The sequence below is a fragment of the Hydra vulgaris genome, chromosome 07, assembly GCF_038396675.1.
Source record: "Hydra vulgaris chromosome 07, alternate assembly HydraT2T_AEP".
Taxonomy (NCBI): Eukaryota; Metazoa; Cnidaria; class Hydrozoa; order Anthoathecata; family Hydridae; genus Hydra; species Hydra vulgaris.
The window spans coordinates 34,543,652-34,687,830 of record NC_088926.1 but is presented as its reverse complement, the minus strand read 5'-3'; the positions used below and the strand labels follow the sequence as shown (position 1 = coordinate 34,687,830).

General features: G+C 26.1%; 2 protein-coding genes and 1 long non-coding RNA gene across 12 annotated transcripts in view; all 3 read left to right on the top strand.

Moving 5' to 3' along the window:
• Nucleotides 1-6,427: 6,427 nt before the first annotated feature.
• On the top strand, nt 6,428-39,263 carry LOC101235318 (cellular tumor antigen p53). 4 transcript variants are annotated; one of them, XM_065801704.1, is made up of 9 exons: nt 6,428-6,586; nt 7,263-7,318; nt 16,252-16,307; nt 20,124-20,357; nt 21,527-21,839; nt 22,466-22,679; nt 28,562-28,745; nt 37,596-37,693; nt 38,306-39,263. In XM_065801704.1, exons 1-9 carry the CDS (start codon nt 6,549-6,551, stop codon nt 38,331-38,333), a joined length of 1,221 nt encoding a protein of 406 aa, XP_065657776.1. In that variant the 5' UTR covers nt 6,428-6,548; the 3' UTR covers nt 38,334-39,263. The 4 variants fall into 4 exon arrangements, with proteins under 4 accessions (XP_065657776.1, XP_065657775.1, XP_065657777.1 ...); XM_065801703.1 differs by having other exon boundaries at nt 6,429-6,586; nt 38,257-39,263; XM_065801705.1 differs by lacking the exons at nt 6,428-6,586; nt 7,263-7,318 and adding an exon at nt 14,733-14,821.
• A 9,038-nt stretch (nt 39,264-48,301) lies between these two features.
• On the top strand, nt 48,302-110,893 carry LOC100212876 (probable splicing factor, arginine/serine-rich 7). 7 transcript variants are annotated; one of them, XM_065801698.1, is made up of 20 exons: nt 48,308-48,548; nt 55,299-55,429; nt 56,058-56,164; nt 71,753-71,857; nt 77,169-77,251; nt 77,354-77,440; nt 77,512-77,591; nt 78,717-78,735; nt 81,344-81,379; nt 81,575-81,592; nt 81,771-81,797; nt 81,940-81,969; nt 82,176-82,205; nt 104,121-104,152; nt 104,266-104,332; nt 104,827-105,156; nt 105,370-105,447; nt 109,805-109,851; nt 110,549-110,593; nt 110,672-110,893. In XM_065801698.1, the coding sequence occupies exons 1-20, from the start codon at nt 48,385-48,387 to the stop codon at nt 110,770-110,772; spliced, it is 1,617 nt and encodes a 538-aa protein (XP_065657770.1). In that variant the 5' UTR covers nt 48,308-48,384; the 3' UTR covers nt 110,773-110,893. The 7 variants fall into 7 exon arrangements, with proteins under 7 accessions (XP_065657773.1, XP_065657774.1, XP_065657770.1 ...); XM_065801697.1 differs by having other exon boundaries at nt 77,512-77,621; nt 110,552-110,593; XM_065801696.1 differs by having other exon boundaries at nt 77,512-77,621.
• A 31,514-nt stretch (nt 110,894-142,407) lies between these two features.
• LOC136082430 (uncharacterized) overlaps nt 142,408-144,179 on the top strand; it is a 2,514-nt gene continuing 742 nt past the window's right edge. Inside the window, exons 1-2 of the long non-coding RNA XR_010639687.1 lie at nt 142,408-142,484; nt 142,870-144,179. The exon at nt 142,870-144,179 is cut by the window's right edge and continues 742 nt beyond it. This is a non-coding gene — a long non-coding RNA (uncharacterized LOC136082430). The remainder of the gene's footprint in view (nt 142,485-142,869) is intronic.

Below are 144,179 nucleotides of genomic sequence, written 5' to 3'. Positions count from 1 at the left end.
GGGAAAATGTGCGCTTCGGCATCAAATCAACAGATATTTTTCCTTTGTGTTGGGAAAAAATAACTAATGAAAAATTAGCTGTTGTATCAATTTTTGCGCAAAGCACTCAAGCCTTACCAACACTGTCTATACCAGTTACCACAATTCCAGAAATTTCTTATTTTTTTCCATTTACAACTTCTTCGAGCTCATTAAAACAAAGACCTCCTTTAACATGCTGCACAACTGTTTGTGAGCATTTAAAGACATCAATTTTAGATGCTATACATGTTGGCCTGTCCAAAGGCTCTGTCAGAGTCAAAGCTAAAATATATGAATCTAATAATAACACGCGTCTCATGAAAAGTTACATTGTGACTTCTGAAGAAGCATTGATAGAACTTACAAACAAGCGAATAAAAAGCAAAAAAAAAAAAAACCTTTATGTATCAACACTGCAAATCTGATTGTTCTTTGAATTCAAAAAAAATGTCAAGCTTGTGACATTTTGTTTTTGAAGATAAAATAACAACTCAACAACAATTATTGATGTGTTTCAAATTCTGTGACAATTCGTTGTGTGGATCTTGCTGTTCTACTTTGATCGACGACATATGCGAGAATTGCCAATAAACATCTCGTACGTTTTTTTCGTTTTTTAATTGTACTCGTTGATTTTGTTGACATAATGGATAATCATTTTCCTAAATGGATATCTATTTTCCTGTTTTTAAACGTCCTTTTTTAAAAAAGCACCGGCTGGAAATTTGAATTGAAGAAAAGTCATTAAAAAATTTTTTTTTGTTGTAAAGTCTTAAGGCATCGTTCCCATATCAAACCGTTTGATAACTCGTTGCAGTTTTTATGTAAACATTTGGCATGAAAAGTAAAATACTTATACGATTTTAGAGTTTTTTTATTGCAACTGTATGTAGAAACTATGATAATTTGTTTTCAAAATTTTCTAAAAATGTTTTATTTTTTTATTTGCTAAGCATATTATAATTAAGCATAATATAACTGACCTAAAAGTTACTGAAAACTGTAAAATTATGTATAAAGTTACATGATTGAATACTTAGAGTATTTTACAACTTTTTATTTATTTAACGATGTTATTGTTTTAAGAAAGGCAAAAAAAAAAGTAACATTTTGCTAATTTTGCTATTTAAAAATATAGTTAGCAATAAAAATAAAGAAATAATGATTTCGAGGTTATAAAAACCGCCGCTATGTATAAATAAGTGCTTTTAAGTTGAGTATCATTCGTCACTTGAGTATTACTCGCCACAACCTTGCTAGAGCACTTTTGACTTTATAAATCAATAAATTAAAAAAGTATGCTATACTTTAAAATGGTTTAAATGTATACCGTATTTTTCAACCAATACTGCCATGTGGGCGATTTCATGTGGCCAAAAAAGCAATATTGGCGAGAATGGCAGCGGAAAACTTCCTTAAACGCTTCTTTGATGCTCTGTAACTAGTTCTTGGATTTTTTTTGGAACTTAAAAAGCAAAGAAAATATCTAATTGACAATAAAAACGTTGTGAGAACAGTAAGTAAAAATATTTAGAAGGTTGGTGATGTTTGTTTTCTTCTACTCCTTGTTTTTTTTTTAAACATAACATTTAACTTATAAATTTAATGTACACATATATATAAATTTAATAAACTTAATATAACTAAGAGTATTTAAAAAATAATGTAAACTGTTAAACTGGATATTTATTTTGCTCGATTGTGAATGCCCTGTCCAATTTACAATCATCCATTAATAAGACTTTAAGTTGGAAAGATTAATATTTAATAACTAACAATAATAAAAATAGTAATAATAATGATAACAATAATAATAATTTTTAATGGTAATTAGGGAATCCAATAACGGTATAGCGAGATTTTTGATTTTTTGATTTCTTTAATTTTAAATACTAGTGCTTAAAACTTTAAATAACAGTATTTCAAAATTTTATTTTATTATTTTATATTTAATCGTAGTTTATTAAATCTTAGTTTTTAAACCTTGTTTGTATCATTCATTCAGGAGCAATTTTAGGATTAAAAGCAGGAAAGGGGAGGGGACGAATCCGTGTGACAAATGTGCTGACTGGCTTCTGAAAAAAATAAAAGGTTATCAAAACTAAAAATCTGCCGACTGAAACGTGTCAAATGCCTACAAGTCGACTATATTCCTGAAAAACCAAAAATAATTTGAAAATCACCTTTTTTCTGTAGTGTCACACACTCCTTAAAACCGCCTAAAAAAAATTAAATAAACCAACATTTTATAATATTTGTGTAAATATTAAAACGCTTTCATATGCAAAACACGTCAAATCGTTGCGTTATATATGAATAGTCAAGAAAAACAAAAAAATTAACATTTGTAAAGTCATATTGCAAAACCTATATATTTAAAAGTAAATATTTCTTTGATATTTTCATGAATGTTTACCAAGCACAACTTTGGTATGTTTAATGAGTAAATATTTTTGATTTAAATTAGAGTTTATATTTTAACATTTAAACTCATTTATTTTAAATATCAAAATTTAAATCAATCAGATATTTTAAAGTTTGAGGTAATAATCTAATGTAGTCCTAGGAGAGTGGGAAAATGAGATTTATTTTTATTTAAAAAAATGGAGATAAAAATTGTTCAGTTCTTCTTTCTCAAAGACGAAATTGAACATAACGCAAAATGCAAGAACTTATAAATTAAAAAAGTTATAAAAACAGCAGATGGCTTGACAAGTGGTCACACATTTATAAATCGAACGTGATGTAATATTATAAAAATAGACATGCTACTAGACTTGTCGACAAATCTAGTTCAAATTCTAAAACGACCTCCTCCGAAATTTACTAAGTATTCCAAAAACGCAATAAAAGACTCGCTGGCTGCACTTATCTAATTTTGTCTTCGACTGGCTGATTCTCCTTCTTTAAGTTCATCAAGAAGAATGTCTTAATATCAAAAAGTTCCAAATTATAAAAAAATACTTCACAGGTAGTTGGGAATTGTTATAATTAAGAATTTACATTAATTACAATAAATTAAAAAAATTAGTTGTAAGAAAGAATTCTTTTTTATTTTATTTTTTAATTTTGCCGTAGAAAGTTACAATTTATAAAATAACATAAATAATAAAACAAATGGCTGTAGCAAGAAGAAGACATCAGTTTGTCTTATCACCGAGCCTCATTAGGGCTTCATTACAGGTCGCTTTTTATAACAAAATATATAAAATCATGATAAACTCTTGTGATAAAATATATATAAAATTATCCTATTTCTGAAGAATTTTATATATATTTTATTTTTATTTTAATTTTATATATATATATTTTTTTTTATTCTGTACACAATAAAATAAGTAGCTGAATAAGACATAATTTTGGGGTCAGCGGTTGTATCGCTAACCCAACCATGTGCCTTTAAAAGTAAGGATTATTTAAGATAAAGGTGTTCGAGGAAAATATCTCATAACAAATTAATGACCTTCGTTTAAAATTTGCCATACAAGAGTTGATTTCGAAAGAGCAATTTTTTTTGGTGTAGTTTAAAACAGGTGCAGAATGACAAAACTTGACATGTTCTTTTTTCATGAAATTAGATATAAGAGTTCTACCATCAATAAATTTGATTTTCAAGTTCTTTTTGGTTTACTTTTAATGTTTTTAAAATATCATTACTTTAATCTCTTTATTTTTGCATTTCATTATTTTTTTTTAAATATCATTTTAAAAAACGGCAATCCGGTATTATATTTCTACAATACCAAAATACCAGTATTGATTTTCCGTCCTAAAATATTGCTATCGTAGGCTAGCTTTTTTTAATTGAGACAAATACATTTTAGTTAAGAAATCAGAAGGATAAATGATGCAAAGATTTAGGGCCGAAAAAAAAAGGGACAGTTGAAAATTAAAAGATAAAATTGTAAAATAGAAAAAGATTGTCGGATAAACTTAGCTTGACTTACACACACGAGTCTTTCACTATAAAACACTTTAAAAACTAATATGTAAATAATTCGTTAAGAGTAATATGTTTGAATTTGTAAACGCTAAGAATCATTTGTAAGAGTTTGTAAAAAACATCCAAATAAGTTAATCACATTTACCTTTTTTTTTTAATTATTTTTTCATATTTACATACATTCCTTACTTCTTATTCATTAACGCAAAATAATAAAGAATTTGCAAACATTTAGATTGATGCGAAAGAGCTCATAATTACAATAACTAATTAGTATTAGCTTTTTTAGAAATTAGACTTTGCGTTTACACATTTTATGTATTTCTTCATTTATGTGTTAATCTTTTTCTTTTCTTTAAATAAACTTTTATTTGAATGTTATTAGCTATAGGTTTCTAACGTTCATCTATTTTAACATATTTAAACATACAAATCATAAACTCAAATACCGGCAAAAAAGATTATCTCAGTGGTGCATTCTCTTTATTTAAGAAAGGTTAATATTAACAAAGCAAATCTTAACAAACAATACCACGTTTCAATTGGTGACCTGTCTACGCAACTATTGCCATAACATGCCTAAGAAAATTGTATGCTTTTTTTTGTGTGAGCATCCATATAAAAAAAAAATTTCTACTATTATCTCTTAAAAAAATTTTTATAAACTGAATTCAATGCAGAGCTTACTAGATTACGTAGCTCTGCATAAGTTTGTCTCTTTAAGGCTGCATAATTTTGCTTCTTTAACGACATAAGTTTGTCTCTTTAAGGCTGCTAGATTAACCAGTTGATAATTTTTTTGGTTGTTATGGTGCAGCTTAATCAACCACTAGATTACATTAGACTTAATAGTATAAAAAACTATTTTTAGCGATAAAACATTTGATATGGTAATTGTAGATTAAGTTTAATTTTTTTAAATTTTATTGTAGATTCAGGCACTAAAAACATTAATAATGAATATATCCTGAAAATTTGAAGTTAAAATAATGTTTTTTTATTGAGATATCATGGTTTTCCTACAGCTACTCATAAAAAAAAACAAAAATTGAGAAAAATCAATTTTAAAATTATAAATTATGTGAACTACTCAAATAAACCATGTATTTGAGAAGAACATTATTGATATTTTAAAATTATTTTGGAAAAAATATTTTTACTATTGAATTCTACAAGGTTCAATTGTCTAAATAACTTTTTTTTTTTAATTTTCATTTTTTTTTTATTTTACACCAAAATAATGGCTGGATACCACCTTAATAAAATCTTCCGTGGCGTAGCTCAGTTAATTGTAATTGACGCTATATGTGCAAATATTTGGCTATCATTTCGGATTACTTAAAACATTCCCCAAGGACTTCCATAACTTGTTTTTATTTTGATATTCTATTTTTAACGACTTAAAAATATTTTTTATTAAAGATGGGGATTATAGATTAGTCTTTTGGAGTTCCACTCCCCAAACACTATTTTTTTTTAATTATTATAATTTATTTTTTGTTCTTTATTTTAAGTTTATTTTTTATCTTTAAACAGTAAATTAAAAAACAAATGAGTATATCAATAAAAAAAAACTAAGGAATACAGAAACTCCAAGAAACCTCTAAGTTTTGAAACTATATATATATGAATATGTATACATATATATACATATATATATATATATATATATATATATATATATATATATATATATATATATATATATATATATATATATATATTCATATATAATGTAAAATTAAAAAACGCGAAAGAAAAACAAATTCTTCTTTACTTCTATTTTTCGTTTATACTTTTGCGTAGTTAGAAAAAACTTTGGCTATTTCACACAATACAAACATTATAAATATATATATACATATATATATATATATATATATATATATATATATATATATATATATATATATATATATATATATATATATATATAACATATATATAATATATATATATATATAAGTACATATAGATATATTTATATATATATATATATATATGTATATATATATATATAATATATATATATATATATATATATATATATATATATATATATATATAATATATATATATAATATATATATGTAATATATATATATACATATAGATATATTTATATGTATATATATATTTATATATATATGTATGTATATATGTATGCATATATATATATATATATATATATATATATATATATATATATATATATATATATATATATATATATATATATATATATATACATACATATAATTTCAACTTGATTTTTGCGATCAAGAATGTTTTTGTGTGCTTTCAACAGATAATGACATCATGGTTTACTATAGTAGGGCATCTTAAATGTACTAATCATTAAAAAAGCATGTGCATGTGCAATATAGAAAAATTTCTGCAAATAAAACACGTAAACACGAGTAAACATAAACAAATATCGTATTAATATAAATCCATCATCTTGACAGCATTCTTGCAGACATAATTCAAATGATTTTTTGTTTCATTGAAATTAGCAATGAAAAATAATTTTTAACAAATCTTAAATTCTTTTTTAAATTTTCGAGCTATTTTATGTAACATTATGGTTGTTTGGAATACAATGGAAAGTTCAATTAGGGGGTTAGTTGATTACTTTATATACATTATTATAAGCATTTGCATTTAACTTGAATACACTAATAGCTTTTTAAGTGACACAAGTTTAATTAGATGATAAGTCGTAAATTCATTTTTTAATATCTTTAAGAATTTTAAAAGTTATCTGCATCTATTTTTTACAAAATTTTTATGTCAACCATTGGTTTTAAGCAACCCAACATTACTTAATTGATTGATACCAAGCATTATTTATTTGACTAAATTATCGGGTAACACAAAAATCATTTATCTCTTGTTTTTAATCGATTGCAATCTGAGATTTCATTTTATTAGCTTTTTCCAGCGTTTAGCAGTGAGAGAAAAAATATTACATGCCTGAGCAAATTATCTTAGATCGATAAGTGTCTATTTAAAACAGGTATACCAACTATGAGCTTAAAAACTAAACCGATTTTTATCAAACAATATTTAAAAGTTTTTTTAATGCAGAACATCTCCAAAAACACAAAGTGAAAGGTTTAAGTGAGATTCGTAAGTAACGCACATAAAATGATTGATGTGTGTTGGTAGAACTCATGTTTAAACTGTGCTTAACCAGTTAAATATAAAAGCTATTTTTATAGCTGTTAGCATATTTAACATCATTACCTAATACTTATAAAAATAATACATTCTCTAACAATTTTTTTATTTATAGAATGATTCAGCCACCGACGTCTTACTTAAATCAACTAATGAGTAACCATCATGCAGGTAACTTAAAAAAAAAATTAACATATGAACCTTTTTTTGTATTCAACTATAAATAAAAACTATAGTTTTTCTTAAAAATAGTGTACTTTGGCAAACAATTAAAGCGCTATTTGAAATCATTAACGATGAAATAATTAACGACAAAGTAATCACAAATATAATTTGTATATATATATATATATATATATATATATATATATATATATATATATATATATATATATATATATATTTACAAACTAAATTCGTTAATATGAAAAAATTTGTCGGCAAATTTGGGCCTGATGTCAACAAATTTCACCTTTTTTTGGCAAATTTCAAATAACAAAGACCTTTTTTTGGGGGGGGGGGGGGCGGGGGAGGGGTGTCAGTTGCTAAGAAGCAGATACAACAAGCATCTGTAAGATCTCTTCGAGACGGCCCTGGTCGGATATTAAACAACTTAACGGATCTTGGATAGTAGTATAGATAAGTATAGATAATTCAGCTCAGTTATTATATTAAAAAGTTTGGTTTCAAAACTTAGAGTTTTCTTGGAACAAGACCTAATGTCTTCTTTGAATCTGTATTCCTTAGTTGTTTTTTTTTATTGATATACTGATTTGTATTTTTTTTTTTCTTTATTATAAATTTTATAAAGATAAAGAATAAATGTAAAATAAAGATAATAAAATTTAAAAAAATATCATACAAATTTCATACAAATGTCATACAAATATCATACAAATGTCATACAAATGTCATACAAATGTAAATGTCATATTAAATTTGGTTCAAACTCATCTAACAAGACAGTAATGTTTACTTGTACCTGTAAAATGTAAGTGATGAAAAGAGAGACAGCTTTTGGATGACTAATGGGCGTTCTAAGCTTGAATAAAAAACATTGAAAGTGGAGTTCTCACAAAATTGCTATCAATGAACACAATTTTGTGGAATCAATCAATAACGACGCTTGTATTCAAAACATTGAAAATTTTGAGTACAAGCGTCAGAAAATTGAAAAAGTTAATTGATTAAATGATCAGTAAATTAATTTATTTTTACCATTAAATGTCAGCATAATGTTTTTTGAAAAAATATATAGAACCCAATAAAATGTTTAAAAATATAAGAAAGATTTTAATTTAAATTGACCGATTACTTGCCCCAACCAAATCCCTCAGTCAATGTATGTAAAGTCTCTGCATTATTTACCTATTTAAAGTTTTTATCAACGATATTTTAATAACAAAAATCTGATCAAATTTTTTTTTGTTAATACAGTCAGAATATAGTCGGCTAGCCGGCATTTGACACATTTCAGTTGGCAAGTTTTTAGTTTTGAGGACCTATATTTTTTGGAAAGCAGTCGGTAGTTTTTAAAGTGGATAACCACAACAACAACAAAAAAATTCAGAACTGTCACAAAAACTTAAAAACCACCATTTGATTCAAATCAGTATGTATATTTCTTGGAACATAAATATCGCTAAATATGTAGGTCTTTCATAAAAAAGCAGCAAAATTGTCAAAATCTCGTAAAAATGAAGTATTTAACACCTTGCAACACAATTTTTTAGGTTATAGTAATGTTTAAGCTTTGAAACTTAGCAATTGTCTGTCTCAAATAGAGCTATGCAAAACACTAAAAAGGTCAAAAACAATGTATATTATAAAATTTTTTTACATTCATTTTCTTCATCTAGATATTTTGAACAGCTCCTGAAAATTTAAATTAAAATGTTTCTTAAATATTGCATGTTTTTTAAACGCTTCCTATCTTTTTGATTAAATGGATGGTGTCCCTCTTAATGCTAATGTTGATGTTAATGTTAATGTGTAGGCCAACCCCTATCTTTGAATGAGTCAAGTTCTCTTTTAACTTAAATCATGCCAAAATGTAACCCAAAATATTAAACATAAAAAACCCTCCCCACTACCTAACTGTTTTAATATATCTTTTACAAATATTCGTGATATGCGAAGCAACCTTTCATCAGTTGAATCTTAACTCAGATCTCAGTGTTGATAGGTACTATCCTTTGATTCGCAAAGACTCCAATAGTCACATGCTTTGGGGTTCACATACGTATCAATTCACTTATTTGTTGTGAAATCAGGTTTGAACCCTTTGACCATTCTTTTATGCGCTTCCGCTTAGCACCTCTTCACTCTATCACTTTTTCTTTATTATTCTCTTTGTTCTTTGTTATTCTCCTTCTTCTTAAGACCACTTATTTAGATGTAATTTTTGATCAAATTGACCATTCTCTTTCTCTTTACCTCTCTCCCAATATTGTTGTTATAAGTGATTTTTTTACTCATCTCACTAAATGGCTTGACTCTAACGCCTCTAAATGTCCCTCCTACGTAATCTCTTGGATTCAGGCAAGTATAAAAGCTTTTATTCCTTCTCGTCGGTTTCAAGTCAAACCTTATTCTACTCCATAATTTTCACCTTTTTGTGCAGATGTTATATCTTATGTGTTATATTAACAAGGGTAGGTCAAACATTTCAAACCTCATTTATGGGACTGATCTTATTACCTCTCCAAAAGATAACGCAGAACCGTTTGCAAAGAACTTTTCTTCAAATTCGACTCTTGAATGTTATGGCGGTTCTCTTCTTTTTATTCCAGTTAAACAGTTTAACCCGTTGATAGACATTCAAATCACTCAAGCTTCCGTTGCTACATTCATATCTCTATAAACTCTTCTACATCTTGTGGTCCAGGCAGCATTTTATTGGACATCAGATGGAGGCGGTGAGGCTATTGCCATTGTTCTTGACATATCTTAAGCTTCCAACAAAGTTTAGCTTGCTGGTCTTTTCCATAAGTTTGCTTCATATGGTGTATTTTGGAAAGTCATATTTTGTTTCATATGGTGTATTTTCTAAACTAGCTCTTTTTGCTTATGACTCAAATTTATACTCCTGTCTTGACAAAAAGTCTTCTCTTTTCGATCGCTTAGAACAGGCATCCAATCTTGAATCTGATCTCACCTCTGTAACAAATTGGGGCTTGCAGTGGCTTGTAAACTACAACAAAACTCAGTTATTTCCTGCAAACAACTATTGCAATACTGTCAACATTCCTATATTGATGAATGACTAACCTCTCACTGAGTCCTCTTCTTTACGTCTTCTTGGATCATTCACAAGATCCAATAAGGCATTTTAAACGTAATCGGATCCAACCTACCGTGGTGGCCAAAAGTCTTGGAACAAAACATTTAACGACCAAAAAATTTTATTTTTGATCTAAAGTATAAATTTGAAAGTTTGATGCTTTTGTTTTTACATAGCAATATGTTTATAGTTACATATTTGTATATTGCGCAATTTATTATCGTTTTTTATTATTCATAAGCAATTTATCAGCTATATTATGCCAGAACTTTCACCTAAAAAAAGAGGAATTATTGCTGCGCTATATGAACAAGGTTTAGTTCAAAGAGAAATATCTGAAAAGCTTGGTTGTTCATTATCAACTGTAAGTAGAACTTTAAAAAGGCATATAGAAGAGCCCTAATTAAATTTTACTTCAAAGATGACATCAGGCAGGCCCAGAGCAACCACCTCAAGAACTGACAAACTTATTCAGCCATGCAAATCGACGGCTATCTGCACACGAGATTTCAAAAGAAATTTTTATTGAGAAAAAAGTAAGTGACCGAACAGTTAGAAGAAGGCTTTTGGTTGATTTCAAAATGAAGGCATGCAAGCCAGCAAAAAAACCTTTTTTATCATTAATAAACCTAAAAGATCGAAAAACATTTTGTCAGCGCTACAAAAATTGGACTGGAGAAAATTGGTCTAAAGTTCTTTTTTCTGATGAAACATGTATTAAACAATTTAATATTACAAACAACTTTGTAAGAAGACCAAAAAACTGTAGATATATGCCAAAATATACAATTAGCAGTGTCAAGGCTCCTGTTTCTTGTATGGTTTGGGGTGCTATTTCTGCCAAAGGACGTGGGCCATTATGGATAATGCCCAAGAATACCACAATAAATAGCAAAGTCTTTTTGGATGTTGTGAAGGAGAAGTTGCCATCTTTCATGCAGATCTTGAACTGCATTTATTTCCAACAGGATGATGCACCATGCCACACAGCCAAAATTGTAAAGAAGTGGTTTGCTGATGAAGGAATTCAAACCCTTGAAAATTGGCCTGGGTCATCACCAGATCTTAATGTTATTGAAAATTGTTGGCATATTATGAAAGTAAAAGTTGCTGCCAAAAAGCCTAGATCCTATAATGATTTAGTTGAAGCAATCAAATCAGTGTGGATCCATGAAATTACACCAGACTATTGTACAAAACTTGTCAACAGCATGCTAAAACGTATCCAAATTGTAATTGACAATAACTATGCTTCCATTAAGTGTTGAACTTTTATCATGTATGTGCATGTACCTAACATCTTTAAAATTGTTATAAACACTTATTATATTGAAAAAAAAATAAAAATTTTCTAATAAATTGTTTTTCACACAAATATATTGATTTCATAACATAAAATATGATGTTCCAGGACTTTTAATGGAATATGTTATGTTCCAGGACTTTTAATGGAATATGTTATGTTCCAGGACTTTTAATGGAATATGTTATGTTCCAGGACTTTTAATGGAATATGTTATGTTCCAGGACTTTTAATGGAATATGTTATGTTCCAGGACTTTTAATGGAATATGTTATGTTCCAGGACTTTTAATGGAATATGTTATGTTCCAGGACTTTTGGCCACCACTGTAACTGCTAAGCTTGAGCCTCATTTCCATTGTTGTAAATCTCTTAATCATTTTCTAATTTTGCATTTTGGAACCTTCTCCGATCTTCATGTTTTCATGACTCGTACAACCTGTAACGTTTCAAGTTTTTTGTCAACCATTTCCTTGCTCTATAACTCTATTTTTTTAATAGTGGTTACTTTCAGCTGAGTTAGAAGTTGTCAATCAGAATAAAAAAATGCCAACGAACTTTTTAAGCCAACTTTTACATTAAGAAACATAAAAACTCTGTTAAGACCATATGTACCATAATTGAAGTAAATAATTGCGGAATTAACACCCACTTCAAGCAAAAATCTTATAACAAAAATATTTTTTGGACATCAAGACCAGATTAAACTATAAGGTCCTTCATTACAGCTTTATTTCTCTCCATGTATACATTGCTAAAGAAGAAAATCATGAGATAAGTAATCGAAATCTTTCTTTATTACATCATAAATTCACATAGTATTACTGACTTTGGGTTTGTAATTATCAACTCCTTCTTCACAGTTCTTACCTACACTAACTATTTAATCCTCATACACCAACTGTTTAATCCACCTACACCAACTATTTAATCAAGGACATAGTATATGATGCCGCCTGGAAAATTAGTACAATGATTTGGAACAGCTCTTATACCTTTTTTCATTTGGTATACTTTTTCACCACCATTAAAGTTTTCATAGTTTGGAATTTCTCTTATCATCATACCAAAATAGTTTTGAATTGTTTTTATAGAATTATTGGTGAGGTTTTCAACACCTGTTAATTTTTTTCCATAAATATTTTGCTTCCTTTTCCATCTTGAACAATTTTCGAAACGCTTTTGTATTTTGTCAAAACACATTCAAGTTTTTGCAATTCAACGCCATATTTGCTATATGGCTTACTATTAACAACATCATTAAACAATGAATCATCATCACCCAAATAGTACTTATAAATTACTTCATAGTTATTTACGTATCTAGAAAATATTTCAACTGCACTTTTCATAGTTTCTGAAGACTTGAAATGATTCAAGTGACATTTATAATTGGCTTTCCAACAGTTATGCATAGGATGATTCACTTGGTTTTTCCATATTAGACATCCTCTGCAATATTTACTAAGTACTGCAAAGTCAATGCAATTCCTTTCGCTTCTACTGTAGCTGCTACTACTCCATTTAAATAACGATAGCCTCATTTTTGCCACGTGCCATCAATAGAAACTTAATCAAAGCTTTTTCAGTAGATGTCTGAATCTCCAGTTATTTGTTGAACTACTTTTAACTTTATCTACAGCATTTTTCATAGATTGTAATGCAGCTGAATGGTAAGTCTTTGATATTTCTTTTGCATTATTGAAGTCATTTTTGTTCATACATGATATACTCAGGACCGTCCCAATGAGATTTTAAAGGGGAAGGGGGTGACGTATCTGCTTTTTGCCGACTAAAGCCAAAAAAAAATTTTTTCCGACAAACTATTCTAAAAAAAAAAAGGTCTTTGTTAGCCGACATTTGCTGACTGCCAACTCTAGATCCAATTTTGACGACACTAGTGTCCGATTTGCCGACTAATAAAATTCGTTTTCGCCCCCCTTCCTCCTCGGGACGGCCCCGGAGAGGAGAAAAATCTGTTATAGCTTTATGCCTTTTACCAAATTCACAAAAAATAACTTTTAAATTCACGTCAAATAAATTTCTTCTTTGCTTTGAATTACTGTTATAAATTTAATTTGAAATGTATCTATTAAACTCATATTACCATTTTTTACAATTTATAATTAATTTGCGGAAAAACCCCATGCTAAGTGTGGAATCATCATTAATAACCATGTCACTTTTACAGTTTGGACTTATTACAAAATTTATCAAAGATATCTTTAAGTATTATAAAGTTAAAAAGAAAGGCCGGCGCGAAGAAGGGGTGTGAGCGTGAGACACCCCACCGTCAATGATTTTTTTGTTCATTTAATCGGCTAAGCAGACCCTTTTAGTCAAGTCAGTCGGAAAATTTCGAAAAACGAAGACCATTTTTTTTTATTTGGTCATCAAAAATTGTACTACCACCCCCCTCTACAAGTGACGCCTACTCAAGTCGCCCTATACATATATACAGGATTAGCGCGGGTTCTGATAATGCCAATCTAGCTGATCCAAGAACCAATATGGGGTGATAGCGTACACATCAAGGCATTTTGTGCAAATTTCAATGTTCTGATTTTTTAACTTCCCCATGAGTAGGGTCATGGCACCCCCTACCGTGAAGAAGCACCTACCGTGGTTTTTGAAAAAATTAGTAAAATTTTTTATGTTGTTTTTTTTTTAATTTAATTTTTTAGTATTGTTTTATACAAAACTAACTTATTTCACTAATAAATAATTTTTAAAAAGATGTATTTTTAAAGATTTGAGATGTTTTTTTACCCGCAAATGATTTTTTATTGCTTTCTTAAGAAAATCTTTAACAGTGAAAAAAAGTTTGTCTAGTTTTTTTACGGCTCAAAACTTATATAATTTTTTTGATAAAAGTTTAAAATAGTTTTTAAAACATTGAATATTTTAAATTTTATCAAAAAATAATAGTATTTTTTGTATAACATTGTTTAATCTTTTTCACGATAGGTGAGTACGAAAATTATAATAGTTAGCACTTACCGTTTATAAAAATATTTTTTCGGATGTGTTTTATTTTGTGAAGTTTTCTCTAAAAAACTATTTCAGTTCAACTCAATTACCAATTAAAGGTAATTTAACCCTAGGGAGTATTTATTTGATATGTTTTTTATACTTTATTTATTATGTGAAATGAATTCGATTAGAAATATAAAGTCTATTAAATCAGTTGGAAAAAGTTTTATTAATATAAGTCTATAGTTGTATACAATAAAAAAAACTAGAAGGCTTTCTGAAATATTGTTTTTAAAATATAGAACTTCAAAGTATGAACAAAACATGTTTTTACTACTAAAGTTTTTATTTTTTGGAAAAACCAGAAATTTCAAATGACCATTTCGTATGAACCACAAAAGATTTTATGCTGAAATTTTTACGAATTGCTTTTCTCATTGATATAAACCAACCCACCAAGTTTCATCAAAATCTGAGGTCCATGTTAGACCTTAATCCATTTGGCATGAAATGACCCTTTATAAGTACGAATATTACTTCCTCTCAGTAGATGGGGTTTTCTTATCAACAGATCTGATAAGTTCTTGATTGTCATTATATTTATAAAAATTGAAATTCATTAAAACTAAACCATTTTTCTTATAAAGGACATTACATACCCAAGGTGAATTCTGCTTAGCAGTTAATATTTATGATCCCTTTTTTTTTTTAATAAATCATGCACCATCGGTAACACATCTCTATATACTATTGATTAAATTCATGCTAAATTTATTTAACTTTTATAAAACAATAATAACCGCTCTTTCTGAAGGTATTGTCAGGTATTATTTATTATAATTATTTAAAGATCATAGTGATATTTTTCTAAATAAATTATATGTTTATCAAGAAAAATTAAAAACATTTCTTAATACAATTTTTCTTTTAATATGTTTTTGCTAAAACTCTTGTCCAATTTTTAATTCAATTCCAATTCAAACTCCAATAAATTTATGTGATTCCTAACAGTTGTCTTTATAACATGTTATTAATCAAGTATTTAGTATTTGAGCTTTCCTAATATTATATATATCTTTGCTATTAGATATAGTAAAAGATATAGCATATTGAAAAGTTGCAAAAGGGAACTTAACAGTTGTTAAACAAGCTAATACAATTTCAACTTTATTACCTGTTTAATTACAAAAGATAGCATTACTTTTCTGTACATTTTTTTCTCTTCTGTTTTGAAACAATTTTGGTCTGAAAAATTTAATGCTAAATGAGTTACAATGAACAATGATTGCACTTGAATATTGGTTAGTTTTAATATTGGAACAAATAATGCTCCTAAACTTTAGAATGACTTTTCCAGAAAAAATCTTTCAAAATTTTTTTTATATCATTTTTTATCCTTTTTTTTATTTAAAATTTTTTTTCATACTTTATTAAAAAAAAAAAAAGCCAGTATGAAAATAGAAAAAATATTTAAAAATATAGATTAAGTAAAAAAATAAAAACAAATTTTAAAAAAAAATTAAAAACAAAGCAATTTTTAATTTAGAGCAAACATCATTAGTACTTAAGTCAGAAGATTCAAACAATAGCACAAATTCTGTTGTAAGTAATATTTTTATTTTTGCTTATAATTCTTCCTTATTATTTCCTTTATTCTTCTTCATTATCAGGCTTATGTTATATTAACAGGATAAAAATAGAAAGAAAAACAAAATGTGTTTTAAAAAAATGTGCAGAAACTTAGAAAAATAATAGCAAAATTTATAAAATATAAGCAAAATATAAAAAATAATAGCGAAAAAAACTTTTTCAAAAATCTTTTTGTTTATGTAGTTTGTCTGAAAAATTTTAATGTGAATTTATTATGATTATACTGTCTGTGGTTATGTGGTCATGTGGTTATTTGGTCTGCAGTTATATGGTCTGTGGTTGTGTGGTCATGGTTTGTGGAAAAATGCTATTTTTTTTTTATGTTTATCCTTTTCTTGGTATTGATAAATAATCGATTATCTTTATTTAGAACTAGTCAACTTTTTTTTTAATTTTTTACTTATTTATTTTTACCATATAAGTTATTCTAGGTAATTTTCAAAAAAAGTGTTCAATTTTTTGAGGCACCTTTTATTTTTATTAATTTTTGTGTGTTGGATACACTCACTAATAATAAAATGATAAGTAGAATTGAATTATGTAGTCTGCTAATTTAATGAGAGAGACCACTGCATTAAGTTTGCTCAATGAATTTATTATCTAAAATGTGTTAAGTTAGATTAATGATTGAGGGTAAAAAGAAATATTAATAATTAAAAAATACAAGTTAACTATTGTGTAAAGTAAAATTTAATGCTCTTTTTAAACAAAAGTTATTTTGATATTCCAAAATATCAGCTGATTCTGATCTGTCCAGCCCAGGAATGTTTCAGCACCAGTTTCAGCTCAAAAAGCTTTGTTTGTGGTTGTAATTTGGTATATAACAGTTATATACAAACAGTTATTACACATAACTGTTATACATCTGATGGATTTGTTACACTCTTCGGCAGTTTAAGAAATGTTTATATTAGGAGGAGAGGTTTTGTAACAATTTGATAATAAACATTACTACAAGTTATTTTGTCAATTAGTATCACTGTTAAGTTTGCACAATTGCTGTTATAATATGATAGAAATTTCAGATAATGTTTTGAGTAGGTTTAGAAACTTATAACAAAACTTCATCTTTATTAGGGCTTGAGTAAAGAGTAAAAAAGATTATGTTAATGTAAAAAATGCAAAAATTGTCGCTTTCTCTGCTTCACTGCTAACAACTTGTAAAATTTGTAAAATACTCAAAGTAAGCAAGTCTTCCATATCTACCTAGGAAAGCTGACAAGGCTTAGTAAACTAATATTTCCTAATTGATGAGTAGTTTATTTCTGGATTGCCTGATAAATCACAAAAACAGCTGCAAGTTGCAAACTCAACTCTACACATGTTTCTCTCTCAGGTTGCAGAAAAAGTAAGAAGTTTCGTGACATTACGGCACATTCAGTTCTTTTTACATGCAGAAATGTTGTTCGATTGTAGTGCTAATAAGTATTAGTTATCATTGTTATCGGATTAAAATTAGTAAACAAATATTAAATCTTAAAAAAGTTTTAGATTTTTTTTTTTTAATTACTTAATTGTCACAAGTTGGTATTTCAAAATTGCTTGATGATGCTAGATCAGTTGAATTTCTTTTGGAACAATCAGGGATCAAATACATTTGATCAAATTTAAATATGTTAATTCTAGATTTCCAAATACAAATTCAAATGCAATTATATATGCAATTAGCATTTTCCAAATACAAATGCAGTTTCAAATATTTGTACTCTAGATTAGGAAAAAATACAAAGATTTTTTCTAGAAAACAAAATACTAAATAGAAGAATGAAAACAAGTCTTTTAACAAATATTCTTTGAAAACAAATTTTTATTTTATTTTAGTTTTTTTTTTAAAAAAAAACAAAAACCTCTTGGTTTTTGCCAAAAAAATACCTAGTTTATGGAATTGCAAATATATTTAAGTTAACCTAGTTTAGCCATAGAAGAATTTATTTGAGATATGACTTGGGAAACAAAAGCCAGAGTGATTTGGATGTTTAACAATGGGTTAACTTGTTCAACTGGAATGGCAGGAAGTGTATGGCTATATGATTCAAAAGTCGAATTAGAAGAAAAGTTGTCTTTGTTAATGACACTGTTTAAGATTTTCCAGATGGTTCTAGAGCATAACTTCTGAGATATGATATGTGATTTAGTGAACTGGGAATAATGGATTTTAGCATCAGACAGCACCTTTGCAAATTGACTAGTTAACTTTGTGTAAATTAATTAAATTGGTAGTTAACTTTGTGACTTGTTTTCCAGACAATTCAATCACTTACCTTGACTCCTTGGTTTGTGCCTTGTTTCTGCCCCAAGCTTATGTTTAATTTCTCTTTGTTCTCCTTTAGATGGTTCCACCCATGCAATAATCTTGATAGATAGGTAATTTTTTTTAAGAGTTCTTTTGAAAAAGATTAAAAAATGATTGCATTTAGATATAGCAGCTGTATGAGAAGTAGAAAACCATGCAATGGAATGAGGCTTGACTTGAAACTAACTAGAAGGAATAAAAGCTTCCGTACCTGCCTGGAACCAGGAGGTTATGTTGGAGGCGCATTTATCAGCAGAGATAGAAAACATATCAGCCCAAGAACACAAAGTCACGATGATCAGGAAAGTCAGGAAAAGAATCTCAGTCAGCTTTAGGATAGTAGTAAGTAGCGTGATAGGGTGAGTCTGAAGTAGACAGTCACAATCAAAATTTATAGAGATTATTGCATGGTTGGAACCATCTAAAGGAGAACAAAAAGATATTAAACATAAACAAGGGGCAGAAACAAGGCACAAACCAAGCAGTGGAGGTAAGTGATTGGGTTGTCTGGAAAACAAGTCACAAAATTTACTATCTGAGTAGGAGGTTGAGAAATACAGAAGTTATAGGCTTCAGTGCCAGCAGGGTTAGGGCAAAGAAGTTACTTACTGTAAGCAGTACTTTAAAACATTGATGGGTATATTTTGCAAATGCATTCAGAAAAACATTACATCAAAGAAAAACATTACAACAAACAAAGGATTACAGTAAATTCATACATACATAAATTTACAAGCATACATATAGTAACTTAAAATATGATATTAAAGATATTAAATAGTATTGATGACACGATATTAAATAGTATTGATGATAGGAAGTATATTTCTTCTAGCCTTTGCTTAAAAAGTGAATCGTACAAGACAGTAGGACATGGAACAGGTTGCGCAGGATTACATGTTACTAGTAGCAGGTTGATCATAATGACCAATACATCTGACCTGACAAGGATGTAAATTCTTATAATACCTGTTAAGTCTTATAAAATCTGACACATGGTGTAAAGTCTTATATTAGGTCTGTTTCAAAAAATTGAAGCAGTCTTTTAGTTTTTTAACATTCTTTGTGCTTGATGAAAATTTACCTAATACTTTTAATACTAAGGTTTCTATGCCAAATGACATTGTATTCAAAGCATATTTGGCTGTATTGTTTGTTTTTTTTTCTTCATTTTTCTTTACTTCACAACCACTTGCATGTAGCATTCTTTTAAGAGTCTCCTTAAATCTTTTGTTATATCACTTCTTTATACTGAGATTTTGAATCCCAATAAATATTCAGTAATTCTAGTAACCATTAAAATGTATTATTTATTTAAAATATTTAATATATATTTCATTTACATTTTTACTTTTGTTTATATTTATTTCATTTGTTTCTGTATCTATTTTCTAATTGCATTTATTTTCTATTTTGTTAAAATAGTTATTAACGTAACAATTACAAAATAATATAATTTAGGTTTATTTAAACAGGTTCCTTATTTAAATGGCGACTGTTCCATTTATGGGCAAGAGCAGTCACCTCATTACAATCAAGTTTATCCGTTTGATTATTCTAATGGGTGTTCAATAAATATCAATACAAACCTTGTAAACACGCTTCAAACATTATCTTCATGTGGAACAAACACTTATGCACGTAAAACTGAGCAATCCTTATCTTCACGCGAAGCAATTAGTTGTGAACCTAATCTCTACTTGGAAATGGTGGGTAAAATTAATATTTATTAATAGTTATAATATATTAATAGGTATAATGTTATAATAATAATAGTTATATTTATTAATAGGTATATATAATATTTATTAAATCTTTTTACTTCTAATCTTGCTCTATTTATTTAGTTTTGTAGAATTTTAATCACTGTGTTTTAACCACTATGGTAGATATCCTTTTTCTTTTTTTCATGAAACTATGTTCTGAGATTAAAAAGTCAATATGCAAGAAAATGAGTGTGAAATAAGATAAAACCAAAAGAAATAAACTAATTTATTATTAAATGTAAGTTAATTGTAAAATGCAAAATAAATAACACAGAGATTAAATTAAAAAAAAAGTGAGAATATTTTTGAACTTATAATGTACTAAATGGTTATTTTCAGGATTTTAGGTACATTTTCATATGACATATTATTTTAGTGTTGTATTTGGCCAAATTAATTGAAATCACATACAATCACTGTGTCACATATGTCAATAAATAAAAATAAACTGCAAAATGCATGCTAAATAATCTTTGATCCGGTTTGTTACTATGATGTTGGGACAAACAAAGTCAAGAACAATAAACAAAGTTTATTGATAAATCAAGACACATCCGTGATTTTAATGATGATTTTGAATTAGTCTTAATAGTAAATAGGGTAAATGTGTAAAAAGGGTAAATATGTGGGCGATCTTACTCCAAGAAAGCAGACTACAGTTGAAACTCTAAAGTTAGCAGAAGAGCCGATATGTTTCTGGTACGAGAGTATAAAAAGAACAGAAAAGTAAGTAAACTGCTGTAGGGTATTATAGAGAAGCACAATGTTTCTATGAATGACAGAACAGTTAGAGGAAGATTGTTGGACATGGGGTTTAAAGCTTGTTGTCCATGTTAGAAACAGAAACTCCTCATGTGAAAACCTGGACTAAAGAAGATTGGAAGGAGTTCTTTCAGTGATCAGAGACTCTTTTGATATAAAAACAATTTCCTTATTATGTCTGATATTGATTCTGATTTTTTTATTTTTTTTTATTTAAAAATATTTCACTTAATAAAAATATTTTTTAAATGTTTTATATCTGTCTAGTTATAACTATTTTGTGTAGTTATTTTAATCTATTCATAGTAATTTTTGTTATTTATAAATTTAATAAATTAATTATTTTTTAGCAAAATTATTCTAGAATAATACAGACTAATATAGATCATTTGCCTGACACAACGAATTTTCCTGGAGAATTTGAATTTCAACTATCTCTTGGTCCACACACTGAAAGTGCTGCAAAATCTGCAGATTATACTTTTTCATCAATTTTAAAAAAACTTTATGTTCAAAGAGCATCACAATGTCCTTTTATGTTTAAAACAGAAAAAAAACCTCCTTCAAACTCTTATGTTAAAATTTTACCAGTATTTAAAGGAACTCACGTTCTAAGTGAGCCAGTTAGAAGATGCTCCAATCATGCTGAAGTTGATGATGAAGGTTTTTATTTTTATATTTATTCAAAAAGGTTTATTAGTAGTATAAATATTCAAGTTTTGAAGTTTTTATTCTTTTAGAGAAATAAACTACAAAATGTAAAATAACATAGGTGTAGCTGTAATGTATCTTTCTAAGCATTTCATCTCGTTTTTATAGTTATCTTGTTTCTATAGTAATAAAAAAATAATGAAAATATCAACTAATAAAATAACGACTTATAACATATTTAAATATTTAACTATTACAAAAAATTAGGTTTTATTTTCTAAGCAAAAATAAGCCATTATACCAAGTATATATAGGTATATAATAACAAGTTGTAATAGGTATAGATATAACAGGTTATGACAAACTTAACATTGTTAAGTTTGTTTATAATAGACTGATGCATAAGGTTTTATAATATTTTATAATAGACTGATGTATAACAGATTGCAATAGGTATAGATAGGTATGTAACAGTTTTTAATAGGTTTAGATTTACAATAAAGGATAAGGTAGGGTAGGTCTGTAACCAATAATAGATCCATATTTTTTCATCCATTTTGTATTTTTTTATTTGTAAAAATTAATTTTTAAAAGATGAAAGATTTTTTTCTAAATTTATTTTATTTTAAAATAAACAGGAGGTCCTCGTTATCATTTTATTCGTGCCAGTAATCTTCAATCATGCTATAATCATTCAGATGATGGTCGTTTATTTGTTACAGTGCCATATAATGGGCCTCAAGTTGGTGCTGAGTATCAAATAGAACTCCTCTCATTTATGTGTTTCAACTCATGTGGTCATAGCAGCCATTCTAAGCGAAGAATCGACGTTATATTTATTCTAGAATGCGAGTAAGTGATATTGGTTTTATAAATATCTGTTAATAATATTAGGTGATTGATTTTGGGATGAAATAAAATAGGGATATAGTCAATCAGGTAAACATTTTAGCAGTTTTTAGTTATGAAAATAATAATCTTCCTACAAAGAGATTTAAAATTTGTGTTGATAATTAAATTATATATATATATATATATATATATATATATATATATATATATATATATATATATATATATATATATATATATATATATATATATATATATATTATATATTATATATATATATATTATATATATATATATATAAATTTATTATTGCTCTGTTCTTTAAGAACATTGAGCACTCTATTTGTAAAATACACTAACATAATTTACATATATATATATGTATATATATATATATATATATATATATATATATATATATATATATATATATATATATATATATATATATATGTATATATATATATATATTTAAACAACTTTAAAAAGTATTCTACACAATAGAATGCTTAATGTTCTTAAAAGAACAGAGCAATTATATATTAGTAGAAAATCAGTTAACAAAATTTTTTTTCATTCAACACTGTGTTTCATCAACAAAGATTCATCAGAAATGAATGATCAAATTAATAAAACTTCAATTTATACCAAAAATTAATTACAGGAAGTTGCAAATGTCTTAACTACTGTAAATTTTCACACATTTGTAGAATTTGCTGACACTATTATAAAAAGAATTCTTTAGAAATGATTACTTAAAAAATAAGAAAAAATAGCTTAAGTAATCATTTCTAAAGAATTCTTTTTATAATAGTGTCAGCAAATTCCACAAATGTGTAAAAATTTACAGTAGTTAAGACATTTGCAACTTCCTGTAATTTAATTTTTGGTATAAATTGAAGTTTTATTAATTTGATCATTCATTTCTGATGAATCTTTGTTGATGAAACACAGTGTTAAATAGAAAAAATTTTTGTTAAGTGATTTTCTACTAATATATATATATATATATATATATATATATATATATATATATATATATATATATATATATATATATATATAAATATATATATATCTATATATATATATATATATCTATATATATATATATATATATATATATATATATATATATATATATATATATATATATATAATATTTATATGTGATCAATTCAGTAAAATAATAAGGTTTTTATATTTATTCAAAAATATAAAATAAAAATATAAAGATAATTTATAGTTTTAGGTGTTTCCAAAATCTGTAACCGATCTGGACACATCCTTCTCGGATTCTCATCAACTTTAATCATTTTTCTGGTGCTTGGAGTTTGTTTAAAGTTTATTAAAAGTGTCTTATATCCCAATAAAATAAGTTGAAAATCCAAAAAAACAAGATTGTGTATGTGCATGTATAACCATGCAGAGAATAACTTGATTTTTAGGCTTCCTATAGAAACATTTCAAAAATGTTATTTAAAAAGTTTCAATAGTTTTAAGTACAAATTATTAAAATTCCCTTAAAATGTTAAATCATAAAGAACATTACAAGTTTTATTACAAGTAAGTTAAGTACAATGAGTACCACTTTTTTTATTTTCTAGTTTCTAAAATGGCGCATATAGTATTACAACTATGATTCATCCAGTGTAAACTCATTCATAGAAAAATATAACACAAATGTATGAAATTCAATCATTCAAAGTTTCCCTACAATTATAGTTTCAAATAATAGGTTGCTCAAAGTTACTCTTTCTCAAAGGGCAACTTTGAAAAAATGAGATCTTGTTAACATTAAAAAAAATTTTAGAAAAAGTGCCCAGAGCACTTAGGTAAATTTACACAATTAAAATGTGCTTCAACTAATAATTTTTATTCAAAACTTTATTTAATATGTTCATATATATTATTTTGTTTATTATTATGTTTTTGTTATTGAACAAAACTTTTGTATAAATAAAGTTTTGTTGTTGTTGTTGAAAATAGATATAAAAAATCTAAATGTACTCGTGAACAAGAAAAATAAAAAAAGTGATATAGTCAATGTAAAACGGTTAAATGCTTTCGATCTCCACTACTTCCCTGGAGGTACTGCATTCAACTTGTTCCTCAGCACAGCGGCTTTGTTTGTCAAGGTTTGTGTTTCAGAGTTATAGAATAGAGAGAGGATTAAAATCACAACTAAATAGCCTCCTCATCTGTAGTGGCCTTCTTGGCCTTGGGGAGGTGTATTAACATTGAAAAAAATTTATATTTTAAAAAGTTTTAACTATCAACAGGACACAATTCCTATTGTTAGGTAATTAATCTGAATGTTGAAGAACAATAGTAAACCAGGTTTGTAAGACCAGATGACTATCACAAATAATACCGAATATGTATTAAAACTTATATTTTTAAGATCTTAACCATTTTACATTGACTATATTGGATTTTTTTCTTGTTCACGAGTAAATTTAGATTTTTTAATCTATTTTCAACAACATAACTCACTTTATGCAAAAGTTTTGTTCAATAGCAAAAATATTTATTAAACAATATTGTTCAAATAGTCGCCATATAATTGTTATTTAGTTATTATAGTCATAATGGCGCTATTTACTGGTTATAGCTATTGTAGTATTGTAATGTTGTTTTATATGCCGATTCGGTTTTCTTCCGATTAAATGTGTTCTACATTTTCCTTAAAACAGCAGGTGTCATTCATTTGTGATATATGTTGAAAAGGGGTTAACATTATTGGTCAATACTATATCGAAAAAGTATTCAAAACCTGTTATACTCAAAATAAATCAAAAGGTTGTAACAGTAATACAAAGTTTATTATTTATCAATTTGAAAAAAATTTAAATTGATACTTAAATTACTAACATTCTTATATCACACAAATAAAATTTTATTTTGCTGTAGAATAGTCTTAATCCAAAAAATAAATAGTGGAATAAATAAAAATATTTTAATCTTGCATAATCTTGTTTTGTATAGTTAAGAATTACTTTATAATAATGAACATAAAGTAATTCTAAACTATACAAAACAAGATTACGCAAGATTAAAATATATTATACATAAAAAGCATGATGTCAGTAAAACAAGAATAATATATAAGTAGTAAATTAAAAGGTCCAGTACTCCATATGAGCTATCCAACAAACTGTTTGCAGAGTAATTGAGACAATATTTTGCCATGGGAGCAGTGTTTAAGTAAAATTTAACCTATAAATTACATATAAATTATAAACCAATTTTTGTATAAAAATTTTCTTGCTATTTAAAACTTAATAACATTCTCTTAAAAATTCTATTTATTTTGCTCTCATGCGTTTATAATTTGGTATCTATTTATTAATATTAAGCTTTGTTCATCACATGCGCTGTAATCCACTTTACTCATATATTCTGTAAACATAGCACCCTTGAAGCTACGCATACATGACAATGCATGCCATAAGCATGGTGCAACTTTAAAATAATTTACATACTGCAGGGCTTGCCATACACAGCATACACTAGTATGTTATGCATTAACTAATTAGGAGTTATGCAAATGTTGGTAAAACAATAAGTAATTGCATTGAATTAAATGTTATTTTTTATAAAATGATGATTAAAAAATACCAATGTTTATAACCTTATAACTACCACTTAATAACAATTTTTAATGAAAATCAAACAAAATGTTTTGCAATTTGTAAATTAAAGTGATGAAAAAACTTTACAAATGTTTTAAATACAAAACATATGACACTAAATATTTTAAGATATTTGTTATAACTTGAAATTGCAGTTTAAATTTTTTTTTAGCTATTAAGTCAATAAAATGTTTTTAAGACAATAAACAAAATTAAAATTCAAAAAAAAATTAAATTTCTCAAATGACAAATTACTCCCATTGATTTCTTTTAAGTCAATATTATGAAATCTTCTACTGTTAGACTAAACCTTAAGAGACTGAACTTTGCATAGAACATGAATCAGGGGTACCCAACAAAGATCATCTCTGCATGGCCATGTGAATTTCCTACATAAAGGAGACTATTTCATAAATTTTATATGAAGATCTTGATGCTCTTCTGAAATACTAAGAATAATTCCTAAATACCATTGAGCATGATAAATGCAGGCTACATATGTTCCTGGAGTATAACTTGAAATTTCATTAATGTAAACTCTTCAGGTAGAAATATCCACACTAGTGGATATTTCATCAAATGAAACTCTACTTATTTATATTAAAGTAAGTGACATTGGTCTAACTTACTGTATGTGTATTAAGGTAAGTGACATTGGTTTGAAACTGTGGTGATCTCGTGTCCCAGGTATTTTAGAAGAATGGTATTTCTGTTCCAAATTGAAGTTTGTAATATGCGTTTATAGAAACTTTATCAACAAAAATAAATAATATTCTTTTGACATGTTGAACACACCAGCTGTACATTTTGCTTGATATATCAATAGGATCCTTAAGTGACGGTAGATTAGCTCATGCAACTAGACGTTTTACAAACTCTATTTTCATTGATGCAAATCATTAGTTTCAATGAGTTTATGTAATCAGCAATTCCAGGAATTTTCTGTACATGAAACTTTACATTGTGGTGGTTCTGACAAGCACAAACTGCATGCAGACCAGAAATACCACTCACAGGAATGCACCACTTGGGTTTTAGCTCACAAAATTTTGAAAATCAAATTTTAAGATAATTATATATTTTTTTTAACTCAATATGAAGTCCTTTCATATTGAATAAAAGAAGTTTTTTTTAAATATGTTGCTTTAGATATGTTGCATCTAATTTTTAACATTCGATAATATTTCACTTTGTTTTCCTAATTTTTCTTGTATTACAATTTTTTTTGAAGTCAAAAAATACTGAGTCATGGCCGATGACACGGGTTTCGAAGTGAAGGGGCACAGGGTCTATTTCTTAAAAAGTCTTCTATATGTAGAATTTTCTCTAAAAAAAAAAAAAAGTCCTTTAGAAAAAAAGTGGGGGCCTGGCATTGTCAGCCCTGTGATTTTTTTTTATTGACCAACTGTCTGTGTGAGTGTAAGAAGTGTAATTTTTTGAAATTTTGACTTGAGTCATAACGTCGAAATTTTTTTTTTTTTTTTCATATGTTTGTTTGAAGCGGATTCAATTTCACCAGATGCAGCTATTTCCACACATAAACACATTGGCATCAGCCTTTTGTGTAAAAGCTCATCAGTTTTACGCTTTTCATAAACAACTCTATCTTTTTTGAAACAAGTTTGAGAGGTGAGCATTTTTTATTAGTTTACAAATTTCCTATTCCTATATTTAAAATATTTGTTTTTAAATCCAGGAAAAATTCTACAACACAAAATAAAATCCTGGGGACGTTTAGGTTGCTTGCCGATAAAATGTTCTTTAAGAATGTAACAAACATAGCTAAACTAGAAGGCAAAAGTTAAATTTCAAACAGAGGTTCAAAACTTTCGAAAACTCTGATATTTATATAACCATGGAGCTAGACAAAAAATAAACATGTGACTCCGACTTTGCAAATTATTCATTGATATTTTTAGTAAATTTTTTTTCAAACAGATAAGAAAAAATTGCATCCTAACTAATTATCTTTCTTTGAGCAATATGTTAGGATGCAAAACAATTGAATGAAAAAAAAGTTCTTAAATCTTTCAAGTAGTAATTTATGTAGATTTGTTATTACAGTTTTGTTTTCCTTCTTTTACTTTACTGATTATTTGTTCTGTCTGTTCTATTGTAAAGTAAATTGCTTCTACTGGAGCATGTAGAAGTTTTAAAAACTCTAAAATACTTTTCTTTTTTGAATTATTTTTTTTCTCCATTGTTTTGTTTCTTTATGTTTATTTTAATGGATTAATTTTTTAAAAGGGGTTATGTACTTGGCCGGCAGGTAATTGAAGTACGTGTTTGTGCATGCCCTGGTCGTGATAGAACCAATGAGGAATTTGGTTCACCAAACTATATTTTAACAAAAAGTTGTAAAAGTAGAAGAAATAGCGAGAAAAAAAGAAAAAGCTCTAGTAATGATAACAACCAAGATTATACCATCACTGTAAGTAGTGAATTTATTAAATTACTTTTTGTTACATATTATTGAATAATATTGTTTTGCAAACATGTATACCAGCGCTTAAAAAAACTAGCAGTAAACAGTCATTAATTTATTTAAAATGGTATTTTGACTATACTAGTGTGATTGTGTAATATAATATATATATTAGGGTAGGTTAAAAACAAAATTTTCCGAAAATTTCACTCGTTTGCAAAGAAACACGGTTCTTTACACATAAGAATATAAATTATATAAAAACATTATTGAGTGCTGCAGAATTTGATTTGATTGTTTTCATTTTAAACCTAAAACATGTCAAAATTGAAATTTTGTAGAATAGACTTATCACTTTGTGGAACAATAATAGTTTTTATTTCTATAAAAAATATTTGTTAAAAACAATATTTTTTCATTAAAATATGTAACTATCTTCTAATGCAGGCTATTTTATCCTATAAAAAAAGTGTTATAAAAGCAGTTATTTGTACTGCGCTAAATCAGCAAATAACCGCTTCTTATTTATTTTGCCAACAATTTTTCTGTGATTTTCGGTCACATTAAAAACATCGTTTCGTACAGGTTCATCCTAAAGAATAGAAATATTTCAATAATTAAAAACATTATTTTAATCTGTTTTAAATGTTTTGTTTTGTTTGTGTTGATTTTTTTTCTAAATTGTTAGTTTTCTGGTATACCTTTGTAAGTATTTGAAGGTAATCAGAACACAACTTGGTTCCTCTCTCAGCCGCGTCGTTTACCTTTAAAGTTTTGACAAATAGCTTCATCTTCAAATATTTAGTATTCTCCTCCCATTCCAATGAAGGAGTTTTGAGCCATTTTCCATCATCTTTTAAGTTGTGAAAAATTAGCCAAGATTTTTTCCCAATATAAGAAAATATTCCAGAATTTTAATTAATGGAAGAGTTGGTTTACTGCAATTGATACCAAGTGGTTTTCCATAATCTAACATTTTTTTTGCATTTCTTTCTTTATCATTTAGAGAAAGTTTATTTGAAAATAAACTTAATACAGACACCTGTTTGGTTAGATACCAAAAGTGTCCATTTAAAACTTGTTGGGCTTTTCTTAGCGACCACACAAAAGTTTGGTATACTTTTAAGAGTTTCTAGGTCGTTAAATAACTCTATATCATTAATTGGTGCATCGCTAGCTTTTGATGCTTCTAACCAAGCTTTAATGCAAATAACTGAGCTGAATATCAAAAATATTTTTAAGTTGTTTAAATAAGATTCCATTAATTCATCTTTAAAGATTAACATCTTTGGTGCGTTCATTGTAAATGCGCCATCATCTGACATGATGACTAGCACCACATTTTTTCCATTTCTTGAGTTCCTCTCCACCCAATAAAAAAATTGCTAATTCTGCAGCTTCCTCATAATTGTCTCGTGCATGATGCTAAGATTGTAAAACTTTCTCTAAAAAATTGCGAGTTTCGTTTGCTTTCTTTTTTTAAGAAAGGGTTTTCAAGGGTCCTATTAGAAATTTTGAGAGGAATTTTTTCAGAGTTAAGCCATTCCATTTTAAAAATTTTAAATTCTATATTATCATCAGATGTTTTCTCCTTTTGAAATAAAGCATTCCAAAATGACCCAAAGTATCAGTTTTAAAACATGATGGCGACATGCAAGTCAGAGAAGTGTTTTCATAGATTTGGTTTCCTCAAGAAGAGTTGCCACTCCATTTCTCACTCCAGTATTACAAGCCATTGTATCAAAAACTTAGGCAACAATATTTTTTTTAAGATCCCATTCTTCTAAATTGTATATAATTCCTCTCCAGATAGAAATTCCTGTACCAGACTGAATAGGTTTAATAGATAAAATTTTACCTTCCAGGCAATTTGGAAAACTACTTACTAAAACAGTTAAATAGTCGAACTTTTTACCAGATATTTGTTTACTTAAAATTAAAAAATAAGACAAAAGCAACAAAACAAAAAAATTTTCACTGATTACTTTTGGAATCTTTCATTATATTTTTGTAGATTCTATTGGTTTATTAGAAAAAATGTTAAAATAAACTTGAGGTAAGCAAAGGAGCCTTTTTACGAAGTCCTGTTAGAAAAGTAAAAAAGCGGATAGACATTGCATTAGTTGTTTGAATGTGCAAATCAACAAATAAAAACTTTTCATCAAGATTTTTGTGGTCTAATTTTTTTAACATTGTCTTTCCAATTTGGAAAACTGATATCAAAAATATCATCCATTATTTTTTTGAAATCTTAATCAAGTAAATCTTTCTTTTGAAAATTTTTTGCACATAGACTTTACAAGCTTTCTCCATTTATCATGAAGGTTTAGAATACTTTCAGCAATGTATTTTACCTGCTTGCAAGGAATATTAGCTTTATCCCAAAATACTTTAACATTTTTTATTGTTAATTTAGCAGCTAACTTTAATTTTGAAATATCACTTTTAATATTTAATTCTTTTTTATATTTGGAAAAAACTTGAAACGAATTGTTCATCGTTTTTAAGTAATACCTTAACAAACAAAAGCAGAAATTCAATTAAAGCACATTATTTTCATATATAAAAAAAAGTGTGTAATACACCAATTAAAATTTAAAAAATATATAAACCTAAAAAATTTATAGACATTGCGAGTAGTAGGCAGAGAACTAGTATTAATATCTTCAAGCGGTATCCAACTAACCAAATTTTATTGATAATTTCAATGCTTATGTGTATTTCTTTTTTATTGACTCAGATTTTTTTTTTCGATTTACATTTCTTTTGTATAAGAGATGCCATTTTTAAAATGAATTAAGACTTTTATGAGTAATAGAAAAATAATAACAATTAAAACATGATTTTTTTATTTTAAAACAAATGCAAAAGTAGCTGTAGAATAGTTCATTTTTTATAACAATACTTCAATTAGTATTATATTATAAATTTATTCAGTAACGACTATTTAAAAATGGTAAACTTTCATACAAAAAAAAGTTAATATTATTATGCATTATTGTTATTTTAAATAGCCTTTATATCTAGTTTATACAACTTGTTAAAATACAAGCTATGATAAGCATATTGTGTAATATAAAGTCTTATTCAGTATTTTAAGGATGTTTTTTTGAGAATAAAAAGTGATTGTATTGCAAAACAATCTTTAAGTGTGGGAAAATTAAAAAAGATGCATAAATTTTGTTTGTTTATATAAAAAACAATTAAAATACACCATCGTTCATAAGTATTTAACCAAATAAATTAAAAAGCGGAACAAATGTAATGGAAGTTTTGTGTTTATGTTATTCAAATAATTCAAATGAAACTTGGCAGAACTAAGAGATATGCTGCGTAAAAAATATATAAATAATAAAAATATTCAAAACATATAGTAAAAATAATATATAAATGAGTAATAATAAATAAGTGAAAAAAAAAACAAATAAGTTATTATTTAGCCAAAATCAAGGAGAATACAATAATGGTATACTTTGTAGTAGTATTCATTTTCTTTTATTGGGAAATACTGCACAAAATGGAATGCACGTAACTTAAAAAGGATTTTGTTTAGACCTTAAGATAAGTGATTTTTAAGTTGCGTGCTAGAAAAAAAGAAACTAGAAAAAAAATTAAAATAAATAAAAATAATAACAATAAAAAAGCATTCATAAAGTGAATAGAAAGTTCTTATATATATATATATATTTATATATATATAAATATATATATATATATATATATATATGTATAATATAAATATATATAAGAATATATATATAAGAATATATATATATATATATATATATATATATATATATATATATATATATATATATATGTATATATATATATATATATATATATATATATATATGTATGTATATATATATATATATATATATAAGAATATATATATATATATATATATATATATATATATAAGAATATATATATATATATATATATATATATATATATATATATATATATATATAAGAATATATATATATATATATATATATATATATATATATATATATATATATATATAAGAATATATATATATATATATATAAGAATATATATATATATATATATATATATATATATATATATGTATATATATATATATATATATATATATATATATATATATATATATATATATATATATATATATATATATATATATATATATATATATATATATATATATGGTCTCCATCAGAGGTCAGTAATGAAGGATAGTCCTTAAAGACATTTCGAGTGGTAATAAATTGCGTTTTTTTCTTATTTCATTTTTTTGGGTCAAAAAAACATGTTTTTTAGTTGTTTTTTTTTTTGCATAAATTTTGTAATAGTTTCCTTTTATTCCAGTATACTTTTAGTAAATGATCATTAAAATTAAAATTACATATATAATTAGTATACTACTGTGATCAAAAAGTAAGGTGAATTTTTAATTTAAACTTCCCACCTTATTCGAATCGTCCAATCTTTTTTATTTTTCAGTTGGTAGGAATGTCATTAACATTTGCGCCAAATTACATGTCAAACTCATAATTATTTTTTTTTGTTTACGCTTGTTTCTGAAGTACCAAAAGTGCATTCGGCGATTTTCACGATGTCTAATTTTGTTGAGCAAAGAAGTGCTATTAAATTTTGTTTGCGGAATGATATTTCTGCTGCTGAAATGTATCAAATGTTGCAAAAGGCCTTCGGTGAAGAGACTATGTCTCAAAAAAATGTTTACAAGTGGTACAAAGACTTCAAAGAAGGCCGAGAACGTGTTGATGACTTGGAACACTCCGGACGACCATCGACTTCGATTGATGATCGCCACATCAACAAAATCAAAGAACTGGTGCTTGCAAATCGTCGGTTAACCATTCGAAATCTTGTTGACATGGTTGGAATATCATTTGGGTCGGTGCAAGCGATTTTGAAGGATCATTTGGGCCTCATCAGACTCAAATCACGTTTAGTGCCGAAATTTCTCAATTTCTTTGAAAAAGAGCGTCGCGTTAAAACGTGTGAAGCAATGCTTTCTGACTATCAAGACGTCTACAAACAAATTATTACTGGCGATGAGACTTGGGTCTACGCATACGACCCTGAAACAACCGACCAATCGAGTGAATACCGTGAAAAAGGCAAGCCGAGACCGAAGCAACCACGTCAAAGTCGCTCAAAAATCAAGGTCATGTTGACTGTTTTCTTTGATTATTGTGGTGTCGTGCACTACGAATTCCTTCCAACTGGCCAAACTGTCAACAAGGAATATTATTTAAGCGTTATGCGACGTTTGCGTGAAGCTATTCGTAAAAAGAGACCGGAATTATGGGCCAATAACTCTTGGATTTTGCACCACGATAATGCGCCTTTGCACACAGCACTGGTTCTTCGTGAGTTTTTCGCCAAAAACTCTACCCATGTTGCTCCACAACCACCGTATTCGCCCGACTTAGCGCCGTGTGACTTCTGGCTGTTCCCAAAGCTCAAGAGACCACTCCGGGGAAATCGTTTTGAGTCCATTGAAGAGATCCAACGTGAATCGGCACGCGCATTGAAGGCTATCCTTACCGAGGACTTTGACAAAACGTTGGCAAAAGTGCATTGGGGCCGGGGGGGATTATTTTGAGGGGGACGATACAGATTTGGAAGAATAAATAAAGATTTTTCATTTTATAAAAAAATTCACCTTACTTTTTGATCACAGTAGTATAATACTATGCCATATTAATATCAGACATCAAGTGCTCAAAGAAATAAGCAAACTATCAAGGTTATTTAATTCTTTAAGCAATTGTATATTGTGTAGTAATTTAGTCTTACATTGTTTGTTATATTTGTCAGAAAAATACATATCACTAGTAGGCTTTTATAAAAAAAGCCCTATACTGTACTTTATTTTAAGGAAAATTGAAAAATTTTGAATTATAATTTACTGTGCTTCCCTGACCACCTTCATCTGATGATTTGTAATTTATTTTTTCATAATTTATTTTTTTATCTGGGTTTTGTTTTTCAAGGTCAATTTTTAGACATAATGTTATGGCAAAAGGAACATTTAACTTTTTCCATTTTGCTAATTTAAATAAAAGGTTTAAATAAATGGCAACTAAGGTTTTATTTCTGCCCCCTGTATGTAGAGCTAAATCACAATTGATTATCAACAAGAAGAACACTAAGAAATCACTCAATAATTTAAAGATATCCTTTCTCCCTTTATAAATATGTATGTATATATAGAAATTATGGTGCCTATATCTCCTTTAGATAGAAAACCAAAACTCAGTGTTTTTAATGTGCTGTGGTTACCTTTTGTGTTAATTCTTTTTTAGATTTTATTGCAAAAAAACTTCAGTTTTTTATATCAAAAATAAAAAACATGAACTTCTATAAGTTTTTTGATACCTTTTTTGGATTTATATAAAATTTCCTTTCATTTGAGTACTAAGTTGATCTATTTTCAAATTAATTTTTTTTAAGACAATGTTATTAATAGAAAATGGGCTTGAGCATGTATAGAATATTGGACAATTGACCTTAAATTTTTATTTAAATGGGGTTAAATTAAATTAAATTAGGACCTTAAATTAGACTTAAATTAATCGCAAAAGATAAATACAACGCATGAAAAACACTGAGTTGTGATTTTTTATTTAAAGGAGGTTAAAGGTTTAATGCTGGTCTACTCCAAAAGTTGCTTCATATGGTCTATCTGGGAAAGTTTTTTAGATTTATAAAATCATTTCTTTTCTAACTGTTTTACTAAAGTCATCCTCAAAGGCCAATACTCTTCTTCATTTCTAGTAACTTATGGGGTACCTCAAGGTTCTATCCTTGATCCTGTTTTATTTCTTATTTACATTATTAATCTTTCCAACAACCATAAAGAGTTGCTATTTTTACTGATGACTCAACTTTATATTTCTGTCTTGACAAAAAGTCTTCTTTTTTTTATTGCTTAGAACAGGCAGCCAATCTTGAATCTGATATCACTTCTGTAACAGATTGGGGCTCGCAGTGGCTTGTAAATTTTAACGAAACTTTTTTCTAAACTTTATTTTAAACTTATTTACTGCAATCAACTATCGCAATACTTTCGACATTCCTATATTAATGAATGGCAACCCTCTCACTGAGGCCTCTTCTTTACGTCTTCTTGGATTATTGTTTACTACTGATCTTTCATGGAAACAATATATACAATTGATTGCTAAATTAGCATTTGTTAATGTTGCTTTTCTTCATCGTGCTTGCCATTTTCTCTCTCTTGATTTCATTCTGTACCTCTACAAATCTCTTAATAGTCCCTGTATGGAATACTGTTGTTATATTTGGGCTGGTTTTTCTAATGATGCTCTTTCTTATCTAGACAAGGTCCAAAAATGCATTGGACCCGCTCTATCTGCTAACCTTGAGTCTATTTTCAATTATCATAAAGTTGCATTGCTTTCTCTTTTCTACATATCATGGTCGCTGCTCAAAGGAGCTATTATCTCTAGTTTCATCAACTAAAACTCATTCTTGCTTGACTCAATATTCAGCTAAGTCTCATTCGTTTACTGTATTTGTCCATGCATGCTCTAAAAACTTTTGTCTATTTTTTTCCCCTGCATTTCAACCTTTTAGAACTCTCTCCCATCTTCATGTTTTTCTGACTCATACAACCTACAACTCTTAAAGTCTTCTGTCAACCGTTTCAACTCCTTTTTTTTTTTTACTAAAATTAATAGTGGTTGCTTGCAGCCTTGTTGGGAGTGAATCAGAATGAATATATATATATATATATATATATATATATATATATATATATATTCATTCTGATTCACTCCCAACAAGGGAGTGAATCAGAATTAATTTTTTTTTGCTGAGCTAATGCAATAGTCTGCAAGTCGGCAATAACCTCTAAAAGATTGAGGTTGGCAACTTAAATTGCTTGATTAGATGAGCACTCTGATGTCACATTGAAATAGCCTGCTGCTGGGGGCTTCAGTACATACATCAACTGACAAATAGCCTGACTCGCAGCAGAATGCTGCCTCATCTACTGAGGATTTGGGATGGGGCAGCAATCTTTTGTTTCATTATTCTTTGTTTTTTTCTGAAAACGCTGTATGCTATAAAGATAAGCAAAACTTATCTTAGTATCCTATAGAAGATATATATATATATATACATACATATACATATTTATATACATATATATATATATATATATATATATATATATATATATATATATATATATATATATATATATATATATATATATGTGTGTGTGTATATATATATATATGTATATATATATATATATATATACATATATATATATATATATATATATATATATATATATATATATATATATATATATATATATATATATATATTTGTATTTATACAGGACTGCTCCAACTGTATTAACCTTTAAGCGTGTCAAAAAAAAGAACTTCTTTAAATTTCAGTTTTAATTGGATTAGCCCGTCACTAGCCAGGAAGATATTTAAGTCAGAGTTCTAGATTTTACTAGGCTACATGTTATCAGTAGGAACATTATTGTGATAGTTCTAACTTTTTTTTTATTTCATTTTTGGCTTTTCGCAATACCTAGTGTGAGCTTACTAAAATAAATGTATGCTTAAATATGACCTATATCTATTTAATATTAAAATATTGAGATTGACACAAATAGTAAAACAGATGTCACAAAGCAAATTTGGCTGTTTATTCACAACTTGCTAATGGTGTGTTTGTAACATTGCAAACTCTGTTTTTTTTGATCAGCTAATTTAATTTATATATTATTTAATAATTATATTCATCATGTAGAGGTTGTGTATTTTCTATGATAAATCTTTTATTTAGACAAGTAATCCTGTATTTTATCAAATACTGAGACAAATACTAGTCACCCTGGAAACGCAACTCCCTCAAGCTGAACTGGTTTTGGAAAGCAGCACATCGTTAGTAATCTTTATATTTTTATTTACTTTTAAAGCAAATGAATTTTTTATCTTTTTTTCGTATATGATTTATGGAAAATTAGGAAAGCTTTTTGAAAGAAAAACTAGGGGATGGGAGTTTTTCATGCCTCTACTATTTAATAATTTTTTGTTAAAGTACCATCTATGTTTAACATTATTCCATTCATTTAGTTATATAAAATATTGTAATAAAAAAATGTTTTATTTCTGTTTTATTTTTGTATAATAAGGTAATTGTAAAGTAATATTCTTGTAAATTAATTAATATATATGAACCCTTTTGCTCTTAACTTTTTCATTTGATTATAGGTAATATAAGTTATTAAATGTTAAAAGTTAGTTTCACATAACTGCTTCGAATAAATTTTTAAAATGCTACTGTTACACAATGCTAATAAAAACAAGTTTGTTACCAGTGTTACACTGGTTATCAGTACCAGGGTTAGTTAAAACCCCTTACTTTTCCATTCCCTGCTTGGGCATGGTTTTAAGGGTATTAGCATTAAGAATACATACATGTTTTAACAAATTTTGTTGTTTAGACCCATATCTTCAGTATCAAGTCCTGATAATGTTTCATAAAATCTCTAGGAAACAGAAAAAGTTGACGATGCTGTGATGCGTATTTCTTGTTCTTCTCGTCTAATTTTAAAAGCTAGAATAGTTTATTTGATCAATATACTGTTGAATGTATTCAGCCGTTCAAAAGAAAGTCTACTATGCAAGTTAGATTTGTTTTTCATCTGATAATGTACATTTAGAGTACTTCTACGTTTTGTAACCGTATTCATAACTCAATTTCGACTATTAATTGATTAATGTTTGAAATTAACTTTGAGTTTTATTATATTGAAAGTTATTACAAGTGTTTTCTTTTTCCATTCGTAACTACAACGTTCAATTAATAGTCACTGGTTTTTGTATTTTTATTTTGTTTTTTGAATTATTAATCTGGACCTAGATTATGTTTGTATATTAGGTTCATTTGGATTTGTTTAGTTTTTGCTTGTTTTTGGCCGATTTGAGTTTAAATGTGGACGTTGACGTGTAAAATATTAAATCTTTCCTATTTATATAAGACTACATCTTTTTCAAACTTTAAATATGCAGTTCTAAAATATGAATTATTTCTGTAGAAAATATTTTGTCCGATTGATCTTACCTCCAGGTGACGATATTCTTGACAATGTCTCTTGATGTTTAATTAATTATGATCTGTTTGTTTCTTTGTTATATAAATCTCTATGGATATAAAATAAAGTTTTTACTATTTTTATCAATATTTTACATTTTTTATTGAAATAAAAGATTTAATGTGTGTGTAAATAAAAGAAAAATAGAAGCATAAAATTTGTTTTAGAATTTTATATGAAAATTGCAAGTGTAATAATTTTTCTTTTTATAAAAGAACATATAAATTATTTTTGAGCATTTTATAAGGTTTATTATTTTTGTAAAATAAATATTTATATTTGTAGGTGTATTGAAAAATTACTTAATTGTTCAAAAATTCTGTTTTCTGAGTGCGAAGAAAAAAGTTGTTTTTTAATAATTAATATTTTTAATAATTATATATATATATATATATATATATATATATATATATATATATATATATATATATATATATATATATATATATATATATATATATAATAACACTTGCATTTATTTTTGAAAAAAAAAATAAACCATAGCTATATTTTGCATATTTTTAGTAAAACGCCTTATATTTTACGTTTTGACAGATTTTGAAAGTTCCTCAAAAAATGCACATGCACCAATGATTTCAAGTTTTTTTGCGTCATTTTTTTTCGGTGATCTAATTTTGTGTTCACACTATATCTTTATAAATGGTATCTTTGCAAAACAAATTTATTTTCAATAACAGTGCAATCAATTAAGTCAAATTATGGTCAAAAGTATAGTAGGGTTGTCTGTTTGTATTAATCAAATCATAAATGGTTTCATAGTTAAGCTATCTTTGGTTAATAATTATTTATTCCTTAAGTGTTCCAATTAAGGCAACTCTTTTCTAATTATTTTTATAAAGTTGAATTACGCTTTAATTAGTATGTTTGTTTGGCGAGAGATTAATTGTAGCGATTCCGTGGCGGAGATCCGAGATCGTTTCACAGATTTATTTTTTATTTTAAAAAAATTGTTCTAATAGCGAATCAAATAAAAATAAACTTTACTTAGGGCTGACTTAAGGTGGTTCACCACTAAAAAAAAAATAAACTTTACTTAGGGCGGACTTAAGGTGGTTCACCACTAAAAAAAAATAAACTTTACTTAGGGCGGACTTAAGGTGGTTCACCACTAAAAAAAAAATAAACTTTACTTAGGGCGGACTTAAGGTGGTTCACCACTAAAAAAAAAATAAACTTTACTTAGGGCGGACTTAAGGTGATTCACCACTAAAAAAAAAAAATCCCCAAATTTCATAATTTCAAATTAAAAAGTGTATAAGAGCATAACATAAGAAAATAAAAAACAATATAAGTATCATTTTACAACAATTTATACCTAAAATTACGAAAATATGTCAAAAAGGTTGCAAAATCAGTCAATTTTGAACAAAATTTTGAAAAAAGATAAATAGAAAACAATTAGAAATTAGAGCTTCATATTTGGCAAACAGTTAAAAACTTTTAATTCCAATATATCAATATACCCTTCGCATATACTAGCAGACAGATATGACTCATTACCTTTTCCTGGATTTCCGTACTTTAAATATGTTCCTTTAAAAATGGATCGACTTCCGCTCAAAGATCAATATGACCAATAAAATTTTGATTATTAGCACAGTAGTGCATTTGAATGTTACTACGAAGAGTTAAACCTCGCTCAATAAATTTTGTTACAGCCACCAATTGTTGTACTAATAAACTAGCTTGAGTATACTGCACGGAACTCTTTTTGCTGTTATTTTTACAGTTCGATGGCATTAGTCTGCAACACCTTTTCCTGTTAGTACATATGCACACCTTTTTTTTTTACTTGTTACTTAATAGTGGTTATAACCCTCTTAATAGTGGTTATAACCTTTTTATTTACTTGTTACTTAATAGTGGTTATAACCCTCTCTCAACTCTATAACTCCGAAACACAAACCTTGACAAACAAGGCCGCTGCGCGGAGAAACAAGTTGAGCGCGGTACTACCAGGGACGTGGTGGGGATCGAACTCGGAACCTCCCGCTTATGAAGCGAGCGCTTTACCACTACACCACTACCGCATATACACCTAAAGCAATGCTCAAAGAAAATTACGAGCTTCGGAATGTTGTACCATTATCTGTCAGATTTTCTTCCGGATCTTCTCGATTGAGAAATATCGCGGTAAATTTTTAAATAACACATGGACTGGTTTGATCTTTAAGATGGCGCTATGTTGCATACCGTGTAAGTCCACAGTCGGTTAGGGTAAGGTAGTGCTGCCCCAGATAATGAGTTACATCCATATCAAGTCTTTGCCGCGTTCTTTTTACTTCTATTTTACCTTTCGGCCGTTTAATTGGACTTGGACCAATTGAATGACATGTTATACATTTCTCAATTACTTGTTTTACTTCTTTCTTGCTTACTGACGGGTCGATTTTACGAAGAAAGTACAATGTTTTCTTCACGCCACTATGTCATATAGATCTATGATAATGCTAGATTTCTTTTGAAGATAGTGAAGTTCTAATAATCCGACTTGCTACCATTTCAGAGGATCTATCAACCATTTTTAACCAATTGTCATGCACTTGAATAAGAGCACCATCCAAGTTAAACTTGGAAGCAACAAGTGTGATATCTACTTATAGTTGGTATTTTTCCACTATATTCGCAATAATTTGAAGTCTTCTTCTTATCAACATTTTGTTTAAAGCTTTTGTCCTCAATCTGTATTTTCAAGTTAATGTGTCGGTAACCCAATGAAATACCGCTTTCGAATTAGACCAGATATGTAAAATTTCCGTTTTCCAGTTTGAGCCCAAATTTAGTTCTTTATTTACAGCATCAAGTTCGGGCATATTTATATGTGTTGCGTTATCTTTTCTTATCCAACAAGCATCTTCAATTATATTGCCATCAACCTCGACAATCACAGAATAATTGCATTTTATTTTTCACCTCATGTTTTTGTTAGAGTGTTTGTCGTTCTTTTAACATACAAAGCTACACGCAACCAACCATAAACTTGAAGATTCCCTGTAATTTTTCCGCACAAGGTAAATATGTTACGCCTTTTTAGTGAACTTAGAGTTTCACTAAAACCATTATCTCTTTTCCAACACAACGTTTATTTTCCAATCCGACCTGTAACCAATAGCTTTTGCTCCTTGGCGGACCACCGGCTTACAACGTAGCCAATAAATTTTCAAATGGTCAAGAACTCAACGAGCAGGTATTATGTCTTCATTCACAAAAGTATCATCAATATATGATGACGTTCTTTTTTCAGATTATTTTTTCTTGCGATAGAACTTTATCCAACACCGTTTTAATTATGACTGGCACAACTTTTAGTCCGAATTCCAAACGTGTTTAACAAAATCTTTGTCCACGGAATACAACAGTTTGATAAGCCTAGTTTGATAAGCGTAAAAAGCTTATCTTTCTTTGTAAAGTTTAACATTGAAATTTATATACAACTGATATCCGAAGATATTTACAATTTTGTCTTTTATATAAATACAATTATACTTTTATATAAATACAAATATACAATATATACAATTATATATCTTTAGCCAGTTAGTCATTTGTTATTCATAACTTTCTTTTGTATCTGCCGGACATTTTACAATATAAAATTAAATTGGATTAAAAGTAAGAAATAAAGACAAAAATAAAATGATCTCCAAAATATATTGGTTCATTGATCGCATAATAATACTGTAATTACTTAACATGTGGCTTAGAAAAAGAGGAAATTTTCGTAGTCCAATTTAGGCCCACGATTTATTACAGTCTAGGCCTATGATGGTCATAAAACGACCTTGATTGTTCGATATAATTAAGGCATTAATTATTACACAGATATAAATAAGCAAGGCTAGATTATAGACTAAATAAATTAAATAATTAGAAGAACCTTGAAAGCTAATTGGAGTTTACCAGTCTAATGATTTGCTAAGATTATTATAATTTTTTTTTTTTTGCTTCTTAAAAAGCACTTTAGTTCATTTTTTTTTTTTTTTACTATTGAAGGTCATTTCAATTGGTTTTTTTCTCAATAATTTCATTTTGGGGAAAAACTTCTACAAATATTTTTTTTCCAAATGAAATATGCCTACTAGATTTAATGTTTTATATATTAAAAATTTAAATTTAACATAAATTAAATTTAAAAATTTAAATAAACTTAAATTATTTAATTTTATTGAGCCTTTAAAATTTTTTAAGTTTGACCAGTAAAATTCTAGTTTAATTTAAAAAAAATTTTAATTTAGCAATTATTATTCCTAGCAGAAACGTCAATTAAACGAATTTAGAGTTGTTTTTAAACAAATTTAATTGAATCGGTGAAAAGAAGAATAGTACAAGTCCAATATTTTCATTTCGAGATAACCAATGTTTAAGTTTTAAACAGTTATTGTTTTTAAACTATTTATCAATCTAGTTTATGTCAAAAAATAATGAAAGAAAGATGGACTAGTATTATTTTTGTAGTACATAGAGAGATGCACATAAGTAAAATGAAATTATGAAAAAGAGTGCAAATAAAAAAAAATGGACTAGTACTGCTTTTCTTCTCACCAATTCAATTTTAAATAAGCTTAAAACTTAGGGTAGATAAGGGTATTATGAGCACCTTGGTAATATGAGCATACTTAAAGATTTCTTAGATGTAAGCAGTGACGTTAAAGTTGCTTTGTATTTTTTGAATCGACGTTATGTGGTAATAACAGGAATCAGTACAATTAGCGTAAATTTATATGCAGTAATTAGTGGCTATCATCTAATTAAAACGTTGCAAATTTTTTGCGTAGTTAAAATAATATCATCACGCATGAATAAATCTGTGGCGCGAAATTTTGGTGCTAAAATAATGAAATTAATTTTTTCATAAAGAAAAATATGTTAGCTAAAAATCCAATCCATTTTTGTTTGAAAAACAATACATAGAAACTTTATTTTTGACTTTATTTAAAGATACCATTTTTGGGTAATATGAGCATGCTCAAATTACCCAGTGTTTTTCATTAAAATTACCTAGTTTTAAGTCCTAAAATAGCAGTGGTTTTAATTGCTTTTTGAATAAAAACGAAACATAGAAAAAATTTTAATATTTTACCACTACTAAATATTTTTCTGTAATTTAAATTCAAAAAATTTGAATTTTTATCGTTTAAAGGTTTGAGTTAATAAAATTGAAAAAATAACGAACTAATTTTTTTTTGCGGAAAACATAGCAGCATTGTTTCAACAAAAAATGCCTTAAAATTTGCCTTTAAGTTTTATTATTAACAAATCATTATATTCCAAAAATTATTTCTAATTGTATTGGTATTTTTTTACAAAATTAATGTTATTTTTTTGAGATAATTTTAAAGTGCTCATATTACCAAGTGATCTGGGTAATATCGACGCTACTTTTTTAAAACGTCTATGTTTTTAAAAACATATTTCGGGTGCCCAAATATCTAAGCGGATCATGAGTAGGATCCTTAAAAATTCTATTTTACTGTAATACATTTTTAATATTTTTTTTTTAATAAATTTTTGATATTAGTTTGTAAGTTATTTGAAATAATAGTTTCCAAACTATTATTTCAATTAACTTACGAATTAATTATTTTAATTAATGCAAATTGTGGACTGTCTCCAAAAAAACTTATTTTGAAGAATTATACCATAAGTATGCTACAAGATTTTCCATAAACAACTTTGTTATACCAAAATCTTATTCAAAACTGAGTTTTTATTCAATTCAGAATCGTGGACCATTTTTGTGGAAAAGCTTTCCAAACATTGTTACGGAAGAGGATTTCACTTAATGCATGTTTGATATGTTTTTTCAATTTAAAAAATTCAATTTAAAGTCATATGTTTAAGATGTTTGGTAACTGTTAACAACATTTTTGACAATAAATTTTAATTTTAGATTTTCATTACTGAGATTTCAAAAATGTGTCATAAATTGATTTTTTTAAATTAGTTTAATTATGAGTTTAGTTTAAAAACTAAAAGATTCCACTAGATTCTATGGTAGTCTTAATATTTTCCCATTAATAGGTATATATAATAACAGAAAAAATAAAAATCATTTGCCCCAACTTGCCCAAATTAAAATAAGACCTTTTAAATACTTTTTTTTGTATATTTTTTTTTTCAGTTTTTAATTAAAACGTGCGTATAAAGGAGCGAACAATAGTTCATTGCTTACATTCATCACACAAATAATACATTTAGTTCCTATTAGTAAAAAAACTCATGAACAAACAGATGGTGCTAATTATCAAACCTCAAAAACCAAAATATGAAACATTCAAGAACCTTCTCTAGACTTTTAGAAGTGAACTTGGTTGGAACTGTTGACAAAAAAAACTTTGCGGCAAGTCCAGGTAGAAAGTGCTAGAACTGGAAAGATTTAGGAGATAGAAGCAGAAAATCTAAGGTAATAATAAGTCAATTAAATTCAACCCAGTTTAAAAAATTGTTTACAAGCTTAAAATTTGAATATTATCTTGTTTAAGGTTGCCAAATTGGCTGAACATCCTGCTGAAGCATTGGTATTAGCTTCAATAAAAAAAGCCATTATAGATCCAAACAAAAAAGACTTCGTTTTTCTCATGAAAAGTGCAACAAATTCTTAAAAAGTTAAAATCACAGAGATAAATTTTCAGATTAAAATGAAAACCGAAGATGCCTTGAGCTTAAAAATTCAGTGTGACCTTTCTGATGAACAGTATCAAATTATTAGAAACTCATCAATAATACATAAAACAGGTATTTATCATTCACTTCATGAAATTAAAAATGAAAGACACAAATGCTATCCTGAGGGTTTAATTGGGACAGAAACATTTGCTTCAACTTCTCTACAAGGTATGTTTAATCATACTCTGACAAGGATATTAACTTTTACGGAATTTCAAGACTCTATGAGAATGTTTGCTGAAATTGGGGAAGTTTTAAAGGTCTACTTCACTTAAAAGGTGGTTTTGGTGGTGCCTCCAGTCAAAGTGTCTATAAACAAAAATATACTGATACAAATATTGGTGAGGCCCAAGTTAATGAGCAAAGTCTTTTTTAGACAGTTATTGTTCTACTTAAATTAACCATCATGAACAAAAATGTATGGTTAAATTAGAAGCTCTCTGGTACACATTACTGTAGATCCCTACATCTCCAATATCAAAAAGAAACGGAAGAACTGATAAGAAATGAGTATGAACTTTTAAAAGCAGAAATAATAGACTAGTCGAGTTTGAAGTAAAGTTAGAAGTAGAGGAAAGCAAACCGGATGCGACTATCACATTTAAGTTCAAACTAGATTTATCCATGTTTGATGGTAAAGTTGTTAGTGCGCTCGCTAACATTCTGTCCTCCCAATCATGTAATGCTTGCTAAGCCAAGCTCAGTGAATTTAATAACCCAGCAGTGATCAGATCTAAACCAATCAATGAAAAAGCTTAATCTTTGGGCCTTTCTACTCTGCATTACTGGCCCAGATCCTTTGAATATATTTTACATTCAGGATATAAGTTAGACATTATAAAATACTTTGCCAAATCCCCTGCTGAAAAAGCACCAGTAAAAAGTAGAAAAAAGAACATTCAACTGAGGTTTAGAGAGGAGCTAAGTCCTATAGTTGATATGTCTAAACAGGGTTTTGGAAACACTAACGATGGAAACACTACCAGAAGGGCATTTGAAAATGCTAAAACTTTTGCTGATATAACGGGATTGACAGTAGATGCAATTATTAGATTGAGGACAATCCTAGTATCAGTATGCTCCTGTTATGAGTTGAACTCTGAAAGTTTTGGCCAGTATTGCTATAAAACTACAGCTCTTATACTCAAAAACTACTGCTGGTATATGATTTCCCCAACTATTCATATACTCTTAGAACATGATATGCAGATATCGGAGGCATTAGAACTGCCAACTAGTTACTACTCTGAAGAGTCACAAGAAACTCTAAATAAGGAAATTCGCAAAGCTAGATTAAACCATTCAGCCAAGATATCTAGAAAGAATGTTATGAAAAACCAGTACCAGTACCAGTAGTGTTGATTATACGATATCCTGTAAAATCAAACATTTATTTCAAAAATACGAGTGAAAATGGAAAAACACTTACCCCTGAATTTTTATCTTTGTTAATGCTGTAATAATGATATAAAGCTTTTTTATTAGTATTAGGTTTTCTTTTTTTGTTTTCTTAAAAGAAAAATTAAATAAGATAAATATTTATTTTGTATTTAATATATTTTAATATTATTATAATATTTAAATATTTTTTAATTTTTCTTTTTAATTAGTAAATGTTTTGGTTTGAAGAACTTAATTTTTTATAATTAAGTCAGTCTTTGTCCACCTAAATATTTGCATTAAAAAATATGTGGTATTCTTTTACATGGTATTTTGGATCAAAGAATCCGATTTTTTATTTAAATCAAGTTTTGCGCGCGTAAATAGCACTTACACGCGTAAGCGCGCGTTGTACGCGTCATAGGTACGCGTAAATATTCAATAGCAAATATAAATTTTTCGACCCAAAATACGATAGTATTGGTGTATCACATGTTTGTATATGATAGTTACATTATTTTTGCCGTTTTTTCAGCTTTCTGACTCACTGTGCGACGACGACGGATAGGGAGGGGGGTCGGTCCCTCCCCTCCCCCCTTTCTAAAGGACTTTTTTTTTTAGAAAATTCAGGATATAGAAGACTTTTTATAAAAGTTGACTATTGTCTTACCCCCCACACCCCAGCCCAACTACGAAACCCGTGTCGTCGGCCATGTAATGAGTTTAAAATTAAATCAAAGCGATGTTTATGACTCACTAGTTTTGATTTATCTTGCTTTAATTGTTAATTTTAAAATAGATCAATAAAATCATCTAAAACACTAAAAAAACAACGTAATTAATTTATGTTAACCTTGAATTTAAGTACCCTGTAAATTTTAAAACTAGAATAAATAATTACTGAAATTAATTGTATTTTTTTTCTTTTTAACTTTTAAGTTCTTCCTTTTTCTTTTCTTTTTTTGTTTTATCTAATTTATTCATGGGACTATATAAAAATTAACTGTAAATAAAATGAGCATTTTATTTACACATTTTATTTACAAAAAAAAAATTACCGCGGTTCTGCGGCAATTAGTACTCAAAATCTAGTGGAAGATAAGCAGCCATTAAGAACATGTTGCTCAAATTAAACTGGTGTTATCATGTGAGCGTATGCTCACAATAAGCCGTAATTTATATTTTGAGTAATTTATTGAGGGCATCGCAATAAATAAATAAGTTTTAAATTTGATGTCTTACCCAAACTTTTTCATTTTTTTTTTAATCATAGCTGAAATAAATTGTATAACAAAAACTTGTTAGTGTCGTAACTCAAGAGAATCCTTCATTTCGTATTCTTTTGAGTAACGTTCACAACCAAAATTTTTTACAGTAACAAAAATTAAATGGCGAAATAAATTTATCCGAATGAAACAAAAAATGAAAGAAGAATCAAGGAAAATTGAAGAAAGCTCTTTTACTGGAAAGGTTGTACAAATAACAAATGTTTCTCCTGGTGCTACACTGCAACAAATGGCAACTTTGTTTGGCTTTCTTGGTACAGTTACTGATATACGACTTTATCCTTCTGAGTAAGCATATAATTTTTTTTTCAATTTTTCATCTAATAGATAAATAAAAAAGTAGCTCATTTATTTTTTAGTATATGTCATTGTTTAATTTTATGTCAGATTATGGTTATATGCAAAAAAAAAAAAAACTTAAGAATTGTGACTCTTCAAAGTATAGAAATATATTGAATTATTTATTTAAATCTCTATAAATCTTTTATCTTGTACTTTATCTTTGAACTCACCCTATCATTTCAGTACTTACTACTACCCTAAAGTTGACTGGAATTTTTTTAATGATTTTCTTTGTGATGGTCCTTGGTTTTTCTCTCATGATGTGCCTCCAACATAACCTGTACATAGCATCATATTTTATGTACCTGTTTATAGGTACATAAAAGAAGATAAATTAAATACTAGAAAATTAAATAAATCAATAAACAATCCTATAAAAAAATTGAGGTTTTTAGTACTTGATGTAGTTAAGGCGATTTACAAATTTCAAATTCTTTTATTTGGAATTAGCATGGTTTTATCAGTGTATTATGTCCAAACAAGAGCTTTAGATGGTATAATTTTTTTTTGATTCGTTTTTTTTTTTAATATTTAAAGAAACTTTTTTCTTTTTTATACAATTTTCAAAATCTTTTTACCACCCCTAATAGTGAATCTAAAGGACACCATTTTGGAATCTTTAGATCATTCTTGCTCATCGGTGTTAACATGAATTTAGTTAAAATCTTTTGAAAAAGTGCCTTAATCTCTCTATATATAAAAGGCAATGTTTGTATGTTTGATGTTAGCTATAGGCATCAACACCTCTGGACCAATCAATACCAAACTTGGCCTGAGCGGTGGTTTTGGCAAGGTTTTGGCCACCAGCAGCCCCTCTAGCCCCAAGGTTTTTCCAGACATTCAAAGAAAGAATTCCCAGACATTCAAAGAAAGTTTTCCAGACATTCAAAGAAAGTATTTAAACAACTTAACTCACATTAAACACAATGAAATTTGAATAATCCATTAAAATTAAAATTGAAAAATATGACAATTGCATCAAAAAACAGTGTTTCACTCATTTTTTTGGAATCTTTTGTTAAATTTTTGTAGAATCTGTGGAGTTATTCAAAAAAATGCGAAGGTAAATTTAATGGAAGCAAAGGAACCTAAGTTTTTTACGACAAAACCCCTTTTTCTGTATAAAAACTAACTTAAAACTAAAAAATATGACAATTGCTTTAAAAAGACAGGGTTTCACTCATTTCTTTTAGAATCTTTTGTTATATTTTTGTAGAATCTGTGGAGTTATTCAAAAAAATGTGAAAGTAAACTTAATGGAAGCAAAGGAACCTAAGTTTTTTTACAACAAAACCCCTTTTCTCTTCTCTATCTCTATATCTCTCTATATATAAAAGGCAATGTTTGTATGTTATACAAACATTGCCTTTACTAGCTATATATATTAGATGGATTACCCGGTACTTTGCGCAGGTTTCTGTCACACTTTTTTTTTTTTTTTTAAATTATTCACCTCCCCAAGGCCCAAAGGGGGCCACTACAGTCGAGGAGGCTGCTCATTTTTTTTTGTGTTTTTTATTTTTTAGTTATTATTCGTGGTGCAACCCTCTCTCAACTCTTTAACTCTGAAACACGAACCTTGCCGAGCAAGGCAACTGCGCGGAGAAACTAAGTTGAGCGCGGTAAAGTCCAAGAAGATGTAAAGAGGAGGACTCAGTGAGAGGGTTGGAACTCAGTGAGAGAGTTGCCATTCAATAATAAAGAAAGGTCAACATTATTGCAATAAATAACTCTGTTTACAGTAAATAGTTTTAATACACCATAAGAAGCAAGCTTATGGAAAAGACTAGTGTTGCCAAAGCTTTTAGATATGCAAAGAGCGTTAGCCCTAGCTTTACTACAACCATCTAATGCAAGTTTTCAGTCACAGCAGTTAGCAAGTTAGCTGAGGAGCAAAAGAATTGAAGACTATATTGATTGCCTGGAAGTAAGTTATTTGACTCTTAATGAGATATTAAAAATTTGTAATCAAAAACTCAAAGGCTTTGGTAACAAAAATATAGAAGACTGATTGGACGATATTTAGAAGGGTCAGAGTGATCTCAAAAGTTTTTAAAAATAGGAACCACAGATGTCATCTTCCAGCAGGTAGGAAAACAAGATTCAGTCAATTGAAGAGAACACTTTTGGATGACTATGACAGGAATGTTGACCACAAGCCATACAATATTTAATTGAGATATGACTTAAGCAACAAAAGCCTGAGTGATTTGAATGTCTAACTATGGGTTAAACTGTTTAATTGGAATGGAAGAAAGAGTATGGTCATAAAATTCAAGAGTCGAATTAGAAGAAAAGTTCTTCACAAATAGTTCTTCCTTATCCTTAGGAGAGGTAATAAGATCAGTCCTGTGAATGAGAGATGGAATGTTAGACCTAACTTCTGAGATAAGATACGAGGATTAAATCAGAAAGATTTGTAACTACTAAGAATAACAACTAGAAATGTTAGTAAGAAAAGATTAACTTTTCTTACTAACAATAGTAAGAAAAAATAATCGATTAAAAGTGAATTTCTCAACCCAAATTCTCTAGGGCTTTATTCCAATATTATGGTGCAAGCCTTTTTTATATGCAATACAAGCAGCTTTTAAGTGATTAAAAAAACCCATTTATAAAGTACATTAACTAACTTTATGTTTGATCAATAAATATATGCAAATAAGGACCAAGGTAATAGATTATTCACAGTAAAGAAGTTGGAAAGACATTTTAAGGTCAAGTTGGAGTATAATTTTTAAATGAGTTTGATATGATTATGTTAAGATGCAGTGTATGTAAAGGATTTGAAAAGTGGATAAACCAAACAAAATCATTTTCTATGGCTTGGATCAAACCATGCACAATATAAAAAAAAAGACTCCCTAACATCATATTTAAGCAGTGCGCATAAAATTCCACTCAATAAAACACATAAAAATTCCACTCAAATTATTCATCAAACAATATTAGTTTTGGTGTCAGTTTCTGACCATGTTATTCATAATACTCCAATTAAACATTGTTTACATAAAATGCCTGCAAAAGATTCAGAATTCCTTCCAAAAAATAATTTTAATATTACATATTACATGCCAAAATGAAAGTTTCCCTTCACAAATTGTTATTCTGATTTGATTGCATAAGAGAATAGAGAAAATTGGGTCAATAATTTAGAAGTTTCATTATGGTACTAACCATGCAGCTGCAATATTTACAGGCTACATTGACAATGCAATTAAATTCAAATTAATTGAATTTTTAAAAAGTTTTAGGCGCAATCATTTTTAGCTTCTTAAATACAGTTTAAATGTTGAAACTTTCTATTGCAAATATTGGGCGAGTGAATTAAAAATTGAATTATAAATATTTTAAATTTAAAAAATATTTATTTTCTTCTATTTCTGTTAAAGTTAAATTTTCTAAATCTGAAATTTAAGTATACTTATAAAAACATAATTTAATAAAAATTAATTTAATAAAAATTATTAAATTTGATAATTTTAATAATTTAAGTAAACTTATGAAAACTTTATTTCTTGCTTTATTTCTTTATCTCTTGCTTTATTTTATTGCAAAAAAAGTTTCATGAAAAGATTAACTTTAAAACCCATTGATTGAAAAAATTCATTAATTATATTAATTTATTAATTATAAATTCCTGATTAAAAAGCGAGCAACAAAAATTTATTTTAAAAAGAGACAGCAACAACATTTGTTATAAATTAAAATGCTTAATGACCGCAATGAAATAGACAGTGCCAATGAAGACATAGCTTAAGTAATACAGGCCTTGTTTTAAAGCGTAAGATGGTGAGCCATTTACAAATGTGTTAAACCTTTTAACATATGCGGTATGCCATTCCAGTCCAGCCACTTTTTATCACTTTTTAATATTCAAACAAGTCTAAAGATATCAATTAAGCAGTAAGGTAAGGGAAGTAATTTAAGTTATAAAAACCAATTATGAAGTTAAAAATGTATATTACATTATAAAGTTTGAATTTACTGTAAACAGAGTTATTTATTGCAATAATGATGATTTGATATTACTGCAAATGTCTTAAGTGTAAAAGCAAAGAAATTTTTTATTTTTATTAACTTTACTTTTCCATCAAAAATGTTTAGCAAAAGAAAAAAAAATGTATGGGGGTGTAAAAAAAGAAATCATCAAAGAAATATAATTAATAATATTTTGTTTATCATCTTGCAAATATTTATTTAGAAAATTTCTTATAACAAACAATAACAAAAATAATTATCAATTTTTTATTAATTTATTTTCTTAAGTTATTAGTTAAAAATTAGTACATATTAAATTTTATTTTATATAAGTGCCACTTGCTATTTTATTTTTTTTGTTTCTATTTTATTTTCTGTTTTATTTTGTGAAAAATAATAGTTTAGAAAAATAATATTTTATAATAGTTACATCAGCTTTATATAATTAACAGATTGTGCGTTATCAAAAATGTGAAAACGGAAATTTCCATATAATTTAGAAAAATAATATTTTATAATAGTTACATCAGCTTTATATAATTAACAGATTGTGCGTTATCAAAAAAGTGAAAACAGAAATTTCCATATAATTTAGAAAAAAAGCGTATTTTAACTTTTTTTAATAAGGCGAGTGAAAGTGCAAAGTTATACATTTTTTAATAAATAGTGCTTAAATCTTTGTTTGTCACAAAAAAATTCTAGTAAAATAATTAACTTGAGTTTTTTTTCTTTGCAACAAGTAATATTTTTTGTTTGTTAATAACTTTTTAAAAGTAAAAAATCATTATTTGCAAAGTCTCAATTTTAAGAAATAATGAAAAAAAAATATTAAGATATTTTAATTTATTTATACAAATGTTAAGAAAAAAAAAAGAAATTAATTTATGTTAATGATAATATAAAATGTAATATTAAATTTAATTATTTGATATTAAAAAACAAAACAAAAAATGAAACAAAATAGACATTCTACAATTGGTGCATTTTAAAAATAACACTTCTAGATTTGTTTTTCTTAATTAGTAAATTAAACTTATTTTGCGGTAATTTATTTTATTGTGGTAGTCTAAAAAGTGAATGTCCTTAAATAAAAAACAAAAATAAAGATAATTTTATGACATCAAAATCACGACAAGCAAATATGCTAAGTTGTTTTTTTTTTAAACAAGGCCTATAGTAGTTTTCTACAATTAAAAACAAGGCCTGTATTCAGTTTTGACAAAGTGTCATGAGTGCGCTGTTGTAAATATTACTTTAAAACATTTGTCAATAGTGCGCTGTTGTAGATATTACTTTAAAACATTTGTCAATAAAAAGCATTGTACCACAAATAAAAAACTTTGTAAGAACAGTTTATAAATTTTTAAATCTCATGATCGCTCATGCAGACATTTTCTCGATTGCAAATAATCTTACTCAATGACAACATATTACAATTTAAGGAGCATGAGATAACATGGTGGGAGATTTCTTTTATCGCAAGCCCTGAGTAACTTGAGCTATTTAAAAAGTACCACACAAGATATATACATAGTATGTAAATATGAGAGTATAAATATATGATAAAGTATGATAATTATGTTAAAAAAAAGCATTGAAAATATATATATACCGCTAAGTGGGAAGGAGGGGGAAGAGGGAGTTTATTGCTTAGCAAGAAAGCAAGGGGGATTTTAAAAAAAACTTTGAAATGAGATTTTTTCTGCATTTGTTTGTGCCCTGAATTTATTATTTCAATACCAATGTTTTTATAGATATTATATATTAGACATAAGATAATCGTTATTAAGAAGGATCTTGTATTGTGTGATATCGCTTATATACTAATGTCGATACCATCAGTATCGGTTCAGTATCATGTGATACCAAGAAAGATGGTCTTGTACCGTGTAGTATTGCTTATGTACTAATGTCAATACCATCAGTATCAGTTCAATACTAATTAATTTTTTTTTCTAAACTGTGTTAACCTGGGACTTAAAGTAAGCGGAGTAAAATGCTGGTTTTGAAAATAATTATTTTCAAAAAAAAATAATGCAAAATCGCACCTAAAAACATAATTATTTTCAAATTATGTTCAAACCAGGGGTTTTTTAGCAAAAAAAAACAAACTGAAAATATATTAAGATCAGCATATTATTCTGCTTCTTTTAAATCCCAGGTTGACACAGTTGAAACAAAGAAAAATATCACTAATATTAAGACCACGTGGGTTTTTGAAATTCTTAGAGGAAACTGAATTAGTCATCTAAATCAAAAAATATTTTTTACTTTTCTGTTATAACAAATATGCATCAGTTTGCTCCTTGGGAATATTTATTTTAGTTATTTTTTTATTTTATTTTTTATGCTATGAAAATTATTTCACCTTTATATACATCTCAGTTATTATATAAAATTTACTATTTCAAATTACTAATTGTTTATAAAAATAAAATACATATTCTTGTGAAGACCCAAGCTATGATACCAAATGATACAATCGGTATCAATACCAAACAGTATCAACATAAACAATACTTTCAATACTAGTATCATGTGATATCGATACTGTAAGGTATTGCACTAATAAACTGAGGGTTAATACAGATTATCTAGTGTCTCTGATTAAATAGTATATATATTATATATTATTTAGTTAAATATAACTTGTATAAGTTATATATAATGAAATATAGCTTATAATTTAACTAAATGTTATACTTTTTATTTTAGTGATGATATAAAAGTTGCAGTTAAGCTGTGTTATATACAGTATGATAATTCTGAACAATGTGGTATAGCACAACATCTTACGAATACAGTATTTATTGACAAAGCTCTAATAGTTGTACCAATAAATAGAAGTAAGAAAAATTATATTTTATAAATCTCTATTACAATTTCTTATTATTTAATTAATCAATTTGGATTAGTTGTATGGTTGTTATTGTCTGGTCTTTTTATGATATTACCAGCCCACAAAATCCAAAGGAATTCAGGTTGGCACAACAGTGTTGTACTTAGCTGACACCAGGTCTGCAAAATTTAGCTTTTAAATTTTGTTCAAACTGTTGCAAAAGGGTTAATGATTAATTGTTTATAAAAGAATTGCTTTATAAGGGGGTATAGCTTTAGACAATAATATTTTAAAGAATGTAGCAATTAAACTTTATGTGAGTATATAGCAAATTTATGAATTGACTGGATAATGTGAATGAATATAAATATACATTTGTACATGAAACATACATTTGTACATGATACAACCCTCTATTTGCAAAGTTTTTTGTTATTTTTTAACCCCGCCAGGATAGGGTTTGAGCATTGAAAATGACAAATGAAATTTTTTTTTTAATTTTCTTTATCTTTTATTTTTCTTTTCATGTCTTTGATTTCTAAAAGTTTATGTAAAAAGTTTTGCAAGAATTGTTATTGAACTTTAAATGAAAATGCATTTTTGTGTTTATTAAAGTTATGATTTTATATTATTAGCTGAAGTACCTGAAGAAAATGAATGCGTGAGCTTGCTTAAATCAATAAATGCCTATGCAGGAATGTCAACAGCTGTTTTAATGAATCATATTACACCAAGTGATAATGTAAGATTATCATTTTTTCTATGATCAAATATGATCAAATTGTTAATGTTGTTCAATAATCATTTAGTTATCGCATTTCAGTATTTAGAAAAATGATCGCTAATTCAGTATTTAGAAAAATGATTGCTAATTAATTAATATTGTATATACAATTTATAAATATTGTAATATTCAATTTATATTAATAGTTGTTCTCAATATTTTACATTGATTTAATATAAGTGTATGTGTGTATTTATATATATATATATATATATATATATATATATATATATATATATATGTTATTATTATTTTTATTATTATTATTATTTTAGTGAAATAAAAAACACTTTTTAGTTTAAAATACATGAATGTATATATATGTGTGTATATATATATATATATATATATATATATATATATATATATATATATATATATATATATATATATATATATATATATATATATATATATATATATATATATATATAGGCCTTGCATTAAAGCATAAACTGCCATTTATGTACATCTATTTAACGTAAGCAGTAAGCCAATTTGATCGAGTAAGATAAAAGTAAATAATGTTATAAAAAGCACTTACAAAGTTTGAAGGCTATTACATAAAAAAGTTTGCATAAAAATTACATTTGATATTTGTGCTATTTACTATTTTAATAAGTTAAGAAAAAATAAAGAAAATTTTTTATTTATTTATCTAACTTTTCTATCAAAATATTTGCAATAAAAGGATAAAAAAAATGTCATACGACGCTAAAAAAAAGAAATCATAAAATAAACATTAAAAATCTTTTATTTATTATTTTGCAAGAGCAAGAATATTTATTTAGACAATTTCTCATAACAAAAAATAAAAGTTTGAACGACAATTATGTTAGATATAAGCGCTATTTACTAATGAAAAAAACTCAAATAAAATTAAAATCTATAAAAACTTAATCTCTGTTAAGCTAATTATTTTATAGAAATATTTCAATAAATAAATAAATCACAAGATGATTAATAAGAGTTTTTATTATATAAATGAAATATATATAATAAAAACTCTTATTAATCTTATATTTCATTTATATAATAAAAACTCTTATTAATCATCTTGTGAGCACAAGAATATTTATGCAACTTTTGTTTGCAATAAAAATATTTTTCTTAAATTTCAACATAATAAATAATTTAAAATTAATTTTTTTTTTATTGTAATGATTGATTTTTTTGCTTGAAAAATGCTAATACTTTAAGTTGAAGCAAAGATCATTATATTATAATTTAATTCTGATAAAAAATGTATTCTTTAATTTAAAACTAATTTAATAAAGGTATATAATTTTATTCTGATAAAAAAGTATATAATTAATTATGATTTGAAATATATATCTGTGTGGAAAATAAGGAATTGAAGGCAATCGGTCAATTTGACCAACCTACTCCAGGAATTGACAGTCAATTATTTTTTTGGACAGTCAAAATTTTTCTTTTTTCTTTGTTTAAATCTTAGTAATAGTTCTTCTTGACTAAACTTTATAAATACAAAAATAAGTTAATGCTTGAAGGGTAAAGAAAAACATTATTTTGATAATAACTATTTTAAATAAAATCAATGTTTTTTTTTAAAGCGCAAACAGGCAAATGATAATTTTTAATTTATTTAAAATGATTCATTTCATTGCAATGACTTTGCAAATAGTGTGAAAAGCTGAGTGAAAAATAACAGAAGAGATTAAATGAAAAAAAGAGTACAGTTGAGATTATGTTCTTAACTACATATAATAATTTTGAATAATAATGAAATCTCTGAAGTTAAAGAAGAAAAACTTTTGCACATTTTATATCTCTTGCTCATTAAATCATTTCAAAAACTGCAAATATTAATTTATATTTCTAACTCTTGTTTGCAGATCTATGAATATTTACTACTTTAAATTGTTTTAAATATTCATCTTCTTAGTATTAAACAATTTGTTTAATTAAACAAGTTTTAAAAATTAAATTTTAAAACGCTAAACAATTTGTTTAATGAAACACTATAAAAGTTATTAAATTTACATAAAACAAGATTTTTAATAAATATATATATTTTTAATAATCCTGTTAAAAAGAGCAGGCGCTCAATTAGTAATTTTTAATTTTTCTGTAAACCATTTATCTTGGGTTGTTAAAGCAGAAAAATTACTGCTTCCTATTAATATGCAATCGTTATTAGATGAAAATTTTTACAACAATAAATTTAATATATACTCGAATATATTATAAGTAGCAGAATTAATAATATAAAATTATTTATATATTTTTTATTTTATTTATGTTTATATTATATTTAGAATTAATAATATAAAATTATTTATATATTATTAATTATTGAACTATATTGATATAAATTAATAATAAGTTTTTAATTTTTAATTATTGAATTATATTGCTAAACAATAAATTTATCAGAATGTTTTTAAAACAAAGATAAAAACCAGGCAATGAAAAGTAAAAGGATTAAAGAAAAAATTTGCTTTTACTTCTTTTGGCTTTCAAACTTTTTACCTTAATGACCCACAATTAAAGTAGTGTATCATAAACAAGAAAACTACTTTAAAGGCTTTTTCAAAGTTTATATATTTTTATAAATTTTATTATGTGGATTTTCCAAATAACATCATGATTATTTATCAAACCCTTCTTTTAAATCTCTAATTTTTTTTTTCAACCGGTCAATTGTGACTGGCAAGAAAGCATTTTGGGAGGTCAAAATAGAATTTTTAGTCATTTCAAGCTGTCATTGACCGTTGACTGGCCGTTATTTTCCAAGCTGTGTGTGTGTGTATATATATATATATATATATATATATATATATATATATATATATATATATATATATATATATATATATATATATATTTATATTTATATTTATATTTATATTTATATTTATATTTATATATATATATATATATATATATATATATATATATATATATATATATATATATATATATATATATATATATACAAAAATTTTAATAAAAATCACAATATTTTTTTTCTTGACATGTTTCATAGTCTTACTATATTTTCAAAAGATTTAATTTACAATAAAAACTCTGGTAAATAAATTTAAAAGCTGAAGACAACACAGAGAAAAATTAACGGACAAATAAACTTGTTACAAACCAATTAAAAATTATATTGCAAATTATGACAAAATAAACTTTCTAATATTAAAATATTAATAATAATAATAATATAGTAAGTTAGATAGATAAATTTATAATATAATGAGATGTTTGTTTATTTAAAGAAGGATTTTCCCATTTAATATGAAGTGCTTCTTTTATTTTTAATTTGTTATTGGTAGAGGCAGTATCTAAAATCTGAAAGCAATCATAATTAGTTAGTGTTTTACAATTAATGGATGAATTTAAATGTTTAAAAATATGCGATTGCTTGTCACTCGCATATTTTTAAACATTTAAAAAGAATTAAGAGTTTGAAGCGCAAGAATTCTTTAAACATCTCAATATACAACACAAAAACTTAAGATTTACTATGGAAAAAGAAAAAGACAACCAAATTCCATTTTTGGATGTTCTTATTAATAAGTCTAATTCACTCTCTACATCAGTTTATCACAAAAAAACATACACCGGTCTTTTACAAAATTTCTTTAGTTTTGTCCCATGATGTTACAAAACTGGTCTTATACGTTGCTTGATTGATCGAAACATATAAAATTAACAACACGTGGTTTGGATTTGATAAGGATATAAAAAATCTTTCTTTAGTTTTAAAAAATAATCAATTTCCGCAAAAAGTTATCGACACTGAAATTAAATTATATGTTGAAAAGAAAATTAATCCACCTGTTATAAATACTGTTGATAATACTAATATAAGATATTTAAGCTTCCATTTATTGGATTTTACTCAAATTTCACTAAAACTAAAATTGATAAAATTATTAAAAAGTATCGTAAAAATGTAATAATCAAATTTATATTCACAACCGATAAATTAAAAAACAATTTTTGCATAAAAGATCCACTTCCTAAGATGCTTAAATCTAACGTTGTCTACAAATTTTCATGTGCTGGCTGTAACGCCAGTTATATTGGAGAAACCTCCAGACATTTGACAACACGGATAAATGAGCACCTTACGAGTGACAAGCAATCGCATATTTTTAAACATTTAAATCCATCCATTAATTGTAAAACACTAACTAATTATGATTGCTTTCAGATTTTAGATACTGCCTCTACCAATAACAAATTAAAAATAAAAGAAGCACTTCATATTAAATGGGAAAATCCTTCTTTAAATAAACAAACATCTCATTATATTATAAATTTATCTATCTAACTTACTATATTATTATTATTATTATTAATATTTTAATATTAGGAAGTTTATTTTGTCATAATTTGCAATATAATTTTTAATTGGTTTGTAACAAGTTTATTTGTCCGTTAATTTTTCTCTGTGTTGTCTTCAGTTTTTAAATTTATTTACCAGAGTTTTAATTGTAAATTAAATCTTTTGAAAATGTAGTAAGACGACGAAACATGTCAAGAATAAAAAATATTGTGATTTTTATTAAAATTTTTACAAATTTATTGCTAATGCGATGTTCGAAATAAGTCGCCCCATGTTTTAGATTTTGCTTATTTTATTATAAAAATCTTTTCTTATTTATGCTGATTCAGCATTTTTTGCAAAATACTTTGTTGTTGTTAAGTAGCAATATTTTATGAACTAAATGAGGTATCATCCTGAAATTTTGCACATAGACAATCTTCCACATGGCGGATACAAATTTCAAATTGAAAATTTTTTGACCACCATAATTACATGTAAATTAGATAATAAAGACATATTTTGGGGTATTTCGATGGTCAAATTAGTGATGTCACCTTGATAATTTTTTTTGAGGCATTGTTATAACTTACAACATAGGTATCAAGCATTGCTATTTATAAAAAATATATTACTGCATTTTTCAACTTGTCTAAATGTAGCCTTTTAAGTAAAGTTTATATTTATATGCTGAGTCAGCATAAAATTTATTGCTAACTTATTTATGACAAAGTTAGCTATATCTTAATTTTATGTTGTAAAAAGTTATTGTTAAAGTCTTTTTGAGGGAAATAATAAATTTATAATTTATTTATATGCTTTTTTGTGCCTAGGGTAGGCTCAAAGTATGGGGAGAGGGAGGGGGGAGGAATCAGGCTTTTTCCATTTCCCCTCCCCCTTCCCCAATAAAACAGTTATATTTTCCAAATTAAATATTTTTTGACAATTGAAAATTTTGTTTTGTTAAAAATTTTTCTTTTAAGCTTTTTGGAGGCCTTATAAAACAATAACTAGAAATATTACTTTTAATTATTGAAGCTAATTTTTTTTGTAAAAGACCAACATTTTTTTAAGTATAGAAACTTTGCTAGGCTGTAATCCAAATGCATTTATAAAATATATTTTTTTTAAAATACTATATTTATAAAAGACATATAATAACAACATAATAATGAGGAAATAAAAGGGTTTTTTCTTCTTTAAATAAACCTTTTATTTCCTCATTATTATATTGTTGCTTCTGATTTCATATTCTGATTTATTAGTTTCCTGTTACTTTGCAGAATTTTTATATTTACTTAACTAATTAATAAATGTTAAATGATTACTATATGATCTGTAAATAAAATAAAAATTAATTACCCTTTAATCATGTATAAGAGGAAGTCGTTCAATATGTTACATCTAATTATATGTATACTAGCAGAAAGCAACCCGTAATACGGGTTACGGTCGGTCTGTTACTTAATTTATAGTGGTTGTTTTCCACAATTTAAAGTTGCGAAACCTTAACTAATACCCCGTAAGAAAAACGCCTTCAAATTAAAAAATTAAACCATCTGTAAAATTAAAATAAATTAATTTACCAATTATTTAACGTTATTTGAGTAATTTACAACTGACATAGGTCATGTCAGAACCATTTCCTAGACATTACTAAGTTCAACACAATACGTTTTTAGTTACTGACACAAAATAATAACACTTCATCATGCCTTAAATTGACGAAAGATTGAAGCTAAATTCTTGTTATATTTTTTATAACATGACCTTTAATTAATAAGATTAATATGAAGTGAACGTAAATTATTTATGAGTTATTAATTTTTTGGTATCCCCTTGATACATGTTTCTTTAAAAAAGGAAATTGTCTTTAAAACGATAAATGCACACAACTAAATAAATTTATTATAAATAACTAAGCAATTGAGTACAAATACGTTTCAAACAAAAAAAAGTCGATTGACAATCAAACATGTCTATAACAAATTGTAAAAAAAATTTAAACTTTGATTTTTTATATTGCATTAATGCGTCATATGACAAACCTAAAATAAAAATTGTAACAGATAAGTAGACATAAAAGAAAAACAAAACAAAACAAAAAAAAACAACTGGAATACAGTTTACCTGCTTTTCGGTAGCCTGTTGTCATACTTAAACTGCTGTCATGATGCAACTTGCCGGTGTTGTTTTATGACATTATTTCACGTTGGCTTTTAGTAAACTTTAGTTAAATTTAAAAGACATTACAATAGATTTAAAATATTTTAATTAAAAAGCAAAAAAACAAATGCTTCAAGGAGCCAAATTAAAAACATTAAAGATAAAAAATCAAATAGGTATAAATAAATTGGAGTTATATAGCTAAATAGTCTTTGCTTATAGTAAATTTTAAAAGCAGTGTTTTCAATAAATTAAACTACAATTAATTATTTTTAACAAATAGAATGTAGCATCATATTATGATGATTGGGTAGTGAATCAATTTAACTATATTTAAGTTTAATTGGTGAAAAACAAATAAAATTTCAATTAAAAAAGGCAAAAATTAAGAAAAATAAAAATAAGTCACCGAAGAAAAAACGGCAACAAAAAAGTTATAAATATCTTCACTGATAGAAGACATTTACAACCTTTTGGTTGCTGTTTTTTCTTCGGTGTCTCCCAACACCTCGGTATGGATGAGCCCTCCATTTGAAGGATGGCTCATCCATACCGCCATTACTTTGCCACTTATTGAAGGACCTCTCCGAGAGAGGACCTGGGTGTTGGGAGCGATATCTTTGATATTCCTCAAATGTTAATGACTCTAAAATTACAAATAGAAGGATATAATAAAATTTAAAAATATTTACAATTTTTTTTAATCAAAATATAAAGCATAACCTCACATTTTCACAGGATGAAGAGGATGCTAAAAATAAATTAAAAAAAAGTAAATTAAAAAGAGTTAAACTTGGGAGAAATTTAATTTTAATAAAAATATGAGTAAAATGCAAACAGTTTAAAAATGTCATATTTATATTAAATAATTCTATCACCTATTGCACATATTTCTCCGTAAAAAATATATAAAATTTAAAACACAGCCCTACCAGTTATGCTTCTACCAGACACTAAAGACAAAAAATATACCTCAGAATAATTGATAGAATTATATTTACATATAAATAAATTTATAACTATAATTTTTTTTACCTATTCCCCTCATTTCTTCCATGAAGTTGTCTAAAGTAAGAAAAAAGATAACAGAAGCTAAAACTAATAAAAACTAGTTTAAAATTAACTATAAACTAAACCAAAACTAAAAAACTAAAATAAACTTTAGGTTTTAATATCTGTACCTCAGAAGACAAAGGTCGGTTATCCAGTTTTTTGTGAAAATGAGTTATGTATGAGACCTTTTTAGTTTTTTCAGTATCTACATAGGTATACAGACTGTTTTCCTGCAACAATGTGAAACAGTTTGTTTCAGGAAAACAGTCTTTATACCTATGTAGATACTGAAGTTTGGTCAATATAAAGGGTCTGGTGTCCCCACAATGTTCAAAGGAAAAACGTCTGTAGTTCAGAAATGACTTTTTACTTTTTTAATTTAATTTTTTATTTTTGTCAAAATTATATTTCATGTGCCTCAAGACAAATTAATTAAAACATAAATTTAACCATCAAGAATAAAAAAGCCAATGAAGACTAATTATTTTACTATTTACTCTCTCCTGGAAAATTTCTAAAATGTGACAACTGACTTGGACTACTGAGTGTACAGATATAAATGCTCTATTTATTTAACTATACTAATCACATAATTTATACTTAGTTTTTTTTCCAACTCTCCTAAAAAAAAAAAGAAAATAAAGCTTAAGTACTTGAAGTTTTAAAATTCCAGTTACAGTACAAATAAACAAATTCCTATTAACAATTATCTAATAGCAAAAACATTGACTTATTTCAGTCTTCAATTCTGTGTCTAAACAATAAAAGCACTAAAATGTGTAGACGTTAAAATATCTACTTAAATTTTTTAAAATAAATTCACTAAACTAATGTAACTAATACCTTTATTAGCTCTTTCTTGATCAACTAAAGAAAATAAATTTTAATTAAACTAACTTGATGTAAAATAATAAGAAGCTGTCTTACTGAGAATTTTAAATTTCTTCTCTATTATTGACAATATAATTTTAAGTATTACCTAAGTTCTTGGGCTTTTATATAAAAACCTACTAATTATAAAAACCTACTGTTTTACTTTTAAGTCAACAACAATATTTTAAAAAACATTTTAGTTACTTTATAAAAAAAAAAAAAATCCTTTTAAACATACTACCTCTCTCTTCATTGTTGTCAACTAAACACAAAAACAAACAAACAACAAACAACTTTTAAATCTACAAAAATTTCCAACTTACATTTTTTTATTTACATTTATCTATAATAAAATATGAATTAATGAGTTACCATTATTTAAAGTTGATCCAGAAGCAACTAAAATAAATTATCAAATAAAATGTTTATTTATATAATCTTGATGATAATGTTGAAATAAACAATATTTATTGCTTGAAAAGTTTAGTAACAAATGTAATTCAAGTATATTAAAATAAATGTACTAAGTTACGTGTTGTGGCTGGTGCAACTGAAGTTATAACTAAATAAAAAAATATTAAATAAAAAAGCTATTTTATCTATCTTATCTATTTTATCCTGATGATTATGTTTAAATAAACAATATTTATTGATTCTTTTTAAAATAAAATAAAAGACATTACTATTTGCTGTAAAATAAAAGACATTACTATTTGCACCAACTGATGATGCTACCACACCTAAATGACAAAATTTATTAAAATATATAAAACATATTCAATGCTTTAAAAGAATATTCAAAAGAAGTTTTTAAATCTACAAAATCTAAGTCCTTTCTGAGTTCTACCTGTCTGTCTAAAAATAAAAATTGAGATAAAATTATATACAATAAAATTGCTAATGCTACATTCGTACTCAAATAAAATCTAAATGATAAAATTTACTAAAGTCGCTGTCTAAAAAAAAATTTGTATTCTTATTAATCCTAATCTATAAATAAACTTACTAATATAAACGATAAATAAACTTGAACTAATATAAACTATAAATAAACTTACTAATATAAACTATAAATAAATTACTATATACTATATAAACTAATATAAACTATAAATAAACTAATATAACTATGTTACTAATATAAACTATAAGTAAACTACTATACACTATTTACTTACTAAAAAGGCCTTCAGTTCCTTTTAACAGCTTTAAAAAATGAAAAATACTTGCTTAAAATGATCTAAAAAGACTGAAGACAAAACTGAAACACTTTACTAAAAAAGAAACATTGTACTAAAAAAAAATTTTTTACCAATCATTTTAGTTTTAACTTCTTCTAAAAAAAAACAACAGAAAAATAAAAACAACGAACAACAAACAAATTTTAGTTTTTAAACAATGAACAACATCAGTTCCACTTGAAACTAAAAATTTATCAGCTCTAATTGGCTGAAAGACCTTGCTTGAAAGACCGCGTGGAGTAAAGAAACGCTTTTAGAAAAGCCTAGAAAGTTCTTTATTAAAAAAGAAAGTGAAACGACACTAACACTTTAAATTACAGTATTCATATTTAGAAGATTAGATAAATTACAGTATTCATGTTTAGATTGTACTAAAAAAACTATTTTACCAGACATTTTATTTCTAACTTCTTCTAAAAAATGAAAACAGGCTATAAAAACTAGAAAAATAAAAACAATCAACAACAAACAAACGATTATTTAAATTTTCTATTTTAAACAATGAACAACATCAATTCTTTTCGAAAATAATAATATATCAGCTCTAATTTGCTTGCTGACCTTACTCAAAAGACCGCATGGAATATATAACCTCGCATTCAAAAGTCTAGAAACTACTTAAAAACTAAGAAATGGTGTATTTTACAGAATACAGAACCGTAAGTAACAATACGAACAACAATGCGTAACTATGCGCACTATTCATTAGCGTATTAATATTTAGATTATAATAAAATGTATAAATAATTTATCATAAACAAAGTAATGTTAATGGTATTTCTAAAAAAAATGTATTTTGTAAAATATTTCATAACTAGATTTTTTGAATAAAGTTAAAAGTTGGAAAATATGAAAAGTGTTCTATTGGATAAGAATGTAATGTTGGCTGTCTCAAGCAAGGTTTAACTTGAAGACAAGGTTTTTCAGACCTATCAACATTTTCAAGTGATGAAAAACACGAGTTTTTATGGAGAGCTGGTTTATTTGATTGTGGAAAATTGTTTACAACAGTTTGCTATTATCATAGAGAACACTTTAGAGTTGCATTTGAAAGAAAATTTCAGAAATGCTGTCATCTATTTAAAAATCATGGAAATCATAAGAAAAACATAAAAGGTAATTTTGATATTATTTTGATGATTAGAATGGTTTAAATAGTAATTAAATAAACTAAAGAAATAATAAGACAACTAAATGCTTTTTTAAGAAGAAAATTCAAATATTTTTATAAATTTAAAATTTAATTGTTTTATAAATTAATAAATATACTAATATGTTCTTTACAATAATGGTTAGTTGATATTAGTTTTAAGAAATTATTGTTTCTTTTTTTTATATAGGAAATGTGAAGATATCGCTATCAATAGCAATAAGTCTTAAAACACAAGATATTCTTGTTGTACCCGGGTGGAAATTATGCAGTAGTTGTTACAAAAGGGTACAGAGTATAGATAAAAAGTTAAAATCAATTGATCAATGCTATAGCAGGGTTGAGTCAAAACATGAACAATGTTCAGTTCTCAATAAAAGTCTTCAATCTATAGGTGTGTCACCTATTAAGCTTAAATCAGTGCCAAAACACCAACAGTTACCACCTGCCAAAAGAAAATTTGATCAAATAACTGAAGCAACAACAAACAAAATAAATGAAGTTTATAATATTGATCCTATGATTAGATTGACACCATCTTGTACGCCACTAACTTCTTCAGTTGATCACCATAAAATTGACAATCTAAACTCACTTTTAAATGAATTAAAAGATAAGCTAAAAAATGTGACATTATCTTCCGCAAAAATACAGGTATTAACATTAACTCCAGAATCATGGTCAATCCCAAAATATGCAGAATTTTTTATGAATGTATCTATATTCCCTTATACGAGAGGCTAGAAAAGCTATAAAAAAATATGGAATTTTATATATCATCAAAAAAAGAAAAGTTATTTTCTCATGAAACCATTGATCTAGTTCATAGCTTTTATCAAAGTGACGAGTACACACGAATGATGCCTGGAAAAAAAGATTTTGTCATTATAGGGTACAGGCAACACATGCAAAAAAGACTAATATTGATTAATTTAAAAAAACTTCATGTAGCATTTAAATCTAAACACTTTGATTTAAATGTTGGATTTTCAAAGTTTTGTAGCCTTTGCCCAAGATTGTGTAACCACAAACTCGCCTGGCACTCACAGTGTTTGTGTCTGTATCTATCATCAGAGTGTTAAGTTGTTAACTGATGCTCTTAAAAATGACAAAGACCATAGAGATTTAATGGGAATGATTGTTTGCAATCAGGATAATCCAGAGTGCATGCTGCATCGATGTCTACTATGTCCTGGTATTACTGCTTTAAAAGAATTCTTAACAGGAAAATTTGACAGCAGTGATAAAGAAATTTTTTTTTATATATAATTTACCTCCCCAAGGCCGAGAAAGCCACTACAGATGAGGAGGCTACTTGTGATTAAAACCCTCTCTCAACTCTATAACTCCGAAACACGAGTTTCAGAGTTGTAGAGTTAAAACCAAACAAGGCCGCTGCACGGAGAAACAAGTTGAGCGCAGTACTACCAGGGACGTGGTAGTAATCAAACTGGGAACCTCTCGCTTATGAAACGAGTGCTCTATCACTACACCACTACTGCATATATATAAATAAAAATTAACCAATGGCAAGGTACTGATAGAACTATGCTGATCAATCAAAAAATCAATATTGAAGATGTTATTGACCTTATATGCAATAAAATAGATAAACTTACATCTCATTCATTTATAGCTAAAAGTCAGGCCAAGTACCTTAAAGACTGTAAAGAGTTTTTAAATCACAATGAGTTTATAATATTGGGTGACTTTGCAGAGAACTTTCAATTTATTGTTCAGGATTAGGTGTAAAGTTACCACTGGAATAAACCAAAATGTACACTTCATCCTATTATTATATACTACAAATCAAATGGTAAACTGATATCTAAGTCATTTTACTTTCTTTCTGATGATGTTGAGCATGATGTATACTTTATATATAAAGTACAACAGCTCATTATCAATTACATTAAAGCAAACATTCTACAAATTAGTAATATTAAATACTTCACTGATGAATGTACAGCACAGTATAAAAACTTTAAGAACTTTATTAATCTTTGTCATCACAAAGAAGACTTTGATATTGATGCTAAATGGTTGTTTTTTTTTGCCACAAGCCATGGTAAGTCTGCGGTAGTGGTGTAGTGGTAAAGCGCTCGCTTCATAAGCGAGAGGTTCCCAGTTCGATCCCCACCACGTCCCTGGTAGTACCGCGCTCAACTTATTTCTCCGCGCAGCGGCCTTGTTCCTCAAGGTTCATGTTTCGGAGTTATAGAGTTGAGAGAGGGTTATAACCACTATTAAGTAGCCTCCTCATCTGTAGTGGCATTCTCGGCCTTGAGGAGGTGAATAACAAAAAACAAAAAACAAAAAAATCTGCTTGTGATGGTATTGGGGGCACAGTAAAAAGACTAACTGCACAAGCCAGTTTAAAAAGGATAATGACTGGACAGATTTTAGAAGTAGTTTGAATTTTGTGTCATCAATATAAAAAACATTCAATTCATTTTGGTTTATAAAACAGAAATAAATGAAGTTCGATCATCATTACAACCAAGGTTTATTATGGGGAGAACTTTGCCAGGAACAAGATGCTTCCATCATTTTATACCAATTAATAAATGTACAATTTCTTTTAAGAGGATGAGTCAACAAACTGTTTTTCAGACATTTAACCTTGTGCAGATACCAAATGATCTGGTTGTGCAGCAGGTTGTTTATAATGATATGAATTATGTAGCTTGCAATTATGACAATTTTTGGTAGATTGGAAATATAACCAACAAAGATGAAAGAGATGGAGATTATAAAATTCAATTTATGCATCCACATGGTCCCAGCCAAGTTTTTTTTTAGCCTGCACTGGAAGATATGTGTTGGGTCCCATCAAATCATATTTTATGTACCATTGATCCGCCATCTACAACAAATGGTTGCATATATAAAATTTCAAAAACTGAGTTAAAAAAATTATTGAAAAATAATAAAGATTTATAGAAAAATTTCTAATGCATTATTTTTATATTCGTATGTTATTTTTTCAAATTTAGTTAAGATACGACTTTATGTGAGTATGTGTAATTGTCACAATTTGGCTACAAAATTCTCCTAGTCACTTGTCTTTATGTTTTTAAAAAAAAAAAAAAAAAAAAGAAAAGGGAGGAGAGTTGGTAAAATGCCTAATTGCCCCTCCCCCCTGCCCCACTCCCATTTAGATCATGAGCCCTTCCTAGCTACAAAAAAATAAATAAAGTATAAACTTACTATTGCCCTCAATAAGACTTTAACAATAACTTTTTACAACATAAAATTAAGATATAGCTAACTTTGTCATAAATAAGTTAGCAATAAATTTTATGCTGACTCAGCATATAAATATAAATTTTACTTAAAAAGCTACATTTAGACAAGTTAAAAAATGCAGTAATATATTTTTTATTAATAGCAATGTTTGATACCTATGTTGTAAGTTATAACAATGCCTCAAAAAAAAATTATCAAGGTGACATCACCATTTTGACTGTCGAAATACTCCAAAATATGTCTTTATTATCTAATTTACATGTAATTATGGTGGTCAAAAAATTTTCAATTTGAAATTTGTATCTGCCATGTGGAAGATTGTCTATGTACAAAATTTCAGGATGATACCTCATTTAGTTCATAAAATATTGCTATTTAACAACAAAAAAGTATTTTGTAAAAAATGCTGAGTCAGCGTAAATAAGAAAATTGAATCCTGAATATCTCAAGAACCGTAAGGGGTTGGAGGTTCCAAATTTCAAATTTTCTTGATTCTTACAAACCCTATAACATATAAAAAAATTAGCAAAATTCAAAACAAGTAGTGAGATTTTTTGTTTTTTTTCCGCTGATTTGACATGGAATTACCCCAAGATAAATCCATCAAAATAAAAGTCTTAAAGAAAAAGAAAAAATCTAAGTTCAAAAAACGAAAATTTGTGAAGAAAAATATATTTATATTACGTTTTTTAAAAATTACTATATTATACCAGATGCTTTGTAAACTATTAAATACATAGATTATTACAAAAATATATATAAAATACATAAATAATGTAATTAAATACATGATTAAATATGTAATAAAAATGTATAATAAAAGTACAAAATTATTAAATACAATTATTAAGTTTACTTATAGATTTATACTTAAAGATTTTTTAAAGCTAGAGCTTAGAGCTATATCAGTGCGATTTTTAAACTTTTCAAATCAGAAAAAAATGTTTCACAAAGAAGAAATGTAACAAAGGAGCTTTTTAAATGTGAAAATAAGAAGAAATGTGGCACAAGATAATATTTATAAAATAATAAATTGTTTCAATAAAAAAGCTAAATATATGCTAAAATAATTTAAAAAATTTGATTAAATGCAGCATTCTTTTTAATATTTTATCTTGAATAAATAAATATCAAAAAACCAGCCAATGCTGAAGATTGTTTTTCTGATGTTTCATGATATGATGCAAAAAATTGCAGTGCAAAACTTTTACTAAAATGTAATCAATTTTATTTTATCCATGAGCTTTTTTAACTAAATATTGAAAAAGTTATCACCGCTCATGCACTCTTTTACTCCTGCAGAGGCCTATATATATATATATATATATATATATATATATATATATATATATATATATATATATATATATATATATATATATATATATATATATATATATATATATATATATATATATATATATATATATATATATATATATTAGTATTGTTAATACATTAATAATATTACTTTGATAGTTGTCTGAAATTATTTTTATTCTATTGCATAGGAAATACCTCCACTCCCTCCTATTCCAGTTGTTACAACTACAACAGATCCTGTTGAAATTGATGAAATTCGGAGAACTGTTTTTGTTCAAAACATTCCGCCTGATGTAAGTTTAAAACTTTTTAAATTAATTCTAATTGTAATTTAGCAGGAAACTCTAAGGATGAAATTAGTTGTGTTGGTAATTAAATTACCAAATAGCATGTATAAGAAATGCAGTTGATGTTATAATTGTTATGTGAGTAATCTTTTTTTAAAAAAGAAAAAATACTTGTAAATTTTAAAGCATTTATTTAAAGATTGCTGTTGTGTTACTATTTATGAAGGTGTCATGACAACAAATAAAATAAAGTTTAAAGATTAAAATTAATGTTGCTCTGTTGCTAGTTGCTTTAGTGTTCATTTCACTAGTGTTCACAATTTGCTCTAGTGTTCATTTCACTAGTGTTCACAATTTGCTCTAGTGTTCATTTCACTAGTGTTCACAATTTGCTCTAGTGTTCATTTCACTAGTGTTCACAATTTGCTCTAGTGTTCATTTCACTAGTGTTCACAATTTGCTCTAGTGTTCATTTCACTAGTGTTCACAATTTGCTCTAGCGTTCATTTCACTAGTGTTCACAATTTGCTCTAGCGTTCATTTCACTAGTGTTCACAATTTGCTCTAGTGTTCATTTCACTAGTGTTCACAATTTGCTCTAGTGTTCATTTCACTAGTGTTCACAATTTGCTCTAGTGTTCATTTCACTAGTGTTCACAATTTGCTCTAGTGTTCATTTCACTAGTGTTCACAATTTGCTCTAGCGTTCATTTCACTAGTGTTCACAATTTGCTCTAGTGTTCATTTCACTAGTGTTCACAATTTGCTCTAGCGTTCATTTCACTAGTGTTCACAATTTGCTCTAGCGTTCATTTCACTAGTGTTCACAATTTGCTCTAGCGTTCATTTCACTAGTGTTCACAATTTGCTCTAGCGTTCATTTCACTAGTGTTCACAATTTGCTCTAGTATTCATTTCACTAGTGTTCACAATTTGCTCTAGTGTTCATTTCACTAGTGTTCACAATTTGCTCTAGTGTTCATTTCACTAGTGTTCACAATTTGCTCTAGTGTTCATTTCACTAGTGTTCACAATTTGCTCTAGTGTTCATTTCACTAGTGTTCACAATTTGCTCTAGCGTTCATTTCACTAGTGTTCACAATTTGCTCTAGCGTTCATTTCACTAGTGTTCACAATTTGCTCTAGCGTTCATTTCACTAGTGTTCACAATTTGCTCTAGTGTTCATTTCACTAGTGTTCACAATTTGCTCTAGTGTTCATTTCACTAGTGTTCACAATTTGCTCTAGCGTTCATTTCACTAGTGTTCACAATTTGCTCTAGCGTTCATTTCACTAGTGTTCACAATTTGCTCTAGCGTTCATTTCACTAGTGTTCACAATTTGCTCTAGCGTTCATTTCACTAGTGTTCACAATTTGCTCTAGCGTTCATTTCACTAGTGTTCACAATTTGCTCTAGCGTTCATTTCACTAGTGTTCACAATTTGCTCTAGTTTTCATTTCACTAGTGTTCACAATTTGCTCTAGCGTTCATTTCACTAGTGTTCACAATTTGCTCTAGTGTTCATTTCACTAGTGTTCACAATTTGCTCTAGCGTTCATTTCACTAGTGTTCACAATTTGCTCTAGCGTTCATTTCACTAGTGTTCACAATTTGCTCTAGTGTTCATTTCACTAGTGTTCACAATTTGCTCTAGCGTTCATTTCACTAGTGTTCACAATTTGCTCTAGCGTTCATTTCACTAGTGTTCACAATTTGCTCTAGCGTTCATTTCACTAGTGTTCACAATTTGCTCTAGTGTTCATTTCACTAGTGTTCACAATTTGCTCTAGCGTTCATTTCACTAGTGTTCACAATTTGCTCTAGTGTTCATTTCACTAGTGTTCACAATTTGCTCTAGCGTTCATTTCACTAGTGTTCACAATTTGCTCTAGCGTTCATTTCACTAGTGTTCACAATTTGCTCTAGTGTTCATTTCACTAGTGTTCACAATTTGCTCTAGCGTTCATTTCACTAGTGTTCACAATTTGCTCTAGTGTTCATTTCACTAGTGTTCACAATTTGCTCTAGTGTTCATTTCACTAGTGTTCACAATTTGCTCTAGCGTTCATTTCACTAGTGTTCACAATTTGCTCTAGTGTTCATTTCACTAGTGTTCACAATTTGCTCTAGTGTTCATTTTACTAGTGTTCACAATTTGCTCTAGTGTTCATTTCACTAGTGTTAACAATTTGCTCTAGTGTTCATTTCACTAGTGTTCACAATTTGCTCTAGTGTTCATTTCACTAGTGTTCACAATTTGCTCTAGCGTTCATTTCACTAGTGTTCACAATTTGCTCTAGTGTTCATTTCACTAGTGTTCACAATTTGCTCTAGTGTTCATTTTACTAGTGTTCACAATTTGCTCTAGTGTTCATTTCACTAGTGTTAACAATTTGCTCTAGTGTTCATTTCACTAGTGTTCACAATTTGCTCTAGCGTTCATTTCACTAGTGTTCACAATTTGCTCTAGTGTTCATTTCACTAGTGTTCACAATTTGCTCTAGTGTTCATTTTACTAGTGTTCACAATTTGCTCTAGTGTTCATTTCACTAGTGTTAACAATTTGCTCTAGTGTTCATTTCACTAGTGTTCACAATTTGCTCTAGTGTTCATTTCACTAGTGTTCACAATTTGCGTTCATTATGACAATAATGAATTTTATATATTTTGTATATTTTTATGTCTATACCTGTTAAAAACTTGTTCAAATTTAATTGATTTATTGTTAAACAAGTAAAATTTATACTCAATAAATAGAGCACTCAACAGGTCCATAACACTACTTTTTTTAATGGTTTTAGATGTTATAAGTATTGAAAAGTTTCTGAACACAGATATAAGTTTCGTGAAGGCAATGCAAAGCCAATAAATTTTGTTAAATTGAAAGCACAGAAAGATCTAGCAATGTTTTTTGATATTTCTATGAAATCAACACAATAGAGAACTAATAACGAGCATTAATTTTATTCATGAAAATTTTTAAAAATTATTATAGTCATGTATTTCATTTGGGAAACACTATAATAGTCTTCCACATAAAATGAAAAGTTGATTACATAACAGTTCATTTATTTTATATTTCATAATTCAGTTTGATAACAGTTTATTTTTTTTATATTTCATAATTCAGTTTGATAACTGTTCATTTTTTTTATATTTCATTATTCAGTTTGATAACAGTTCATTTTTTTTATATTTCATAATTCAGTTTGATAACAGTTCATTTTTTTTTAATATTTCATTTTTATTAATTTTATTAATATTAACATTTTTATTTAATATTTAATATATTATAATAATTATTAATAATAATAGTGCTTTTGTTGTGGTTTTTGTATTCTATATAAATATAAAACAAAACAAACCAAATCGATAGTTTCTTTTAATTCAAATATCGAAACATAGGTTTCCAAAAGGAAGTCATGACATGACCTCCGTCATCCTGATTCAGACCACTGTCTGAAGGTGCACATTCATGGCGTTGTATTTAAAGTGCCTTCCTCACTTTTCTGTTAAAATTATTAATCTCTACTTTTAAAGTAATTTTTTGTTCCATGCAAAATATTCCGCTATTGCTGAATGATCTCATTTTCCTTAGTATGTATTTATCTGATGTTGGTAAATGCTGGATGAGATTTTTACTTTTGTTTCACCGGTATAACATTTTTTGCAGGAGCATTTAAGTTTGTACACAGTTTGGTAAGAATTTAAAGGAAGAGAGGGTATATTTTGTGGTAAGTATATGATGTAAATTTTTTGGTGATTTAAAGACAAATGTGTAGTCTGCTTTTTTGAAAACTTTTCTTAACTTCGGGTTTATTCCTGGAATCCACGGTGAAGATGCAAGATTTTTTGATGAAATAGATAAATGTTAAGTTTTAATATTTTTTTTTTTATTATGTAAATTTTCTTTATTGGTTTTTGTAATATTTTCCAGGCTTGTTTTTATATAATCATTTTTACAAAAACATCAATTAGAAATAGTAACTCTTGTTTGATAATATTATCAGAACATAGGTATAATGCCCTATGAGCAAATCCTTTAAAAACTCTGTTTATAATTTTTGGACCATGGCATGAGTTAGGTTTGATTTGGACGTTAGTTATGGCATCTTTAAGGTAAACTTCAAAATCGGACATACCAGTTTTATTGTTAATAACATTATGCCAAAAAGTTTAGTGTGTTATTTTCATTTTCGATTTCCATGGTGTACTGATTATTTTTTTGTTGGTTATTAAGTAATACTAAAAAGCTTTTTGCATCTTCAGTAGAGTTAAAACAAGAATGATAGTCATCGATGTATCTTTTAAATGACTTTAATTGAATGTTGTTGGAAATTGCTTGCGCAATAGCATTACTTTCGTAAAACTGTAGAAAACACTCCGAAACTACCATAAGTCCTAAACCAATAGGTTCAGAATCTTCTGGTTCATAAATGTTGTGTTTATGTAAAAAATAACAATTAAGTGTTACTTCTTTTACTTTTTTTTTAACATTTGGAAACCTGTTTTAATATTTGAATAAAAAAAAATATTGCAATAATTTTTTTGTTTTGTTTTTGACGTTTTTTTAATATTTATATTATACTTGATAACGTGAGTATCAATACTCCCTTGAAATATTGTAAAAATTAATTACATCCATATTAAAAGGTTTTATTTAATTATATATATATATATATATATATATATATATATATATATATATATATATATATATATATATATATATATATATATATATATATATATATTCATGACTAACGATTGTATCATGTATAAAAGATTTTAATAATAATAAGCAGGAATGTGGAGTCCCAAAAAGGACTCCGGATTTGAAAATCACAAAAAGATAACTTCTTTCTAGTTTTTAGTATCCAGGAGCTTTATAAAATATAAAAAAGTTTATGGGCTATTAATGTGGAAAAAATTAAGACTTATAGGTCAGAAGAATAATCGGTTTTTGAACACGAAGTCCTTAGGTATAACGGCAACTAGGACTCCAGGACTCGGGACTTCAAAACAATAAGTTCCAAGTCATTAAATAACATTAATTTTTTTCTTATAGCAGATCATTAATCAATCAACATGCTTCTGGACACCAGAGATCATAAAAAAATAAAGTTATAAAGCCGAAGTCCTTTTAGGACTCTGCAACCCTGATAATAAGTTTTCTGATTTATTTTTAGAAAACTTAAATTTTATTTTAATTATATTTGTAAAATTTATTTTTATAATTGTTTTATTTTTGATAATGGTTAAATTTTGATAAATATTTTTTAATTATCAAATTATGTGTCTCAATTGCATTGTAGATAACTGCAGATCAGTTAATGGCATTTTTTTCTGGAGTTGGTGAGGTGAAGTATTTAAGACTGTGCAAAGGTGATTCTGGAAAGTAAGTAACAAATTTAAAGGTTAAGACTGGGTGGTTTAATGACTCTGTTAATTATTTATATATTTAATCTATACAAATATTATAATTTTGTATTTTTATTAGATATGCATTTGTTGAGTTTACAGCAATAGATTCTGTGCCAACTGCATTACAGTATAATGGTGTCTTGTTTGGTGGAAGATGTTTAAAGTAATATATAGTTTATTATGCATTTTAGAAGTATTTTTATTTTATAAAAACAGATTTTATTTGATTTTTAGAGTGGATTATTCTAAACATCCAATTATTAAACCAGAGAGTGAGCAAATTGCCATTGGTCGATCATCTACTCGTAAATCTCGTGAGTCTGTGCTTAACCCAACCATTAACTGTAAGTTGCAGGGCATAAACTAGTTTGAATTTAGGTTTTTTTTATATTTTGAGTCACAAAATGTAATTATACAACAAATATGCAATTAAAAAAATGGACAAAGTTGCTCGTTTTTAAATATATACTTTTTTGAAAATAGGAAATATTTTTCTAGATTATGCCCTGTTTGTTTGTATTTTTAAACCTTGGTTATAGTTATTGTCACTTTTATAAAAGTTTGCTTCAATTGAAATAATTAAGGGAGATCACCAGAGGTACGAGTTTTAATTTGCTATATTGTAATAGCTCTACAATCATAAATTTCAAAAAAATCTATTGCAGGTACTTTAGTTTGCTCAAAGTTGTTGAATAAATCTTGTTATATTTATTTATTTTTTTTGTCTTATTATTTATTAAGGTAAAGATTAGTTTCCAATAGTTATAGAAATATTGTACAACAAAATTAATGTATTAAAACATGTTGCGAGAAAGAACAAAAATTAGTTTTAATTACAATTGTTGTTTAAAAAAATCACAAAACACATTTCTACAACTGTTGCAAACCATGTCTAAATGTAACTTTAAGATGTTAATCAAAAATAAATGTAACTTTAAGATGTTAATTAAAAATAAATGTAACTTTAAGGTGTTAATCAAAAATAAATGTAACTTTAAGGTGTTAATCAAAAATAAATGTAACTTTAAGATGTTAATCAAAAATATTAAGTTCTCTTTTTTTTCTTTTTATAGATTTTTTATTTATTTTATTTTTTTGCACACACAAGGTTTTTAAAAAATTGCTTGATTTATAACTTTTTTAATTTTGTTTATTTAGTTATATATTGAGAAAGCTATTGTTTTAAGTTTTAAGCAATTTGAGAGCACATGAGTTTAAATATTTTTTGTTTGTTGTTATTTTGGGGTGGGGCTGGGGGAGGGTGTGGTGGAGTTCAGATTAGCTAACAAAAGTTTACAGTTAAATAATTTTTGGTTTTATTAGTAATATTCTGAAATATAACATATATATATATATATATATATATATATATATATATATATATATATATATATAACATACATGTACTTTTATATTTTACTCTCATTTATTTTGTTTAGGTCGAAGGAGTAGATCAAGGTACAAACAATTTTTATTGCTTAATGTTTTATACATTATGATTGATATTTTCTGTTGAGTATATAAAAGTTATAAAAACAAAGTGCTAACCTCTCCCTATTGTATAGTTAACAAATAAAAAGATAAGTTTTTTTTTTTACTTGTTTATATATTTAAATATATATATATATATATATATATATATATATATATATATATATATATATATATATTCGATATATATATATATATATATATATATATATATATATATATATATACATATATATATATATATATATATATATATATATATATATATATATATATATATATATATATATATATATACATATATATATATATATATATATATACATATATATATATATATATATATATATATATATATATATATATATATATATATATATATATATATATATATACACATATACATATACACAGTCGTATGACAATTTAATATGGCCACCTATGAATTTTGATCATTTTGAAGTTTAAACTCATTTTTTTCATATGAAGAGTAAAAGTTATTGAAAGTTAATCTTTTTTTTAAAATAAAGTTTTAACTTATAAAATCAGAGCTTTTTTTATTGCTACTGGCAACACTGTCACTTTTGACAGCCATTTTGTATGTTGCCATCTTAATTATAATCTTTTTACTGTATACTTGTTAAGTTTTATTACCAGAGTTTTAATTCGTTTATTAGGTTTCGTCAAAATATTTATTTAAATCAGTAAAAATATTGTTTCTTGAAAATTTCCTTTTATTTTAAAATAAAAATAATTGTATTTGATTTGATATTTTTAAAGTTAGTACCAAAGCAAATTCTTAACTGTAGTACTGAAATGTAATATCTTATTTTAGTTATGTGGAAAAAAAAGGACTTGTTACCACAAAAAATTGATGAAATCAGGGCACTTTTAATAAATACTAATCTTTCTCAACAAGAATTTGCCAGAAAATGTGGTATTTCCTGAGTTTCTGTACAAAATATACACAAAATAATGGCTAATATGGAGAACTTGATACCAAAGAAGGTTGGTAAATGTGGAAAGAAGAGAACCCTAACACCACGCAGGAAAAGAATACTTACCAAGATTGTTCTAGAATAATAGACAGGCCACCAACAATGAAATAACTAATTAGCTGGACCAATCCGGAGTTAAAATGTCAAAGAGAACAATTCAACGTTGCCTACACGATCTTGGTTACATTTCACAATGTCCAGCTAAGAAGTCTAAACTGACACCAAAAATGATGCAAAAAAGGCTATAAATGAAGGCAAAAAACTATAGGAATTTAACAGAAGATGATTGGAAATTGGTAAAATTAATTTATATATATTTAAAATATCCACTTTCTTACACCAAACCTTTAATATTCACTTAACAATCCTTGTATAATATTTTAAGTATGCTTTAGCGACGAGAGCACTTTCCAAGTTTTAACAAAGAAGGCTCGGTATGTAAAAAGAAAAAAAAGGGGAAAAATACTTATTGGACTGCATCATTCAATCTGTTAAACACCCCACCTCTGTGATGATCTGGTCAGTGATATGTGGAAGGGGATTGGGAAAGCTCTATATTGTAGAGGGAATAATGTTACAACATAAAAAAAGTCCTGGAACAAAAATTGTTGCCACAATTTATAGAATGGTTTAGTCCAGGTGAAAAAAAACCATGTAGGACGGGGCTCTGTGTAACAGGGCTAAATCAGTTAAAAAATATCTATCAGAACAAAATGTTCCATTATTTGATTGGGCAGGAAACTCTCCTGACCTAAATCATAATATAGAAAATGTTTGGGCGCTCCTAAAAAAGCAAGTCAAAAGAAAATATTACAAATAAAGTGAAATTAATAGAAAGAATGATTCACCATTAGAACCATAATAAAGAATCGAAGAAAAATGAAAAATGCATCAAAAGTATGCTAAAAAGGGTTCTTGCAATTGCATAGACAAAAGAAGGAACCACCAAATATTGATCTTGAATATATTTGTAATAATATTTAGATAATAAAATTTATTAACAATTTGTTAAATTTTTTATATTTGTCAAAAAAATACCCATTTCTTAAATAAAAATTACTTTTAAGTACATAAATCACAAAAAAAAAAAAAAAATAATAGACTTTGAAACTTGAGAATTGTGGGTGGTCATAATAAATTGTCACATGAATGTAAATATATATATATATATATATATATATATATATATATATATATATATATATATATATATATATATATATATATATATATATATAAGTCAACATTTCCTCAATTTGAGTTTTTATTAGATTTAGCTTAGAGAAAACCCTACAAACTTTTTTTTTTTTTTAAAAAAAACAGTTGCCAGTTTCTTTACATAAATTTACACTTTACACCAGTCTCAAATTTAACATAATGATGCATTGTAATAAATATTAGCTCAATTTTTTTTTTTTTTTTTGACTTACACTAGCTCATATATACACACACACACACGCACGCACAGTAGGTTAATAGTAGTTTAGTTTTTATAATAAAATTATTTTAACATAGCTGTATATATATTTTTATTCGGGTTATTTCTGCGATTGCTATTTGTTTTATAATTTATATAGAACTCCTCGTAGTCGATCAAGGACTCGACGTTCCAGGTATTATTGTGTGGTTTTTTTTATTATTATTTTACTCTGATTAGTTAAATTGTTTAGTTACATTAAATTAAATTTAAAGATTTTGTAATCATTTATTATTGTCATATTGTAGTTTATTTGTTGAAAAATTTGTTCATTTTTTATTTTCGAGATTTTTATTTATTTTTGGTGATTTTTTTTTTTAATTTAATTTAGGTCAAGGTCAATAAAGCGGTTTGTTTTTATTTGTTAAATAAATTTTTGTTTTGGTTTATTTTATCATGTTTTTATAATTATTTTTTTCTTATTTATCCAAAATATTGTTTGGTTGCATTTTATTTGCATTATTTAAAAATGGTCATCAAATTTATTGCTTTGATTTAAGAGAATAAGAAATGTTTATCTTCTTTAGATCGCCAAGAAGAAAGAGTCTGACTAGGTAACTTATAATTATTTTGAATATAATATTTTATTACCTAAAAAAATATTAGTAAGTAGGAGGTAAGAGAATTAATGATATAGTGTAAGATAAAGTATTAAATGCAAATACTCTTGCATGCATTGCACTTTTTTCTATGTAGGTCACCTATAAGAAAGAGAAGTATATCCAGGTATAAATATGTTGTTAAAGAAAATTTTAGAAAAATATTCATACTTATAAACATTTTTTTTCTGTTAAAAAATGTTAAAATTTTTTTTGTTTTTTTAAGTTTTCAATTTATTAATTTATATAAAGTTATTTTATTGCTTTTAATATATTGACTAAGTTAATTTACTTAGATTTTTTTATAAATCATATTTTTATAAATTTTTTTAGGTCACCTCGAAGAAGGAGAAGCATTACCAGGTAAATGTTAAGTTTGTTAAAATATTACTATATATATGGAAAGTTTATAAACTGTAAAAGTCATAAATATCTTTTAATAATTGTTTTCATTTAACATATTGTATAACTCTGTGTATTTAATGTTTGGTAATTATATTTTAATGATAATGTGAATGTAAACAATGTTCTGTTAAAGTAATGTAAACTATTATGTTTCAAAATTGACGATTTTTTTTTTTTAGTATTTAATTTTAAAGTTTAAAAATGAAACACTTTTTTTTCTTTGCAAAAAATGGAATTATCAGTTTAACAAACAAATAAAAAATAAGTATTATTATTGAATGCTTTCCATAAAAAGAAACAGATAACAAATATATTTAAACTGAATAATATATTTTTTTTAATATATTTTCCATCATTATTTCATAATCAGTTCAGTTAAACAAAGTAAGAAAGTATAACAAACAATGAATAAATTTTCTTTTTTGTTGTTTCAAGCATTTTATCTTTTTTTCTATGTGAGATAGGAGATTAGATAACACATTTTGTCTTGCCATTAAGTTTGGCAACATTTCTTTCATATTTTGGTGCTTGCTTAATAGTTTGAAAAACGAATGCAGCTTTTTACCATTTAATTGGAATTTTAAATGAAACATTAATTTTGCATGTTTTATTTTATTTATTTATTTTAGAATTAATAAAACTTTTGTTTGTTTGTTTTTTTCAATTTATTTTTAGTAAAACGTTTATTTTTTCTATTTTTATTTTAATTTATTAAGCATTTGAAGATAAACATTAGTTTTTCCATTGTTTTTTTTTTTTAATAATTTAACAAAAAATGTTTTTTTTATCTTTTTTATCTTAATTATTTAGAATATAATTATATTTTTTTTTTGAATTTTTTAATAAAGGTTCTAAAAAATTCTAAAAAGCTTTTAGAATTTAATTAAATTCTAAAGAAAATAATTAAAATAAAAACAAATTCATTTAAAAAGCATAACAAAACAAACATTTTATTTTATTAAATAAAACATTTGTTTTAATATTGTATTTTTTAAATAAATTTGTTCAAATTTTATAAAAAATTTTTATCCATAATGTAAAAAAAAAATAAAGGTTTACGGTAAAATATAATTAAAAGTTTAAAGAATAGTTGTTTATTATCAAATATAAATATAAAATCAAACAAATTTTTTTTATATATATAAAAATTGTAATGTTATCAATATTTTGTAAATCCACCCTTTGCTGCTATAACAGCTTCTACTCTCCGTTGCATGCTGTCAATGCATTTCTGTGCCAATTCTTTTATGTGAGGGTTTTAATGCCAACCTGCAATTTAATAGCTCCCACAGGTTTTCTATAGGATTAAGATCCGGGGAATTTCCTGGCCAATTCAGCAGTGGAATTTTTTTCTCTCCAAGAAACTTTTTAATGGATTTTGCCGTATGGCATGGGGCAGAATCTTGCATAAATATAAATTCACCATCTGGAAACCATTCCGAGACTTGAGGAATGAGCTTTTGCTCCAAAACTTCTTTGTATTGGTCCTGCCTCATTGCCCCTTGGACTATGTAAAGCCTTCCCGTACCCTTACCACATATAACGGACCACACCATAATTGACAATAGATGTTTTACTGTCTCGATAATGCAGTCTGAATTAAATTTTTCACCCACCCTTCGTCGCAAAAATGAGGCTTTGTCGTCCAAGACCTGAAACGTGGATTCATCAGAAAAGCACACCTGAAAACAAATGTTTCAAAAAATGTTAGTCTTTCATTAATCTAAAGAAAATTGAGAAATAAAGCAGAAAATGACATGTTTAAGAAGTAAATACCTTTCTCCAATCATCTGTTGTCATATTGCGGTGTTTTATAGCCCATTTCAGTCTTTTATCCTTCATGGCAGGCGTTAATTTTGATTTTTTCGCAGGATGATAACACTTAAAGCCTAACTCATTTAAGCGTCTCCTGACTGTGCGATCACTAATATTAATTCCAGCATCTTTAATCAATGTTGTGATTATTTTTCTGGGTTTCTTTCTATTCTCCAAGCAAATATTCCTGATAATTCTCTCACACCTTGGCGTTGTAAGGTGTTTTCCTTTACAGTTTTTACGGAGTGTGGATATAGGGTTTTCGCCATTTTTTATTTTTGATGCTATTCTTTTTACAGTCTGCCTAGAAACGCCAATTCTTTTTGAAATTTCTCGTTGAGAATAGTTAGTATTGCTTAAAAGTGACATTATTTCACTTTTTTTACAAACATTCACATCTTTTTTTTTACCCATTGTCAGAAACGTTAAAAAATTTAAAAGACAAATAAACACACTACAAAAATATGTAAAAGAAAATTAAAAAAGTTGAAATACTTTTTTAAAAACTACTTTCTAAGAAGTCTTTCACTTAATAAAACAAATTTACAACCCCCTCCCTGCACCCCTGGCGCAAGGAAGGGGGGTTTGTTGGTATAAAATTTTATTTTATCAACATTAGTTCATAATTGTTATTTTTTTAACATAATATCTATCATATTTAAATATTATTTTTTAATTTTCTTGTTTGGTGGAGTTTAAAATAGCGTATTTCACTGTTATAATTTACAGCTCAAGTCAGGGGTGGTGCTAGCATTTTTTGGTCTTCAAGATATCTAACTTCCAAACATGAAGCAAACTCCAAACATTTAATTTTATACTTATGTTTAATTTTAACCTCCCCCCCCCCTCCTGCCCCAAGCGTAAGAGCAAGGAGCTGATGAAATATTTTTTGTACTATTTTCAACTAGACTTGTATTCATTGAGAATTTTTAAGTTTCATAGTATAATTTCTCAGCGTTCAAATATTATGACCATATAAATTTTGCAACCCCCTCAAATTCAAAAAAAATATTTTTTGAATGCTAAAATATTTTATGAAATTTTAAACTGATTGATGAATATAAGTCTAGTTGAAAATAGTTCAAAAAATATTTCATCAACTTGTGTGTGTATATATATATATATATATATATATATATATATATATATATATATATATATATATATATATATATATATATATATATATATATATATATATATATATATATATATATATATATATATATATATATATATTAGGGCTGTTCATGTGAACACAGGGAAAAAAAATTTTTCTCGGATTTGAATGCATAGTTGTTTATTTTGTGCCATTTGACATAGTAATTGACTGTGGAAAAAATCTTTCCAATCAGATAATGTTTAGGGGTGCTCAATGACCATAAAGTTTTACGAAAAACGTCAAAAACGTGTAAAAAGTTCCAAAGTTCCAAAAATTTCTAGAACCTGGTTAGTTAGATTTTTTCCACTGAAATATTGTCTGATTGCGTGCTATATAGATTAGTTAAAGTGCAGCAGATTAACTGTCATCAGGGCACCAGACTAAAAAATGTCTGCTAGTGTTTAAAACAACTGTGTTTATATCATTTTGTTAAAATTTGTATTCATAATTTTAATACTATTATTTAACTCAATTTAGAATTTGTTCAAACAGAATAAAAAGGTTTACAAGTATAAATATTATTTTTATTTGGAATTTCAGTTTGACAACAAATGGTAGTGTATTGTTTGTTATTAAGTGCAGATAATAATAATTTCTAATTTGAAAATATTTATTTAATTTCTTTAGTAATAATTATTATAATATATTGCTGCAGCTGCATAAACCAACAACTGAATGATAAGTTTGTATAATATGGTATTGAGTTTTGATTTTCTCATAATATTTCAGTTATCATTGAAATGGCAGCATCATCTCGTGTTGCTATCTCTACACGACTTCAAACCAAAATCTTTTTAATTGGACAACCAGAGCCAAATCTTCCAGATAAAGTTCTTCCCTTAACATCTGATGTTTTAAAAACATTTTTTTATCATCTTGATTCAACCAAAAAGTCAGTGCCTGAAAGTCTTAAAACAACTGTTGATGAACTGATTATTATTTGGAATAAAGCCCGTATTCCGACAGCATTTCATCCGAATGTAGTCTTAAAGTTGAAAACTTTAGTCCAGGAATTTAAATTAATAAAAAAAAAAAAATCCAGATTGTCAGATTCTCAGAAATCGAGAGAGAAATCATTTACAGACACCATTGGCCTACTTTTTGACATTGCCCACAAGAATGCTGAAACCATGATCAGAATTGAAGAAGATAAAGAATTTTTATTGGATCAGAGATGTCAGAGAAAAATGGTGATGTTTGGAGAGGACAAAGAACTTTCAAAATTAGAAGAAAGAAATGAAGCAAGGAAACAAGCAGAGAGAGAACGAAAGCTAAAAGAAGAGCAAAGACAATCTGGTGCGAGTGCAATAGTTCCTGTTATTGAACCTTTACATGACGAAAGTTATAGTGATGACAACGATAACGATGCTGTTGATAATGACAAAATGGTTGATAGAGATTTTGAGATAGAAATCCCTGTTTATTACAGACAACAAGTCAGTAAAGCAAGTTCTTCAGGGTCAGCTGAATCAAGTTTAGCAAGTACTCCAAAACGACAATGTATCTTAGATACAATTCTTGACTCGCCTGATGTTTCATCAACATTAGACAGAATTAATCTATCTGACACAAAATTTACTATACTAGCAGCAGCAATTGCAAGGGCTGGTGGACAGAACCTCGATGATGGATCATTGTCACGTTCTACAGTCCGTAGAAAACTAACCTATCATCGATCAAATATTGAAGCCACTGTTCGAACTGAATTCTGCAATTTGGACAAACCACCATTAATCGTCCACTGGGATGGCAAACTGATGATAGATCGTACAAATTCTGCAGCCCCTAAAGCAAATGTTGACCGGCTATCTGTAGGTGTGACAGGTCACAATGTTGACAAAATACTTGGAATAGCAAAACTATCAGCTGGAACTGGAGAAGCCCAAGCAAAAGCAGTTATTCATCTGCTTAATTTCTGGGACATAATTGGTGATGTTATTGGAATGAGTTTTGATACTACAGCCTCTAACACTGGCTCCAAAAATGGTGCATGTGTAGTTCTAGAGAAACATATAGGTAGAAATTTGTTATATTTCGCTTGCAGACACCATGTTCATGAGATCATAGTAGCAGGAGTGTTTGGATCACTATTTGGACAATCATCTGGTCCCAACATACCTCTTTTCAGAGATTTCAGCAATATTGGCCCAAAGTTAATCAAGGAAATTTTAAACCTCTGGATGACATTCGAATGAAAATACCCCTGGTGCAAGAACTACAAAATGAAGTGATTGCATTCCTCAAAGAAAACCTGCATGTTAAAATGCCAAGGGATGACAACAAAGAAATCATGGATCTCTGTCTGTTAATACTTGGAAAACTGCCTGATCAAGAAGAGAAAAATTATCATTTCAAGATACCTGGTGCTTATCACATGGCTCGCTGGATGGCCAAGGTTATTTATTGTTTTAAGATTTATTTATTTCGTGAAGAGTTCAAGTTGACCACAAAAGAGGAAAAAAATCTCTGTGAATTTTGCTTATTTGCTAGTCTGGTTTATGTAAAACCTTGGATATCATGCACAAATGCCAGTGATGCTCCAGTTAATGACTTGTTTCTGTTTCAGCAACTTAAGCAGTTTGCAGTTGTGAATAAAACGATTTCCGAAGCAGCAGTCAAGAACTTTCAAAACCATTTGTGGTACCTTTCACCAGAATTGGTCCCACTAGCTTTGTTTTCAAACAAACTTCAAACGGAAGAGAAGCGAAAAATGATTTCCAACATGAAATTTCACGGTGAGAACTGGTCTGAAAGGTTGATCAAATTCAAGAACATTGAAAGTCTAGAGAAGAAATCTCTGGACATGCTGGTGACATCAGTTTCAGCAAGTGCGTTGCGGTCAATGAAGGTTGATATTGATTTTCTGTTCAACAACGATCCAGCTACCTGGAATGATTCCCCAGAATACCAAGAAGGAAAAAATTTAGTATATTCATTGAAAGTAGTAAATGATGCTGCCGAACGATCTGTGGCTTTAATGTCGATGTTTAATGAATCGATTACAAGGAATGAATCTGAAATGCAGAGGTTAATTCAGGTGGTTGAGGATCACAGAAAGCGAGTGCCAGATGCCAGAAAGTGTACTCTGAAGAGTTATAGTCCTCGCTAGCATTAACATTGCACGAACTATAACATTACGATAATTAAATGTTAATTGCTCATATGTTTTTTTGTTTATAATTCGTATTTTAATCAATGACAAAGAGTCAAAAATCCTAGTGTTTTATTTTGGAAAAATTCTGATATAACAAAAACCGCAGAACTTTAGTCGTATTGCAGTATTTTATTTCATTAATTTCTCTGCTAATAAACCAGTCTAAAGTGGATGTGGATTGTAATTTGTATTCAGAATTTAATATTTAGAGATAATTAAAACTGATCAAATCTGAAAAATCTAATTAACCGGGTTTTAGAAATTTGTGGAACTTTGTTACTTTTTCCATGTTTTTCATATTTTTCGTAAAACTTTATGTTCATTGAGCACCCCCTAAACATTATCTGATTGGAAAGATTTTTTGCACAGTTAATTACTATGTCAAATGGCACAAAATAAACAACTATGCAATCAAATCTGAAAAAAAAAATTTTTTTGGACAGCCCTTATATATATATATATATATATATTTTTACATTAATTGCTAAGCTTTTCGATGAGTTAAAAGATTCTCGAAAAAAAGTTTAGGGTTACCAGACGTCCGGCTTTTACGGAGGAAAATGCCGCGCCAAACCTGTAAAAATAAATATTTTTTACTGTGTTCTCCTACGTAAAAGCCGGACATCGTAGTCGTAGTTGTATTCATTTAAATCAATTAAAGTATTTTGAAATAATTGTTACTATAGTGATGAGTTATTTTAATGCTAATTTAGAAAATTCAAGTGAAATAAACAAGAAAAAATAATTCAGGCAAAATAAACAGAAACAAGCTCAGCAATTTTTTGCCAACCTCAAACACTTTTAGGTTGGCATTGCAGAATGTCGACCTTAATTCTAAAAATATAATTTTTCTTATACAAAATAATATAATATAATTACAAAAATACAATAAAATCAATTAAAAAGTTTATCATGTCATACTAAAGAAATAGGAAATAACAAAAGAATAGGTTAAAAAGATACACAATATGTGTAAAAAATAATAGCTAAACAGAAAGTTTCCTTTTTTTTTTATTTTATTTTATTTTTTATAATTTACCTCCCCAAGGCCAAGAAGGCCACTACAGATGAGGAGGCTACTTGTGGTTATAACCCTCTCTCAACTCTTTAACTCCAAAACATGAACCTTGACGAACAAGGCCGCTGCGCAGAGAAACAATTTGTACATCGTTAACCTGAATATTCATACCAGGTTTTAACCATTCTATGAGCATACTTTCTTTAAGCCTTAACTCAAATTTGTTCGATGCCGAATCTTAAACAGAAAAACAGTTATTACTTATTTGCATGAAACAATTTTCATTAGCATGGAGATGTTTGTAGATATAAGACTTTTTATCCTGCTTGTAATGTTCAGATATCAGGGTCTTGAGATGGCGAATAGTTTCGCTTATATAACAGGGGTTCATTTTACATTTTTATAGTTTCAGTTCGTTTTCGTAATAAACTTGGGTTTCACTCTGACATAAACGACCTCTTTAAGTATTTCAAAGAAAAATGTATCCATATTTCAAAAATATATAACTCCTATTTAAACAAGATTAATTCAAATACTCCACCACAACCAAAAAACAAAGAATCTTTTTCTTATTTTACTTATTTTACAAAAACTGCCGTTTTTGGGGAAAATATCTGATTTAGCTAAAAAAAGATTGAATTCAGTTGCTGAAAGATGTTGCCATTCATTAAATATTAAATTAGTATTTACCTCACCAAAAATTTCTAAATTTTTTTCTTTTAAAGATCCTATTCCTTTAGAGTTCAAATCATTTGTGATGTATAAATTCGTTTGTGCAGGATGTAACTCCTGTTACAGTATCGGACAAAACATGGTGGACAAACTCAAATTTAGAACAAAAGTTGATCAAAAACTAAAAAAAAACTAGTAAAACAATTGAACATATTATTTTTTATGTAGTTTATTATGTTTTTAACAAAATTTAAAACTTTTAAATCATACTAAAAATCACTAAAAAAGTTTTATAACACACTTTCCTTAACTAACTACATTTTTCTTTGGACAAAACAAGGTGGACATTCAAAATATCGACTGAAAATTCAAAAAATTTCAAAAATTAACTTATTATTTTTCGAAAAACTTCAAAAATTAACTTAATATTTGGTAGGATCTCCTTTACTTTTAATTACTGCTTTCATTCTTTGAGGCATAGACTCAGTGAGTCAACAATTCTCATATCAATCTTTCGCCAGGCCTTCTCAATTTGTTCAAATAATTCCTCACTGGTCTTCACATTTGTACGCTCAATCTTATTGTCAGTTATTTCCTAGAAATTTTCTATGGGATTTCAAGTCAGGGCTTTGTGCAGGCCACTCCATTATGGTGATATTCTTGTCCTTGAATCTTTGTTTACAATTTTTGACGTATGTTTGGATCATTGTCCTGTTAAAAAAAATCCATTTTAGGGGCATCTCCTTTTCAGCATGTGGTAACATTACATCTTCCATTATATTTTTGTAAACAAAACGGTCCATAATCCCATTAATTTTGTGAATACAACCAGTTCCTAGTGCTGAGAAACATCCCCAAACCCCAAATAGCAGACGTTCCATGCTTAACACTCTTATTGATATATTTAGTATTGAATCTGGTGTTCTTTGGTCTCCAGACTCGCTTTGATTATTTGATTATTTTGATTCATTACTAAAAAGTATGATTTTTCATTGGTCTACAATCCAATTTTGGTGTGCGTTGGCAAACGCAAGTCTTAGCTTTCTATTTTTAAAAGAAGTTAGTGGTTTCTTGTCAGGCATTCGAGAAAACAACTTTGCTTCGTTAGCTCTTCGTCGCACAGTGCGATTAGAGATTTGTAGTTCAAGTTTTTCGGTTAATTTTGTGGATGACAAAAATGGATCTTTTTTAAGTTTTTTAACAATTATTGGATCTAGTCTTTGTGATGTTTTTCTCGGACGTCTGCTCTGCTGGTTTGTTTTATAGCAGTCACGAAATCCAAATGGTTTGACAGTTTTGCTTACTTACAGTCAATTTAGATATATTATATTTTCTACAAATTTCAGCTTGACGTTTTCCGCTTTTAAAATCTTTTATAAAATTTTCACGTAAAACACTTCCTAATTTGTTGTAAGCCATTTTAAGTTGCAATATACGCCATATATCACGAGTTACATCTATTTTTAGTTAAATTGAAAAAATAATTGGTCAGACGTTCCAATATCTATTTTATTATTTTAGAGTATGTTATGATAAAAGTGAAAACAAAAGAATACGGTAAATTAAATATAGACAATGAAATCTTATAAAAAAAGCATTATTTTGATATGTCCACCTTATTTTGTCCAAGGAAAAATGTAGTTTGTTGAGAAAAATGTGTTATATATTTTTTTTTGTGATTCTTAGTATAATTCAAACGTTTTAAATTTTGTTAAGAACATAATAAACTATTTAAAAATTAATATGTGCAATTGTTTTACTAGTTTTTTTTTTTAGTTTTTGATCAACTTTTGTTCTAAATTTGAGTTTGTCCACCATGTTTTGTCCAATACTGTATATAGGTGAAAAACTAAATAATTTATGTAATAGTTAACTTTATTATTCTAAAATCCTATTGTAATAAATTTTAAAAAAGTTTTTAGAACAAGAATTTTGTCACAAGAACCTATCTATTATACAATGTTTATAATTTTTTCGATACTATGTTGTCTCTACTAGGGGAGATTGAAAAAAGCAGATTTTTTACAATGCTTTTTGGGTAGTGCAGAAAAGGTCTCTATACTCAAGTAACTTCTGTTCAAAATTTCACCACTATATTATAAAGTCTTCTGTTCTGACAAGGAATGTGAAATTTCAAAAATGTTGTAAAATTCTTGAATTTTTTATTTGTTTTTGTTTGAAATGTTTTTTAAATGTCACACCACTTAAATGTGGTGTGCTAAGGTTGCACCTGTGTATGGTTAATTACTGTGCAAAATTTGACCCCCACCAACAATAAGTTCTTTTCTGGCAAGGAGCCTGAAATTACCCGAAAATCAATAAATACACTGTTTTTTCACTATTTAACTAACATTTATTAAACATAAAGCAGATTTGTCATTAACTCAAATACTATAATATATAAGAATTAAGAAATAAGTGTTAGGTCTTGAGATTTTGTACTGTCTTCTTACATCTAAATTCAGACAGGTTTTCTTGTGGAGAAAATTTCAGAGGGGAGTGACCGGCCCATTTATTTTGACCTCATATTTCAGGGCTCGAATTTATGCAAAAAAAGCCTTGGTAAAAAAAATTTATTTTGAAATCTCCCCCCTCCTCATACTTTGCGTCACTACACAGTGGGCCATATATTAGGCTTATGGTAGACAAAATTATTTTCATGTTTATTTTTTTTTTACTAAAGATCTTTAAATGTCCAAATAATTATGTTAAGTTAAGAAATTTTTACTTTTATTATAAACTTTAGTTAAATTATTGCATAAGCAGAAAAAAATTTAAAAACTTTGAAAACGCGGATTTATAATTTTAATATTTGATTTGTTCAAGTTCTCATAAAATGCTCATGACGTTTTAAATATAAAGATATTTTATGATGAAATGTAAAGTCTATAGATTATGATCTAGTCTAAAGAATTATATTTTTTTATTTTTAAAACCTTTTGCCCCCACATTCCGAATGACATCATTTTTAGTTTTTTATACCAAAAATAATTATGATTTAAAAAACGGGAAGAATAAAAAAACAAAGCTTGGACTAATTTATATATTATAAATCATCAAGTTACAGAAAGTTTCAATCAGAGATTCTCTCACCAATTCTAGAACTTCACTGAGAAACTTATGCGTTGATTGTTATTTAACTTTTCTAAGAGATGTTATTACCGGATCGCTTGATGTTATTACTGGATGACTAGATGTTATTACCAGATCACTATATGTTATTACCGGATCACTAGATGTTATTACCGGATCACTAGATGTTATTACCAGATCAATAGATATTACCGAATCACTAGATACAAGAAACCTATTAATCAAATACTGGTTTGTATCTTTTCTTGAGGTTTTTCTGCTAAAATGTTCCCAAAAGTTCTTGAAGTCTTTATTTTGCAACTCCAGGACATCTTCTGACATTATTCCGATTGGTAGAAATTGTCTTGCAATTATGGTATGACCATGAACCAAAATTTTGTGGACAGATTGTGACATATAGTACCATGAATAAGTTGATATATATAGTTTTAGAACGGTTATGCAAAAAAACTTTAAAATTTATACTATCTATTTCATATCCTGATGACAAAGTGACTAAAATAATATAAAAATAATATATATGAGTTTCATCAACTTTCAATGTCTCAGCAGTTAATTTATAGTTAGCAAAAGCACTGCAGGCAGTATTTCCATTGTTACTAGAACCTAAAAATTTAGAAAATTATGTCATATTTTGAAATATTATATGTATAAATAATATATATTTTATATAATATAAAATTTGACTTACCCAATCCTCCACTTTTGGAAAAATCCACAACCAATCCCAATTGGTTCATAAAATCAGTCTGAATTCGGCACTTTACTTGCTGTATCGCTATTTTATCAGGTTCTAGCCTGCCATTTTCCAGTTTTCTTTTTATATCCAATGTGCAGTTTAGCTCAAAAAAGTTTATCCATGCATGTAGGCTGGATAAACCATATTTAAACTCTAAATTATTGGTGTCTAAATTCAATACTATCTCTAAGTTGTTCATGGGAGATTACCACAAACTGAACAACACTGTGTTGAGTTTGTAAAAAACTGATTGAATTTTACCATCTATCATGGTCAACTCAATAAAACATTTTACAGCTATTTCTTTACCTGCAAAAATAATGTTAATAATATCACATTTCTCAATTTTGGAATCGATAGTTTTTTTCTTCTTCTTGCACAACATTCTTGGTTTCCTTTTGAAATGAATATCTTACTGGTCAACAATATGCAGTCGATGATGGCTTTTCGTTTTTCCACACTACAACATTTTTATCATTATAAAATCCATTCAGTTCTAATGATACTATGCAAGTAATAAATAAACACTCTTCATTCTTTAGATTTATTTTATTTTGTTTGCACCTATCCACTTTTTAAGATTTACTTTTATAAAGTTTTTACACTCACAATCTTTTAATTTAATATCTGCTGAAGCTAGGAGAGCTAATACTGATGAAAAAAATGATTTATCATTAGGAACTAGTTTGTTTTGTCTATAAGTGTGTGAATTTAATAAAGGTTAATTTAAAGTTTAAATAAGTTTGTTTTGTGAATTTCACCTATTTTCATGTTATAACTAAAATAAAATTTCATGTTATAGCGAAAATAAAAAACAAAAAAAGTGTTGTTTAAACAGTACAATGTGCATTGAATTGCATTAGTAAAAAAATAACATTTATTTTTGTTTGGGTGAATAAAAAACATGGCGTTTTAAATAAGTATTTCGATTTCAAGCGAATAATACGACTTGAAACTTGTACTTTAAAAATGTCAAATTAACTCAAAAGGGGAAATTAGGGGCAATGTATATAGTTCTAATAGGTTATAGGCATGTTGTATTTACTAGCTAAAGCACTCGACATTAGGTTCCCTAACTTATCTGACATATTTTGTACAAAATAAAAGTATTAAATGTTATAAACTTACCTTGATATTATAAAGCCAGTTTATAAATGGGTTTATAAATTTTAATCTTTCCTTTATATTATTAGTTGAATAGTTAAAATACAAAAACCATTTGCGCATATTTTTTTTAAAGTTACTGTTTACTAAAGTTAAGCATAAAAATGAAAAAAATTTACGTAATTTTATAAAAAATAAAGTAATTTATAAAACATGGAGCCACAATTGATTTTTGTGGTTTTGAAAGATGACTATTATACCCAAATAAATTTTTTAATAAGACAGTATTACGACTATGTTTTATTATATGATTTTTCAAATATTAAATTTTCATTTTTAAGATTTTGTCCACCACCTGGCCCACTGTGCGCTATGCAGTAATGGGGTGTGTGTGTGCCTTAGTATAAGTTCTTTCTGTATCTTTTGTACATAATTGTTATTTTTTTAACATTATCTCTCATATTTTCTCGTTTGGTGGAGTTTAAAATAGCATAAGTTACTGTTATAATTTACAGCTTCAGTTATAATTTAAAGTTTAAGTTGCAGTTGTATACTACATGAGCAAGTGATGTACTATTAAAATATTTTATACATTCATGCTGACGATAAAACACATGTTAAAGAGTATTTAATTGTTATTGTAAAAAGTTATAAACCAACAATAAAACAAACTGCAAATTTGTTTAAAAAATATAAAGAGCTCGTGTAAATGTAAAACGACCTTGTGACGCTGATTCGTGCTGTTTTATACAGTTTATATAGTTTTAGTTTGATATAGTTTTATAATTTATACTTAATATAGTTTATTTTTTATAGTTTACCTTGATAACATGAAGCACGTTTAAAAAAAAAACGAAGCAAATAAATAAAATTGTTCTAATTAATAAATTAAAACATTGTCGTCATAAAACTTCATATTTGTGTAAAAACATGTCTATAGACCAAATGAGTCTATAATCTATAGACCAAACGAGTAAGATCAAAGCAAAAAAACATTAGATATCATGTTTTTTATAATTTGTTGTTTCTTGATCTAGCGTACTATACTTTAAGATCATGGGTGTCTCGGAAATCTTGGTCATTTTTCTATCTCAGTCTCAGAATACCGAGAAAATAAATGTGAAAATATAAAAACCGAGATTACTGAAAATTATCCTCAGCATAAATTTTCTCACGTGGAACTATTTTTCATGTATTTCTCTAAAGGAAACAGGTGAAAAATAAAAAGCACTAATTTTGAAGATTTTTAATACTTTTCAGTAATCTCAGTTTTAATGTTTTTAAAAATCGTATAAGTTGCGATTGCAGTGCAATGTTTTCTCATTTATGATTCCGTTGATAATGAGATTCGTTGCATAAAAATATATTTAATAAAAAGACTGTATTAAACTAAAAAGTGTTTATTAAATTTATTTATAAAAAAATTATTTTAATTAATGACATAACTTTATACAAATTCATAACTTTATACAAAAATTTTCAATTTCAAGCAACCACTGTAGTAAGAAACGTGAGAGAATGACAGCTGCAATTTTTAATGACTTAAGTCTTTGGAAAAGTTTTTTCAAGAGTCACCATTAATTTAATAAATGTAGAAAACTTATGGTTCATTAATGTAATAATAATAAAAAATTATAAGACACAAATTTTTTGGAAAATTTCAGTTTGTTTTCATAGTTTTTACATTTTTGAAAAAATCTATTTTATCTCAATTTTGTATGAGATCTCGTCTCGTAAAAATATTGTCTTGTATGGACCGAGAACCGAGACAAAAAAAACCCGAGATTCTGAAAGTATACTAGCGTACTATTAAAAATTTATGTATAGTTAAGTTTTTCATTTAAATTGATGTTTTCATTCAATTTTTTTTTAATCTGTTTTCCAATAAAAAGTGAAACAAAAAAATTTGGTTTAATAAATCAAATTATATTTCTTTAGTTTAAGAATATGCCTAAATTATTTTTTTAGAAAAAAAATTCTTTGAACAGAAGTAAAATAATTTATTAATTTTGGTTTTAATTTTTTATGATTTAATTTTTATTTTAACTTTTGCAATCACTGGTGTAATGTTTGCAATAGAATGTTTCTACTTTTAAAATTATTTTCAAGAAACAAAATATAATTAACTATTCAAAATGTTTATGAAATTTACAATTTTATGAAAATTAAACTTTCTTCCTCATTCTCCCTTGTTTCTTTAAATTCTTTTAAAATTTTCCAATTTTTTTTTCAATTTCAAATTTCAATCGCAAAATTATTTGAATAAGAGAATTTAAAAGACTAAAATTCTTTTGTTCAAATAGATTTCTTTTAAATTCCTAAAAACATGTTGCGTATTTATAGAAAATGTTTAATCTTGATATTGCTTTAAATAAAATAAAAATATAAAATAATGGTGTCGCATTTTTTATATTCTATTCACCAATTTTTGTTAAAATAATATTTAGTTAGAAGCTTATATTATATAACAACATAATAATATATAAATAGAATAAGATATAAATAGAAACATTTGTATGGCTAACTTTTGCGAGTCTTTTAGTATATTACGTAAATTAATGTAATAGATAAGTTAATATTTGAGTAACTGTAAGTTGCTGTAGTAACTCAACTGGTTGTTTTGATTTAGTTTATAAGTAAATTTACTGTGGTGTACTTTATCCATTAAGTAAATCAAAGTAAATATAACTTTAAAAGGTTCAAGGTCGTTAAAGCGAAAAATGTTGAAGCAAAAAAGTTGCTGGTTTCTATTAACTAATAGAAATTTTTTAAAATAAAAACAAGTTAATATATATTTTAATATACTTAAGGTAGTAAAATTAATAATATAAAATTGTTGATGAAATAATAATTTAAATTATTAATAATAAGTTAATTTAGTGCATCGTTTTAAAAACAAAGATAAAGACCAGGCTGTTTTGTTAAAAAAAAAGAATGTAAAAAAAAATTCTCTTTGACATCTTTTCCCTTTTCAATTTTTCGCTTTAACAACATTTAAAATATTATTGGCTTCATGCAGAGATTTAAAGTAAATTAAGTTTAAAAGTGCTTTACATTGAACGAAAATCTCCGCACGAAAAAGTAAATGATCATGCTTCTATTCAAAAGATAAATTTAGCACGACCTTCTTTATGACAAAAACATTGTTTTTATCAAAAAAAAATGCTAAATTAAAAAAAATGCAAAAAAATAACTAATCGCAAAAATGTTTAGAAGAAAAAAAAAAACTAATTGCAAAGGTGTGAAAAGCAATTAGTTAATATATTATTATATAATTAGTCGCGATACTGTTAATTCGAGCCCTGTACTTTCCTTGAGGCCTTCATAACCAATTGTAGCTTGTGTGTGGCATGTGAACTTTGTAAAAGTCCGATCTTTCGTTGTCAGAAAATTTTTTTCAGGTCACCTTGAAGAAGGAAAAGCATCTTACATCTAAATTCAGATATAGGTTTTCTTGTGGAGAAAATTTTCTTTTGAGACCCAGTTTTGTATACTTTTAAAGAAAAAAAATTTCACAGATATTGGACTCATGGTAATCAGGAGTCATTGTGGGTGACTTTTTTAAAAAAAATTAAAACTAATGACTTTGTAGTTACTTTCAAATAATGGCAAGGTGCACTTATCTAGCTTAAATGCTACCACTGAAAGTAGCTCACCTGCCTTCAAAGATTTCACAATGCAACCAGTGTAGGAAGTGGGTCTGGAGGTAGGACTATTGAGTGATTCAAACAAATTGAGAAGAGACAGTTTGTTGCAATGTAGTTGACAAACAGCCCATTGCACAGCTCCACCGGCTTTCAGTTCAATGTAGTACCCCATTCAGATGATGCAGTGCCCCATTCTGAAGTCCAGCATTTTGGTTTCTTGTTTGTTTGATCAAATGCAATCAAGTGATCGAATGCACATCAGGCACTTTGTTCTCTGATCAGCAAGAATTGTCTGTTCCTTAAAGGGGACCTTGGATTTCTTTGAGCAATTGCATTCTTTAAAAATTTAGCACTTAACTCTATATTGCATAATGTATCTTTAAATTAACATACCACATATAAAGTTGTTACACAGTTTAGCTAAATGTAGTAACTTAAAGAATCATTTTAGTAGTTTAGAGTTATGATACAGAGTATTTTAAGTGTGACAACATTGCAATAAAAATTTTTGGAAACATTTGAAATTATTAATTTTGAGATAACGGCTTACTTTATATTGTCAAACTTTAATGAATTTGTTTTGATATTTTTGTTAATAACAAGTTAAATAACAAGTAAAAAATACTTATATGTTTTTTAAAGCTACCACTATGTTTTAAAAGCATTTAGATTTAATTTACACTTATTATAAAGGTATAGACCTGAAAAATGTGTTTGTTGCTTTAAAGCAACACCATGCATTCTAGATATAAAAAAATCTAAAAACAACATATTTACGAATTATGTTATTTTTAAATGTTTTAGCAAGATTTTTTAATTTTGTTTCTAGGTGAATGTTAAATGCTTTTATGGAGGCTTACCTAAGTCAATAATTAATCATACTCCTTTTAAATTTCCATTCCAAAATCCAGAAATTTTAGAAGATATTGATTAGCATACAGACTCTGATGAAGAATATAATACAGAACTTATAGATAGTAGTGATTTTTATAGCAATACTGATGAAGAAATTATATTACCGGATACAGAAGATTAAGTTTGGGATGATCAAACTGATGAAAAAAAAACAAGGGAGAAGATCAACTACTTTGTTTACCACAAATGTTGACAACATTGAACTGCGAGTTGTAAAGAAGTTCAATAATAGAGGGGTAACATTACTTTCATCCTATGAGGCAGTAAACCCAGTATCTATTGTTCAGCAATGGGATCACAAGTCAAAATCAAAAATAAATGTAACACGACCTTCTTTTGTTTTAACATACAACAAGTTTATGGGAGGAGTTGACTTATTAGATTGTCTATTAAGCTTATATAGAATTCAAATATGATCAAAGAAATGGTACTATAAACTTATTTGGCATTATCATTTTAAATAAGATAATTATCCAAGCTTGGATCATTTATTGTTGCGATATGAAAAAATGTAATGCTCTAAAGAAAGATATCTTTCAACTAAGAGTATTCAAATTAAATGTAGCCAATGATTTGATGAAAGCCGGTAAAATTATGGGGAAAAATAAAAGAGGTTGTTTATCAAAATGAGTGAAAAATTTCCTTGTTACAAAGAGAAAAAAAGGTCCTGTTGTGATGGCATCCCTAAGGTTTATTGCGAGAAATATAAAGTACATTTGTGTTTTACACCTAAATCTAATTGTTTTAGAGATTTTCACAAGTAATTAGAAAGAAAAAAATTATGTAAAAATTTTTTTTTTTTTTTTTTTTGATTTTTATCATTTCATAATAAATTATTATAATTCCAGGCAAAAAAAATTTTCTCTAAAAAAGTTTTTTTAATTTTCATATTTTTCTTAATTCATGCAATACATGGTTAAATGCAGCTATATCTAAAAAAAAATTTCTTTAAACTACTCTTGTTTTGCCATGTTTTACCAAGTTTCTCTAATCTTTTATAAACAGGCTTGATAGCAATATAGTTCTTGTGATATGCATAAATCAAATCATTGATATGTTTCTTTGAAACTGCATGAATGGAAGCATCAGAATACAGCATTTTCAGCTTTACACATTTTCTCTGAAATAGAATAAAATGCAACTCTGTGATGAAATAAATTGAGGGTTCCTTGTTACCAGTTGTAAAAGTCAAAAAATGTTTCATGAGATTATCATCATTACTAATATTAGAACAAAAGAATCATCATTACTAATATTAGATAAAACAAACTTAAATTAAATTTAAAAAAAAAGAAATTATTTATATCAAAATGTATGAATACACGGTTTTTTCATGATTTTCATGAAAAAACATTGTATTTTTAGATTTTTGGGCAATTTCAGACTCCTTACCAGAGCAGAACTTTGTCTGCGTGGTGTCATGTTTAGCACAGTAATAAACCATACATAGGCGCAACTTTTGCACACTACCGCAAAGTGCTATGACATTTAAAAAAAATTTCTTTAAAAGTTTCACAAAGTTTTGAAATTTCATGTTCTTGCCATAACAGAAGGCATTCTCCTAGGGTGGTGAAATTTTGAACAAAAGTTACTTATGTACAGAAGCAACTTTTCCACACTATTCCCTAACCTCTACTGGTTAATGAATTTTTCATCCGTTCTAAAATGTTATTAGCTTTAGATGCAATTTTGTTAGTAATTTTCTAAGCATTGGGGATGGAACTTTCTTGGAATGAGCTATGAAATATTTTAGTAAATGAGCTATGCAACTTTTTCTAATTGAACTTATGTCTTGGACACTAAACTGGTAGTTTAAATTGTAAATTTTGGCATTGGAGAAACTTTTTAACTTTTCTTGGGATCTAAAGTGTTAATGTCATTGTTTAAATTATGCATAGCGCTGATTTCATTTTATTTTTTTTTTGCTTTGATTTAACTAAATAGCAGTTTCTTTGAATTGTTTTGAACTATTGTATTTTTATAGTTCCTTTTTAATTTGATTGCAAACCTGCTTGAATTTATCAAGAACTGGTATAATTCAGGATCTGGTTTGTTTAACAAAAATTCAAAAGTGGTTCTTTTTTGCTAAAACATTGTACATTTGGTCAAAGTTATTCTTTCAACAAGCTATCAATTTATAGCATAAACAATTGTACTGAGAAAAATATTTTACTTGTAAGAACACAACACATAACGTTGTGTTGTGTTCTTAGAAATAAACAAAACATCCCAGTCAATTAAATTATCTTTAAGAGTATGCACAAATTGATGATCTAGTTAAGGCGCCTACCGATGTGGATGCTATGTCTTCATTCCATGTTAACTTGTTAAAATTAAATATCTGGCTAAGCACATATCACTAAACAATTTATTTTAAATTGCATCTAACACTAAAACTAACAATGCTAACATTGGCTGTTCAAGGTATAAATGTTTGATAGAATAATCATTTGTTGTTACAGTACACCATATATGTTCTACAGCTTTACAGTTCAATTGATGCATAAAACTTTAAACAGTTTCAGTTCATCATTTATATAGACTGCAACATCACTGACTTACCTGTTAATTTATATTATAGTCATGTAAGTGTCTGTGATTATCTTTCTCTGGACTTCCAGATATTTTCTTTGACTTTTTTTCCGGGGAAGAAAATATCTGGAAGTCCAGATTTTCCCCATTTCTAAAATTTTTTCGGTAAATACAAGTTTAAATAAATTTTCAAAATATATTTGTTTTTTAACTTTTTTAGTCATTGGCCTTACTAAAAAATAAGTAAAATTTAAATAAAATTTCAAAAGTAATTAACGTAAAGCTAAATTAAGACTAATATTAGGGAAATAAATTCCAGATTATTTGTGTGTGTGTGTGTGTGTGTGTGTGTGTGTGTGTGTGTGTGTGTGTGTGTGTGTGTGTGTGCAAAATATATTCTGGATTTTTAAAAATAAATTTTTAAAAATGACCTGGATAATTTTTGAACTACATTGAAATATTGTTACCAAAGTTTCAGTTATAAAAATGACATCATATTTTAAAGTGTTTGTTAGGGCTTTAAGTGAAATTAATTTGTAAAGCAAATGTATAATTAATTTAAATTGATTTTGATAAGTATTTGACGTTTGAATAGTCTTGAACTGAGCTAAATTGTTTTCTGTTATGATTAATATTATTGTGTATTGATAGGTATAGAGCGTGCAATATTATTGTGTATTGATAGGTATAGAGCGTGCAATATTATTGTGTATTGATAGGTATAGAGCGTGCAATATTTTCTTTTTGCCATTTAACAAATAGGTGTTTTGAATGTTTGTTAATTTAAAGGGTCTTAGATACATTGATGACAAATCAAAAAAAAGTATGGGTTATTAATATTTTCAGGATCATTATTTGCCACTTTCCTTTAATTAAGCCTGTTAAACTCATATTGTTCTGAAGTGGTTCGATCAATCTGATAAAAATGTTCTTATGTTCAGTTTTAGTTGATGCTGGTGCTAATACCGTATTTCTTGATTCTGCACTTGCAAGTTCAACAATATTTTTGGTATTAGAACTGTTTGTTGCATCATCGGTTGATTTTAATTTGTATTTTTTTCTTTGCTTAGATATAATCTTTCCTTTAATTTTTGAAAATAGTACTATTTCCTTTTCTTTATTGGTTGTTATGGATTTGTCGGCTATAAAACCATTCATGTGATTTAGTATTTGCTGTCGTTCAAGACAATAAAAAACTGTGAGCTGTAATTTAAAAGTGTTTAAGGTCGGGAAAAAGTTGCTGACCTCGTTTCGATATTTTATGGTAAGATCTTTGTATCCATTTTTTTTATTGCCAACCTCTAGTAGATTGAGGTCGGCAAATTAAAAATTGCCAACCACATTTTTCCTAATTCCCAGGGTTAAACATATCTTTTGATAATAATGTTTAAAAATAAACAAAATTAGTTTTAAATTAGCTTCAATGGTAAAACTTAACATAGAGTTAATTTTTTATTATTATGTCGTATTATTTAGTTATTTTTATTAAATAGTACAATTTTGTTATTTAAAACATTAGCATGATAAAACAAGTAATGAAATTTTACTAATTTCAATGAATAAACTTATAAGGTTGCATATTTCAAAATAAATTTTACTTAGTAATTATCTTTGAGATTGTAAACACTTCATTACTTGATTATTAATTTTAACTAATTGTGGTGTTTACTGATGATTAAGATATTTTAAAAAGCAAACACTCTTATTTTTTACAAAGTGTTTTCTTTATAATCATCAGTTGGAATTCATTTTGAATCTTTTCTTAAACGTCATCAATTCAAATTTATTAAAATCATAATATATTATTTTTATTTTTCAAATCAATAATTTATCAAATAAAAATATTTTATAATTTTTTTTTTTTTAAGTTGATTTTATTTTTAGTTTTCATATTTGATTTTCATTTTTTATATTTCATCATTTTTATTATTTCATTTATTTATATTTAATTTTAGAGACATGTACATATATTCTTGCAGTTATAAAGTTTTTTACTTCAAGTTGTTTTTTTAATCAATATAGATCTCCTCGAAGAAGAAGAAGTCCCTCCAGGTATAAAATTTTCTTGAATAGAGAATAGATTGTTTTATCACAAATTTATAAAAGCCAGGTGGCCATCTTTCTTAATATATATATTTTTTAATTACAAAACTTTTCATTTTTGGGTTTTCAAACATTGGATTAAGAGGTCTCAATCGAGAATCGAGAAAAGACACGGAGCTTGTGAAAACTATGTAATTATTATAGATTATTATATTAATAATTTTTTATTAATATAATAATTAATCTCAAAGTATTAGTTATTGACAAATTGATTTATTTATAAATGAATACTTTTATACTCTGTTATTTATTTTATACATTTATTTTACATATATATTACTATTGATACTTTGTGAACAATAAAATATTTTATTGGAATTTTAAAAATGATTAAAAAAAACTGAATTTAATTTAAACACTTTAAAAAGTAATAAAGTTTTGAACAAATTGTTGCTCTCTGTGCATGAGAGAGCGACAATCAATTGTGAGAGAGACATGCCACCATTATTAATTTTAAAAGTGATAGATATATATTAAGCCTCAAGAAAAAAAATACTATTTGTATGTTGATGTTGTTTGAATAATAACTGATCATTTTAAAGATAATAACCTTAAGTTAAAAACAAGATTCTTTGAAATTAAAATATACTGAGTTTTTCATCAGTTCATCGGATTCTCATTTTAGAGATAGAAGAAGAAGATCTCGCCGTTCTATTTCTCGCTCAAGAAGTCCTCGCAGAAAGTCACGCTCGATAAGTCCGAGGAGGAGGTCAAAATCAAGAAGTCCTATAAAAAGGTCTATCTCTAAAAGTCCTATTCGAAAGTCGAAGTCTGAAAGTCCTAGAACTAAGTCTAAGTCAAAAAGCCCAAAACGGTCTAAATCACGATCTCCAAGGCGAAAATCCAAGTCAAAAAGTCCAAAACGAAGATCCAGATCAAGAAGTATTCGAAAACGCACTAGATCTAAAAGTCCTAAGAGAAGATCTCGGACAAGAAGCCCTAGAAAGAAATCAAGGCATTTAATTTTTTGTTTGTACACCCAACAACTTATGAGCATATGTTAGTGTTTATGGCTACCTGTTTACCAATAATCTTGATTTTTGGTCTTATCTGATAAAATGAGTAGATCAAATATTCATGCATATCAAAAATGTTTAATTAAATTTTTTGTTTTAATAAATATTTGTATATTAGATTTTTTATTATTTTTTGTTTAATTAAATTTTAGAAGACGATCTCGTTCAAAGTCACCAAGAAAGAAATCAAAAAAATCTATATCAAGATCACCTGAACGATCATCAGTGAAGTTAGTTTTTAATTTTTTATTAGCAGGATTATTTACAACTGTATTGAAAACTTTTTATTTAACCATGTCTTTCATAAGTTATTTATATATGTATATATATATGTATATATATACACACACATCATAGCGTATATATATAAAAAGTTGTTATTAGTTTTTCTTAACTTTTTAAACTAACTGTGACTTAGTCCATATCATTAAGAACAAGAAAAAAAAGCAGACCAAAATCCTCTAAATATAGAAAGGTCATAGAAAAAGTTTTTTTGTATTAAAGCTACACAATTAAGTCTTAGATATGATATATTTTTACAAGAAAAATTAAAAAAAAAAGCCGTTATGAAATAAAAACTGAACAGTGTTTACTAAAAGTTGGTTGTTAAGTGGATCCATGCCAATGCTCTATGTACATTGTAACGCATACATAACCTGAAAAATTGGTTGAAATTTTGTTGTCAAAAAAATTGGTAAAAATTTGTATTATAATTTTGAATCTCTTAAATCTAATAATTGTGGAACATTATTAAGTGACACAGGGCGCGACAAATTGGCGAATGTTAAATGTTTGTTAAGAACAAGATAGAAAAACGAATGTCAGGTTTCATTACTTTTACTGAAGCAAATATTGGCGTTCGCTTAAAAATTTTAAAAATGAATGCATAACTTCAGCAATTTTTTTTTCCAAATAATTATGCGATTGATAGTTTTTTATTTATTATTTAAAAAAATATATAATTATTCATAAAAAGCAATAAGTTACTAAAATTTAAATTGCATTTTCAACGACATTGAAAGAAGCCGTGCTAAGGGATTGTCCATTAAATACGTACGCTCAGAGGGGAAGAGGGGACTTAATATTATATTATTATTTTTAAATGTTTAAAAAGAAATGTCCAAACAAATTATTTTATTTTTAATTCCCTTTAATTTAAATTTCTTCAAGTTTATACCTTTTTTTTTTATAAGTAAATAAATTTATGAAACTAAATTAAGAAAAATTCACTATTTTGTATTAATGGAAAACATTTTTTTTTTTTTTTTTTTATGTGTGTTAATTCACCTCCCCAAGGCCGAGAAGGCCACTACAGACGAGGAGGCTACTTAATTGTGGTTATAACCCTCTCTCAACTCTATGACTCCAAAACACGAACCTTGGCAAACAAGGCCGCTGCGCTGAGAAACAAGTTGAGCACAGTACTATCAGGGACGTGGTGGGGATCGAACTCAAAACCTCTCGCTTATAAAGTGAGCGCTCTACCACTATACCACTACTGCATTTTACAGTCATAAAGTTATTGCATATTAGTTATCATTAATTTGCCCGCACTTTGCAAATGCATGAAAAATTGTTTTGAATTAATAAAAAATTGATAAAATTCAATAAGCAACTTTGATATATTTAATTATTATATATCTTATTAACTAGATTAAAAGTTCCTACCCCGCGTTGTCTACCCTGTTATTTGACATACCTCTTACAGTAGACGTTTGTCAATAAATAAAGAAACAAATGTCAACATTTATTTAAAAAAAACGATTTGTTGCGCCCTGATGCAGTATGTAACGATTCTACTTATGTTAACACGGGATAGTCAGACTAACTTAATTTTCATCTTCAAATAATATTGGTAAAGACTCCAGTAGTTACATGTCTGGTGATTTATTAACGTATCAATTCAACTATTTGTTGGGAAACCAGATCCTGAAATTCGAGTTCTAACTTCTATTTGCTTTTGCTTAACTTCTCTTTACTTTTAATTATCTTTATTATTTATATACTTACCTATATTTTTGTCCTGTACTCTTTTTTCCCAACATCTCTTTGATGTTGTTTCTGATCAAATTGGTCTGATATTGCTGAATTTAGTGGCTTAAAAGCTCATCACATTGATTGGCTTGGCTCTAGTACCTACAAAATTTTTGAATTTCTCAATGTCTTACTTAAATAATAAACTTAGCGACTTTTTAACTTAGGCAACCCTAATCACTTACTTTCACTTCTTGATTTATCTCATCTCTAACCCTAGTCTTGACAAAAAGTGGTAATTTTTCGATAGCTCAGTTCTTGCAGTGGCTGGTAAGTTTTGTTGATATTCCTATTAATGTAACATTTATAGGTCTTTACTTTACATCTTCCTCTAGCTGCTAAGTTTAAATCTTTGTCCCGTTGTTGTTGCATCGCATTCCATTGTTGTTGCATTATTGTACGGTTGCATCCCTTTTCTACAAATATTACTATGGTTGTTGATCATGTGAGCTATTATCACTTGTTTGTCAATCTTGCATGATTGGTCATTCAGCTAAATTGCATCTTTTCATAGTAACTGCTCCTTCTTGCTTAAAATGGTGTTATCTAATTTTTTTGATGAATATTGGTACTTTGAAATTCTCTCCCATCTTCATGTATTCCTGACTAAAATTTGTAGTTTAAAAATCTTCTATCAATCACTTTCTTGCTCTTTACATCTCTTCTTTTTTTCCTGTTAACTCCTAACTTAATTGGTGGTTGCATGCAGCCTTGTTAGGAGTGCATTTGGTACTTGTTTTTTTACCACGCATGTTGCATTTTTTAATTTTTGATTTTATTGTAGAAAATGTTTCTTATGAGTGGTATCTATGATATTCTGTAAAAACAAATATGTGTCATAACATGTAAAAATCAGACATGCCATTGTGTTAAAAATGGGTGCCTTTAAATTGACCTATCATGTGACCTTTCAGTTTAAGTCATGTCTAACAGTGAATATTGACAGAGAAAAGACGTGGCTACATCAAGCATGCCTAAATAAGAGAGAGCATATTTTATGTAAAAACTAAACATAGTTCAACAAAGTTTTTAAATTAATAAGCTCTTATATTTAGTCGTATTCATGAAAGTTTTTACATAAGGCAGCTATGCATTTTTATTTTTGCATCCATAACATTTAAAAAGAACATGCAAAATTCTACTCAAAGTTTACTTTTTGTTAATTCACCTTCTCAAGGCCGAGAAGGCAACTACAGACGAGGAGGCTACTTAATTGTGGTTATAACTCTTTCTCAACTATAACCAGGGGTCATTTAATTTGTGATTGAGACTTTGAAACATAAAGAGGTTTATCCATTGTTTTGAGCTCATTATAAGAACAACCAAATATTCTGTTAAGATGATCACAGACTTTCTTCACTTCACAAGTCCAAAAATTTATAAAAAAAGATTTAAAGAAACATCTTAAATAAAAAGAAATTCAATGAAAGTCTAATGAAACATCCCAGAGACCTCCCAAAAAATTTTTTAAATTAATTTCATTCTGGATATCAAAAAAACTTTTTTTTGACTTTTTGCATTTTCCATCATTGGTCAAATGTGGAAAAAACAAGAACAAGTAAACGTTTTGACCATCAATAATTTTAGTATTGCTGACTTCACCAATATTCTGCCTGCTTTTCCAACAAAATAGTAAAAAAAAAATTCTGATTTAAAGAACCTCTAAAAAAAGTATTATATATTTTATATTGTTTCATTTTTTATTTTATTTTTTTCACAGTTCGCACTCCTTTATTTTTAATATGGGAAACTGACCTAAACCCACAAACTCAGCGTGTTTTTATTATTATTACAAATCCCACAGATTCTGTGTTTATTTATTATTATTACAAATTCAACAAACTCTTTGTGTATTTATTATTGTCATTACTATTACAAAAACAATTTTTATTTAGTTTTATTTTAATTTTGTAAATGTTTTGTAGTTTTAAAACAACAGGAGGTCCCTTCATCTACTTAGTTATCTTTTTTTCGCTCTATGTCATCTTTTTTTTTACCCATTTGCTTTTCCGCTCGTCTTATTTTTCATTTTTATTATTTTAATTTTTTTTGCTTTCTTATTAAAGATGCCTTATTAAGAATTAAATAAAATAAGGTCTTACTTTTTTTGTTACTTATTAACTTCATTCTTTTATTACTTAATTGTTACCTCTAATTATTCTTTTTGGTTTTTTTCTTATTCTTACTCCCACTTTTCCTACCTTATTCTTACTTCCACTTCTCCTACCTTATTCTTACTCCCCCTTCTCCTAACTTATTGGTTACCTTGTCTATCTTCTTTTTTGTTTAACTTCTTTTATCGTTTTTAAGTTAGATATTAAATTTTTTTACTACTAAATTTTGAACTGTAAAAACAAATTATAAAAAATTTTAAACAGGTCTCAAATTTGAGATATTCCATAGATTTTGGATCCATTATATCTTTAATATAATCGGTTATAAAACGGTTTTATAACCGATTATATTAAAGATATAATGGATAGTTTGTCATGTCAAAAATAGGTTTCCAGTTGACCAGTTTATGATTAAAGTTTTTAATCATTTTAATTTTAGAAAAAAGAAGAAAGACAAAAGTAAAGAAGTTGAAAAAAGTACAGAAGGTAAAATTTTACTTTTGAATATCAAAATATTTTGAGTCAATAAATCCAGTTTTGGCATTTAAGTTAAAATTTGATCTTTTTGACGTATATAGAATACTATATTAAATATCAAAATGCATGGACATTAAGGGACAAAAAATACCTTTACGCCCTAAAATTAACATATGCCTTCTCTAATACCGTCTATTATTTTCATAAATATACAATATAATTTGATCATGCAATTATTTTTAAATCTTACTTAACTGCGGTCCAAATTGTATATTATGTATTGATCTGTTTGTGCGGGTTTGCATTATAAGTTAAAATAAGTTTTAGCTGGTTCTCTCAGTGTTATTAAAATTGTTTAGAAGTACTATTAGACCGTGTTTAACAAGTTTTTATAATTAGCTTGCAGGTTTACACTTACAAATTTAGCGTATACGCTTTTAAAATTGCTATTTACACCTCTACGTGTTTTAAAAGATATTTGAATTTTAAAGCTGTAATTAGTGTAAATCTTTATAACTGACTTTATTGCTTGCAACTAAAAGTCTAAATACGTTATCTATGGGTTTCTTTTTTTTTTTTTTTCGCATTATCTATGCGTTAGCCATTTTTTATCAGGTTATATTTTGTGCTAATATTTGAATATGAAATATTTGATATTTTGGTGTTTTTGTTTATACAAATAAAACTTTTTTTTTATGTACACAAGAAGAACTGCAGAGTTTATTAACTAAAATCTATACATTCGAAGAAGGTTCGAATTAAATTTTCAGTTTTGATTTTACAAAAGCATTTAAACAAAAAGTATATTTTTATTTTTTTATTTTTAAAGAGCGAGAAAAGGAAAAAAAATCGAAAGAAAAAAATCGAGAATCAAGCGACGAATCCACAAAAAGTAAAAAGAAAAAGAAAAAATCTTCGTCTCGAGAATAGTTCTAGATATTTGTAGATGCATTGCTGATTTCTTTTTCTTTCTTTTTTATTAGACGTGTATTGACTTTTAAATTTTTTGTTTCAAATGAGTAAATTCTTAAAATATAATTTATTTTATGAATCAGAATTATATGAACTTAATGCTTTTTAGCGTGTTAACAAAACAGGTTTTGCCAATGTGCGCATGCACAGTATTCTGGAAATAATTATTTAGTATTAAAATGCATCTTGAGGTTTTATATTATTTTTTATTATATACATTTTTTTGTATGTATATTATTTTATTTATGTTTTATTATTTATTAAGTCTTACTATTATTCCTCTTTAATATTAATTATTTTATTATTATTTCTCTTTAATAAGCTCATCGGGCATTTGGTCCAGAAATAACGTTATTTGAACGTTAAATGAAAAGTCTTTATGGCCAAGTGTCTGCTGGGGAGTTTTTTCGTCAACATACGTTTTAAAATATTATGTAAGTAAAAATCAGATTTTCTTTTGCAAAGCTATGTTAAATTATGTAGCTTTATTTTTATTTTATTTTTTAATATATTTCAAATTACTTAGTAACCATTGTTTTAATTTGAAGTTAAATTAAACATTTGCACACTTTAAATATATATATATTTAATTTTTTTTTATTTATCTGAAATTTTAAACTTTAGTTATAATTATTATATATGTAATTAGTTAAAAACATCAAAATCGCTAATCTTTGAAGGTTTTGGTCTTGCTCGAGTTCTGGCTATTATTTAAAGCTTCCGAGTGCTTGTTTTCTCATCGTTAGTTACTATATAGAAAAAAAAATTAATAAACTCTTGATATATGAACATTTTTCCAGTTTATGTATTACTAAGACTTACTCCGAAAAAAAATTTAAGAGTTCACAAATGTATACACCTTACACATTTAAACTATGAACATATTTCAAATTAATACAACGCTTCAATGAGCCAATCATCCAATTTCAGAGTTAAAGCCAATTATTTATAATAATATCTAGTATAACAAAAAATGCACTTTGTATCAACTAGGGGTCAGCAAGCTTTTGAGGAATAGCCGAAAGTTGCAGTTTACAAGGCTTTTTAGTTTTTTAAAGAGCTATCAACATCTTCGTTTCAATATTATATTAATAATTGTGTATAAAACTAAAGCACTGTTGTAAAAAATGAAATATTGCTTGATGTCATGACCCAGAAAAATCCTTCGGGGGTATGATTGTACTATCATTGGTGGTTACTAGGTTTTATGTCCCAAGATCTGGTTACACCGTCCGTGGTAGAAAATCCATTCTCAAATTTGCATAAAATCGCATTAAAATACTACAAAATATTTAACTCTAGAGCAATAAAACTTAATTTTTTATAACTTTTACTTTCATCCACTTTATAAATTTTGACAGATTGTGTTAACTAAGTTGTTTTGGAAGAAAAAAAAATTGGAGCTTTTTTTTAATTTAAAAAAGAATATACAAGTTATTTGTACCAAAAAAATTTAAGAAAAAAATCGAACTTGCTTTTTTATAAATTATTATGATAAATTTCTCAGTAAAAGCTTGAGCATTAGTTATTTTATCCATTTTTTTCATAGATTTAGTATCTGAATTAACAAAAAAATGCCACGAAGAGAAAAAAAAAGACTTTGCTTCTTGTGTCTCGGCAAGGCTAGTCGCCGGCTTCATGACAGAAAAAATGCAACAAATTCTGAAGCAGCCAATTGACTTTAATGATCCAAAAGTCCCAACTGGCATTTGTGAGCGTTGCCGTTCTAACCTTAGGAGGCTTGAGGAAGGCTGTTTGACTCCAATATAAAAGTCCGTCGATTTACAAGAGATTCAGTTTGTGATTGTTTGATTTGCTTAGTTGGCAAAGCAAAGCACATTTCCCCACATCCAGTTATGGCAACCCAAAAACCTAAAGCAAACCAGAACTCAGTTGAAAGAAGATGTTCTCAATGCTTTTCAATAGTTGGCAAGGGTCTTCCACACAGTTGCTCAAAGTCCACTTTGCGAAAGAATTTAGCAGAAGTTATGTCAAAGGACTCTGTTGCAGCATCAGTCATTGCCAACAAGGAAGCTTCACCCCATGGAACAGTTCTTCTTAGCAGACCAGAGGGAATAGGAGGCCACTCTATTCCAGTTCTTCCAGGTAACATTGTATTAGATATTTAAAGTTTTAGCTTCATATTTTAAGTCTATGTAATGCATAATAATTTAATATCTTTCTTAACTATTTCAAAGGTTCATCTTTAAGAGCAAGAAGACTTTTCAATAAAGAACCAAAACTGACAGCAAAAGATCTTGTTTATATGCAACACAACACAGGGCTGTCCAATTCTGGTGTGAAAAAGCTGGTGTCAACACTAAATCAAGTTGTTTCAAGTCGGATTGTAGAAAAGAACTTTCTCTCGAAGTTTGACCAATTGAGCAAAAAATTTGAAAGTCATTTTACCAAAACTTGGATCAAAGTTGCAACTGACAAGGGCACAAATCAGGTGGATAAACTTGTCATTCACTGCAAAGACTTAAAAGCTCTTTATCAGCAAGTTCTTGAAACTAGAAACCTCTCTGATGACTACATTATGAAGCTGGGAGTGGATGGTGGTGGTGGTTTTCTAAAAGTAAGCTTTGGAATCATGGAAAAAGTTTCAGTTTTAAAATCTCCGCCACCAAAACGACTTCTCACCAATTCTCTGGCCAAAGGTTCTGGCGTTAAGCGTCAGTTACTGATTGCCATTTCTGAAGATCTCCAGGAAAACTATAGCAATGTCAAGCAAGTTTTTGATCTGCTGAACATTGAAAAACTTTCCTTTATTTTGTCCTGTGATATGAAGCTGGCAAACATCATTTGTGGTCTACAAGCACATTCCAGTGCACACCCATGCTCTTGGTGTGACATTTCATCAAAAGATCTTGCTAAGTGTGGATCTCTGAGAACATTTGGATCAATCAGAAGAGATTATCAGGCATTCATTGCGACTGATGCTAACATCAAGAAAGCAAGTTTATTCAGAAACTCCGTTCATGAACCCATCATCAATGCCTCAGATGCATCTTTGTTCTTGATGTTCTTCCACCCATGGAGCTTCATCTGTTGCTTGGTGTCGTAAATCATCTTTTACAGTCTCTCTCAAAAATTTGGACACATACTTCTGAATGGCTGGCGTTACTTCATATTCAACAGCAGCCATTTCATGGTGGACAACTGGCTAGAAATGAGTGCAGGAAGCTTTTGAAGAATGTGGATGTTTTGGAGAGATTAGCCCAGCAGCACTCTTTCTTTCCAGCTGTTCCCTTTATTGACACACTAAGAAAACTCAATGGTGTTGTTCAGGCTTGTTTTGGCATGAAAGAATTGTGCATTTCAGAGTCTCCTATTGACAACTTCAGGGCACCACCATCACTCCCAAGGTTCATGCTGTCATTCACCATGTTCCACAATTCATCCAACGCCACAATAGCTCTTTGGGAATTTATTCAGAGCAAGCAACTGAAGCACTCCATCATCTTTTCAGAAACAATTGGCAAAGGTACAAGAAACCAAGCAACCACCCAGAATATGAAGACAGACTGTAAAGATGCATCACAGACTTTAACAGCAAAAAAATGGATTAGGAATATTACAAGTTTTGACGTTTTTCTCAGGAAAAAGTAACTAGAATTGAAACTCTGCGCTGTAAGAATTGAAGAATTGTTATTTACCAGTGAATTTACTGCATAAATATTTTTGTTATGTTTTTGGGATGAATAAAAATTCTTAAAACCAACTTTGTAAGTTACTTACCAGCTATGTATTTAATGGGATTTTATGCAAAATTTGAAATAGTAGTGTTACGAGTAAACAACTCGTGTGTGCTTATTTAGTTCTGTATATATCATGTCTTTTTAAAGCACAACACGGTTTTTTATAAGTTGGAATATATAATAACTTTTTAAAATATTAAAGGTTAAGCGAATATGTAACACGGTAACTGCAAACGCTGCGTAGTTTTTCTTTTTTTTAAGTGATTTCATTTATTTAAAAAAATAATATTGTTGACGTCAACAACAACGAGATATTTTTTTTCCGTAAAGTTTACAATCATTTAATGCGGTAGTGGTGTTGTGGTAAAGCGCTCGCTTCATAAGCGAGAGGTTCGGAGTTCGATCCCCACCACGTCCCTGGTAGTACCGCGCTCAACTTGTTTCTCCGCGCAGCGGCCTTGTTCGTCGAGATTCGTGTTTCGGAGTTATAGAGTTGAGAGAGGGTTATAACCACTATTAAGTAGCCTCCTCATCTGTAGTGGCCTTCTTGGCCTTGAGGAGGTGAATAACAAAAAAAAAAATCACAATAATATATTAATAATAATAAAAATAATTAGAATATCTATAATATTATAAATAATAAAATCAAAATATCATTATCAAGAATAAATAATTGATTGACAAGGAATGAGTCATTCATGAAGAAACCTGATCAAAGGAGTGACACCAAATAATTATATTAATAATATTAGTTTAAAAAAAACAATAACACTAATAACTTTATTCATTAATAGAGCAAAAATAATAATATTTATAATTATAATAGAAATAATAAAAGTAGCAGTATTAAAAATAATAAATAACAATCACAAAAACAAAAAGTTTCTATAAAAATAGTAAGAAAAATAAGGAAACTAAAAGAAGTTAATAATAATAAAAAATTAAATTTTTTTAGAATTTGTTTAAATTTATTTTGAACAAATAAATTATTTTAAAAATTAATAAATTGTTATCAGCTGAGCTGATAACAATTTATTAATTTTACAGTTGCCAATTTGTCCCCAAATCTGACAACAGTAGTTGAGATGAGACTGAAAAATTGCAAAAAACAAATTCTTTAGGGTAGTTTTATCAACATAATGGCGAATTATTGAAAGCATGCCATTAGCTCGATTATGTATTTTACGGAGTGCATCAATATGAAAATTCCATGAGAGGTTCGAATATCTATAAAAACACCAACATATTTAACAACGTGTGTTGGATATAAACGTCTATTATTAATTTTAATTTTAGTTATATAATTGTTATATAAAAGTTTTTGTCTTGGAGATGAAAAAAATATTAGTTCAGTTTTTTCCAAGTTCAGAGAAATTAAATTTGCATTTAGCCAATAAACTAAACCTTTTAGATCTAAGCTTATATCCTTACACATGGAATGATGAGCAAACAAATGGTGATGAAGGAATGAGCAAACAAATGATGAGAAGTGGACAGAGTTATTTAGATCATTAATATAAATCAAAAACAATAAAGGGCCTAGAACAGAACCACAAACTATGTGTTGGTTATTTGATTTGTAACTATTAATGCTAGCAAACTGCTTCCGATTTGAGAGATAAGATTAAAACCAATTACAAGCAACTCCTCGGATTCCGTAATGCTCAAGTAGAAATTAAAATGCTATGATTAGTGGTATCGAAAGCTTTTTGTAAGTCAATAAAAACACTACCAACGAAATGACCAGTATCCAGAGCCTTTTTTATTTTTTCTGTTATACTTATTAAAGCGTGGCAAGTTGAGTATTTTGATTGCAATCCAAACTGAAATTCATTTAAACAGTTAAAGGAACTCAAAAATGAATATAATCTAGAATACATTAGTTTTTCTAGGAGCTTTTTAATGTTGGATAGAATTGAAATTGGTCAATAGTTAGTACATGAGAGTTTTCGATCACTTTTATACTGGAATGACACAAGATAATTTCAAAATGTAAGGAAAAATTCCATTTAAGGAGATATTAAATAGCTTAGAGAAAATATTAGAAAACTCAGAAGTAAAATCAATAACAATGTTTGTAAGGATGCTGAAAGGACCTATCTAGATTCTAATTTAGATATAAGTGATGAGATTTCAGAATAGTTTGTTGGAGATATCAGTAAACTATGAAGATTTGGTTAAGATAGTTTTTATAGCTAATGTAAGATGAGTGAATTTTAGAATTAAGTTTATGAGCTTCATTTGTGTTAAAGTTGTTAAATTCTTTGCATATTAGAGTTGCTTCAGTATGGTTTATGTATGTTTCTAAAACTTGTAAGCGATTCGGAGGTACATTATTGACATTTTTGACATTCATTAGACTTTTTATGCCTTTCCAGGTTTCACGAAGATTTTTCACATTTTCTGAAAAGAATTTTTCGAAATTTATTTTTTTACTCAGTTTTATTAGATTAATTATTGTATATTTATAGCGTTTAAAGACATTTTGTCTTGAATAAGATTTCGAATTTGAATTGATTTTATTATTCCTTTAGCTTGAACTGACGCTTATAGCTCGCAATACTAATTTTTTTAATGTGTTACATGATAATCTAACGACAATGTTGTTTAAGAGATAAATACTTCAAAACTAGAGTTAACATCGTTTTTATTGGTAATGTCATTTCACTCAACTTTTAATAGTTTATATTTAAACGATTATTTATTATAATTTTGAAGTTCCTGCGGTATAAATTATGATTGCGTGGTATAAATAATTTGTTAAAATTAGGAAAAATAAGAAATTGAGGTAGGTGATCAGAAATAAAAGTTGTTAGATTTTCTGAAATAATTTGGTTAGTTGTTACATTTGAATAGATATTGTCAATGATTGTTGCAGAATGGTCAGTAACTCTCGTTGGTAGCGTAATAAATGGGCAATTATTATAAAAAGTAAGTTTAAAAACTCAGAAGTTGCAAGAGCAGCCGTGGCGCAGTAGTAGCGCACTTGCCTCAGAAACAAAAGATCCGTGGTTCAAACCCCACCTCTGGGTAAGCTTTGCGACATTGGAGAGGAAGGAGGCGTGAACATTCAATTAAATGCTCATCCGCGGTGCTCTGTGATAAGACTGTAAGAAGTTCTTGGGACACCTAAATAAAACTAAAAAACTAAAGTCAGAGTTTGACAGAGATCAGATCGCCAAGTAGAAAAGTAGAAAAATTATCCAATTATTACTCAAAATTATAAATTTCGAATAATAGTGGGATGTGTGGAAGGAGATTCTTTTTTTAACCTTGTTTCTGTAATAATTCTCCAAAGATGCTAATTTCAAAACTAATTGATGATTATAATATGTTCAGATCTTCAAATTGTTTTTGTAAAAAGTTTAAATGAAAAAAAGAACATATAGTTTATGATGTCAAAGTTATGAGAACAAAGTTTATTAATGTCATAATATTGACAATCTACATCAAAAGATGAATAATTTTACTCATTAGAAACTGAAGCATGTGATGTAATAAATTTATTAAATTGAGTATAGATTTTATTCAATCCCGGTGCTGGAAAGAGTTTAGTTGGTAAAGACAACTTGTCTTAACCTTCCTCCCCCCCCCCTCCTCCTTGTTAACAGTTGTCAAAAAAATTCAGACCCCCCCTACTTTCCTCCTATTTTGTTGAAGTAATAAATGGACATCACCCAAGGTTATTTTGCAAAATTTTGATATGCCTTCTTCTTCCTCTATTTTTAAAACTAAACTTACTTATGTACTACTAATAGCAATATCTTGAAGTTGTTAACTTTCTATTATTGTAACTTTCTATTATTGTAAGGCATTAGTTTATTTTACTGTTTATATTAAGCCAGTTTACCTTGTGTAAAGATTATTTTCTTTCATAATTGAATGAAGTTTAATAGTTTATTTCATCTCATAATTGTAAGAAGTTTATAACTGCATTTTAGAGAACGGTTTATTTAAGGTTCTGATGACAAAATCCACGTGATCTTTTTTCAGTTACCTTGTTTATATAGTTTATCATTGTAAATTTGTGAAAGGTAATTTTTATTAATATTTTATTTTAAGTAATTTTTTTGTATTCATGTTGGAGAAATTTGTCAAACACGTCAGCTCTAGCTGCTCTGGTTCTTCTTAAAGAAATCAACTTTAATGGTGTTAAAACTGATTATTTTTTGTTGGTTAAGAAAAAGGCTAGAAGATATTAAGAAAATTAATTTCAATAATGCACTAATATAACCAAGCTAAAAACAATCGATTTTTCAGAAATGCCAATAATTCGTTTCACCCTACCTTAGTACTTTAAATAAATGTAAAATACAAATATATTCATAAATCGTGTTAAAGTACGAATTTGTAACTAAACACTATTTATGGAGATGTGTAGCCATCTACACAGTAGTAGGTTGAATAATGATTTTTAATCAGCTGGTCATAATCTTAACTTTAAGCCGTTCTTCTGGTATTGAAATGTCAGAACCTGATAAGTTAACGCTTTTTGAATCAAACGACAAAAAGATTGCCTTATCACAAAGTGACATCTTCAAATCATTCTTTTTTTTTTCCTTTCAAAACTATAAAAAAAATTCTTCTTTTTAGATTAATGTTGTCGCAAATTTAACTTTAAATTAAATCATATAATTGATAGTAACAAATTAAATCTTTTTACTTTTTATAAAAAGTACAAAATAGTTAAAACAAAATGATCTAGTAATTAATTATGTGGTTAGAATATTAATTAAATAATTATATAATTATGTGGTTAGAGTGTGTTATGGCATCTTATTAAAATTAAATTAATTTAATTATGTGGTTAGAATATTAATTAAATAATTATATAATTATGTGGTTAGAGTGTGTTATGGCATCTTATTAAAATTAAATTAATTTAATTATGTGGTTAGAGTGTGTTATGGCGTCTTATTAAAATTAAATTAATTTAATTATGTGGTTAGAATATTAATTATATAATTATATAATTATGTGGTTAGAGTGTGTTATGGCATCTTATTAAAATTAAATTAATTTAATTATGTGGTTAGAGTGTGTTATGGCGTCTTATTAAAATTAAATTAATTTAATTATGTGGTTAGAGTGTGTTATGGCATCTTATTAAAATTAAATTAATTTAAAAAAAAATTAACCTTTTATAAGATTTTTCTAAATGTGTTAATTTAAAAAAAGAAATGCAGGGAAAGGTTTCAATAAAGAAACGGCTCATTAACAAGAAAAATTTGAATTCTTTCAGATTGGGGTTATATTAACTCTAATGATAGTATTAACATAATCTACAACAATTTTTTCAAAACCTTTTACCAAGTGTATGATTCAATTTTCCTTTAATTAAAATAATTTTAAATTTTGGTTGAAATAGTTTTAAACGATAAAGAAATATCATCTCCTTGGATTACAAAAGGTCTCAGGAAATCGTAAAAAATTAATCAGAAGTTATACGTTAAATACCTAAAATCGAAATCAGAAAAACATAAACAAAATTATAAAACTTATATAAACTTATTTGAAAAGATTCGCAAAAAAGCAAAAAAAAAAAAAAAAAAATACTTCTCAAACTTGCTTTCAGGGTTTATGCGAAATATAAAACATTTTTTAAGAAAATATAAAACATTTTAAGAAAATATAAAACAGGTTTTAAGAAAATATAAAACAGTTTTTAAAGAATATATAAAACAGTTTTTAAGAAAATATAAAACAGTTTTTAAGAAAATATAAAACATTTTTTAAGAAAATATAAAACATTTTAAGAAAATATAAAACAGGTTTTAAGAAAATATAAAACATTTTTTAAGAAAATATAAAACAGGTTTTAAGAAAATATAAAACATTTTTTAAGAAAATATAAAACAGTTTTTAAGAAAATATAAAACAGTTTTTAAGAAAATATAAAACATTTTAAGAAAATATAAAACAGGTTTTAAGAAAATATAAAACATTTTTTAAGAAAATATAAAACATTTTAAGAAAATATAAAACAGTTTTTAAGAAAATATAAAACAGTTTTTAAGAAAATATAAAACATTTTAAGAAAATATAAAACAGGTTTTAAGAAAATATAAAACAGTTTTTAAGAAAATATAAAACATTTTAAGAAAATATAAAACAGGTTTTAAGAAAATATAAAACAGTTTTAAAGAATATATAAAACAGTTTTTAAGAAAATATAAAACAGTTTTTAAGAAAATATAAAACATTTTTTAAGAAAATATAAAACATTTTAAGAAAATATAAAACATTTTTTAAGAAAATATAAAACATTTTTTAAGAAAATATAAAACAGTTTTTAAGAAAATATAAAACATTTTTTAAGAAAATATAAAACAGTTTTTAAGAAAATATAAAACATTTTTTAAGAAAACATAAAACATTTTAAGAAAATATAAAACAGTTTTTAAGAAAATATAAAACATTTTTTAAGAAAATATAAAACAGGTTTTAAGAAAATATAAAACATTTTTTAAGAAAATATAAAAAAGTTTTTAGGAAAATATAAAACAGTTTTTAAGAAAATATAAAACATTTTAAGAAAATATAAAACAGGTTTTAAGAAAATATAAAACATTTTTTAAGAAAATATAAAACATTTTAAGAAAATATAAAACAGTTTTTAAGAAAATATAAAACATTTTTTAAGAAAATATAAAACATTTTAAGAAAATATAAAACAGTTTTTAAGAAAATATAAAACAGTTTTTAAGAAAATATAAAACATTTTTTAAGAAAATATAAAACATTCTAAGAAAATATAAAACAGGTTTTAAGAAAATATAAAACAGTTTTTAAAGAATATATAAAACATTTTTTAAGAAAATATAAAACAGTTTTTAAGAAAATATAAAACATTTTTTAAGAAAATATAAAACATTTTAAGAAAATATAAATCAGTTTTTAAGAAAATATAAAACAGTTTTTAAGAAAACATAAAACATTTTAAGAAAATATAAAACAGGTTTTAAGAAAATATAAAACATTTTTTAAGAAAATATAAAACAGTTTTTAAGAAAATATAAAACATTTTTTAAGAAAATATAAAACATTTTAAGAAAATATAAAACAGTTTTTAAGAAAATATAAAACATTTTTTAAGAAAATATAAAACATTTTAAGAAAATATAAAACAGTTTTTAAGAAAATATAAAACATTTTTTAAGAAAATATAAAACATTTTAAGAAAATATAAAACATTTTTTAAGAAAATATAAAACATTTTAAGAAAATATAAAACAGGTTTTAAGAAAATATAAAACAGTTTTTAAGAAAATATAAAACAGTTTTTAAGAAAATATAAAACATTTTAAGAAAATATAAAACAGGTTTTAAGAAAATATAAAACAGTTTTTAAAGAATATATAAAACATTTTTTAAGAAAATATAAAACAGTTTTTAAGAAAATATAAAACATTTTTTAAGAAAATATAAAACATTTTAAGAAAATATAAAACAGGTTTTAAGAAAATATAAAACAGTTTTTAAAGAATATATAAAACAGTTTTTAAGAAAATATAAAACAGTTTTTAAGAAAATATAAAACATTTTTTAAGAAAATATAAAACATTTTAAGAAAATATAAAACAGTTTTTAAGAAAATATAAAACATTTTTTAAGAAAATATAAAACAGGTTTTAAGAAAATATAAAACATTTTTTAAGAAAATATAAAACAGTTTTTAAGAAAATATAAAACAGTTTTTAAGAAAATATAAAACATTTTAAGAAAATATAAAACAGGTTTTAAGAAAATATAAAACATTTTTTAAGAAAATATAAAACAGTTTTTAAAGAATATATAAAACATTTTTTAAGAAAATATAAAACAGTTTTTAAGAAAATATAAAACATTTTTTAAGAAAATATAAAACATTTTAAGAAAATATAAAACAGTTTTTAAGAAAATATAAAACAGTTTTTAAGAAAATATAAAACATTTTAAGAAAATATAAAACAGGTTTTAAGAAAATATAAAACATTTTTTAAGAAAATATAAAACAGTTTTTAAGAAAATATAAAACATTTTTTAAGAAAATATAAAACATTTTAAGAAAATATAAAACAGTTTTTAAGAAAATATAAAACATTTTTTAAGAAAATATAAAACATTTTAAGAAAATATAAAACAGTTTTTAAGAAAATATAAAACATTTTTTAAGAAAATATAAAACATTTTAAGAAAATATAAAACAGTTTTTAAGAAAATATAAAACAGTTTTTAAGAAAATATAAAACAGTTTTTAAGAAAATATAAAACATTTTAAGAAAATATAAAACAGGTTTTAAGAAAATATAAAACAGTTTTTAAGAAAATATAAAACATTTTAAGAAAATATAAAACAGGTTTTAAGAAAATATAAAACAGTTTTTAAAGAATATATAAAACAGTTTTTAAGAAAATATAAAACATTTTTTAAGAAAATATAAAACATTTTAAGAAAATATAAAACATTTTTTAAGAAAATATAAAACATTTTTTAAGAAAATATAAAACAGTTTTTAAGAAAATATAAAACATTTTTTAAGAAAATATAAAACAGTTTTTAAGAAAATATAAAACATTTTAAGAAAATATAAAACAGTTTTTAAAGAATATATAAAACAGTTTTTAAGAAAATATAAAACAGTTTTTAGGAAAATATAAAACAGTTTTTAAGAAAATATAAAACAGTTTTTAAGAAAATATAAAACATTTTAAGAAAATATAAAACAGGTTTTAAGAAAATATAAAACATTTTTTAAGAAAATATAAAACATTTTTTAAGAAAATATAAAACATTTTAAGAAAATATAAAACAGTTTTTAAGAAAATATAAAACATTTTTTAAGAAAATATAAAACATTTTAAGAAAATATAAAACAGTTTTTAAGAAAATATAAAACATTTTTTAAGAAAATATAAAACATTTTAAGAAAATATAAAACAGTTTTTAAGAAAATATAAAACAGTTTTTAAGAAAATATAAAACAGTTTTTAAGAAAATATAAAACATTTTAAGAAAATATAAAACAGTTTTTAAAGAATATATAAAACAGTTTTTAAGAAAATATAAAACAGTTTTTAAGAAAATATAAAACAGTTTTTAAGAAAATATAAAACAGTTTTTAAGAAAATATAAAACATTTTAAGAAAATATAAAACAGGTTTTAAGAAAATATAAAACAGTTTTTAAAGAATATATAAAACATTTTTTAAGAAAATATAAAACAGTTTTTAAGAAAATATAAAACATTTTAAGAAAATATAAAACAGTTTTTAAGAAAATATAAAACATTTTTTAAGAAAATATAAAACATTTTAAGAAAATATAAAACAGTTTTTAAGAAAATATAAAACAGTTTTTAAGAAAATATAAAACATTTTAAGAAAATATAAAACATTTTAAGAAAATATAAAACAGGTTTTAAGAAAATATAAAACATTTTTTAAGAAAATATAAAACATTTTAAGAAAATATAAAACAGATTTTAAGAAAATATAAAACAGTTTTTAAGAATATATAAAACAGTTTTTAAGAAAATATAAAACATTTTTTAAGAAAATATAAAACAGTTTTTAAGAAAATATAAAACAGTTTTTAAGAAAATATAAAACATTTTAAGAAAATATAAAACATTTTTTAAGAAAATATAAAACAGTTTTTAAGAAAATATAAAACGGTTTTTAAGAAAATATAAAACATTTTAAGAAAATATAAAACAGTTTTTAAGAAAATATAAAACATTTTTTAAGAAAATATAAAACAGGTTTTAAGAAAATATAAAACATTTTTTAAGAAAATATAAAACAGTTTTTAAGAAAATATAAAACAGTTTTTAAGAAAATATAAAACATTTTAAGAAAATATAAAACAGGTTTTAAGAAAATATAAAACATTTTTTAAGAAAATATAAAACATTTTAAGAAAATATAAAACAGTTTTTAAGAAAATATAAAACATTTTTTAAGAAAATATAAAACATTTTAAGAAAATATAAAACAGTTTTTAAGAAAATATAAAACAGTTTTTAAGAAAATATAAAACATTTTTTAAGAAAATATAAAACATTTTAAGAAAATATAAAACAGGTTTTAAGAAAATATAAAACAGTTTTTGAAGAATATATAAAACATTTTTTAAGAAAATATAAAACAGTTTTTAAGAAAATATAAAACATTTTTTAAGAAAATATAAAACATTTTAAGAAAATATAAAACAGTTTTTAAGAAAATATAAAACAGTTTTTAAGAAAATATAAAACATTTTAAGAAAATATAAAACAAGTTTTAAGAAAATATAAAACATTTTTTAAGAAAATATAAAACAGGTTTTAAGAAAATATAAAACATTTTAAGAAAATATAAAACAGGTTTTAAGAAAATATAAAACAGTTTTTAAAGAATATATAAAACATTTTTTAAGAAAATATAAAACAGTTTTTAAGAAAATATAAAACATTTTAAGAAAATATAAAACAGTTTTTAAGAAAATATAAAACAGTTTTTAAGAAAATATAAAACATTTTAAGAAAATATAAAACAGTTTTTAAAGAATATATAAAACAGTTTTTAAGAAAATATAAAACATTTTTTAAGAAAATATAAAACATTTTAAGAAAATATAAAACAGGTTTTAAGAAAATATAAAACAGTTTTTAAGAAAATATAAAACAGTTTTTAAGAAAATATAAAACATTTTAAGAAAATATAAAACAGGTTTTAAGAAAATATAAAACATTTTAAGAAAATATAAAACAGTTTTTAAAGAATATATAAAACAGTTTTTAAGAAAATATAAAACAGTTTTTAAGAAAATATAAAACATTTTAAGAAAATATAAAACAGGTTTTAAGAAAATATAAAACATTTTTTAAGAAAATATAAAACAGTTTTTAAGAAAATATAAAACAGTTTTTAAGAAAATATAAAACGGTTTTTAAGAAAATATAAAACATTTTTTAAGAAAATATAAAACATTTTAAGAAAATATAAAACAGGTTTTAAGAAAATATAAAACAGTTTTTAAGAAAATATAAAACAGTTTTTAAAGAATATATAAAACAGTTTTTAAGAAAATATAAAACAGTTTTTAAGAAAATATAAAACATTTTTTAAGAAAATATAAAACATTTTAAGAAAATATAAAACATTTTTTAAGAAAATATAAAACATTTTTTAAGAAAATATAAAACAGTTTTTAAGAAAATATAAAACATTTTTTAAGAAAATATAAAACAGTTTTTAAGAAAATATAAAACATTTTAAGAAAATATAAAACAGTTTTTAAAGAATATATAAAACAGTTTTTAAGAAAATATAAAACAGTTTTTAAGAAAATATAAAACATTTTAAGAAAATATAAAACAGGTTTTAAGAAAATATAAAACATTTTTTAAGAAAATATAAAACATTTTTTAAGAAAATATAAAACATTTTAAGAAAATATAAAACAGTTTTTAAGAAAATATAAAACATTTTTTAAGAAAATATAAAACATTTTAAGAAAATATAAAACAGTTTTTAAGAAAATATAAAACAGTTTTTAAGAAAATATAAAACAGTTTTTAAGAAAATATAAAACATTTTAAGAAAATATAAAACAGTTTTTAAAGAATATATAAAACATTTTTTAAGAAAATATAAAACAGTTTTTAAGAAAATATAAAACATTTTTTAAGAAAATATAAAACATTTTAAGAAATTATATAAAACAGTTTTTAAGAAAATATAAAACAGTTTTTAAGAAAATATAAAACATTTTAAGAAAATATAAAACAGTTTTTAAAGAATATATAAAACAGTTTTTAAGAAAATATAAAACAGTTTTTAAGAAAATATAAAACATTTTAAGAAAATATAAAACAGGTTTTAAGAAAATATAAAACATTTTTTAAGAAAATATAAAACATTTTTTAAGAAAATATAAAACATTTTAAGAAAATATAAAACAGTTTTTAAGAAAATATAAAACATTTTTTAAGAAAATATAAAACATTTTAAGAAAATATAAAACAGTTTTTAAGAAAATATAAAACAGTTTTTAAGAAAATATAAAACAGTTTTTAAGAAAATATAAAACATTTTAAGAAAATATAAAACAGTTTTTAAAGAATATATAAAACAGTTTTTAAGAAAATATAAAACAGTTTTTAAGAAAATATAAAACAGTTTTTAAGAAAATATAAAACAGTTTTTAAGAAAATATAAAACATTTTAAGAAAATATAAAACAGGTTTTAAGAATATATAAAACAGTTTTTAAGAAAATATAAAACATTTTAAGAAAATATAAAACAGTTTTTAAGAAAATATAAAACATTTTTTAAGAAAATATAAAACATTTTAAGAAAATATAAAACAGTTTTTAAGAAAATATAAAACAGTTTTTAAGAATATATAAAACAGTTTTTAAGAAAATATAAAACATTTTTTAAGAAAATATAAAACAGTTTTTAAGAAAATATAAAACAGTTTTTAAGAAAATATAAAACATTTTAAGAAAATATAAAACAGTTTTTAAAGAATATATAAAACAGTTTTTAAGAAAATATAAAACAGTTTTTAAGAAAATATAAAACAGTTTTTAAGAAAATATAAAACGGTTTTTAAGAAAATATAAAACATTTTAAGAAAATATAAAACAGTTTTTAAGAAAATATAAAACATTTTTTAAGAAAATATAAAACAGGTTTTAAGAAAATATAAAACATTTTTTAAGAAAATATAAAACAGTTTTTAAGAAAATATAAAACAGTTTTTAAGAAAATATAAAACATTTTAAGAAAATATAAAACAGGTTTTAAGAAAATATAAAACATTTTTTAAGAAAATATAAAACATTTTAAGAAAATATAAAACAGTTTTTAAGAAAATATAAAACATTTTTTAAGAAAATATAAAACATTTTAAGAAAATATAAAACAGTTTTTAAGAAAATATAAAACAGTTTTTAAGAAAATATAAAACATTTTTTAAGAAAATATAAAACATTTTAAGAAAATATAAAACAGGTTTTAAGAAAATATAAAACAGTTTTTGAAGAATATATAAAACATTTTTTAAGAAAATATAAAACAGTTTTTAAGAAAATATAAAACATTTTTTAAGAAAATATAAAACATTTTAAGAAAATATAAAACAGTTTTTAAGAAAATATAAAACAGTTTTTAAGAAAATATAAAACATTTTAAGAAAATATAAAACAAGTTTTAAGAAAATATAAAACATTTTTTAAGAAAATATAAAACAGTTTTCAAGAAAATATAAAACATTTTTTAAGAAAATATAAAACATTTTAAGAAAATATAAAACAGGTTTTAAGAAAATATAAAACAGTTTTTAAGAAAATATAAAACAGTTTTTAAGAAAATATAAAACATTTTAAGAAAATATAAAACAGGTTTTAAGAAAATATAAAACAGTTTTTAAAGAATATATAAAACATTTTTTAAGAAAATATAAAACAGTTTTTAAGAAAATATAAAACATTTTTTAAGAAAATATAAAACATTTTAAGAAAATATAAAACAGGTTTTAAGAAAATATAAAATATTTTTTAAGAAAATATAAAACATTTTAAGAAAATATAAAACAGTTTTTAAGAAAATATAAAACAGTTTTTAAGAATATATAAAACAGTTTTTAAGAAAATATAAAACATTTTTTAAGAAAATATAAAACAGTTTTTAAGAAAATATAAAACAGTTTTTAAGAAAATATAAAACATTTTAAGAAAATATAAAACAGTTTTTAAAGAATATATAAAACAGTTTTTAAGAAAATATAAAACAGTTTTTAAGAAAATATAAAACAGTTTTTAAGAAAATATAAAACGGTTTTTAAGAAAATATAAAACATTTTAAGAAAATATAAAACAGTTTTTAAGAAAATATAAAACATTTTTTAAGAAAATATAAAACAGGTTTTAAGAAAATATAAAACATTTTTTAAGAAAATATAAAACAGTTTTTAAGAAAATATAAAACAGTTTTTAAGAAAATATAAAACATTTTAAGAAAATATAAAACAGGTTTTAAGAAAATATAAAACATTTTTTAAGAAAATATAAAACATTTTAAGAAAATATAAAACAGTTTTTAAGAAAATATAAAACATTTTTTAAGAAAATATAAAACATTTTAAGAAAATATAAAACAGTTTTTAAGAAAATATAAAACAGTTTTTAAGAAAATATAAAACATTTTTTAAGAAAATATAAAACATTTTAAGAAAATATAAAACAGGTTTTAAGAAAATATAAAACAGTTTTTGAAGAATATATAAAACATTTTTTAAGAAAATATAAAACAGTTTTTAAGAAAATATAAAACATTTTTTAAGAAAATATAAAACATTTTAAGAAAATATAAAACAGTTTTTAAGAAAATATAAAACAGTTTTTAAGAAAATATAAAACATTTTAAGAAAATATAAAACAAGTTTTAAGAAAATATAAAACATTTTTTAAGAAAATATAAAACAGTTTTCAAGAAAATATAAAACATTTTTTAAGAAAATATAAAACATTTTAAGAAAATATAAAACAGGTTTTAAGAAAATATAAAACAGTTTTTAAGAAAATATAAAACAGTTTTTAAGAAAATATAAAACATTTTAAGAAAATATAAAACAGGTTTTAAGAAAATATAAAACAGTTTTTAAAGAATATATAAAACATTTTTTAAGAAAATATAAAACAGTTTTTAAGAAAATATAAAACATTTTTTAAGAAAATATAAAACATTTTAAGAAAATATAAAACAGGTTTTAAGAAAATATAAAACAGTTTTTAAAGAATATATAAAACAGTTTTTAAGAAAATATAAAACAGTTTTTAAGAAAATATAAAACATTTTTTAAGAAAATATAAAACATTTTAAGAAAATATAAAACAGTTCTTAAGAAAATATAAAACATTTTTTAAGAAAATATAAAACATTTTAAGAAAATTTAAAACAGTTTTTAAGAAAATATAAAACAGTTTTTAAGAAAATATAAAACATTTTAAGAAAATATAAAACAGGTTTTAAGAAAATATAAAACAGTTTTTAAGAAAATATAAAACAGTTTTTAAGAAAATATAAAACATTTTAAGAAAATATAAAACAGGTTTTAAGAAAATATAAAACAGTTTTTAAGAAAATATAAAACATTTTAAGAAAATATAAAACAGGTTTTAAGAAAATATAAAACAGTTTTAAAGAATATATAAAACAGTTTTTAAGAAAATATAAAACAGTTTTTAAGAAAATATAAAACATTTTTTAAGAAAATATAAAACATTTTAAGAAAATATAAAACATTTTTTAAGAAAATATAAAACATTTTTTAAGAAAATATAAAACAGTTTTTAAGAAAATATAAAACATTTTTTAAGAAAATATAAAACAGTTTTTAAGAAAATATAAAACATTTTAAGAAAATATAAAACAGGTTTTAAGAAAATATAAAACATTTTTTAAGAAAATATAAAACATTTTAAGAAAATATAAAACAGTTTTTAAGAAAATATAAAACATTTTTTAAGAAAATATAAAACATTTTAAGAAAATATAAAACAGTTTTTAAGAAAATATAAAACAGTTTTTAAGAAAATATAAAACATTTTTTAAGAAAATATAAAACATTTTAAGAAAATATAAAACAGGTTTTAAGAAAATATAAACCAGTTTTTAAAGAATATATAAAACATTTTTTAAGAAAATATAAAACAGTTTTTAAGAAAATATAAAACATTTTTTAAGAAAATATAAAACATTTTAAGAAATTATATAAATCAGTTTTTAAGAAAATATAAAACAGTTTTTAAGAAAATATAAAACATTTTAAGAAAATATAAAACAGGTTTTAAGAAAATATAAAACATTTTTTAAGAAAATATAAAACAGTTTTTAAGAAAATATAAAACATTTTTTAAGAAAATATAAAACATTTTAAGAAAATATAAAACAGTTTTTAAGAAAATATAAAACATTTTTTAAGAAAATATAAAACATTTTAAGAAAATATAAAACAGTTTTTAAGAAAATATAAAACATTTTTTAAGAAAATATAAAACATTTTAAGAAAATATAAAACAGGTTTTAAGAAAATATAAAACAGTTTTTAAGAAAATATAAAACAGTTTTTAAGAAAATATAAAACATTTTAAGAAAATATAAAACAGGTTTTAAGAAAATATAAAACAGTTTTTAAGAAAATATAAAACATTTTTTAAGAAAATATAAAACATTTTAAGAAAATATAAAACAGGTTTTAAAGAATATATAAAACAGTTTTTAAGAAAATATAAAACAGTTTTTAAGAAAATATAAAACATTTTTTAAGAAAATATAAAACATTTTAAGAAAATATAAAACAGGTTTTAAGAAAATATAAAACAGTTTTTAAGAAAATATAAAACAGTTTTTAAGAAAATATAAAACATTTTAAGAAAATATAAAACAGGTTTTAAGAAAATATAAAACAGTTTTTAAAGAATATATAAAACAGTTTTTAAGAAAATATAAAACAGTTTTTAAGAAAATATAAAACATTTTTTAAGAAAATATAAAACATTTTAAGAAAATATAAAACAGGTTTTAAGAAAATATAAAACAGTTTTTAAAGAATATATAAAACAGTTTTTAAGAAAATATAAAACAGTTTTTAAGAAAATATAAAACATTTTTTAAGAAAATATAAAACATTTTAAGAAAATATAAAACAGTTTTTAAGAAAATATAAAACATTTTTTAAGAAAATATAAAACATTTTAAGAAAATATAAAACAGTTTTTAAGAAAATATAAAACAGTTTTTAAGAAAATATAAAACATTTTAAGAAAATATAAAACAGGTTTTAAGAAAATATAAAACAGTTTTTAAGAAAATATAAAACAGTTTTTAAGAAAATATAAAACATTTTAAGAAAATATAAAACAGGTTTTAAGAAAATATAAAACAGTTTTTAAGAAAATATAAAACATTTTAAGAAAATATAAAACAGGTTTTAAGAAAATATAAAACAGTTTTAAAGAATATATAAAACAGTTTTTAAGAAAATATAAAACAGTTTTTAAGAAAATATAAAACATTTTTTAAGAAAATATAAAACATTTTAAGAAAATATAAAACATTTTTTAAGAAAATATAAAACATTTTTTAAGAAAATATAAAACAGTTTTTAAGAAAATATAAAACATTTTTTAAGAAAATATAAAACAGTTTTTAAGAAAATATAAAACATTTTAAGAAAATATAAAACAGGTTTTAAGAAAATATAAAACATTTTTTAAGAAAATATAAAACATTTTAAGAAAATATAAAACAGTTTTTAAGAAAATATAAAACATTTTTTAAGAAAATATAAAACATTTTAAGAAAATATAAAACAGTTTTTAAGAAAATATAAAACAGTTTTTAAGAAAATATAAAACATTTTTTAAGAAAATATAAAACATTTTAAGAAAATATAAAACAGGTTTTAAGAAAATATAAAACAGTTTTTAAAGAATATATAAAACATTTTTTAAGAAAATATAAAACAGTTTTTAAGAAAATATAAAACATTTTTTAAGAAAATATAAAACATTTTAAGAAATTATATAAAACAGTTTTTAAGAAAATATAAAACAGTTTTTAAGAAAATATAAAACATTTTAAGAAAATATAAAACAGGTTTTAAGAAAATATAAAACATTTTTTAAGAAAATATAAAACAGTTTTTAAGAAAATATAAAACATTTTTTAAGAAAATATAAAACATTTTAAGAAAATATAAAACAGTTTTTAAGAAAATATAAAACATTTTTTAAGAAAATATAAAACATTTTAAGAAAATATAAAACAGTTTTTAAGAAAATATAAAACAGTTTTTAAGAAAATATAAAACATTTTAAGAAAATATAAAACAGGTTTTAAGAAAATATAAAACAGTTTTTAAGAAAATATAAAACAGTTTTTAAGAAAATATAAAACATTTTAAGAAAATATAAAACAGGTTTTAAGAAAATATAAAACAGTTTTTAAGAAAATATAAAACATTTTAAGAAAATATAAAACAGGTTTTAAGAAAATATAAAACAGTTTTTAAAGAATATATAAAACAGTTTTTAAGAAAATATAAAACAGTTTTTAAGAAAATATAAAACATTTTTTAAGAAAATATAAAACATTTTAAGAAAATATAAAACATTTTTTAAGAAAATATAAAACATTTTTTAAGAAAATATAAAACAGTTTTTAAGAAAATATAAAACATTTTTTAAGAAAATATAAAACAGTTTTTAAGAAAATATAAAACAGGTTTTAAGAAAATATAAAACAGTTTTTAAGAAAATACAAAACATTTTAAGAAAATATAAAACAGGTTTTAAGAAAATATAAAACAGTTTTTAAAGAATATATAAAACAGTTTTTAAGAAAATATAAAACAGTTTTTAAGAAAATATAAAACATTTTAAGATAATATAAAACAGGTTTTAAGAAAATATAAAACATTTTTTAAGAAAATATAAAACATTTTTTAATAAAATATAAAACATTTTAAGAAAATATAAAACAGTTTTTAAGAAAATATAAAACATTTTTTAAGAAAATATAAAACATTTTAAGAAAATATAAAACAGTTTTTAAGAAAATATAAAACATTTTTTAAGAAAATATAAAACATTTTAAGAAAATATAAAACAGTTTTTAAGAAAATATAAAACAGTTTTTAAGAAAATATAAAACAGTTTTTAAGAAAATATAAAACATTTTAAGAAAATATAAAACAGTTTTTAAAGAATATATAAAACAGTTTTTAAGAAAATATAAAACAGTTTTTAAGAAAATATAAAACAGTTTTTAAGAAAATATAAAACAGTTTTTAAGAAAATATAAAACATTTTAAGAAAATATAAAACAGGTTTTAAGAAAATATAAAACAGTTTTTAAAGAATATATAAAACATTTTTTAAGAAAATATAAAACAGTTTTTAAGAAAATATAAAACATTTTAAGAAAATATAAAACAGTTTTTAAGAAAATATAAAACATTTTTTAAGAAAATATAAAACATTTTAAGAAAATATAAAACAGGTTTTAAGAAAATATAAAACATTTTTTAAGAAAATATAAAACATTTTAAGAAAATATAAAACAGTTTTTAAGAAAATATAAAACAGTTTTTAAGAATATATAAAACAGTTTTTAAGAAAATATAAAACAGTTTTTAAGAAAATATAAAACATTTTTTAAGAAAATATAAAACATTTTAAGAAAATATAAAACAGTTTTTAAGAAAATATAAAACAGTTTTTAAGAAAATATAAAACAGTTTTTAAGAAAATATAAAACAGTTTTTAAGAATATATAAAACAGTTTTTAAGAAAATATAAAACATTTTTTAAGAAAATATAAAACATTTTAAGAAAATATAAAACAGTTTTTAAGAAAATATAAAACATTTTAAGAAAATATAAAACAGTTTTTAAAGAATATATAAAACAGTTTTTAAGAAAATATAAAACATTTTAAGAAAATATAAAACAGTTTTTAAGAAAATATAAAACAGTTTTTAAGAAAATATAAAACAGTTTTTAAGAAAATATAAAACAGTTTTTAAGAAAATGTAAAACATTTTTTAAAGAAAATATAAAACATTTTTTAAGAATTTATAAAACATTTAATTACATAATTACTCCATAACACTTTGGAATTTATGAGGTTTATTCATGTCAGAGAAGAGAACTATAAAAAATAAAAAAAGGACGGTGGTAGTAAATTAGTTGTTAGTTATAAGTGCTTTAAAAGTATAACTTTTTGAGTCTATTATCAAACTTTTTATCATACCTTAAAGTTTGGAATTAGACTTTTAAGTATGGAATAAAAGTTTTATTCCAAACTTAAAAGATTTAATATGGTAAGTAATGTTCGTTATAGTTTTAAGTTTACATTAAGTACAATAAAAATAGAAAAACAAATGTTTTTTTTTAAACAAATGCTTTTTTTTATCCAGAGAAAAATTTTTAAGTGCGATACATATGTAATCATGCCTTACTATGCTTTTAATTAAAATATATTATTTAAGCTTTATTTTGTTGTTTTAATTGATAAATGGAAAATGAGAGAGAAAGGAAAAAAAGAACACTTATTACAAAGGATATTGTAAGAACCATAAGAAAGTCAATGCTAAAAGAAATGAAATTAAAAGAAATAGCGGAAGAAGTTGAAATATCAGTTTCTGCAACACGTTCTATTTCTGATAAAATCAGTAAAGGACTTAGTGATGATGAAATCACATCAGTAAAAAAAGGAAGGCGCAGCTCTTATGACGAGATACATAAATCTGAAATTCGATTGTTAATTGAGCATGATTCATCTCATACCTTAGCATCGTTGAGAAACATTCTCATTGAAAGGAATATTAATGCATCTATACCAACAATATCTAAGTATTTGAAATCGATGGAGTTCACTAGAAAACGACTTACTTAGTACCAAAAGAAAGGAACTTACCGCAAAACGTTGATTTAAGACAAAGTTTTTGCAGGACTATTAATTCGATTCCTGACAATAACTTAGTATTTCTAGATGAAACAGGCTTTAACTTACATACTTCTAAGCAATATGGCTATTCTATAAAGAGTACAAAATGTTTTGCTACAGTGCTAGCAAATCGTGGAAAGAATGTAAGTCTAATTAGCCGCTATAACAGTTAATGGTATTCTAAGCTTTAAGATAGTGGATAGTGCCTATAATGGCAATATTTTTTGTGATTTTATAACTAACAATTTAAGACCGTATTTCCAAAGGAATCCTCATTCTGTGCTAGTATTTGATAATTGTGCATTTCATTTAAGATAGTGGATAGTGCCTATAATGGCAATATTTTTTGTGATTTTATAACTAACAATTTAAGACCGTATTTCCAAAGGAATCCTCATTCTGTGCTAGTATTTGATAATTGTGCATTTCATTGTCGAAGAGATGTAATCGATTTGCTCGACCAATCTAATGTTTCAGTTTACTTTTTGCCACCTTGTTCACCGCAAATGAACCCGATCGAGGAATACTTTAGTTGTCTTAAAGCTAATTATACTTCTATAAGGCCGTTTCCAAAAACTAGCAATGAAGTTAAGGCTACTTTAAATTCGCTTATACCGACAATTGGCATTGATTTTTGTGGTTGGTATTGTAATATGAGAAGATGGGTTTTGAAAGGCATAGCAAGGCAAGAATATTAAAGTGGATACTTTGTTATTTATATTATATCTTTAAATATAATGAGTTATAGTTATATTAAAAAAATGTTATTTTTTTAGAAATTTATGAATAACTTTATACATCATAAATGCACTCTTAAATAACTAAAATGTTTTATATTTTTAAATATAATGAGTTTTATATTTTTAAATATAATGATATAATTATATCTTTAAATATAATGAGTTATAGTTATATTAAAAAAATACACTTTATTCTTTAGAAATTTATGAATAACTTTATACATCATAAATGCACTCTTAAATAACTAAGGTGTTTTATATTTTCTTAAAAGTTGTTTTATATATATATTTTTATTGTTTTATAATTTTATAAATTTGTTTTTTATTTTCTTACAATTTGTTTTGTATTCTCTAAAAAAATGTTTTTTAAATTATTAAAAACTGTTTTATATTTTCTTAAAAAATGTTTTATATTTCGCATAAACTCTGTAATAAATATAAGCACTACTCAAAACGCGTTTGGCAAATCGTGATGGAGGTGTCTGGAAAACTTAAACAAAATACAAGTTTACTTCCAAATTGACAACAAATTAGGGCTCGGACTGTCTGCGCAGATATGCGCAGACAGTGTAATTTGTCCGCGCAGACGTCGGCGCCGACAAAATTTACTGCTTTGCAAACGATTTTTTGAAATCAACAAAAAAAAATTTAAACTTAAAAAATGTTTTAAGTAATATTTTAACTTTATTATAAATTCAGTGATTAGTAACAATAGGAGTTTTCAAAGATTCTTACAGTAATAAAAAAAAAAAATGCTGACGCCTATTCGGTGATTTCTTGACATTCAATTTCATTGAGAATTGCACCTTCTTCAAGAATGTAATCAGTCTTGTCATTTGTGTCCATCAGCACGCTTTTGGTATACAATAATACCAGCTTTTCAACTCTCTTATTCGTAAGACGATTTCTTAGTCGCGAATGAATAAACCGAAAGGTCAACTAAGCTCTTTTTGCTGTAGCCGATGAGCAGATCATTTCGTTAATAGGCTTTGCAATTTCGTAAAGAGCAGGATATTTATCGCGACCGATAATGTTCCAATAATTTTGCGCGTTCATCTTGAATATTGTTTTCTTTCTCTCAGGCAGCGCAGCCATTTCTCCTATAAAAGCAATTAATTCATCCTCAGCCGTGTCAGCAATTTCAGGTTTGATCTTTTTGACGAATTCAACTGTAGCAGTGATAAAATCGGTTTTATCTTCATTCAAATATAAACCTTTTGCAGCATTTTTAGGCGTTAATATGAAAGCAATTCCAATACCTGGTGTAAAGAGAAAATTGAGGCGAGATTGCACTTTTTGCTGTATGTCTTTATCGTCCATATAAGAATTGTACATTTGACCAAAATAATCATACACGAGAGACAATGGAGCTTCATCACTTTCTAACTTTCCGATCACGTTGGAAAGAAATTCAATGCTCTTGACAAGCTTAGAGAAACGGTCCCAAAATAAGTTAGATTTTATCAACGCCATAATATCAGCAGATGTATTCTTTAGTTGAATTTCCTTCAGTAATGTACTTTCTTCGTCTACCAACTTAATAAGAACGTATTTTGATAGCTGGAGACTGCTCATTGATTTATAATAACTAAACCATCGTGTAGATACAGGCATGGACAATGAAAGAGAAATATTTGCTGTCTTTCATCAAACTTTGCTTTCACGATGTGATGATTTTTCACATATTTGATAATTTTCTCTGCATCTTTGACTGTTTTTGTGGCCTCAGTTGTAGAAACTATGTCCTTCACAAGCAAGTTGACTCCATGAGCTCCGCATCTGCTAGCCGAGATGTGTGGATATTTCTCCTCGATGATCCTCCACGCTGATTTCATAACAGGAGCGTTGTCGCTTATGAATCTGGTAAATTTTTGTGGGCCAATCTTCTCAATAACTTGTAAGATTGCCGCGGCAACTGCAGATGAATTTTGAATGATTCCGGATGTATTTATCAAGGTGTAAAAAAAAAGGCTTCTGATCGGGCGCTTTAATACAAAAATTCACTATGTGATCGCCTCTTATGTTCGTCCAGCTGTCAGACATCAGTGTTAAGTTTGTTTCAGAATTCAAAATTTCATTTACAGAAGTAGAACATTTTGTGTATTGTTTGTCGAGCAGAGATCCTGAGAAGGCTTTAGCATTCGAAGTGACAGATGCGTACGATGGATCGAACAACATAACGAAATCCTTCAAGGGCTCCAATTCGACTAAACGAAATGATATACCTGTACGGTAAAAGAAATTAGCAAGTTTCGTATCGATATCATTTTTGAGCTCTTCATTAATTGGGGGATGTACACGCTGCGTCGGTGAATTAGACGTAGACAGAAGTTGAAGAGAATCATTGATTAGATGTGATGATTCATAATTACGCTTAGAAAACAATCTTTTTTCCTCGACACTGGCGTTTGGACATGTTGATCTATTATGCGCTGCAAGGCGTTCCTTCGAACATTATGATTTTTTTTACAATGAGTTCATTAATGCTTACAACAAAGCGTTTCCGATGAAGGAAATAAAAACTAAGCTTAAAAACCTGCAAAGTCCCTGGATTACAAAAGAGCTTATTAAATCTTCAAAGAAAAAACAAAGACTATATGAAAAATTCTTAAAAAATAAAACTTATCAAAACGAAAAAAAATATAAAATTTACAAAAACCTGTTTGAAAACCTGAAAAAGAAAGCTAAAAAAAATTATTTCTCAAAATCACTACAAAATAATATTGGTAATAACAAAAAAACTTGGGATATAATAAAGGAAGTGATAGGAAAAAATAAACAAGATCATGGTAATACTTTACCAAAATATATATACACTGAAGATGAAAGAACAGTAATTAATGAGCGAAAAGTTATTGCAGAGAGTTTTAATAATTATTTTATAAACGTCGGTCAAAACCTAGCAAATAAAATAACTCCCGGAAATAAAAATTTTAAATCATATATTAAAGAAGAGGACTGTGTGATGGATGAGCTTGAAGTATCTCCTGATGAACTTCGGTTTGCTTTTAATATGTTAAAACCAAACAAAAGCTCAGGTCTTGATGACATAAGCCCAAGGGTTGTTAAAGAAGTTTTTGATATTATTGAAAAACCCTTGCTAATTATTTTTAATCTTTCATTTAATAATGGTATTTTTCCTGACCTCTTAAAACTAGCAAGAGTAGTTCCAATTTTTAAAGACGGTGATATTTCTAAATTATCTAATTATAGACCTATCTCAATACTTCCATGTTTTTCTAAAATTTTAGAGAGAATAATGCATAATAGGCTATACAATTATTTTATAAAACATAAATTGCTTAATAATAATCAGTACGGATTTAGAAAAGGGCACTCGACAGAACATTCAGTAATTAAATTTGTTAAAGAAATTTTAAACGGATTTGATAACAACCAATATACTCTTGGGGTTTTTATTGACCTCTCAAAGGCCTTCGATACTGTGGAACATACTATTCTTCTTTACAAACTCAGAAATTATGGTGTCAAAAATAATAATTATAAATGGTTTTTTTCCTATCTTAATAATCGCAAACAATGTGTATCTTATGACAAAACCTGTACGAAACTAGAAAACATTTCTTGCGGAGTTCCACAGGGATCTATTCTAGGGCCTTTATTATTTATTATCTATATAAACGATATTTACTTATCTTCTAGTGTATTAAATTTCAATCTTTTTGCTGACGACACTCAGGTTTTTTATACCCACTCAAACATAGAGTCAATCTTTATCACTATTAATCGTGAGCTTGACAACCTCAATGAATGGTTGAAAGCCAACAAACTCTCTCTAAATAAAACTAAAAGCAAATATGTTCTTTTTTCTAAACCCTCCAAATCTGAAAATTTGCCCCTAAAACTCCCAAATATTTCAATAGAAAAAACTAATTTACAACGGACATTCTGCATTAAATTTTTAGGCGTTTTACTTGACGAACAAATAAGTTGGAAAGACCACATTAATTTAATAGAAAATAAAATTTCAAAGAGTATTGGAATTATGTACAAGACAAGACATATGTTGGATAAAAACTGCTTAAAACTTATCTACTTTTCGTTTATCCATAGCTATATCAGTTATTGTAATATTGCGTGGGCCAGCAATTATCCATCAAAATTAAAGCGTAACTTAAATAAACAAAAACAAGCTAGCCGCCTTATATTATTATTATTATTCAGTGATCAAATACAAATACAATAATCTATTTATAATTTGATGAAGAGGTGCTACACCAGGCCCCCCTATGCTGACGAACATGGAGATACAGAAGCTACAGACAAAGCAGCAATTGTATCTATAAAGTTACTTTCTTATGTTGTTTTTGAAAGCGTTGATGGATTGAGCGTTCACTGCTTCTTGCGAAAGCGCATTCCATGGGGCGACAATTCTATTTGAAAAAAAGTTATACCGCTCCTCACAGTTTTTTACCATCTGACGTTCTAGTTTATGGTTATGGCCTCTTAGAATATACTTATCTTTACTTTTTGAAATTTTTTGCGGGACAACAAAACTAACAAGCTCGAGCTTACGAGTGATTTTGAATTGCTCGATAAGATCTGCTCTTTTGCGGCGTTCTTCAAGAGTTGTTAAACCGAGCCGTTGGAGTCGATCTTCATAGGTCATGTGTTTAATAGTCGATATTGTTTTTGTTGCTCGATGTTGGACTTGCTCGAGAATGGCTATGTCTGATTTTAAATGCGGTGACCAGGCTTGTACAGCAAACTCAAGATGGGGGCGAATGTAAGTGAGATACAGAGTGCGCCATAAATAAAAACTGCGACTGCGAAATGTTTTTTTGAATCGCCCTAGCACTCTATTCGCTACTGATACGGCTGACTCTATTTGCGGTCTAACGTTAAGGTCATTCGAGACCATCACACCAAGGTCTCTTTCGACTTCGGTTTCTTCGAGAGGACGACGGGTGCCGTCAACGTTTGACATTGAGTATTTGTACGTTGACTTGTTACATCCGCGCCCAACATTCATTACTTTGCATTTCTCAACGTTGAAATGCAAGAGCCAAATATGTGACCATTTCACTGCTTTGTCAACGTCATCTTGGAGAGTGATGTTGTCCGACTCCTTTTTAATTATCCCTATTATTTTGCTGTCGTCGGCAAACAGTTTCATATGATGAGTAATACTGTCCGGCAGGTCGTTTACAAAGATTACGAATAGCAACCCAGTGGGCACAGGACGTAAAAAAGACGTCTTTTAAACGTCTTTTGAACGTTTTGGACGTCTTTTGAACGTTCAAAAGACGTCTTATTTAGGTTCTGTGCCCACTGGGAATGGCCCCAAGACTGAGCCTTGAGGCACTCCACTAGTGAATGCTTTTCATTCAGAAGTAATGCTGTTTATAACCACTCGTTGACATCGATTGCTTAGCCAAGCTGCGATCCAGTCAAGAAGAGCGCCTTGAATACCGTACGCTCTCAGCTTATGAAGAAGGCGTTTATGTGGTACTTTGTCAAACGCCTTTGCAAAGTCTGTGTAAATGACGTCTACTGCATGTCTGCAGCATATTAAATGCTAATAAATACACCAGTGCCAATCCACTGCTTAAAAAGCTTGGAGTGCTTAATGTTTATCAATTAAATATCTACATTATTCTTTTATTCATGTTTAGATTTAAATATCGTATGCTGCCAAATATTTTTGACGACCTTTTTGTTATTATAAATCATAAATATCAAACAAAGCATTCATTGCATAACTATCAGGTACCAAAAACCTTATTAAAACAGTCTAATTTCTCAATAGTATACCGAGGGCCACATTTGTGGAACTCATTCATTCCAATTGAAAGTAAAACTTTAATTTCACTTAAAACTTTCAAAGTTATTTTAAAAAAACAGTTACTTGATTATGACATATCTCAAATTCTATTTTATTTTTAATATCTTCTTTTTCAATTCTTAACTTTTCTTTCGTTTGCTTAAAAGTAAAACATATATTTTTTTTGCTTGTTTATTTAAATTTGTATTTATTTCTTTTTTTTTTTTTTTATACATATATATTTTTATGAATGTATAAATATTTCTTTTTTTTATGTATAAAAAAATGTAAAATGTTTATTTAAAAGTATTTATATTATTTTATTGATATTGTAAAAATTTATGATTTATGATAGTGTAAACGATACAACGGGGCTAGATGATAAGACTTTTGTCTTCTGCCTGCTCCGGTCATATCTTAACTCAAAATATTTTGTAAATAACTTATTATGAAAATGACGAAATAAAAAAAAACAAAAAAAAAACATTAAACAGTTTTGTTACTTGCTAAACAAGTGCCAGAACGCTTCTCTCGATCAAGATTTGTCAAATAATTCGAAATTTTAATGTTTTCCATTTTAAACATTTTGAATGACGAAATTACACGATTTCTTGATTCTAAATAACTTTAAACTGTAGTAAGAAACACTTACAAAAGTTTATATTGATTTGAAATGTATGTTCAATCTTTGTTTTATACTTGTTGACAATTTGTTTCTATTTATCTAAGTGCTATTTTAATATTTTTATGTTAATTTTTTACGTTCTCTTCTGACGATAAGATCATTTGATCTTCTTTTAGAAGCCTTGTTTGTATTTGAAAAAAAAAAATGTAATTTATATATATTACGTCAAATGTAAACAAAAACTTACGGAAAAAAAAAAAAAAAAATTATATTTTTTTGCGCTTTTTGTCTTTGTGCAAGCCTTTGAGTCGACAAGACGTGTTTTTGTTGGAGCGTAAGTTTTCAGGAGTATTTCTCTCGTATTCTTTTTATATATATATTTTTTCGTCTTATTCTTTTTATAACCATTATTTACTTCTTTATTTATTGCTTCATCTTATTAGCTTATTAGTTACTTTTCTATTCTAAAATCACAGTATACTATATTACCTATACTCGTGTCTAAAATACAGTTTTTTTTACTTCGCACACCTATATTTATATATACCTATACTTATATTTTATTATATTTATATCTAATTTACATATTATTATCATAAAAATATTTATAGCTAAGAGTTTATTTATGCTTCAGTTCGCTTATATTTTTACAGAGTTTTAAAAGTTGTTATTTTTATTTTTATTTATTTATTTTATTTTTTTTTTTTTTTTTTGTGAAGAATATCGTCATCCAAGGAATAAACAATTCAACTTCATCCGACCAGAACGACCAAAAGCATCACGATCGATTAGACTTGGTTCACAGTTAACGACGTTAGACTTGGTTCACAGACACATCCGACACAAAATTTGTAGGGTACCAACTGTTCAATAAAAACAAATTCAGAAGAGGAGGAGGAGTCGCCATCTACACAAAAGAAAACCTCGATTGTTCTTACACCAAAATTGACCAACTCAACCGCACCTCCATTGAACAAGTCTGGATTAAACTAAAATTTCACAACGAATCGATTCTACCAGGCTGACTCTGCCGCCCTCATGATATAAACGACTCAGCGCTCGATGGAATAATAAGTTCAATAAGCACTGCATCTAAAAAATGCAATTCAATTGGCTGCTCATCCTTACTCGCGCACGGCGACTTCAATTTCAGCAATACTGTGTACTCACATGTCAACGTAGAAGGTGGTATTGCGACTGTTGCATATGTACAAAACGATTGGCCGACAGATTGTAAATTTCAATACTGTCTCGAAGAAAATCATCTGAATCAGCTAATAATCTTTCCAACCTATCGCAGCACTCGTAAGGAACCTCCATAAAATACACTAGACTTGATCCTGACCAACAAACCAGACCAATCAATCGAAATAAAAAAAGCTAGTCCTCTCGGCTTCACAGCCAAAGGTCAGTCACACTGTTTTATCGAGGGAAGTATAGCTCTCTCTGACCTAAAAATTAGAGAACCCGAAACAAACAACTCCTCCAACCTCTATAAAAAACGTCTCATCTGGTGCAAAGCCGACTACAACCTTATCACTACGCATATTGAAACATTCGGCTTTTGAAGGCTTAACAATTTCCGAAAAATATCAAATATTTATCAACAAATACAACGAAGTAACCTCGTTACACTTCCTGTCAACGACTACTCCTTACACTAACAAGCACAAAACATTGATGACAAAGATGTTGCAAACGCTGTCAAACTGAAAAGCGAACTCTGGGGCAAATTTATCGCTGCTAGCCGACCAAACAAGCCAACTCTACGCAAACAGCATAAAAATGCAAGCAAAGTAGTGAAAAGACTAGTCAAATCAGCTGTTCTTGCTTACGAAGAGGAGCTGGTAAATAATAGCAGACGTGACCCAAAAAGCATCCACTTATACGCCAAAAGCAAACAAGACACACACGACCGCATCCGTCAACTTGAAACAACTAACAATCAAACTACAACAGATCCTAAAGTAATATGCAACACACTTAACAATTATTTCCAATCAATTTTCGAAATCGAGCCGCTAAGACC

Coding starts and splice junctions, on each gene's coding strand:
- LOC101235318 (XM_065801703.1), top strand. CDS start 6,549: ATGGTTGTTTGGAATACAATGGAAAGTTCAATTAGGGG. Junction 16,308..20,123: donor ACAATAGCACAAATTCTGTT/GTAAGTAATATT, acceptor TTATTTAAACAG/GTTCCTTATTTAAATGGCGA. Junction 37,694..38,256: donor GTTTTGGAAAGCAGCACATC/GTTAGTAATCTT, acceptor TTTGTTGTTTAG/ACCCATATCTTCAGTATCAA.
- LOC100212876 (XM_065801696.1), top strand. CDS start 48,385: ATGAAACAAAAAATGAAAGAAGAATCAAGGAAAATTGAAGAAAGCTCT. Junction 55,430..56,057: donor AGTTGTACCAATAAATAGAA/GTAAGAAAAATT, acceptor TTATATTATTAG/CTGAAGTACCTGAAGAAAAT. Junction 104,153..104,265: donor AAGAAGAAGTCCCTCCAGGT/ATAAAATTTTCT, acceptor TCATTTTTGGGT/TTTCAAACATTGGATTAAGA.